Source organism: Podarcis filfolensis (assembly GCF_964270895.1).
Source record: "Podarcis filfolensis genome assembly, chromosome: 10".
In the NCBI taxonomy this organism is placed as follows: Eukaryota; Metazoa; Chordata; class Lepidosauria; order Squamata; family Lacertidae; genus Podarcis; species Podarcis filfolensis.
This window is the reverse complement of record NC_139612.1, coordinates 13,970,947-14,115,125: the sequence shown is the minus strand read 5'-3', so window position 1 is coordinate 14,115,125 and position 144,179 is coordinate 13,970,947. Positions and strand designations below refer to the sequence as shown.

The window sequence follows — 144,179 nt, the reverse complement described above, 5'->3', positions numbered from 1 at the left end:
CAGCAGATTCTGAAAATGGAGTTATCTCTGTTCAGACAAAAAATCAATTCGGGGGTGACAGTTTTATTAAATAACTTCTTGAAATATCCACTATATTTGCTTATCTCACAATAGGTTCTGTAGTTTTTCATTGTTGCTACGGAAGTTCTTCCCCCTTGGAAGCCTCACGAAATTATTATTGTTATTCCTATTGATTTCTGTACTATTAGACTTAGGAATTCAAGGTGTCACACGAAATGAATATTTGCATATAGGATCTTTCCCTTCACACACATTATCCACCTACCCGCTATTAGAAGCACATTACCAGATTACAAAATTGATTCTGCTGTCTTTTGAGTGGGCTGCATTTTGATGCTTGCAAGCAATTTTTATGCCAGGAAAAAACCCTGTGGCTTATTGTTGAAAGGGCAGATATAATGTACGCTTTTTATTTATTTCATTTATGAATCTCTTCCCGTGAGGCACCCCGGATGCAATCTGCAATTGAATTAGAGGTATGGAACTGTGATATGTATGAAAAAGTTGAAAGGATTGCATACTTCAAAAAAAAAAAAAACAAACAAACAAACAAAAACAAAAACAAAAAAAACCCAACCAAAAAAAACCACCCAGTTTGTTGTTGTTTTGTCGTTTAGTTGTGTCCGACTCTTCGTGACCTCATGCACCAAAGCACGCCAGGCAGTTAAAGAATCATAAATATATAAATAGTTTAAAACAACAGCATGTACATAAAGACAAATCCATTATAAGACATGAAACCAACCAGTGCTTTTTTTCTGGGGGGGGGGGCGCAGGGGTATGCATACCCCTAAACCAGGGCTGGATTTAGGTTTGATGAGGCCCTAAGCTACTGAAGGTAATGGGGCCCTTTATACATCCAGCTGTCCTTCATCAACAACAAATTGTTGTTGTTTTTTTGTGTTGAATATATGCTATATGGTAATTTATGGACCTGATAGGTCTCTAAAGCCATTTGCACATAAAAAAAAAATGTGATATTTTAGGGAGCAGCCTAGTAGGCGGGGCCCATGACGTACCGTATTTTTCGCTCTATAGGACACACTTTTTTCCCTCCAAAAATTAAGCAGAAATGTGTGTGCGTCCTATGGAGTGAATGCAGGCTCCTTGGCTTCAGCGATAGCAACACGAAGCCTCCGAAGAGCAGAGGGAGCGCTCCCCCCATGCTCTGGAGGCTTTGTGTTGCTTTTGCTGAAGCCTGGAAAGTGAGAGGGGTCGGTGCGCACTGACCCCTCTCGCTCTCCAGGCTTCAGGGATAGCTGCCTGAAGCCTCCGGAGTGCAGAGGTAGCTCCCGCTGCGCTCCGGAGGCTTCGGGTTCCTTTTGCTGAAGCCGGGAGAGCAAGACTCTCCTGGCTCAGCGAAAGGAAGCTGAAGCCTCCGGAGCACAGCAGGAACTTGTGCTGTGCTCCGAAGGCTTCAGGGATAGCTGCCTGAAGCCTTCGGAGCGCAGCGCGAGTTCCTGCTGCGCTCCGGAGGCTTCAGCTTCCTTTTGCTGAAGCCGGAAGAGCAAGACTCTCCTGGTTTCAGCGAAAGGAAGCTGAAGCCTCCGGAATGCAGCGGGAACCTGCGCTGCACTCTGAAGGCTTCAGGCGGCTATCCCTGAAGCCTCCGGAGCGCAGTGGGACGCCCCGCTGCACTCCGGAGGCTTCGGGTTCCTTTTGCTGAAGCCAGGAAAGCAAGACTCTCCTGGCTTCAGCAGAGAGTGAGAGCTGTGCAGCGCCCCTTCAGCAAAGCGGGAGGAAAAATGGAAGGGCTCCGTTTCTCCTGCTGCTTCGCTGAAGGGGCGCTGAGCAGAGAGGGGGAGAATTTATTTTCTTGTTCTCCCCCTCTAAAACAAGGTGCATCCTATGGTCGGGTGCGTCCTATAGAGCGAAAAATACGGTACATCAGAGGAGCCTACACAACACAAAACACTGTTGCTGTATGTAGGTTTTATTTTATTTGTTTTTTATCTTATATTTTGGAAATGGACATCCAGTTTTTTCTTCCTTCTTTAATTTTGGGGGGCTCCCCCAAGGGAGTGGGGCCCTAAGCTATCGCTTGTTTAGCTTATACAGTGGTACCTCTGGTTGCGCAAAGGATCCGTTCTGGAGGCCCGTTTGCAACATGAAAAGAACGCAACCCACAGTGGCGTGTCTGCGCACGTGCGGGTTGCGAGTCGTCACTTCTGCACATGCACGTGACGTCATTTTGTGCATCTGTGCATGCGCGAGCGGTGAAACCTGGAAGTAACCCTTTCCGGTACTTCCGGGTCGCCGCGGGACGTAACCTGAAAGAATATAACATGAAGCGGACGTAACATGAGGTATGACACTACGTAAATCTGGCACTGCCCTAAACATTTTGTGAATCTAAGTTTGGCCTCATTGAGGGGCAGTATTTCAATATAAGTAGGAAAATGAGAGTACCCCTAAATATTTTTTTTAGGGGGAAAAAAGCACTGAAACCAACTAGAATAAGGATTTTAGAATGCTTGTTGCAAGAGGAAAGGCTTTTGCCGGCCAAAAAGACAAGACATAAGGCACCTGTCTGATATGCAGTAGGAGTCAGTTCCAAAGGATAGGCTCAGCCATCTTAATGGCTCGATTTTGACAAATGCAGAAAAATAACTGGCAAACAGGCCAGTGTGCTTGAGGGATAGGTGCGTTAGTGAGAGAAGGAGGCACATTCCAAAACGACAATTTTGTTGAACAGGTTTTCCCAATCACAAAGGTCTCAACTCAAATGTGTGTCCATGTGTAAACGCCTTCTCTTGATTCTTCCTTGGAGGTTTTTAAGCAGAAGTTGGGTGGCCATCTGTCATGGGTGCTTTAGCTGAGATTCCTGCATATTTAGGGGGTTGGACAAAATGGTCTACAACTCTAGGATTCTAGGATCAGACGGTCTTTGCCATTTCCAGTTTTCTAATACACACCTGTTCCTGTGCAAGAATTCCTTATCCAGTTGTGGTCATATTTAGCCCATTAACCTAAAATACATGTGTCCAATGCCTTATTTATCTCCAAGTGGGTGGTGGGTCCTTGACTCATGAAACCTCTCCTCTTCACAGAGGGGAGGGGTTGTGAGTGGGAGCTGGCTCCCGTGTCAGCAGGGGGACATTCTGGCCCCCTGGGTCAGCCAACCCTGCTGCCGCGCCGCGCCCCCACAGCCAGCCAATCGGCTTGACCTGGGGAGCGGGGTTTAGCCATTCTAAAGTGGCCATGGCAGTGCCGCGCCCACATTCTGTTTCCAGAATGCAATGGATCACCCACCCACCTGCCCTTTAGGTCATATCTCCGCTTTTGACTTTGCTATGAACCTCCGTTGGTTGCCTTGGTTGCCCTGGGAGCCTGGTAAGAATTTTTATCCATTTGGCAAATTGGCACCAGCCTCTTGGTTTTTTTGCCTTTTGATGTTGTTGTCATTTAGTCGTGTCCGACTCTTTGTGACCCCATGGACCAGAGCACGCCAGGCACTCCCGTCTTCCACTGCCTCCCGCAGTTTGGTCAGACTCATGCTGGTAGCTTCAAGAACACTGTCCAACCATCTCGTCCTCTGTCGTCCCCTTCTCCTTCTGCCCTCAAACTTTCCCAACATCAGGGTCTTTTCCAGGGAGTCTTCTCTTCTCATGAGGTGGCCAAAGTATTGGAGCCTCAGCTTCAGGATCTGTCCTTCCAGTGAGCACTCAGGGCTGATTTCCTTCAGAATTGATAGGTTTGATCTTCTTGCAGTCCATGGGACTCTCCAGAGTCTCCTCCAGCACCATAATTCAAAAGCATTAATTCTTCGGCGATCAGCCTTCTTTATGGTCCAGCTCTCACTTCCATACATCACTATTGGGAAAACCATAACTTTAACTATACGGACCTTTGTTGGCAAGGTGATGTCTCTGCTTTTGAAGATGCTGTCTAGGTTTGTCATTGCTTTTCTCCCAAGAAGCAGGCGTCTTTTAATTTCGTGGCTGCTGTCACCATCTGCAGTGATCATGGAGCCCAAGAAAGTAAAATCTCTCACTGCCTCCATTTATTCCCCTTCTATTTGCCAGGAGGTGATGGGACCAGTGGCCATGAACTTTTTTTGATTTTTTTGGTTTTTTTGATGTTGAGCTTCAGACCATATTTTGTGCTCTCCTCTTTCACCCTCAATAAAAGGTTATTTAATTCCTCCCCACTTTCTGCCATCAAGGTTGTGTTATCTGCATATCTGAGGTTGTTGATATTTCTACCGACAATCTTAATTCCGGCTACCTCGTAGCAAATCGTCACAACTTTTTGGGTATTGGTGATTAGGCATTGGAATATGTGTGGTCTGCTGGAGGGCAGGTTGTGGCCATCACCTTCCCCTCCTTTTGGGTATTCTGTTAAAGGGATCTGGCGGTCGTGAATCCTGTCCAATGCCCTGCTGGTGGCTAGGGCCATGGCACGACGTCAGGGGAAGCTTCAGTTGTATTTGCATCAACAAGCTGCTCCCACTGGTTGTTAACTCTTGTCAGGGAATCAGGAGCAGGAGCACTGGGGAGAGAGGATTGGGAGAGCGAAGGGGAAGAATCCGAGGGCAGCCTAGGGGAGTATGACAGTGGCCCGAGAGATTCCATGAGCTTCTCCAGCGAATCAGAAGATTCCCAGAAGGGGGCGCCGATGGTCAGGGCAAGGGGGGTCCCAGGGGGCACGCACCAGAAACAAGGAGCCAGAGGGGAACCCCAAAGCAGCAGTAGAGGATCGGGACCAGTTTCCCCACCAGAGCGTAGTGGGGGGGAGGAGTCACATGTGTCAGGGGCAGTGCCTCCTCCAGAGAGGGAGTCAGGGCTGACCACGCCTCCAACGGAGGGGAGGTCAGTTGCAGCTAGCCCCCCCGAAGGGGGAAGCAGTGACAGCAGCAGTGGAACGGTCAGAAGGAAAGCTGCTGGCTGGGCGCGCGCGCCAAGTTCAAATGTGCAGGCGCGCGGAACAGCAGGAGACCCGGATGGGGAACCAGCTCCTAAAGCCCGCCGGAGGGAGGGAGAAGGCTCAGGGGAATCAGCGGGAGAAGAGGCTAGAAAGGGCGGAACCCCGGCGGGCAGGCGGACCCAGAGGAGGAAGGAGCAGCGGAGAAGGTGGAGCAAGGCTAGAATCTTAAATTGGTGTCAAGGGGGAGGAGACTCAGACGGAGCATCAGTGGTCTGACACTTGAGACGTGGGGCTGCGCGCTGCGGCTCTGGAAGTGAAACTGAACTTCAATAAAGACTTTTATACTTAACAACGAAGCAGCGTTGGTCCTTTGTGAGCTGGGACCTAGGGTAGCTCTGACAACTCTCAAAATGACTTCCCGCCTGACGAGGTCGAGTCAAGTATAGCCTGTTTGATCCAACGCCTCAGCCAATACCACTCACTTGCTGTAACCAATAAAGTTGTGGCCATATTTAGCCCATTAACCTAAAATACATGTGTCCTGTGTCTTATTTATCTCCAAGCGGTTGGCAGGTCCTCAACTCACAAATTGTTCAAGAGCTCCCTAGCTGGTTCGGGGCAATTGAAACACATCCCATTGCGAAATCCCAGGAACAGAATACACCTGTCCAAAATATTTTATGCCACGAAAGAAATGTTTTAGTTGCCCTTATCTCTTGCCCATAAACTGTGAGCATAATGAACGGGTGTTAAAACCATGTGCACATTTTAGGAGCGGCTCTTAAATATCCTATAAATATACGAATTTATCGTTCCAGCGCTTGAGGCCAATATTTTAAATCCGTACCTTCAAACTGTTGGGTGTCAGAAACCAATTCATTGGCTTTAAATCACAGGCAATGTGAATAGGGCTCCCATTCCAGAGTCAGCAGCATTATCTTTGGGCTGTCTGTTTTGCATGTCACTTTCTGCGGCTGTGATTTATTAGAGACCGGCATCGACAAAAAATCATGGGCTGCGTTGAAAGGATAGTGAAAAGCATTCCAGTCCACTAGATGTCCTTCTAGGCTTTCCCAGAGCAGAAGATACCTTGGCTTCACAATCCTCAGATATCATTTAGAGAACATTCCACTTCTGTCCTCTTTGACTCTTGAACACGCCAGTGCTCTCCCAGTCCCAAGGAAAGATACTGACATTTTAATTAGAACGTAAGAGGGAAAGTTACTTAAATCTCAGCAGGTGCAGCCGTGTGGAGATATTTTTGGCAGGGCGGATCTCTATTATATCTTCCCCAGTTATTTCATTTGCATGGCTATTGTGCTTGTATAATAGAGATACTTTATTAATTTAAATGAAAAAATTATACCGGCTCCGATGGTTATCGTAGAGCTAAGAAAAGCTGAATTCCTTCTGCAGAGATCATTTCTGGGTGTGGAAAGGTAAACATTCCATGAATGTGAACACAACGAATGTCTACGCTTTGGGTGCTCTCCAACTAAATTGCACTCAGAGTAGACCTATTGAAATTAATGGTTTCCGCTGATTTCAATGGAAATCACTGTTAGGCTGCAACCCTAAACACACTTACTAGGGAGTAAATCCCACAGAACACAATGGAACCTGCCTCCAAGTAAGCACACAGAGTATCATCCCGTTAGGGACTTCCTGTAGGATCCATTTTTGTGCACAATAAAAATGTTTTGCCTTGCACATCTACATGTTTCCTGTGCTTCTGCACTTTGAGAAATGGCCCTGCAGAGTTTATGTTCATCACACTATAATCTTTGCTCTTTGGACTCTGGCCGTGGGATTCACATTGACACCTTTTGGATATTCTCTGTGGTGTTACTGGAGATGAGCAATGAAAGCAGGGATGAGGAATGCCCCCATCTCTCCCCCCCCCCAATCATTCAGTTCACACACTGAGATCCAGCTCTGAGGGCCTTTTGGTGGTTCCCTCATTGTGAGGCTACAGGGAACCAAGCAGAGGGCCCTCTCAGTAGCGGCACTCAACCTTTGGAGTGTCCTCCCATCAGATGTCAAGGAAATAAACAACTACAGTGGTACCTTGGTTCTCGCAACGTCTGGGTTTTTGGCGTTTGGGAGCCGAAATGTTTGAGTACCAAGGCATTCAAGAACCAAGGTTCCACTGTACAGTGGTACCTCTGGTTACAAACTTAATTTGTTCTGGAGGTCCGTTCTTAACCTGAAACCGTTTTTAACTTGAGGTACCACTTTAGCTAATGGGGCCTCCCACCGCCGCTGTGCCGCCGCCGCACAATTTCTGTTCTCATCCTGAGGTAACGTTCTTAACCCGAGGTACTACTTCTGGGTTAGCGGAGTCTGTAACCCGAAGTGTTTGTAACTCGATGTGTTTGTAACCCGAGGTACCACTGTCTTTGACTTTTAGAAGACATCTGAAGGCAGCCCTGCGTAGGGAAGTTTTTAATGCTTGAAGTTTTTCTGTGGTTTAATTTGTTGGCTCACTCGCTGGATCATCACCTTGCCATGGTGTGTGGGTTTGTACGTTCCTATTATCCTTGTGAGTGAAGCTGTTGGGACTCCCAGCAGGGTCACTCAAGGTGGTAAGGTCAAAGGGGAGGAGCTAGACAAAGAATGATCCAAGAAGTCCTCAATGGCAGAACAGGCGGAAGATAACAAGCGGTATGTTACAATGGCTGTGAAGGCTGATGAAAGCTGCAACAGATAAGAATCTACCAATCGTCATCAGAGTCTTACTGCGAAAACTTGCATTGGTCAGCATACACTAATCTCCACACATAAAACAAATTTACGCACAGGCATCTTTGAAAAACCCCATGGAAGACAATCTTACTTGGCTATGAGTGATTGCCAAAGAAGAATTTGTAAGAAGCTGCCCAGAGTGACTGGGACCACCCAGTCAGATGGGTGGCATATAAACAAATGATGATGATTGAAATATACTCAGAGTCGCAAAGTGATTTCATGCTCTTTATTCAGCTCATAGTGGTGAGGAGGAATGAATGAAAGTCCCCTCAAAGTATCTGCTTTATATACATTATTTACACAATGGGCTGCACATGATTGGCTAATTCCGGAATTCTACTGTAAGCCAATCCGGTTGTGGATTCACTTCTATCTGGAGCATGATTGGGTGGTTCCTGCCAACCAATCATACTGCCGCATTGTTCTAGGACCAATCAGACTGCTGCATTCTGAATCCTATTGTTCTAGGACCAATCAGACTGCTGCCTTTTGGATCCTATTGTTCTAGGACCAATCAGACTGCTGCAGTTTGGATCCTATTCAACTCAGTACATAACAATGATGGTGATGAATTTGGCAGGAATGTAGCCTACTGTACAAAGCTAAGCACATCATTGCCCCTCCCACTTCGGCCCTGCCCACCATTGACATGTGCCTCTCGAAGGGTTGCTCATGAGACGATTTAGCTCTTGGGCTGGGAAAATGTTCCTCACCCCTGTTGTAGAAAATGCTCAGCCAGAGAAGTCCATGGTCTTACTTTGTACAAAGCAGCTTCCTTTAACTGAGTCATGCTTCTTCTGCCACCAGTGTTGAAAAAGGAAGGAGAACATATCAGATTGATCCTCTGTGAAAGAGATTTAGAGAGCACAGCTCATTAAATTCTCTGTTATTGCGACCTCTGATGATACGTAGTCAAGTTCTAATAATGTCAACTGGTGTCTGCCTGGAAATAGAGGTTGGGCTTGAGTCACAAATGGGGTGAGCCAATTGTCTAATGTGTACAATGCCAGGAACAGAAAACATTATTTACCACATTCGGTAATACCAGTAGGCAATCTTGTGATGCACTGAGAGGTCTCTCTGTCATCCCAGATGATCAAAGGCAAGCTACTTACCTTTGTACAGAGAAAACTCGAGGACAGCTGTTTACATGGGTAGATGGTGATCATTCATCACCTACAAAGAACACAATGTTCTGGCGTCCTTTGCCCTATTCTCCTGGATGCTTCACCAAGAACATAAATTATTTGGGCATTTTTGCGTATGTTGACCAAACCTACATCTTTTATGTGTTTGCAATCAGTCCTGGTTTTTGATGTTGTTGTTTTTGGAGAGAGAGGGGGGTATCAGGGAAAATCTTCAGAGATGTGAAAGCAAGATGAAATTGGGAGGTTGAAAAGCCATAAAATCACAATATGTGGGGCTTGCCTTGGGTTTACCTTGGAAGCCACAGCTGGTGGAGAATGCAGCTCTAAACAACTTGGGACCAGGATCTCTAAGGGTATGCAGTTTGTCCGAACCCGAAATTGCAGTTAATCTATTGTGGTTAGTAGAAACAGGGCAGCTTCCTAAACAACCATTTGAAGTTGGCCTGTTTCCAGCAGGCATAGTTAAGATCAACCACAGTCAGCTGGGGTGACATGGCAAACTGAAGTCAATAAGAAAATGAAAACGAATGCTTCTGAACACTTCTCTGTGTCCATGCTGGAGGAAGAGGATGGAGAGGGGAGTTGATGAGGCTGAGGCTCACCACAGCTTACTCTTATAATGCTAAACTATATAATGCTAAACTATAGCCTTATAATGCTAAACTATAGCCAACAAAGGTCCGTATAGTAAAAGCTATGGTTTTCCCAGGAGTGATGTATGGAAGTGAGAGCTGGACCATAAAGAAGGCTAATGGCCGAAGAATTGATGCTTTTGAATTATGGTGCTGGAGGAGACTCTTGAGAGTCCCATGGACTGCAAGAAGATCAAACATATCCATTCATAAGGAAATCAGCCCTGAGTGCTCACTGGAAGGACAGATTGTGAAGCAGAGGCTCCAATACTCTGGCCACCTCATGAGAAGAGAAGACTCCCTGGAAAAGAACCTGATGTTGGGAAAGATGGAAGGCAGAAGGAGAAGGGGACGACAGAGGACGAGATGGTTGGATAGTGTTCTCGAAGTTACCAGCATGAGTTTGACCAAACTGCGGGAGGCAGTGGAAGACAGGAGTGTTCTGGCGTGCTCTGGTCCATGGGGTCACGAAGAGTTGGAAACGACTAAACAACAACAACAACATAGTGAACCATTAGATCTTTACAAGTGGTTCCCAAACAGTGGTTCCATGGACCACTTGGAAATTGACAAAAGTCTTGGTGGACCACTTAATCATTGTTCTGCTTGCAACAAACTATGCTGGGTGATTTTAATTGCCTTTGATTGCGTCTTTTATTTCTCAGATATTGTATTTTATTTATCGCACTCTGAACTCCATGGTATTCAAACTGAGAAATAAAAAACGCAGTTAAAATAAAATACAACGATGTAATGCAATGGATGTGCCATCTCCCATCTTCGGCCACAAAAACACCAACATGCTGAGGACCACCTGGATGAAGCTTGTGGATCACCTGTGGTCCACAGACCAAAGTTTGGGAATCTGATCTATACTAAACCATGTGGAACTATTTTTAAATCTGAGCCCACTATCCCACTATCTGCAGACATCCTTATTTTTTTGGTGTATTATTATTTTTAATAACCCCCCCACCCCACATCCTGTTCATTCATTCAGTTATTGTCAACGTGCTTGTGCCACGTTCCCAAGTGATCTCAGGGTTTATTTTGCTTGTTGAGTGCACTCGTTTCACTTGGATAATTGATAGGCCTGACTCCACTCTTTGTTTTTTCCACCTTGACTTTGCCTTGTTGCTCCTGCCCTGCTTTTCCATTTGTACGTCAGCGGAGATCTCTTGTTACAAACAGCGTCACGTTTCTTGGAAGTCCTGCATCGCAAGGGGAAATTCACCCCCTGGTGTAACATAGGATGCAGGAGTGCCTTTACCCCAGGGATGAACAATTCCAGGGCAGCTTAACCTAATTACATTAATATCCATCTTTTGGGTAGTGGGGGTAGCCGTTGCAATGATGTCTTAATGAGGCTTTAATCCACGTTTAAAGTAAAGCAATTGCAGCTCAGATCTGTTTGGCATTTTAGCTGTGATAAAAGGCTACAACGGTACATTCTGTGCGTTTTAGGTCTGAGCTCTTAAATTTCATAGCTTAGCAACTTTGGAATATTGTGTGCTGTCCAGACCCAATTAAGAATTTGAGTATGCAGGACATAGGAGACAGGAAGTTGTTGAGATTGGGGAAACTTCATAGGATCGTAGAATTGTAGGGCATGGTGACGTCACATGGTCCCAGGCCCCCTCAGCCTGCTCCGCACTCAGATGCATTTGACACCTGTGTGGCTACAGACTCCTATGTATGTGTTGTTAAAAGGAAGCAGCATAGAATGTAAAATTGACCCGGGCCAGGACACCTTGGTTTCATCTTCAGTATTGTTTATTGGCAATAGATCTCTAGGGTTTCAGACCAAAGTCTTTTCTAGCTGTACTTGGGGGTCTTCTTCTTTGGCAATCCCTCGTAGCCGAGTAATATTGTCTTCCATAAACATGGTTTTAACAGTGAGTCCATAAGTAACTGTGGAGGCCAATTCTGGATCCACACGTCCTTCCACAGTGGGGTCATAGGTTTCTGGGCTGGAGTTGATCACAGTGAGGGTTTGCCAAGCGTGCCTTCCTCTTAGCGCGTGTCTCCCTTTTGTCCTGAGTTTGAGCCTCTTCAAAGCCCATGACACCTTTGGTAAAGGCTGTTCTCCAACTGGAGCCCTCGGAGGCCAGTGTTTCCCAGTTGTTGGTGTTTATACTACATTTTTAAAGATTTGCCTTGAGGGAGTCTTTAAACCTCTTTTGTTGACCACCATCATTACACTTTCCATTTTAAAATTTGGAATAGAGTAGTTGCTTTGGAAGACGATAATCAGGCATCTCCACAACATGACCAGTCCAACAAAGTTGGTGTTGAAGAATCATTGCTTTGACACTGGTGTTCTTTGCTTCTTCCAGTACCCTGGCATCAGTTTGCCTGTCTTCCCAAGTGATGTGTAAAAATTTCCAGAGACACTGTTGATGGAATCTTTTGAGGAGTTGGAGATGGCGTTTATAAGTGGCCCATGTTTCACAAGCATACAGTAAGGTCGGAAGTACAATAGCTTTGTAAACAAGCATTTTGGTTTCCCTGCGAATGTCCCAGTCTTCAAACACTCTGCATTTCAGTCGGGAGAAAGCTGCACTCGCAGAGCTCAAGCGATGCTGGATTTCAGCATCCAGTACTTGGGGGGACTGCAACTGGCACCTGGGGCATGCGCATGTCATGAGGGTGGGGCATGCCATGGGCAGGGCACGCCACCGGAATGACTGCATTCTTCCTGGGCACCCTCCAGCTGAAGGGCAGTTGAGGGGGATGTGACAGTTGTGTGCTGGCCCCATGCTGCTTTTTTTTGGGCAGTGCTGGGCCTGCAGGGCACCCCTCCTGGGCACCGTCAAAGGTAAGTGCTGCCCAGGGGCAATCTGCTTCTTCTGCACCCCCTAGCTATGCCACTGGGTTGCCAAGTATTGAACCTGGGGTCTTTTGCATGCACTTTACCACTAATCAATTGCTCTTCAACCTTTCAAATTGGGCCTGGGTCTCTCAAACGTCCCGTCTGCCCTAGGAACTCTGCTGGAGGATGTTGTTTTAGGTAACCAACCATCTCCATCATCTCAGACCTATTTGCATGCCTAGCAACCAAAAGGGCAGGGGCAGGGGGAGAGGAAAGATAAGCTCCGGGAGCAAGGAGCCATTAATGAATGTGGCAACCAACAGTGAACAGCAGTCAAACAGCAAGAATCCTGGTGGCTAAGTATTGGAAAGGGAACCAGTTACCCACTAGGGGAGAGTGGTTATGTAAGCTTTCAGAATATTTAGAATTAGCCAAATTGACAGATATAATAAGACAAAAACCAAAAAGTGAAGTGAAAAAGGAATGCGAGTGTCTAAATGAATACCTTAAGAGCCAAGGTTCGAGGACAGAAATCTGGCTGAGTCTGGAATAACCTTGTGAAGTGAAAGGATAAGGAAGAGGGGTTTATATCTAGATGTTAATATAGAGATAAGGAAAACAGGAAAACAGGAAGACACAATGAGAGGTAAAGGAGGTGCTGTGGGATTGGTGGAAGTCAATGTTTGTTTGCTTTTTTAGTGTTTATATTATGAGTTAAAGCTATGGTTTTCCCAGTAGTGATGTATGGAAGTGAGAGCTGGAACATAAAGAAGGCTGATCGCCGAAGAATTGATGCTTTTGAATTATGGTGCTGGAGGAGAGCCTTGAGAGTCCCATGGACTGCAAAAAGATCAAACCTATCCATTCTTAAGGAAATCAGCCCTGAGTACTCACTGGAAGGACGGATCCTGAAGGCTACCAATACTTTGGCCACCTCATGAGAATAGAAGACTCCCTGGAAATGACCCTGATGTTGGGAAAGATGGAGGGCACAAGGAGAAGGGGACGACAGAGGACGAGATGGTTGGGCAGTGTTCTCGAAGCTACTAACATGAGTTTGACCAAACTGCGGGAGGCAGTGGAAGACAGGAGTGCCTGGCGTGCTCTGGTCCATGGGGTCATGAAGAGTCGGACATGAGTAAACAACTAAACAACAACAAGAAGAAGATATGGATTTTTTTTGGTATGTTGCTTTTTGTGTTTTGTGTATTGTTATTTTCAATATTTTTCGTATTGTTATTGTTGTGTGGAAAATACTAATACTAATACTAATAAAAACCAACAGCAGTCAGTACTCAGTATTCAGCCCTATGCAGAGGTACCCATGCTACAAGAGGCACTTACCCATGGATAACATTGCTCACTGCCTCTCATTCCCTAGGCTGTGAAAACCAGAAAGTGTATGTCAAGCACCTTCATTTCTTCTTCTCAGGACCTGTTGTGGAAAAGAACTCAATTTGCCCCCTCGACATCAGCATGCTTCCCCCATGAATACTTGAGGTGCAGTGCAACGGAGAATTCATTGAAATGTAGGCAATTGGAAGTGGCAGACTCCGCTCAGCAGCACCTACTGTAGGATGTATGTCCTGCAGTGTGAAGATTTCCCCCCTCTAATATCAAAGTTGCAATAAAAGGAAATTGGGTTGGATGGGGAAGCCAGGTAGTTTTCGGGAGACGAGCTCTTTGAATTATTAACCACTCTCACGTTTGCATGCAATATTCAGGCCTATGAAAGGCGGCTCGCTGTTGGTTGTACAATATTGCAGTTTGTGACATCGCTCATTCCAACCCCCCCTTTCATTATGAACTGAACAGAAAGTAGGAGAATGGAAGTTTCTTCACACCCTGACTTCACCTTTCTATTTTAGGAAATTAAGTTGAAATTAGTTTAACACCTTCATTCTGTTTCTGTGCTGGTTCTGGGGGGTGGTTACTGTGCGGCGTGGTCTGAGTCCGGTCCTAGGTCGAGGGTATGGAGGCTGCCCGTCAAGGGGGAAGCGGGATCCAAGGCAAGGAGCCGGGCGTGGTCAGGAACTCTGGAAGAGCAGGACGGGGTGCTGACAGGAACAGGTTACCAACGATGTTGCTCCTGCAAACTGGGACTGGGCTGACTGGCCTTTATCTCCACCGAGGCATAGGGGGGTTCCGGTCCACAGGTGACTCGCCTCTCCTGGCCTTAAGGCGAGCACTCCTCCTGGGAGAACCTAGTTCCCTCCGCCTCTCTGCCCTGAGCCTCTGCAGCTCCGGAGAGGCTGGAGGGTTACTGGACCCAGAGGCCACCTCACCTTCCCCTGACAGGGCTGGGAGAGGAGCACCTGCAGGCAATGGGCCCTCGATCATCTCCGGAGCCAGAGTGGATTCAGCTGGTGCCCGCACCTGAGGATCCAGCACAGGTAAGGGCCCTTCAGGTTCAAGCCCCTGCCCCAGCTCAGCCGGCCCTGGAGGCGGGGACTCCTGTGCAAGCTGGGATTCCTCAGGTTCAGTCTCTGAATTGGATTCCCAGGCCATCACAGTTTGCCAGAACAATATGAAGGTTGTATCTAACTAAGTTGTCCCATCCTCGTGAAAATTCATTGGCGTGTTAGTATTTTTTCCTATTATGCACTTTTTGTGTGCAATTTTGTATAATACAGACTTTTTTTTACATATTAATTAATTAATATAATTGCATAATATTTGTCAGATGCTGGTGGTGGTTGCTCGTGAGTAACCAGGCAGGACTCCGACCTGTCTTTTACATGTTTTATTGTGCAAACTATTTACAATGCAGATCCACAAAGTTCACGTCCGTCTTAGTCACTTGCAGAATCCGGGAGTGGAAATTAAAATGGCGCCTCCCAGATCTAGCATGAGGGTCCAAGCACAATGGTGGACCACCAGTGAGGGAGCTGGGGCCTTGGCAGCTTCCAAAGAGTGCTGACACCAGCCTGACTCTTTCAGAATTTTGTCCTGAACCAAAGTGCATTCCCACATCAAATGAATTAATAGGCAGCTGTTTAGTAAGCTTTTTTTAAAAAAAAGACTTCTCATGTGTATCGCTTATGTCATTAAAACATACAAGTCACGTTGCTTTACTTGCACTATCGCATCAATATTGCATTTTTCTGAAATGATATTTTGTAAGTTAAGAGGCATTTTTTTATTTTTTTAAAAATAATAGGGCTGGAATTCATTTCTAAAAATTAGCCTACTTCCCTCTGCCTGACATCCTGCGAGGCTTTTCCCCTCCGGATGACTGATTCCATCCATATTGCCTCCCCTAATGGAGCCTATTCCATTTGCTATGAATTATCTGCCTAGCACACAGCTAGTGAACAAAGGTGCACTTTGAGCAAGAATTTCCTGTCATAAAAATCTTTCATCAGTCAAAAAGCCAAAGCAAATGTATGCATCTTCTCAACAGAAATGTCAAGGGAATCGGCCAGGCTTTAAGACGATGCTTCTAAGTGCATGGCACACAGAGCCCTGTGTTAGTTAGAATGCCTTTGTTCGAATTTACTGCGTTATTATGTTGCTTTCCCGTAATGCAATTACAGGAGAGAATAGCTGTTGAGGCAGAACGTCCTGCTTTTAAATATGTTAGGAGGGAGCATCACCCTCCACCCCCCCCCCAGAATGCATTGTGGGCCTAAAGTCTTCCTTCTTACCATCAGGAAGAAAGAAGCCTGCAGGACACAAAGATATTAATAATAATAATAATAATAATAATAATAATAATAATAATAATAATATTTTATTTATACCCCGCCCTCCCCAGCCAAGGCCGGGCTCAGAGCGGCTTACAAGCAATAATAAAAACAAGATGAATGATTACAACTTAAAAACAAAAATAAAAAACAATATTACTCTTAGCTGTCAAGGATAATTCTAATGTTAAATCCACAGAGGGGTGTGTGTGTGTGTGTGTTTAGTTCCAGTTCTGCTGCTGATTCTGTTTAATGATTGCTGTCAAGATCTTTACATCAAGGTGTGATGTTTCTTTCTCAAGGCCCCACCCTTGTCCTTTTCTTTCTTTGTGCTTGTTCTATTTGTTTGCAAACAGGGCTGCTCTTGGACTAGATGACTTTCAAAGTCCCTTCCATCTGTTTGTCTGTCTATCTATCTATCATCTATTTATCATCTATCTATCTATATCTATCTATCATCTATCTATCCATCCATATCTATATGTATATCTATATCAAAAATTTACAGCTTTAATACACAGCACATATTTCCACCTGCCTTGCCCCATGCTCTAGTCTCTGCTTCTCAATTTGTATTATATTATTTTATGTACTGTGGCTTGCCGTTGCTTTACTGATTATAGTTTAGAAATTATTTATTGTAACTTGAGTGGATTTCTGTTTAGCTCTTATATGTTGATATTATTATTTTATACTACTCTAATAATCGTTGAATGTTACTTTATGATGTAGGTTGCTTATTTTAAAGTTTTGTTTTATTACCATATTTTTGTATTGCATTAGATTGTTATAAGATGTACATTTTTTGTTTCTTCAGCTTGTAGACCGCTTTGGGTATTGTAAGATAGAAAGACGGTATACAAATAAAAAAATAATGATGAAATGATGATATTTTCCAATTAACATCTCCCCATATTTTCTATCAGTGCTGCATATTATAATTACTCTATATCCTTTCCACTTGTTCCCAGATACACGTTTTACTGCTGTTCTTCATTCAAATCCTACTTGCGTTTTTACACGTTGACAACTGCTCTTTAGATACCCTACAAAAAGTTTTCCAGTCCTCCTTAAAAACTGCCTCTTCTTAATCTCTAATTTCCAGGGTTAAATTTGCCATTTCGGCATATTCCATCAATTTTAGCTGTCACACTTTTTTTGTAGGTATCGCCTCATCTCGCCATTTCTGCGCATGAAGTACCCTCAAAGTCCCTTCTAATTTCTGCAGGGAGAGGTAACGGCTGTGTACACACCATACATTTAACAGGGAATGTTAAGGATGCTGGGAATTCTAGCTCTGTGAGAGGTAAACTACAGTTCCCAGATTTTTTTTGGGGGGGGTGGTGGCAAGCCATGCACTATAAACCTATGGTGTCCACACACTCAATGTTCACACATGAATCAGGTGTGTAAGAAAGTAGAGAGGAACAAGAAATAATGAATTCTTTCCCATGCAGACCATCTCGTCTCAGATGGGATTTGCCTAATCTGTCTAACAGTTTGGCTGCTGTCGATTTTTAAAAAAATGACATATCTAGTCACCTAATTTTCTCAATGTTTTGTGTATCTTCCACTTGATTCAAAAGCATGTGTTCTTTTCTCATAGAAAACGTGAAGCATGAATTGCGTATACCAGTGAAACAACAACATCTGCAATGGAAATTGAATTGGGTCGATTACGAATATAGCACCGGGTATTTTAGACACAAAATACCCTTCATCATCTAAAGAGATCCTAAATCCTGGCCTGTCAAGGTAGACCCTTTCTTGTTGCTAAATCGTGGTGCACCATGTGTTGTTTTGCTCTTGCGGTCTAAGTGCTTTCATTTTTCTAAACACAAGGATACTTGTGTTTTATTTGAAGATGCCATTATAAGCTTCCTGCCTTTCTTCCCTTAAATAAAATTCAAGGGCATATGGTTTTTGCCTATTAAAGTGCTAGTCAATAGTGGAGTTCAATTTCCCAGCTTGTCATCCCCGGGTGCCATAAAGGACAGATGTCGAGCACTTGGAGCAATGACTCCTCAGAACTCATGTATTGTCAAAGAAGAAGCGCTGTCTCTCTTCCACTTCGGTCTTATGACTTGTCAGGCTGTTATAAAAGATGGATTCTAGTCAACTTTTTGAAGTACATTTGAGCTGTGGCAGATAACTTGGTGTGGAGAAAATGTCACACGCCGCAAAGGATCTGGGGCATTAACCCATGAAATGATTGGGTTTTCCATGCCACCACAGAGAAATAGAACTGTTTCTGGAGTGTACCTTAATAATCTAATCTACTAATATGCTTTTGCATACAGAGAACTCTTGTTGTTAAGGCTTTCCTGTTCATCCCTATGGAAGATGAAGCTTAGCTCTCTGTTCCACATGCAAAAATATACACACCAAGATCACTGCCACATTGCAGTGAATGAGAAATCATAAATGTGCAGAATCTAAAGGTTGCATCGACTGTAGGGAACATACAACTTGATTTTAGAGGGCGAGGCAGATATTTTCCTTGCTTATGGCAAAAAGCCTCTGCTCTGATAGCCAGCATGCAGAGCAAAAGAGCAAAATTATATACAGTACTAAACTAGCGTACAAACGGCACTATTTATATCGCATGGAGCATCTCAGTTCTGCATGAAAATCATTGGATGCATTTCTATAAGTCATATTGTGCATCCATATAGCATCTATTTGTTTGTCTTTATTTATTTAATGGATTTTTGCACTGCCCTTAAAGGAACATTTCCATGCCTGCACAAGCTCATTGCGAACTCTGTTGTAAGTTGCCTGCCATTGTATAACAAGAATCAGAAGATCAATGGTGCAATTAGAACATAAGTAAGGCACATTCACCTTGCTGACAAAGGTCTGTACAGTGGTACCTTGGGTAAGTACTTAATTCGTTCCAGAGGTCCATTCTTAACCTGAAACTATTCTTAACCTGAAGCACCACTTTAGCTAATGGGGCCTCCTGCTGCTGCCACACCGCCGGAGCACAATTTCTGTTCTCATACTGAAGCAAAGTTCTTAACCCGAGGTAATATTTCTGGGTTAGCGGAGTCTGTAACCTGAAGCATATGTAACCTGAAGCGTATGTAACCTGAGTCAAAAAAGGTTATTTATGTATGCCACTATGGCAGCCCGTGTTTCGTTAGCCCAAAAATGGAAAAGGAGCCAACTAAAGAAGAATGGCAACTTAAACTGATGGAATATGCGCAGCTTGCGGACCTAGCATAAGAGAACAAGAAGAACATATGTTTAAAGAAGATTGGAAAATGTTTATTGAATATATGGGGGGAAATCGTGTATACCTGAAAACGTTGGCAGCATTAAGATAAATTCAACAGTGTAAATAAGTTTTGATGGAAGTAATAATGGATTACTGAATGGTTTAGTTCATATAAAATATGAAGGGATTTTTGCTATGTAAAATGAACCATGGAAAGAGAAGAAGGGAAGTCATTGATATTTTTTTTTTTAATAATTTTTTATTAAAGGTTTTTATAACAATAACAAACATATAACAAATACATAAACAGACAAAAACAAAAACAAAACAAAAAACATGTACCATTTCATATCTTAATTTCTTATACCTTTCTTCCCCGACTTCCTCATGCCTCCCTTTTCTGTATTCCAAATTCTTATCAATTACTCAGCAAATCTTCCCTTATTTTAATTTAAATTTAATCTAATCTTCCTTATTCTCCTTGTCTTAACCCTTGCTAATAGTAACCATTTACTTTCCAGTCCAACATCATTCTAACTTTCATTAATTTTGTAATATTTCTTTAAATAGTCCTTGAACTTTTTCCATTCTTCTTGCGCTGCTTCTCTTCCCTGGTTTTGGATTCTGCTCGACATTTCTGCCAGGCCCATATAGTCTATCACCTTCATCTGCCATTCTTCCAGTGTGGGTAGTTCTTGAGTCTTCCAGTACTTCGCAATAAGCATTCTAGCTGCTGTTGTAGCGTACAAAAAGAAAGTTATATCCATCTTTAACACCCCCTGTCCGACAATACCCAAGAGAAAGGCCTCTGGTTTCTTAGGGAAAGTATATTTAAATACCTTTTTAAGTTCATTATAGATCATTTCCCAGAATGCCTTAATCTTCGGGCACGTCCACCAAAGGTGAAAAAATGTACCCTCCTTTTCTTTACATTTCCAACATTTATTATCAGGCAAGTGGTAAATCTTTGCAAGCTTGACTGGGGTTATGTACCACCTATATATCATTTTCATAATGTTTTCTCTTAGAGCATTACATGCCGTAAATTTCATCCCGGTGGTCCACAACTTTTCCCAATCAGCAAACAAAATATTATGACCAATGTCCTGAGCCCATTTAATCATAGCTGATTTAACCGTTTCGTCTTGTGTATTCCATTTCAGCAGCAAGTTGTACATTTTTGACAAATTCTTAGTACTGGGTTCTAACAATTCTGTCTCCAATTTTGATTTTTCCACCTGGAAGCCAATTTTACTGTCCAATTTAAACGCTTCATTTATTTGATGATAGTGCAGCCAATCTCTCACCTTCCCTTTTAATTTCTCAAAACTCTGCAATCTCAATTTGTCCCCTTCCTTTTCCAAAATTTCCCAGTATCTTGGCCACTTCGACTCCATGTTTAACTTTTTAACTGCCTTAGCTTCCATTGGCGACAGCCACCTTGGAGTTTTATTTTCCAGCAGATCTTTATATCTAATCCAAACATTTAATAATGCTTTTCTGACAATATGGTTTTTAAAACTTTTGTGTGCTTTAACCTTGTCATACCACAAATATGCATGCCACCCAAAAATGTTATTAAAACCTTCCAAATCCAAAATGTCTGTGTTTTCAAGAAGTAGCCATTCTTTCAGCCAGCAGAAAGCTGCCGCTTCATAGTAGAGTTTAAAGTCTGGCAGGGCAAACCCCCCTCTTTCCTTTGAGTCCGTTAATATCTTAAATTTAATTCTGGGCCTCTTGCCCTGCCAGACAAATTTAGATATATCTTTTTGCCACTTCTTGAAACAGTCCATTTTTTCCATTATTTGCAATGCTTGGAACAAAAACAACATTCTTGGCAATACATTCATTTTTATAACTGCGATTCGACCTAACAAGGAAAGCTTTAAGTTTGACCAAATCTCCAAATCTGGAAGTCATTGATATTTTAAGGTTGTATAAATGCATATTCTAAATTGTAAAACAGAAAATTTAATAAAGATTATATGTTAAAAAAAGTTAACTTGCTATGGCTGTGGGATTTTTTTATTTTAGAAACTGAACGATGTCAGCAGGTGGAAATCCATGCATCTTTTATCTTGGGGGTTGCATATTGGGGGATTCCTCCCAGTATGGTGCAAACTCCTTCCCCATCATGTTTTTTTTTTTATAGGTTGTGCAACAACATTACCCCGTATTCCTCGGAAACTCTCCCTGGAGCCAATATTTGAGTTCTCTTCTCCATGGGATCATCATTTTGGGACTGTGCTACTGCAGCAAGCTTTTTTGACAATCTGGCCGGCATCTCCCTGTCTCGAAATCCACTGATGAAAACTGAAAAATCTAGGTTGGCAGGATACATATGACCCGCTGACAGACTATGCATATATTTCATTCTCTTCCAGAAGGGAGGCATCAAATAAATTCTCCAGGGTTTATGAGGAATTGCAGTAAATGTCAATGGCATAACGAACAACAAAAAAAGACAATTGGGGAAGAACTAGTTGGCGAATGCGACTTCTGTCTTCTTAAATAAGACGTAGATGTTTCAGTATATTATTAATCACCTGAGTGGAGCCAGGAGTGGAGATGGGGAAATAGAAAGCCATGGCAGGCTGTGACTGACACTGTAGGCATTTCTTGGAAAAAATCTTAAGCATCTGCGTTACATTTCAGCAGGTTGCTCACTAATTGAAATTTCTTTTGATCCGCATTATGTGTCAGTTCATGGTGATGCCTTGCGTTAAGGGAAAAAAACAAGCACGCAACCTGTGTCTTTTCATACTTGAATCTTTCAGGCACAACCACACTTTCTGAAGGTTTATTTCTTTTTTTTGGAAAACATTTTTATTTGTTTTTTGCAATACAAGTTTATAGAAAAAATTCAATTTCATATCCATATACAGTGGTACCTCGGGTTACATACGCTTCAGGTTGCATATGCTTCAAGTTACAGACTCCGCTAACCCAGAAAAAGTGCTTCAGGTTAAGAACTTTGCTTCAGGATAAGAACAGAAATTGGGCTCCGGCGGCACGGCAGCAGCAGGAGGCCCCATGAGCTAAAGCGGTGCTTCAGGTTAAGAACAGTTTCAGGTTAAGAACGGACCTCCGGAACGAATTAAGTACTTAACCCGAGGTACCACTGTAAAGAGATTCCTCAGAATCTCAGGACTTCCCCCAACCCCTTCCCTGGAACTCCAGTTATTATATCAATCCATATTTTCCATTATAATTGTTACACTACAAGTGATTCAAAATCCTGCCAATGTTTCCATCTGCTTTCAGTCATCTCTTAGATAACATTCCCCCCCATTCTTTTATAACGTTTTTGTCCTCTTGATTCCTGAGTTTTCCAGTCAACTTTGTCATTTCAGCATAGTCCATCAGCTTGGTTTGCCATTCTTCACTGGTCGGAACTTTCTTTCTGAAGTTTTAAGGCATGCCTAATATACATTTTAAGGGATGCAGGTGGCGCTGTGGTCTAAATCACAGAGCCTAGGGCTTGCCGATCAGAAGGTTGGTGGTTCGAATCCCCGCAATGGGGTGAGCTCCCATTGCTCGGTCCCTGCTCCGGCCAGCCTAGCAGTTCGAAAGCATGTCAAGTGCAAGTAGATAAATAGGTACTGCTCTGGCGGGAAGGTAAACAGTGTTTCCGTTCGCTGCTCTGGTTTGCCAGAAGTGGCTTAGTCATGCTGGCCACATGACCCAGAAGCTGTACGCCGGCTCCCTCGGCCAATAAAGCGAAATGAGCACTACTGTGGCAATCACACAGGGTCCCTGGACGTTTCACCATCTATTGATCCCTGTGCCACCACTTTATTTCTCGCTGCCACCACCCAGGCCCTACCTGGTAAAATACTGAGTCCACTCAGGGTTAAGTTGGAATATAAACTTCTGTTTATTTATTGCAGTTTAACAAGCGTCTGGTTTCATAAACGGTCTCAGTCAATTACAATCATCCAGATTGTATCCAGACCTATAACTTTTGCTACCTGCTCTCACTCACTAAACCACCTCTCAGATATTTACTTGTCTTCCTAGCTCCTAGCTGTTCTTGAATCAGCTTATTTCGCTATACTAATTCAACCTACCCACAGACTCTATCCCAATTCACTCCCACTCCAACCAACCACCCAACCTCCAACAAGCTCCTCAACGAACTCTCACTTTGCCCCTCCCAGAGCTGGTTTTCTAGTCCCTCTGACTCCACCCCCTGGGTTCTGATTGGGTAATGTGTTTAACTATTTCACCTCCAGCACTCTCATATGTTAACGTCACAGCCGCAACCCCAGAGTCATCCGCAACTGGACCTAATGGTCAGGGGTCCCTTTACCTTTAATATACATATAGGTACTATTATTTCTCTCCTTGTATGGGGGGGATTATTGAAGTTTTCACAATACAATAAAAGAAACAAACTAATTTACAGGAAATAAAGAGAAGAAAGAAACTAAAGAAAGAAGAAACAGAAAGGGAAACTACAAGACCCTCCTTAATCAATATATCTTATCTTTCATCCCCTACAGAGGAAGGTGTACCCTTCCAGCTGTCCGCTTGGTTTATCCCTCTCTTCTCACACTGTGAGATCTCCCCATACCTGCCTCTCACACAGGGTCCAAACTGTCCTTCTCTTTGACACCTGGTGTCAAAAACGGTTATATATGTATGCTATTACTGTGACCCGTGATTTGTTAGCCCCAAAATGGAAAACAAGCAAGGACCCAACCATAAAAGAATGGCAACTTAAGTTGACAGAATATGCACAGCTTGCAGACTTAACATACAGAATAAGAGAACAAGAATAGCATACGTTTAAAGAAGATTGGAAAACGTTTATTGAATATACGAGAAATAATTGTGTACAGCTGAAAACACTGGCAGCATTAAGATAAATTCAACAGTGTAAATAAGTTTTGATGGATGCAATAATGGAATACTGATTGGTATAGTTTTTATAAAATATGCAGGGATTTATGATATGTAAAATGAACCATGGAAAGAGAAGAAAGGAAGTCATTGATATCTTAAGGATGTAAAATGAATATTTTAAATTGTAAAACAGAATATATATATATATATATATATATATATATATATATATATATACATATATATATATATATATATATATATATATATATATATATATCCAAACTGAAATCAAGCACTCATTAATCCTTAACTTTGGTTGGATTTGGATTGTGCCCTAAGTGGTTGCCTTGCTCATGGTATTCGACTTGCATCTCCATCTTCTCTGACCAACAGTCTCTTTTTAGAGTGTCAGACTACTGAAGGCGTTTGTGATGACCCTGTTCCTTTTTCTCTATGAGATTGCGCTTCAGCTGAAAGTCCCAGCTGGAAAACCCTTTGTTGTTGTTTAGTCGTGTCCGACTATTCGTGATCCCATGGACCAGAGCACACCAGGCACTCCTGTCTTCCACTCCCTTCCACAGTTTGGTCAAACTCATGTCAGTAGCTTTGAGAACACTGTCCAACCATCTCGTCCTCTGTCGTCCCCTTCTCCTTGTGCCCTTAATCTTTCCCAACATCAGGGTCTTTTCCAGGGAGTCTTCTCCAAATATTGGAGCCTCAGCTTCAAGATCTGTCCTTCCAGTGAGAACTCAGGGCTGATTTCCTTAAGAATAGATAGGTTTGATCTTCTTGCAGTCCATGGGACTCTCAAGAGTCCCCTCCAGCACCATAATTCAGAAGCATCAATTCTTTGGTGATCAGCCTTCTTTAGACAACCTTCATCTTATGCCCCTGTGAATCGGAAAGGACATTTAGATCCAGCATTGTTAGATTCATTTTGGAACGTGGTGTTTGGAACCCTAGCTAATAACTTCAGCCTGCTTAAGGCAATAGACTGTCCTGTTGTTTGCATTTGCTAACATGATCAAGGCATGCTTGCTTCACTTCTAACAGAAGCCTTGTCCGATACATAATCAGCAAAATTGGCAGCCCAAATGAGAAAATTTAAAAACGAAGCAGGATACATGAAACTTGATTTTTCAAAGATCAAGTGATAGTAATCTCAATATGTCCTGTACAATTTCAAAAAAACAGCATCACTGGAAAGCCTCAGAATTAATGCGCACATGGCTTCTGTGCTAAATGTGAAGACTCAGCAGAATCGATTGTCCCCATTTCTGTTGGCAACCTGTGCTAGTAAACGAAACAACCTTAATGGTTTGATTGAAATCAAGTGATCACGCTGTTCTAAATTATCTTATAGTGCCTATTGCCTTGTCCTGATTTCCAGGGGTGAACTAGCTGTGCTGTTTTATGGCATTTCTAATGTATGCTGGCATAGAGCTGGATAGGATGTTAGTGAGATTGCTCTGAAATAAGTGGTATCTGGACAGCAGCCAGGGGCTTTTCAAAAGAGTCTACTATGAGTGGTAAACAAAACATATTCCACCGAATAAAATGTCCGCTTGTTCATTGTCCCCGGCTCACCCATTTTGAAATAATACATTATTCACTTAGTTTCACATTCAGCAACTTCCTTGTGGCCTCAAAAACTCTCTGTGTTCCTGAAATTCCACACATTAGATTCCTAATGAGAGCTTGATGAGTTGGAAGCCATTTCAAGGAGAGCTCTGAAATATACCTTCTTCTTCTTTTGCGATCACTCGTAGCCGAGTAATATTTTTTTCCAAAACAGGGTTTAAGCAGTGAGTCCATAAGTGACTGTAGAGGTCAATTTGGGATCCACACGGAATATTGTGCGCTGTCCAGACCCAGTTAAGAATTTGAGTATGCAAGACATAGGAGACAGGAAGTTGTTGAGATTGGGGAACTTCACAGGATCATAGAATTGTAGGGCATGGTGATGTCACATGGCCCCAGGCCCTCTCAGCCTGCTCCGCGCTCAGATGCATTTGACACCTGTGTGGCTACAGACTCCTATGTATGTGTTGTTAAAAGGAAGCAGCATAGAATGTAAAATTGACCCAAGCCAGGACACCTTGCTTTCATCTTAAAGTTAGAATGCTAAACCATTTTCCAGCGCATTGGCTAGATCGGTCCTCAAGAAAGGTAGGAAAGAAAACTTGACGCTCAAAACATGGTAGTTTGAATTGTTGGCAAATTCCTCATTTTGATTTGTTTCTGATTAAGACTGAATGGAGATCCAGATCCTTTGTTTGAAACCGTACACACACACACACACACACACACTTTGTGCTACAGCAGATATTGCTGAGTTTCTTAATAACAAAGGAAATATGGCCAAGGACTATAATAATTTGCGATCTCATTGAACACCTCACTAAAAGCAGCTCCATTCTCTCCCCACATTGCTCTTAGGGGAGAGACGAAGGTGTGCATTAATCTTTTAATTAATAATGTAAAGGAAAAATGATTTCCTCCATGTAGATGAGCTCTCTTTCAACAGCCGATCAAGATGAAACGCAGGGAATCGGTAAGCATTGTAAAAGTAGCTGGCACAGCACGCTAAACCTGTACTTGGAATTTGATGCACATTTGCCATGCAATTAAAATTAATTGCACTCTTGTCCAGGAGCTGATTTAAGATGAGCTTCTTTAGTCCGCCCGTAAGGGGATTTCCCAGCATGATGTACTTTGCCACATTTTTGTGTATGCCCGGAATCTGGATAGTGCTGAAGGCTGACATCTTTTGTCAGAGGTTAGCATCCCCCGGAAAAAAACCAGTCTCTTACATAGTTTGCCGTGCCTTGCAGAAAACAAAACAGGACGGTGACTGACTGCAAATTCCCATGTCATTTCCAGTGATGCCCTTTCCCCAACTGAACTGTAACAAAACTTAACAAAAAATATGTTTATGGGTGGCTTTTCTGCAGAACTTGCACTTTCGGAAGTGCCACATAATGTTTGTTCAGTGTAGAAGTACAGTGGTACCTCGGGTTAAGAACTTAATTCATTCTGGAGGTCCGTTCTTAACCTGAAACTGTTCTTAACCCGAGGTACCACTTTAGCTAATGGGGCCTCTGGCTGCTGCCGCGCTGCCGCCACCGCGCAATTTCTGTTCTCATCCTGAAGCAAAGTTCTTAATCTGAGATACTATTTCTGGGTTAGCAGAGTCTGTAACCTGAAGCGTCTGTAACCTGAAGCATCTGTAACCCGAGGTACCACTGTATCTACATTGGAACTCCCTGCCCAGTGATATTAAGCAGGGACCTTTGTTAAGTTGTTTTTACCACCTGCTCAAAACATCTTTGTTTAGGCAAGCCTCCCCAAATGAAAAGATGTGTCCTATATTTTTAACAGGCATTTTTCATATAAAAACTCCTGTTGATTTTATTTATACTTTGAATTTTGCTTAGGCCAACTTGCTTTTAACACCTGATATTATCAGTGTTTCTAAAGCATATTTCCTCTTTATTTTATGTAAACCACTTGTGATGATTAAACAGTATATGAATCCTGTTCAAAAAAGAAGCTGCGTTCCATTACAAAATTCAGAGAAGTGCAAATTTCAAAGGACAGCTGTGTTTTGGTTTGCATATTATTTCGGAAAGTGCAAATTAGGTAAGATCACCTTTAAATGCAAACTGGGTCCAATTTCTCCCCCATCCTTAATGCTGATGTCTAATTGCTCTTAGCTCTGCTTTAATTTACATTCCCATCTATGGACTGCAGTAACAACAACAACATCATCAACAACAATAATAATAAAACTGCGGGAGGCAGTGGAAGAGTCGGACACGACTAAACAACTAAACAACAGCAACTGGCTGGGTTTCCTCCCCCAATTTGTACAAATTTCCTTTCTGATGGATGTTGTAGATTTAGAAACCTGGTTGGTTTTCTTCCAGATAGTCCTAGCGGTGGATCTGGGTCCCCATTTCGCCCAGAACAAGATTAACTTGTTTTTGTTCTTCGTAAGCTCATTAGCATGCCATAAAACAGAGGTGCACTGCTGATCCCTGCTGGAATACGCACACGTGCCTATGAAAAGTTTGTGGCCAAAGAGCAGCTGTTGTTGTGGGGATTCTTTGTCTGGAGAAGCTGTGCTCTGAAAGTAACAGCTGTGTTTCCTAAGGGGAACAAGGGCAAAAGAAAACATGTTTGCCTTTCTGCCTCATTCTGCTGAGTGCAGCGGTGCCCCAGGTGGTTCATCAAAAGACCCTCCGGTGACCTAAAATGCAACTCCTCTCTGAGACAGCCTGCCCTGCTGCTGTTTCGCACTTGTTTAAAGATGCCCAGTATGGTAAAGGGAGTGAATGTTTTTGAGACAATGTTTTTGGGATATAATAGATAAAGCGGGTGGCGCTGTGGTCTAAACCACTGAGCCTAGGGCTTGGTGATCGGAAGGTCAGAGGTTCGAATCCTCGCAACGGGGTGAGCTCCCGTTGCTCGGTCCCAGCTCCTGCCAACCTAGCAGTTCGAAAGCATGTCAAAGTGCAAGTAGATAAATAGGTACCACTCCGGCGGGAAGGTAAACGGCGTTTCCATGCACTGCTCTGGTTTCGGCAGAAGCGGCTTAGTCATGCTGGCCACATGACCCGGAAAAACTGCGGACAAACGCCGGCTCCCTTGGCCAGTAAAGCGAGATGAGTGCCACAACCCCAGAGTCGTTCATGACTGGACTTAACTGTCAGGGGTCCTTTACCTTTTTCTTATTTAATAGATAAAGCAGCAAGTCTTAACTGACCAAGGAAGAACATTATGTCCGTGTTTTTGATGTTTCAGTATCTACTGTAATTTAAGGTGAACGAGACGGCAAAGCCCTGCAAGTGAAGCCCTACCAGTCTGGGTAACATTTACAAATTATTTATGGAAGGCACCCTGAATGCCTTGCCTACCGCGTTCTTAAAATACTACTCCGCTATTCTTTGTCTGAGCAGTAGGAGGGAGATGGTCTTCCCTCTAAATGATCTATTGCAATTCATGGAACCAAGGATGAAAAAGGAGAGGCAGAAAAAGGACAGTCTAAAATGATTCTTTAACTAGTTCTTTCAAATTGCGCTATATGGATGCCCTTTTAGGGCTCCCCGGGGGGTGGCCTGTAAGCACATGCCAGAAATAAATGGCCGACCTTGAGAAGGAAATTCTTCCCCGTGAACTTCCTTGGGTTATGGGTTTATGACTGTAACGAGTTGTGGAAATCAATCTTCTGTAATCTCTGCCCTTTCTCCTTTTACTCAAAGGGCTACCTTCATGCCTATAAATAATCCATCGGTGGTTCTGATTGAAGATAAAAAGAGTTGGCATGCAAAAGGGGAGGGGAGAAGAAAATGGTAAATTCGAGGTGAGATGGTAGTTTTGTACTGTGTTCTCTGGTTAGTTATACAGGAGTAAATGTACAAGCCCCAGAACAATTTGGATTCGTCTTATTGACTGACTTCCTGTTGACTCTTTCCGAAAGCCTGCTAAAATTGATAGTGCTTGCAAGACAGGACTTTCGGCAGAATCAGGAATCCCAAGGTATATCGATTTCTTAAATCTAGCGGAAGAGGCATATGCCGGAAGGCAATGAACCAGTTACTGAGACTGCACGAAAGAATAAAGAGAAGCCCGTATGCACATTCAGTTCGAACTTCTAAGGGTGTATTATAAGCAAACTGCAACAGCACACGAATCTTTTACCTCACACTAAGTCCACACCCACACTTTACATTTAAAGCACTATTAGCGTATTGGCCTGAATATAAGCCGCACTCCCCCTCCCCCAAATTCTGACCGTGAAAAGTTAAAGTGCGGCTTAAATTTGTGACCTTACAAAAATTGCCTATTACGATATCGCAGCTGAAACAGACATACGGTAAAACGGAACGGATGTGAGTGCCTGCAGAATTTTAAGGGAGTGGCTTATATTCGGGTATTGTCTCCCCACCCCTTGAATTTTAAAGGTGTGGCTTATATTCGGGTGTGGCTTATATTCAGGCCAATATGGTATATCACTTTAACAGTCATGACTTCCCTCAAGGAATCCTGGGAACGGTTGTTCGTGAAGGGGGCTCTGAGGTGTTAAGAAACCCCTCTTTGAACAAGCAATCCCTCTTGCCAGGGAACTTTTGGAATTGTAGCTCTGTGAGGGGAACAACTCTTAGCACCCTTCACAAAACTACAGTTCCCAGCAGGGGTGCTGACTTGGGTTCCAGACTATGGGTGCCCACCGGTGTGCGATTTAACGTGACATCATGATATCATGTTGCGATGTTGTGCATGCTGCCACGGCGGCTGGGGACCCTGGAAGTCACGTCTAAGGCCCCACGAGGCCTCAAACACCACTGTTGTGGCCCCACAAGGCATCCAGTATACCTGAAGGAGCGTCTCCACCTCCATCATTCTGCCCGGACATTGAGGTCCAGCGCTGAGGGCCTTCTGGCAGTTCCCTCGCTGTGAGAAGCCAAGTTACAGGGAACCAGGCAAAGGGCCTTCTCAGTAGTGGCGCCCGCCCTGTGGAATGCCCTCCCACCAGATCTCAAAGAGAAAAATAACTACCAAACTTTCAGAAGACATCTGAAGGCAGCCCTGTTTATGGAAGCTTTTAATGTTTAATAGGTTATTGTTTTTTAGTGTTCTGTTGGAAGCCGCCTAGAGTGGCTGGGGAAACACAGCCAGATGGGCGGGGTATAAATAAATTATTATTGTTGTTGTTGTTATCATCATCATCATCATCAGACAGGACACCCACTGCTTCGGGAGGCACTGGAAGCCACACCAGAGGCCTCGCGATGGGTGCTTGTGCCCCCAAAGCCCCCTATGGTTGGCACCAGTGGTTCCCAAGACTGTTTGTGGGAAGCGATGGCAATTAAAGTGATACGTGACTAAATGTGAAGTGTGGATGTGAGCCAAGTTTTCACCCTTCAAATATTCACACCAAGAAAGGATCCCAGGGCACAGGTGAGGCACATCTCTCTTAAGCAGCTCATTTATCTCCTTGATAGCACAATGTCCACCGTGGCTCTGAATGTTTTTGCGTTGAATAAGAAGTTACGAACTCTGCTTTCTGGGCGTAATGTATCTCTCTTCTCCCACGTCCCCCCACTGGTAGTTCTGCCCAGCGAAGGTCAAGGCAATCTATAAAAAATGGAATGCTTATTTGACTTGCAGTTCGGCGGGCCTAAACAAATCAGTTTTGATGGCATGGGTTGCATCATTTCAGGTTCGTTGCCTCCCAAATGGAGAAAGAGCCCTGAGATATACCGTATTTTTTGCTCTATAAGACTCATTTTTTCCCTCCTAAAAAGTAAGGGGAAATGTGTGTGCGTCTTATGGAGCAAATGCAGCCTGTGCAGCTATCACAGAAGCCAGAACAGCAAGAGGGATTGCTGCTTTCACTGCGCAGCGATCACTCTTGCTGTTCTGGCTTCTGAGATTCAGAATATATTTTTTTTCTTGTTTTCCTCCTCCAAAAACTAGGTGCATCTTGTGGTCTGGTGCGTCTTATAGAGTGAAAAATACGGTATATGGGGTGGGAAAGAAGGGGAGGAGAAATAAAAATGATATTTTTTATTTTAAAAATGCAGAGCTTGCTTCACAGCAAAGGAGCCTGAAAGAAAACATAACACTGAATTGTTTGCAACATTATTGCTGTGAGGGAAGGCCCAAATCTCCATAGTGTGACTACTAAGAAAATGAACATAAACTGCGTTCTGAGTTTTGTTAAGAAGCACACACACACACCGCCACCGACAACAAAATCCCAAGCACCCTTAAACACGAAGAGTGAAGATAACAATGGTTCACAGTTTTCCCCTGAGGCGCTAATGAGGCTTCCTGCAAAATATATAATTGGATATGTCATCTTTTTAGGGTGGCAGCACTATTGCCACCTTTTGAATGCTATTGTGTTTGGTCACCCATGGGCGGTAAGTCCCATGTTATGAGGGTGGTCTTTCTTTACCGATTGCATTCCTTAGCATGAACAGCTTGAAAAGTGTCAGAGTTCCCTGGCTCATTATTTCTATGAAACTGGCATAGCAGCCGCGTCCTCGGAGCTGAATAGAGCATTCCTGGGAGAATCCGACATCGTTTCCCACCTAAATTTAGAGCGTTTGGGAGCCAGCCTCTGTCTGTTCTCAGAGCCTCCAGCGAAAGCTAGGGATGCATTCCTGCGACATTTCAAACAGTAGTTAGATAACACTTCTAAGCTGCCTTATACCTAGCCAAGCCAATGGATTTTTATAGAATATCGGGCTGTTAATTGAAATTTCAGTCAATCCTGATTTTAAGTCTGCTCATTTAATGTTATCAGTGCCTTGCTTTATGCAACAGGCTTGGGCGTCTATTGTTGTGTTGTTGTTTATTAGTTGTCTCATAATACAGCCTCTCTTGTGGCATAGGTAAAGGTAAAGGGACCCCTGACCATTAGGTCCCGTCGTGGACGACTCTGGGGTTGCGGCACTCATCTCGCTTTGTTGGCCAAGGGAACCGGCATACAGCTTCCGGGTCATGTGACCAGCATGACTAAGGCACTTCTGGCGAACCAGAGCAGCGCACGGAAATGCCGTTTACCTTCCCATGGGAGCGGTACCTATTTATCTACTTACACTTTGACGTGCTTTCGAACTGCTAGGGACCGAGCAACGGGAGCTCACCCCATTGCGGGGATTCGAACTGCCAACCTTCTGATCTGCAAGCTCTAGGCTCTGTGGTTTAGACCATTGTGACATACAATGACTTAATAAAGACACCTTTGGGGGGAAAGTGATTGAGAGGGTTATGCCACAAGAACTGCAAGTACTCTCAGATGAAACTGATTATCTTGGCCCATACTGATCTGGGTTCAGGCATGGCTATGGGACGGAATCGCGTCTTAAAGCATTTCATTCCCACCGCCTCAATTTTATTGTTTTGTTGCAAACCGCTTTGAGGAGGGTGTTGTTTTACAAACAAGCAGCAAATAAATTCACCTCAGCGTTCACTAGGCCTAAATATGAGTAAATTGCATCGTCCCAGCTTTGTTATTTTCCTGTTTGTGCCCCCCCTCACACTTTAACCACATTGGATGTTTAAAAGAGCAATAGATTGTAACAGAGTGTATTACAGCAATAGGGCCTTGGAGAGTGATCTCGTTCTGAAGTTTTTGTAAAATCACATCGCTGTCTGTTATAATGATAGTTAAAACCAGAGAGAGCGCTCTAATAAATCTCTACTCGTGCATCTGGGATTGTGGTTAATGCTTAATGAGGGGGAGATAGAGAGGCAGGATTTAGTGTTTCTGAAGGAATGTTCCGAGAATTGCAACCATATAAATGCAGAGGGAGGAATAGCCAGGCAGTTAATTCCCATATTGCATCACACGATCAAAAAAATAAAATAAAAAATACTGACAAGATGAGAAACAGTAAAAGAAAAGAAAAGCGTAAAGTCCTCTGGCAGCATTAAAATATTGCAGGGCATTTCAAGGTTATTAAAACAAATTCCATTCACGTCACTGAAGCTGTTTCAAAATATTCAAGTCAGCAAGAAGCTTCTTCAATGTTTTACAACCCTGGTCGTCTTTCCCCAGTTATTCCTGCGCTTCAGTACTTGAGTTTAGTAGATTGGGGAGGGGTGGTGGTAAAAGCATTTTCTTCTGTGGCTAACCTGAATTTGTTAATCAAGAATAAACCGAAAAGAGAGTAAAATGAAAGGCAATTTATCATATCATATAGAACAATGAGATTATGATGCAACAAAAACATTCAAAGCTTCGAGTGGCATTATATGTGTCAGGCAGGAAAGATAATGCAAAGTAATCATGATTTAGGTTTATCCCCTCCCTCCTTGTCATTTGGTCCTAGGAATGCTTTATTACTCACATAACTTCACTTTGATTAAGAATTTTTAGCTCATTCACCTTGACCTTTTAAGCAATGCAAAGAGCACACCCCTGTTCTGGGTGATGGTCTACAGAATTTATTTATTTTTTAAAGTATAAAGTAAAGGTAAAGGGACCCCTGACCTTTAGATCCAGTCGTGGACGACTCTGGGGTTGCAGCGCTCATCTCGCTTTACTGGCTGAGGGAGCCGGCGTACAGCTTCCAGGTCATGTGGCCAGCATGACTAAGCCGCTTCTGGCAAACCAGAGCAGCGCACGGAAATGCCATTTACCTTCCCGCTGGAGCGGTACCTATTTATCTACTTGCACTTTGACGTGCTTTCGAATTGCTAGGTTGGCAGGAGCTGGGACTGAGCAATGGGAGCTCACCCCATTGTGGGGATTCGAGCCACCAATCTTCTGATCAGCAATTCCTAGGCTCTGTGGTTTAACCCACAGCGCCACCCGCGTCCCAGTAACTGGGTAAAGGTAAAGGGACCCCTGACTGTTAGATCCAGTCGTGGACAACTCTGGGGTTGCGGCGCTCATCTCACTTTATTGGCTGAGGGAGCCGGTGTACAGCTTCCAGGTCATCTGGCCAGCATGACTAAGCCTCTTCTGGCGAACCAGAGGAGTGCATGGAAACGTTGTTTACCTTCCCGCCGCAGTGGTACCTATTTATCTACTTGCACTTTGATGTGCTTTCAAACTGCTAGGTTGGCAGGAGCAGGAACCAAGCAACAGGAGTTCATCCTGTTGCGCAGATTCGAACTGCCGACCTTCTGATCAGCAAGCCCTAGGCTCTGTTGTTTAACCCACAGTGCCACCCGCGTCCCTTTTTAAAGTATACTTTCATCCAAAAACAAAACAAAACAATTTTGTAGTATGGTGGCTGTCGAGGCTCATTGCATGGCAGCCCAAAATACACCCAGAGCCAAGTGGTGAAGAGGGCACCTTTATCAATGAATGGCCAAATTGTGTTTTGAAGTCTTTGAAAAAACAGACTCCCAAACACTGACATGCCCATGTAATAAGTGCAAATCGAATTGTGGTCAAATTGTCAAACTGTTCACAAGAAAAGGAGACTCATAAATACCTTTGGTTGTTGAGAGTCACTTTTTTTTTAAAAAAAAGTTTTCATTGCTAAAATAAAGAAGAAAAGAAAAAAAGAAAAGGGAGAGAAAAAGAAAGTAAAAAAGTGTGAAAAATGCAATGTAATATAATACAATAAATATCCAGTTACATTTCTATACATGTTGTTGCTGCTGCTGTTGCTGTTGTTTAAATTCGTATACCACCCTATACCCGCAGGTCTCAGGGTGGTTACAACATAAAATCACAATATAAAAACATATAAACATAATAAAAACAAGAACAACCCAATAACCCCCAAGAGATAATATTATTGTCCTAATACACACATGATTATTAATACCCTACTGTATTCTGTATAAACTCATTCCAAATATCAATATATTTATCCAAATAAAGTCTTTATCTATAAATAATACGTTCATATGTTGCTAGTGTTGTCATGTCATCAATTATGCTGTAAACCACTTTGAGATTTTTCTTAAAAATATAAAGCGATATAGAAATGAAATTATTATTATTATTATTATTTCACTGATTAAAGGAGATCCTTTCTTTATTTAATATCAATCTTTTGGCCACAGTTAGGGAACATAGAATCCATTTTCATTGTCCAGTTGTCAACTTCCATGCAACAGGTATAACATTGAAAATAATATTTTGAAAATTCAGATTTTTCTGCACAATCATATTTATATAGCCCAGCACTTTCTCCCCAAACTGAGTGAGTATAGGGCACCTCAAAGACATTTCCTAAACAGAGAGCTCATCTTTTGGAAATACGTTCCGGCTATAAAAAGGGTGAGAGTCATTTATTAGGATCAAAAAATGTTGCATATCAACTGCTGTTGGGCCTGAATGGTACAAAGTAGATGATCAGATTAAGTAGGGTATTTATTTGTCCCTGAAAGGTTATGTGAGGACAAATGGATGGCTTTGTTTTCTTCTGCAAATAAGTAAATAAGTCCTGCTACCGTAGACATCAGATAAAATTCTCTCAATCTTCCTATCAGTGGTGGTTTATTTATTTATTTTTTAAAAAATAATAAAACCGAGAGCTGAATAACAAACCTATTTGCCACTTTGGGTCTCCCCCCGTTTCCTTTATTCTACCTCATGAAATGCTGATTTGGGCTATCACTGATTTTCTACCATGCATAATATTTATTTATTTAATGTATATTCCTCCCTATACTCAGGGCGGCTCACAGAACAAAGCCAGAACACAAAACCACAAAATATGTAACCAAAATAAAAGCAGCAACCCAAAATCCTCCCAAACCCCCAGATTTTAAAAGGCTATAGGATGTCAATCAAATCAACCAAAGGCCTGGTTAAAAAGGAATGGTTTTGCCTGGTGCCTAAAGGTGTATAATGGAGGCACCAGGCGAACTTTCCTGGGGGAGAGCATTCCACAGACGGGGAGCCACTGCAGAGAAGGCCCCGTTCTCATGTTGCCACCCTCCGGACCTCTCAAGGAGGAGGCACATGAAAGAGGGCCTCAGAAGATGATCTCAGGGTCCAGGTAGGTTAATATGGGAAGAGGTGGTCCTTGAGGTCTTGCGACTGTGAGCCGTTTAAGGCTTTATAGGTCAAAACCAGCACTTTGAATTGGGCCTGGAAACTAACTGGTAGCCAGTGCAGTCGGACCAGGATCGGTGTAATATGCTCAAACTGTCTTGCTCCGGTGAGCAACCTGGCCACTGAATTCTGCACTTGCTCAAGTTTCTGAACCATCTTCAGAGGCAGCCCTACATATAACACATTGCACTAATCTAACCTTGAGGTTACCAGAGCCTAGACAACAGTATGCTCTGTCCCTGTCCAGATAGGGGCGTAGCTAGGCCACCAGTCAAAGCTTATGGAAGGCACTCCAGGCCACTGAGGCCACCTGAGCCTCAAGTGACAACGAAGAAGAAGAAGTAGAAGAAGAGGAGAAGTCTGGAGTCTTAAAGCGGCTAACATTCTCCTTTCCCTTCCTCCCCCACAACAAACACTCTGTGAGGTGAGTGGGGCTGAGAGACTTCAAAGAAGTGTGACTGGCCCAAGGTCACCCAGTAGCTGCATGTGGAGGAGCGGGGAAGCGAACCCGGTTCACCAGATTACGAGTCTACCACTCTTAACCACTACACCACACTGGCTTTCAGGAGTCTCAGGACCCAGGAGTATCCCCAAGCTATGAACCGGCTCCTTCCAAGGAAGTGTAACCCCACCAAGAGCAGCTGATCTCCTACCCATCTGGTCTAGGGAACCACCCTATTAATAGTGCTTCTGTCTTATCTGATACTGAGATAAGACTTGGATATGGGAAAAATAAATGAACCATAAAGGTAAAGGTAAAGGGACCCCTGACCATTAGGTCCAGTCGTGACTGACTCTGGGGTTGCGGCGCTCATCTCGCTTTATTGGCCGAGGGAGCCGGCGTACAGCTTCCAGGTCATGTGGCCAGCATGACTAAGCCGCTTCTGGCGAACCAGAGCAGTGCACGGAAATGCCGTTTACCTTCCTGCAGAAGCGGTACCTATTTATCTACTTGCACTTTGACATGCTTTCGAACTGCTAGGTTGGCAGGTGTTCAAACTGCTAGGTTGGCAGGGCTAGGTTGAACCATACACCCCACTATTTTTGTATGGGTTTTCTCATTCCACTAGGGCAGGTTTCCTCAACCTTGGCCCTCCAGATGTTTTTGGCCTACAACTCCCATGATCCCTAGCTAGCAGGACCAGTAGTCAGGGATAATGGGAATTGTAGACTCAAAACATCCGGAGGGCTGAGGTTGAGGACTAGGGGGATATGTGTGCGAAAACCTGATCCTAGGCACTTAGTGCCTTTCCTGTAACTGGATGTGGTGAGGAATTATCAGAATGGAGGAGAGCTATTGAATTACTGTGGACCCCTGATCCCCTCCCCAAAGTATGTCAGGACGAATCGCCTGGGCTATTACTGGGAACCTGCCACTCTGTTTTGAGCTGCCTCCATGTGGTGAGTCATTAGAACTGCAGGTTGGTGCGATCACCAAATGACTTATATCTGTGGAATACAGCTCATTTACACTGCATTATTGCAAACAGTATGCTTAACAATTTACAGTAGCTTGGACAACAGCCCGGATTGGAATGATTTAACGACTTGGGAGTTACTGCGTCATTAAACTTCAGACGATAGACTTGGACAACAGCCTGGTTTGGAAGATTGGAATGGAGTCAGGGAAAGCTGCGCTGGCAAATAGACAGTTGAAAAAAAAATATATATACACAAATAAAGCCGTATTCGACGGACGAAAGGATATATGATTTCTGACATGACTGAGAATCGCAGAACCAGGGATGGAGAACTTTAAAGCGTTAAGATCAGAAGGCGGAAAATACGAAAACAACGAGAAGAGGCAGGGATGAAGATTTGGAGATATGCTTCAGAGGTCCAGACGATGGGGAGCCTGGAAAAATTAATAATTACAATTTGGATTATCATTGGTCATTTTTTAAATTTTAGCTTATTATTTTTAATTGGATTATGATTTGGATATGAGATTGGCTGTTTTTTATGGGAAAATCAATAAAAATGATTTTTTTTTAAAAAAAGGACTGCAGGTTGGTGCATCTTCCTGGGTAGGTGAAATCTCAGGCTCCAAACAGCAATGTTCACCAAGGCTGGCCATTGGGATCCCTGAGCCCCCTAGGGAGAAAGTGTTATAAAGTAATTCTTGTGGGTGCTGCGACTTTGCCTGAACCCTCAGTTCTGATTCTCTGATTCAGCCCCTGCCTCCTGTTCCCCCATGGCCCAGCCTTAACGCAAAATGACCCCGCGCATGTAACCTGAAATATACTCGGAGTCGAGTGTGGATTTCATGCTCTTTATTCAGCTCATGGTAGTGAGGCATGAAGTTTCCCCAAAATATCTGCTTTATATACATTATTTACACAATGGGCCGCACGTGATTGGCTAATTCTGGGATTCTCCTGTAGGCCAATCAGGTTGCGGATTCACTTCCACCTGGAGCTGGATTGGGTGGCTCCTGCGGACCAATCATACTGCTGCATTGTTCTAGGACCAATCAGACTGCTGCATTCTGAATCCTATTGTTCTAGGACCTGTCTTTTGGATCCTATTCAACTCAGTACATAACATAACATAACCGTTCTGCATAATTTGGCACAGGACTCACATTATTGGTATACAGCTGGAACGATCCCGGCAGAGACTGCGCCGAATAGGAATTCGAACAGCACCTGAGCTTATGTAGTTGTCTGTGACGCAGGAAACACCCATCTCCTGTCCTTAGAGCTGATTTTTAAAAACATTTTTCATGAAATGTGCTCAAATCTTTCTTCTCCCCGCCCAGAGACTTGACTCGTCGACATAACCGTTCCCATCAACGACGAGATCACAGAGCATTTTTAATCTTAAACTGGATAGAAAGGTAGAGATTACTGCTTAAAGGGGGAGACCATTAGTATGTCCGAGGGTTCCCACGTATTCATCACGACTCTGATACAGATCAGTATTAATAATGGGAGCAGCCAGACACAATCCATTTGCTCGATGTTCTCTCTCCCTCCTTCTCTCTGCTCAGACTGCCTTCTCTCCCCCCCCCCCCACTACTCCCCGCCTCCAGACACTGCCTGCTCTGGTCTCCAGACAGAAAAGCCAGACAAGGCCATTCATCAATGCAGCTATAATCTGTCTGATTTTATTAGCTTTTGAATTTTATCACCAAAACGTATGCGGGATGGGGGGGAAAGGACGACGACGTAAAAGCAGGCATCATACAATACTTCCATACCTATGTATCCCCCTCGGTGTTGCAGCCCGGAATGAGGCCAAAACAACACAGGAAACAACGAGCAGGAAATTTCCATGATATTTCCCCTGCTTCTGTCTGATTTATGTGCTTCATGCTCATCTGTGATGTATCCTTTGGAAAAGTGCAGAACTGTTGTTAGCAGAATTCTCTGGCATGCATTTTGATTTTCAATTCCATCACTTTTTAAAATGTGGGTTTCTTGCATTTCCTTTAGCAGGAAACAAAATCCAACTCATTTTCTTTTGTTTCAGGGGGTAAAATAGATTAAGGAGTGTGTGTGTTTGTGTGTGCAGACTTCTTCAGAAGTTAAAAGCCGCTGTTTTTCCACTGTAAACTCATGTTCTCGTAAGTACACCAGCTCATAGCTACTCATTAAGAAGCAGGCATGTCAGAGAATTCTGCCGTAACCGGGTGCAAATATGGAAATTCTCATTGCTTCAGTGTTTGGGGATGAAATTCCTCGAAGTGAATGCAATCCACATTTGTTCATAGTGGGTTATTTAGAAATAAAATAAAAAACCTGCAAGATTATACATAATTAATGTTGGATTTTTTTTGACATGACACTTTGTTTGACGTTCTGTTATCGTGATGCTCAATAGAGGTTTAGAACCCTGCAGGGAGCTGGCTAATTGATAGGCCATTAGTTGCTTTGTTTACTTTGAAAGAAAACACACAGGGATGTGAATAATGCAAGGTATTTGTTTTCAGGGCTGGGCACAGCCTTCGCCCCCCACCTGATCCAGACCCCAAGATGACCCCGATCTGACTCAGGCCAACCCAGGGAACACCTGACTCATATCCAGCCCTGAATCAATTTGAGGGGTGCGGCTAATGCTTAACCCTAGGTAACATATGGTTGAGAGCAGAGTTGGGGAAGATGTTGGTGCTGACCTTTAAAGCCCTAAACAGCCTCGGTCCAGTATACCTGAAGGAGCGTCTCCACCCCCATCGTTCTGCCCGGACACCGAGGTCCAGTGCCGAGGGCCTTCTGGTGGTTCCCTCGCTGCGAGGTTACAGGGAACCAGGCAGAGGGCCTTCTCGGTAGTGGCACCCGCCCTGTGGAACGCCCTCCCAGCAGATGTCAAAGAGAAGAACAACTACCAGACTTTTAGAAGACATCTGAAGGCAGCCCTGTTTAGGGAAGCATTTAATATTTAATAGGTTATTGTATTTTAGTGTTCTGTTGGAAGCTGCCCAGAGTGGCTGGGGAAACCCAGCCAGATGGGCGGGATATAAATAATAAATTATTATTATATTGTTATTATCTCCCTGCCCAACCGCTCTGCAGAGAGCAGGAGGGTCAATCCTGATGGGTGCTGTTTTGCTAGCACATTCCCTATGGGGCAAGGCAGATACCTGCACCCTGCAGGACTGAATCCCCTACTCACCAATCCTACTAGGGCAGAGTTGGCCCGCCCATGAGGAGCACATAATACATTCTGCATTTGTACAAAATGCGTCTTTTAGTGTGGCACCACCCAGACTTTGGAACTCCCAGCCTATTGCATACCCTGCAAGTGTCCTGGAAAAAACAGGGACAACCCATTTTTTATCATGAGAGAATGGCAGCCATTTTGTTTGTTGTGATCTCGTGAGATTTCACAGTGCAGTTTTCCCATTTAAAAAACCTTATATTTTTGGGGGGGCCCATGATCTCGCGTGATGCTCCAAAATGCTCACTTTTTTGCACTGTGCCCCCCAAAACTCTATGGGGGGCATGACATGAAATCACGTGAGATCACAGTAGCCAAAATGGCCACTGTACTCTCACAATAAAAAATGGGAAGATGACGTCCTGGAAGATGGTGTCGTGAATTTGGCTTCAAAGTGTTGAAGGGGATGCGATTGCCATCATGCAAATACCTTCACTGTGCTCTTTTTTGTGCTGGTAAGAACATTTTCATTGAGGCACAACAATCTAGATGTGTAGATCTTTGTTCCCTACTTGTGCCTGATGTCTACATTCACTTATCCCGTCTTCCCATTTTGTGGCTTGCCTCCACTGTCAAAATTTATTAGGCCAGCCCTGTACAGTGGTACCTCGGTTTTCGAACGTAATCCATCCCAGAAGACTGTTCGACTTCCGAAACTTTCAAAAACCGAGGCGCAAAGGGGGGTTTGCAATTACAATGGAGAAAATTGAAAAAACCTCGGTGGAAGCTGTTCGACTTCCGAGGCGCATTCGAAAATGGAAGCAATTACTTCCAGGTTTTCGGCGTTCCAAAACCAAAATGTTCGGCTTCCAAGATGCTCGAAAACCGAAACATTTGGCTTCCAAGACACTTGAAAACCGAGGTACCACTGTACTGGGGTGTGCTTTGTCAGTGTGTTCCCTGCATAGCTGTCAAGCGTCCCTTATATGGAGGGACAATCCCTTATCCCAGCACCATGTCCCGCTGCTGTCCCTTATTGATGATGTCCCTTAAATTTCCCGGGTTTCAAAGGAAGCAGCTCCTCTCCCTCCCTCCCTGCCGGCCAGGGAGGAGGGGGGTAGAGCTTGCATGCCTTGTGCCGATCAAATCGGCCGTGTTGCCTGGGGGCTCGCCTTTGCTTAGCGCTTCCCAGCGGAGAGGGGACGGTGGTTTCCCTTTGCCGGGTTGCTGTGCTATGGGAACCACCGCTTGAGGCTTTGTTTGGCTGCTGGTTGACTAAAATCCCTTATTTTGGCTGCTGATCCCTTATTTTCGAGGCTGCTGGTCCCTTTTTTTCAAATCTGTAAGTTGATAGCTATGGTTCCCTGAAGCCAGTAGGATTGTATTCTCCACTCACCAGCTGGTTAATGAAGGGTTCAATCCTTTTCAGTTTTACTGCATGTTTCTGTCCGCCTACGGGAACCAGAGTTCATAGGCAAAGCTCCTTCTTCCTGCCTTGTTCCTTGTTCCCTGACAGCTCCAGATCACTCCAGGAGGCCTGACTTGACCTGGGCAATCCAAGGCAGTCTCCACCCAATTCAGCTGAAGAAATTCGGTTTGGTTTGCATTGTAATGCACATTTCCTGAAACAATACATGAACCAAACCACAGCTCTTCTTTACAGCTCTGTAAATTGTGCGATGCAGATTTCTGACCACAAAGTGTGTAGAGGAATTAATCCATTTCAGAAAATTTATATACCACTGGATTGTAAAAAAAGAAATTTAAAAAAAAAAATCAAGGCGATTTACACATGTTAAGAACACTGTAAAATCTGTAAAAATAATTTCAAAAATCAATGATAAGCTAAAAATAATATTAAAATACATGCATTCAGAAGTCCTTGTAAAAAAAATGATAATAAATTTCATTGCCAACCAGCCAGGTGTTTGCATGCATGAAATATCACTATTAGAACCGGCCTTGGACGTATCTTCTGAGCTGTCAAATTCTTATCTGTGAAATAATCTCTCTTGCAAGTTGTAACTTCTTAATATTTACACAAACAACTGGGAAGAATGTAAGGGGCCTAAGGATAAATGGATGGATCTTTTAGTGAGATTACACAGCTGCGCTTAAGAAACGCACGCAGGAAGAGATAAATGCTCGCACATCCCACATATTTACTGGGCACATACGAATGATTAATAATAATAAGAAAGGACAAGGGTGACATTTCTAGAAAAATGGGATGGTATTGGCCCACTGGAATGATGATTTACAGAGAGGAGCAGTATGGAGAGGCTTGTTGTGCTTTTCTGCAATGATTGGCATCCTAACCAAGCCACATGCTTCGAGACACGGTCTTTGGCCACGTCAAATTTATGTCTGGAATATATCTCAGCTATGGGGAACTTCTTCCTTTTCCAGTCCCAGAGCTGCATTCCCCTTTGGACGATGTTTCATGGGCCTCATATTGGCGATGGATGTGGTTAAGAGGGGAAGGTTGGTGTTGCTAGAGGAAGACGTGGACTGGACAAGTGAGGCAAGTCTTACTTTTGTGCAGTAGGCAACATGCCAGCCACACAAATGTCTGTCAGTTTGCATTTCTTAGTACAGAAAGTATAATCCAGAATGTGGCAGCAAGACTGGTGACTGGCCGCCGAGACCACATAACACTTGTCCTGAAAGACCTACATTTGCTCCCAGTACGTTTCCGAGCACAAGTCAAATTGTTGGTGCTGATCTGTAAAGCCCTGAATGGCCTTGGCCCAGTATAACCGAAGGAGCGTATCCACCATCATCATTCAGCCCGGACACTGAGGTCCAGCTCCAAGGGCCTTCTGGCGGTTCCCTCCCTGTGAGGAGTGAGGTTACAGGGAACCAGGCAGAGGGCCTTCTGGGTAGTGGTGCCCGCCCTGTGGAACGCCCTCCCATCAGATGTCAAGGAAATAAACAACTATCTGACTTTTCAGAGGACATCTGAAGGCAGCCCTGTTTAGGAAAGTTTTTAATGTTTGAAGTTTTATTCTGTTTTTAGTGTTCTGTTGGGAGCCACCAACAGAAGGGTGGGCTATAAATATCATCATCATCATCATCATCATCATCATCATCATCATCATCATCATCTGATGTGTAGAGGATCTTTCCTATTCTACTTAATTCAAGAAGCTTCTGGAAGCTTCTCTGTGTGACAGAAACTTTATGATGATTGGGTTATTCCTTCTGAGTACAAGTGGTTTAAACTGGTTCTGTTATGTCTTTCTGTCAAGGTCATGCTGACTATAATAGTGAGGCCAGAAGAAGCCTGGCTTTCTCTATCTATCTCTTTTCTTTCTGGTGTGGTATTCTGTATGCTTAGTGTTAAGGTTTAGTCTTATTATAAGCTATTGTAAGTTTAGGTTAAATCTGCTGCAACTGGATTTCTTATGGACAGCGCCAATCCTGAACTTATTGGATTTGTGACCATTCTGCTCATTTGCCTTCAGTAGCAGTAAAGCTCTGCTGGATGAAATACAATTGTCTCTGGTCTATTTCTTGGGAATCCTGCAACGGGTTTAAGTTGTTACTCTGCTAACTATACATTGGAATCTACTCTGGATCAATACTGAGTAGAATTTCAATGACAAAGTCTCTTCATTCTCCATCCAGGCAGACATGAGGCAGTACCAAACACACATATTCTAGCCAGGCACAAACCACTCAAGGAGGGTGCAGAACAGGACTAGGGAGGGGTGTAGCCTGGAGATAGGAGTGTGACCTAGAAATGGACATGTTTTGGGAGGAATCCTGAGGGCCTGAAAGACAGGCCTGGAGGACCACATTCAGCCTCTTGGTGTCAAGGAGCTGTCAAGGAGCCAGGTGAAGCACGGGGCAGGCACACACACACAGCATCCACAGAATACAAACAAATAACAACAAATAAACAAATAATATACCCCAGCACAGGGAGTTTTTATGTACATATCTGGCAGTACAGTGACACCTTGGTTCTCAAACTGAATCCATTCTGGGAGTCCGTTCGACTCCTGAAACCGTTCAAAAAACAAGGCGCGTGTTCTGATTGGCTGCAAGAGCTTCCTGCAGTCAAGCAAAAGCGTGTCGGATGTTCAGCTTCCAAAAAACTTAACACCAGTGAAGTTAGCAAAAATGTATCATACTCATGATATTAAATGCTGGGAATGTAAGGAAAAAGAAGGAACCTTTTACCACATGTGGTGGATGTGCCCCAAGGTAAAAGACTTCTGGGAAAGGATTTATAATGAACTGAAAAAAGTGTTGAAAGACACATTTATTAAGAAACCAGAAACCTTTTTACTTGGTATAGTGGGTGGGTGTGTGTGTGTGTGAAATCCCCAAAAAGGATGTTACTTTTTTTCTGTATGCCACAACAGCTGTGAGAATATTATTAGCGAAGAATTGGAAGAAACAAGATTTACCAACTATCGAAGAATGGCAGATGAAGATGATGGACAATATGGAACTTGCCGAACTGACTGGGACACTCCAAGACCAGGGAGAAGAGACGGTGGAAGAAGATTGGAAGAAGTTTAAAGAATATCTGAAAAAATATGTTAATATTTAAATCTTAGAATAGCTTTGGAAGTGGATATAGGCTGTAGGGTTAGAAGTAAAAAATAGTGTATTTTAAAATAGTATTATTTGTAAGTGATAAAATGTGAAGATTTTTATGGTAAAAGTAAGCGTGATTTAGAATCATAGAATCATAGAATCATAGAGTTGGAAGAGACCACAAGGGCCATCGAGTCCAACCCCCTGCCAAGCAGGAAACACCACCAGAGCACTCCTGACATATGGTTGTCAAGCCTCTGCTTAAAGACCTCCAAAGAAGGAGACTCCACCGCACTCCTTGGCAGCAAATTCCACTGTCGAACAGCTCTTACTGTCAGGAAGTTCTTCCTAATGTTTAGGTGGAATCTTCTTTCTTGTAGTTTGGAACCATTGCTCCATGTCCACTTCTCTGGAGCAGCAGAAAGCAACCTTTCTCCCTCCTCTATGTGACATCCTTTTATATATTTGAACATGGCTATCATATCACCCCTTAACCTCCTCTTCTCCAGGCTAAACATGCCCAGCTCCCTTAGCCGTTCCTCATAAGGCATCATTTCCAGGCCTTTGACCATTTTGGTTGCCCTCCTCTGGACACGTTCCAGTTTGTCTGTGTCCTTCTTGAACTGTGGTGCCCAGAACTGGACACAGTACTCCAGGTGAGGTCTGACCAGAGCAGAATACAGTGGCACTATTACTTCCCTTGATCTAGATGCTATACTCCTATTGATGCAGCCTAGAATTGCATTGGCTTCTTTAGCTGCCGCGTCACACTGTTGGCTCATGTCAAGTTTGTGGTCTACCAAGACTCCTAGATCCTTTTCACATGTACTGCTCTCAAGCCAGGTGTCACCCATTTTGTATTTGTGCCTCTCATTTTTTTTGCCCAAGTGCAATACTTTACATTTCTCCCTGTTAAAATTCATCCTGTTTGTTTTGGCCCAGTTCTCTAATCTGTCAAGGTCGTTTTGAAGTGTGATCCTGTCCTCTGGGGTGTTAGCCACCCCTCCCAGTTTGGTGTCATCTGCAAATTTGATCAGGGTGCCCTTGAGTCCATCATCCAAGTCGTTGATAAAGATGTTGAATAAGACCGGGCCCAAGACAGAACCCTGTGGCACCCCACTAGTCCCTCTTCTCCAGGATGAAGAGGAACCATTGATGAGCACCCTTTGGGTTCGGTCAGTCAGCCAGTTACAAATCCACTGAGTGGTAGCATAGTCAAGGCCGCATTTTACCAGCTTCTTTACAAGAATATCATGGGGCACCTTGTCAAATGCCTTGCTGAAATCAAGGTAGGCTACATCCACTGTGTTCCCTTCATCTACCAGGCTTGTAATTCTGTCAAAAAACGAGATCAGGTTAGTCTGACATGACTTATTTTTCAGAAATCCATGCTGACTATTGGTGATCACAGCATTCCTTTCTAGGTGCTCACAGACTGTTTGCTTAATGATCTGCTCCAGAATCTTCCCTGGTATTGATGTCAGACTGACTGGGCGGTAATTATTTGGGTCCTCTCTTTTCCCCTTTTTGAAAATAGGGACAACATTTGCCCTCCTCCAGTCTGCCGGGACTTCGCCTGTTCTCCAAGAATTCTCAAAGATCACTGCCAGTGGTTCTGAGATCACATCTGCCAGCATCTCTTGGATGCAGTTCATCTGGCCCTGGAGACTTGAATACATCTAAACTAGCCAAGTATTCTTGTACTATCTCCTTAGTTATTCTGGGCTGTGTTTCCTCTGCTGAATCATTTGCTCCAAATTCTTCAGGTCGGGCATTGTTTTCTTTATTGGAGAAGACTGAGGCAAAGAAGGCATTGAGGAGTTCAGCCCTTTCTGTGTCCCCTGTTTGCATTTCACCATCTTCTCCTCTGAGTGACCCCACTGTTTCTTTGTTCTACCTTTTGCTATGAACATACCCATAAAAGCCTTTTTTGTTGCTTTTAACCTCTCTAGCAAGCCTGAGTTCATTCTGTGCTTTAGCTTTTCTGACTTTGTGTCTACACGTGCTGGCTATTTGTTTGAATTCCTCTTTGGTGGTTTCCCCCCTTTTCCATTTTTTGTACACATCCTTTTTTAATCTTAACTCAGTTAAAAGTTCTTTAGATAGCCACCCTGGCTTCTTTAGGCACCTTCCATGTTTCTGTCTCATTGGTATTGCCTGAAGTTGTGCTTTTACTATCTCCCTCTTAACAAACTCCCAGCCATCATGAACTCCCTTTCCTTTTAGTATTACTGTCCATGGGATCTCACCCAGCACTTCCCTAAGTTTTATGAAGTCGGCTTTCTTAAAGTCAAGAAATTGAGTCCTAGTATGCTTGGCTGCTCCTTTCCGCTGTATAGTAAACTTCAGAAGAGCATGATCACTCGCGCCTAATGATCCTTCCACTTCTACCCCACTAACCAGGTCATCAACATTGGTTAGGACCAGATCTAAAATGGCTGTTCCTCTTGTTGCTTCTCCCACTTTCTGGACAATGAAGTTGTCTGCAAGGCCAGTGAGGAATCTGTTTGACCATTTAAAAAATGGTTAAAAATTATGATATATGTAAACTGCTAAAGATGAGGTAAAATGAAAATCAGATAGGGGGACTTGGGGAAGCCCACCTAACAATGTTTAGAAAAAATAAGGATAAGACAAGAATTTGTTTGTATTGTTTATTTCTGTTTGTGTTGTATAGTTGTGTTATAAAATGAATAAATTTTTTTGGGGGGAAATCAAAAAAAGAAAAACAAAAACAAAAAACGTTTGCAAACTTATTTCCAGGTTGACAGTGTTTGGGAGCCAATTTGTTCGACAACTAAGCAGTTCGAGAACCAAGGTACCACTGTATTGCAGAGTTTCAGAAGTTACTCCAAAACTGGAAAAATCCACTTTTCTTTAGCGGGATAATTTTCTTCATATTAGCTATTTATTCAAACATAGTTGCACAAAAGGTAGCATTGTTGCCACCAGTTACCAAAAATAGTTCTGAATTATGCAATGTGGACTAAAAAAATAAAAATAAAAAAGCTCACACAGAGCGTTCCGCTCTTTAGCCTTGCTATAATCAGAGACACGATATTAATAAATTGCCAAATAGAATTTCAGGATCATGATTTTATATATCAAATCTGCTTTGCGTTGGCAGCTGAATTAAGTGGACAATAAACACAGGATATTAAAACAGTCAGATTTATGCAGGATCCAGCCAAAGAATAAGAATTACCTTGAGTCATTAGCACTTTCTTTCTAGACTCAGCAATTATGACAGTAATAACCACTAACGTAAGCCCGTCAAACAACTGTAACATAATATATATTGATATAAATAAATCCTTTTTTAAAAGGTACAATTTTGCCCAAATCATTACCACAACCCCCAAAACTGCATTCAGAAGTATAGGCTGAATGAAGTGATCTGTTGGCATCTGTCTGTCTTGGGAGACAATGGATGAATGTGCCTTTGTTGGTGAAGTCAAACCACTGGCGCCAACTCTAGGTGGCCCTGGGTGCCTGGGCCCTCACAATACTGTGGGGCTTCAACTCAACTTCCGGTTTCATGACGCCTCATGAGGATTCAGACGTGACCTCTAGGCCCCAAGCGCCTTTGGAAGCAACATCTGAGGCCCTGCTAGGCCTCCAACATGACTTTTGGTAGAAACCAGAAGTTGCGTCAGAGGTTTTGCAAGGCCTCAGAAACACCGTTATGTCACGTGCACCATTGGTCACCCATAAGCTAGGGCCCAAGCCGACGCCCTTGAGTCAAACTGTTGGAAGATTGCAGCGCTTGCTGTGGCTGTAGAGGCTGATACTGGAGAGACATGTTTTGTTGTAGCTGGGCCAGATGAAGGCATCCGGTTGGGCTGCTGCAGTTGCACCATGGCATTTCTTCTGTCTACGCTTCTCTAGGGGATCATTCCTCCTCTGGTCACTGCTATAGATGCACAACCTGACTGTCTGCAGACGTCTGACAACCCTGAAGAATGGCAACCACTGAAATCACAAACAGGACTTTGGCAAATTTGTATAGACTGATCAATCCTGGAGGGGAGAGGGGTAGGTTGTTAGAATTCCTGCTCCATGATTGCAGTCATGGGATTTCTGTCTATCACATGACGGTGTATGTTTTGACTCCACAGAGTGGGAAGTGACGGAGACAGGATGCTTGTGTTACTGTGTTCCATTGAAGAGGGACTATTGTCCTTTGTTCTTTTTCTCTTTGCTGTCTGATGCTAGAGAGAGAGGGAGCCATGTTGCAGTGCTCCGTGTGTGTTTATATGTAAATAAAGTAGATTAGCCAAAATGCTGAGTTGCTGAGGTCTGTTACGCAAGCTGCGAAGACTCTGCAGATCCCTAAGTGTGCCGGTGTTGATTGGCATCGGTCGCTGTGATGCTCAGGCTGAAGAAAGCTTATGACGCTCCCGAACGATCGACCAGGAGGGAGAGAACATGCCAGTTGGGCATGTGTCTCTGCCAGGGTCCTACTCGAGTGTAGGATGAGCTCCTGACATAGGTTTCCTTCCTTCCTTCCTTCCTTCCTTCTTATTAAATTTATGTACCACCCTATACCCACAGGTCTCAGGGTGGTTCACAAGATAAAATTACAACACATGATCAAAATATAAACAGACACAGCCAAATAACCCCCCACAAAAACATAAAAATAGTTTACTTTTTTTAAAACAACAACACAATTAAAAAGCAGTTCTTTTGTAGTCTATCAGTCCCCACCCTAGGCCTGGTGGAGAGAGGCAAGAGCAGGACCCTCAGACTCTCAGCATTTTTTCTTTCTCTCTTTTTGTAAGTGTGTGTGTGTGTGTGTGTGTCCATCCCCAAGACGTTTTCCATTGTGCAACAGCTTATTCTTACTTACAATCTTTTGTGCAACCCTATTTAGTAATTGTCAGGGAACTGCCATCAGGGCCGGAGGGAGAGAGCGGGCTCCAGAGGGACTCCAGAGAGCGCCCCGGGATGGGGAGAGGCAGCCCATCTTCTGGGGAAGGGAATCAGCGTAGCACCAGTGGAGAAGGAGGGCAGATGGGGGAATCGGCGAGGTGGCTCCATGACTCCTCGCCGGAAACCAGCGGGGAGAGCACGGGTCCTCCGCTGCCCACACCCTCCTTGCGCAGAAGGCTTCCGCGCAGGGAGAGTAGGCGGAGACTAGGCGTCAAAGAGCTTCTTTGCTGGAAGAAGTTCAAGAAACGCCCACTGACGGATTCTGCCAGCGATTGAGACAGCCACGGGCGAGTGGCTGTCCGGACAGAAAAGGTTCACTCAGGCAACCCAGGCAGGTGTGGCGCCGGTTTACGCACGAGCAACCCCTAGAACCATTACAGTAATGTGCTTGCGTTTTCCCCTTGCACAACAAATTTCCTCCGGTGCAACAAGTAAACTGCTAAATGAATTAGTGCTACATTGGATACGATTCTCTGGTTCAGTGGTGGCATTCATTTGGAAACCACTTGCGAGATAGAGCCAACAGCTCTTTGGGCCCTGCAGCTTATAGACGGTCTTTCCCCCTCACCAAAATTGCAAGAAGCTTCTTTGAGTAATGCTTCGAAGGAAAATCTCCTATGGATAATCCAACAGCTGTTAGGACAGCCATGATCACCTAGAGAAGAGCGAGACTTTCAAGTCTGTCCTATATTCAGACCATCATTTTGCGCCATTTGCCTTATGTTCTTAAAAGAAGCATGGGAGATGCACCTGGAAATGTCTCCCTCAGTCATGATGAGCATTTTCATTTCATCGTGAATAACTTCCAACTGCATAACTCAGATAAAGCCTAATTTGTCTTCCAAAAATCTCAGGGAAGGAGCTATACATTCAGAGCGCTGCAACATGATTTATATCACTGCATTATTATTGTAACTTGCTCAGAATCAATTTGAGAGCGCACACTAAAGGGAACATTGATTGCTTGCTACCGGTGCTTCACTTGCAGTAGTCAATACTAGAACATAGACTTGTCCTGGGGTATGTATAATTATGCTACGATTGTATGATGAACATATTTATCTTCTATGAAGTGCCTGATCAAATGGCTAGTTTATGGAAATTTTCCTCCTGCTCTGTCCGCAGCAGCTATGACAAATTGGACTGTCTACCTCTGTGGTTTTAGAAGAGCTACCCTACCAGTCACACCCTTTTATGCAGCTGAGCTAGATTAATGGAGATATAAATTTAACCCCTATGGTTTTGGGAAGACATTCTGTATTCTCAACTTGCTGCACTAACCTCAAATGACCTCTATTTGTCAACCATTTACTGTTCTTACTGAACAGCTGGCTGATAATGCACCACAGTTCTTTCATAAATATTGCTTTTTAAATGTCTTGGTGTTGGTTTTTAGTTACATTTTTTTTATTTGTAATAGTCAGCCTGCATGTCCAATTTGTATTGACTTAACGCCACCTGAGTTCTGGCTGAAGGTTTTTAAGCAGAAGCTGGATGGGCACCTGCCATTATATGATCTAGCTCAGAGGTCAGCAAACTTTTTCAGCAGGGGGCCAGTCCACTGTCCCTCAGACCTTGTGGGGGGCCGGACTATATATTTTTTTTGTGGGGAGAATGAACGAATTCCTATGCCCCAGAGATGCATTTTAAATAAAAGGAGACATTCTACTCATGTAAAAACACGCTGATTCCCAGACCGTCCACGGGCCGGATTTAGAAGGTGATTGGGCCGGATCCGGCCCCCAGGCCTTAGTTTGCCTACCAATGATCTAGCTGATTATGATTGCAGAGGGTTGGACTAGAGCAGCATTTCTCAACCTGTGGGTCCCCAGATGTTGTTGAACCACAACTCATAAGGCTCATAAGGCCTCAACTCATCTCTGGCATTTGCTGGAGCAAGCGGCTCACCAGGAGCTATCCTTGGTGCTGCAACTCCTTGCCAGCCTGGCTGTCTCATGGCATGTGGGTTCTGTGTCAAACTCAAGATAGCTGTGGCAAGCTCATAGTTGTGGCAAGAGTTCATCCAAAGAATGTTCAAACTCTTGTGCCTGAACCAGTCTGGCGGTCGCATTCTGGATTAGTTGTAGTTCTGAGACACCTTCAAAGGCAGCCCCATGTAGAGCACATTGCAGTAGTCCAAGCGAGAGATAACCAGAGCATGTACCACTCTGGTGAGACAGTGTTCACGCAGGCAGGGACTCAGCCAGCATACCAGACGGAGCTGGTAGACAGCTGCCCTGGACGCAGAATTCATATTCACAACTCCAGTATAATGAGCTATATATAAATCCCACTACTTTCACTTTAAATTTACTGAAGGGGTAAGTACCTCTTTGGCTTGCTTAAAATATGAAGGGCATATTTGTGCACACACACACATGGCACACCTCTGAACGTGTTTCTTCCAGAATGTATTTACCCCAAAGTCAATTTGCTATGTCAACATCTTTCTTGCCCTACAAGACCCAACAGGCATATATTTTTTACAGTTTAACAAGCTTTCTTATTAGCCTTTGAAAAATGGATTGGGTTATTGGCGTGCACAAAATGTATTCAATTAGTCTTGATTTTGTGTATTTGATTTAAAGGTTTTTGATTATTTGCTCCATGTTCTGAACTGACAAGTTAGAAATGGAATGAAATTAACCTGTCAGGGTGGATTAATGAACTGATCTGCCCCATCGGTTTATGATTTACACAAATTTCACCACAACCTACTTTGCCGCACTAATATCTACAGCTGAACCCCGATTAAAGGTACATGCAACCATATTCTCCAAGTTTATTTCTTAATTGACAGTAACCACCTGGAGAGAAGGAAGGGGGTACAAAAAAACAAAAAATGTGCAAAACGTAGATTAAGCGTGCATCTTTATAAAGCCCAAGCCTTTTACATGATAGAATGACCTTGTCAATATTTAAATTAGTATATAAATCAAATAATTATAAGCTTTCCCATTTATATTTATGTAGGGCTTTGAATCTCATTTATATCAGGATTAATTTATGGCTAGTCCAGTAGTGTAAAAATGCTGCTTAAAAGAGGAGGGATTTAGTCAAACAAACCTTAGACGTGGGTAAGTTAATGTTTCTCCAGGGGGTTCTGTCACATACATACCCTAATCCAATTCCTGTCTGTGTTTGGCATATGGGGCTGCAATAGCTGCAGAGGTTTCCCCATTCATTTCAAAAGAAAGGGAACTTCTGTGGGACATAACCTGCTTCCTGAGTGGGAGCAAGAAAAGCAATGCAGTTTTACTTCTGATGTCATATTATTATTATTATTATTATTATTATTATTATTATTATTATTCCCTGCCCATCTGGCTGGGTTTCCCCAGCCACTCTGGGCAGCTCCAAACAGATGATGATGATGATTAAAGCGATAAAACATCAAACATTAAATACTTTCCTAAACAGGGCTGCCTTCAGATGTCTTCTAAAAGTCAGATAGTTGTTGATTTCCTTGACATCTGACGGGAGGGTGTTCCACAGGGTGGGTGCCACTCCCGAGGAGGCCCTCTGCCTGGTTCTCTGCAACCTCACAGTGAGGGCCAGAAGGCCCTCTGAAGTGGACCTCAGTGTCCGGACTGAATGATGGGGTGGAAATGCTCCTTCAGGTTTGATTTCTATACTGCCCTTCATCCGAGGATCACCGGGCGACTTACAATACAAAAACGCAAAAACACATCACATAGTATCAAACAAAAACAACAACCCCACCAAGTTTAAAAGGCCATAGATTGTTTAATTGGCAAAAAGCGTGGGAGAAGAGAAAGTTTTGCCCGGTACCATGTAACAAGGGCCCAGGTGAGCCTCCTTTGGGAGAGGGTTCCACAGACGGGGGGTCACTGCAGAAAAGGCCTGTTCTCATGTTGCCACCCTCCAGACCTCTCGTAGAGGAGCCACATGAAGAAGGGCTTCAGAGGATGGTTGTGGGGTCCAGGTTAGCAGTGGCAGAGCAAGCCGATTGGGCATCTGGGGCGGCGCATGTGCCTGATGCTCGGGGGTGGGGCTAGCTGCCTGCGGGGGTGGGGCCAGCCGGGGCAGGACGCTCTGTGGGGCCTCCAAGGATTCTGCCTGCCTCCTCCCACTCAGCTGCCCTACAGCTGAGGGGGAGGCAATGGGTGGACTGTTCAGGCAGCACGGAGTCTGCGTGCACCCAAGCCACCACTTATCTCCCAGGAGAGACGCGTGGCTCGGGCGCACTGCAGGCCCCGCGGTGAGTACCGCCCGGCATTTTGTCACCCCCCCAGAGGTGACGCCTGGGGCGGACCGCCCCTACTGCATCCCCCTTCCTCTGCCCCTACATGTTGGTTCACATGGGCAGAGGCAGTCCTTAAGATATTGTGCTCCTGACCCGTTTTATAGGTCAAAACCAGAACTTTGAATTGGGCCCAGAAGCTAAAGGCAGCCAGTGTAGCTGGAGCCAGAATTGGCATTATATGCTCAAACCATCTTAACCCAGTGAGCAACTTGGCTGCCAAATTCTGCACCAGGTGAAGTTTCCGAACCATCTTCAGAGCCAGCCCACATATAACGTGTTGCTGTAATTTAACCTAGAAGTTACCAGAGCATAGACAATACAGTGGTACCTCAGGTTACAGATGCTTCAGGTTATAGTCGCTTCAGGTTACAGACTCTGATAACCCAGAAATAGTACCTCGGGTTAAGAACTTTGCTCCAGGATGAGAACAGAAATCACGCGGCGGTGGCGCAGCCGCAGCGGGAGGCCCCATTAGCTAAAGTGGTGCTTCAGGTTAAGAACAGTTTCAGGTGAAGAACGGACCTCCAGAACGAATTAAGTTCTTAACCCGAGGTACCACTGTAGAAGTTAGGCTATCCCTGTCCACACAGAGGTGCAGCTGGGCCAGCTGATAGAAAGCTCTCTGTGCCATGGAGGCCACCTGAGCTTCAAGCGACAGCAATGGATCCTTCAGAGGGAGTATAACCCTGTCATGAGCCAGCAACCTCCCATTCATCCAGTTTAGGGAACTACCCACTAATAGTGCCACAGCCTTATCTGGATTTTGCTTCAGACTTTCCAAAATAGAACTTGCACACTCCCAACCTGCTCTTGCCCTGAGGTCAATTCTGGATGAAATGGAGCAGTGTGAGGAATTGTTTTGTTCAGACACTGTGTATTTTGGTGGAACAGGCTGCAAGAAGAGATGTGTTTGAAGGGTGCAGATCCACAACGAATCATACTTTAGCCTCTGTCATCTGTCAAGGTGCTACGGTCCATGGAAAAGCTCTACCATGTGCCTCCCAGGAAGAGTAACTTGGTCCTATGAACCGAAGGAGCAGCTGCAGAGAGCTCACTCCTCTCCTACCTGAAAAAGACTAAGAATACCTACCTGAAAAAGAAAAAGAATACAGTGGTACCTCAGGTTACAAACACCTCAGGTTACAAACACTTCGGGTTACAGACTCCGCTAACACGGAAGTAGTACCTCGGGTTAAGAACTTTACCTCAGGATGAGAACAGAAATCGCGCGGTGGTGGCATGGCGGCAGTGGAAGGCCCCATTAGCTAAAGTGATACCTCAGGTTAAGAACGGTTTCAGGTTAAGAATGGACCTCCAGAACGAATTAAGTTTGCAACCAGAGATACCACTGTACTCTGCCCTAACTGCTAGTGGCCCTGGGACTGTAGCGTTTAAGGGAGGTCCACTCTGGCCTCTGCCACCAGCCAGGGCACATTCCCTTGACCCCTAAAAATATCATCATGGGAAGGAGGAGAACATCCGGACCCCATCCATTGGTCAGAGAAGGAGCAGTTGCATGGAGCTTGTCCCACCCCCCTGCATACAGTGGTACCTCAGGTTAAGTACTTAATTCGTTCCGGAGGTCTGTTCTTAACCTGAAACTGTTCTTAACCTGAAGCACCACTTTAGCTAATGGGGCCACCAGAGCACGATTTGTGTTCTCATCCTGAAGCAAAGTTCTTAACCTGAAGCACTATTTCTGGGTTAGCGGAGTTTGTAACCTGAAGCGTATGTAACCTGAAGCGTATGTAACCTGAGGTACCACTGTATAGGACATTCTTCCCTATTTGGTGGTTTTCCTGTGTCTGTAGAGTTTAGGGTACATACAGTAGGTACAGCTATGACCCCTCAGAGACTACACCCCATGCCTCACAGGAAGAACATCTTGGCAAAGGGGTTACCAATTTGGCCTCATCTATGGGCCAGTGAAGGGGCAGCTGCTCAGATGCTTACTTCCCTCTTCCCATTTTTTTCTCCATTCCCGTTTTTTCCTTTCATATAGTCTATTCGATTGTGAGCCTGCAGGCAGGGACTGTCTTATCCTTTAATATATGTACAGTGCTTACAAATCTTTTGGCGCTTCATGTTTAATAAAATTTTATACATGTGTCTCACCTTGCTAAAATGAAAAATAGATTAATAAAGAATCTCTGAAAATGAAGCTCCAGAATTTTGGGCAAAAGAGGTGGCTTCCAATGCAGTCCAAGGAGCTGAAGTCAGTCAGGAGGGGCGAAGCCAAATGCTACTGTCCACAAAACACCTGCAAACTTCTATGGGACCTTTTTGGATTGATGTGGGATGCAGGTGGTGCTGTGGTCTAAACCACTGAGCCTCTTGGGCTTGCTGATCAGAAGGTCAGCGGTTTGAATCGCCACGGTGGGGTGAGCTCCCACTGCTCTGTCCCAGCTCCTGCCAACCTAGCACTTTGAAAGCACGCCCGTGCAAGTAGATAAATAGGTACAACCGCGGCAGGAAGATAAACGGCGTTTCTGTGCACTCTGGTTTCTGTCATGGTGTTCCGTTGTGCCAGAAGTGGTTTAGTCATGCCGGCCACATGACCTGGAAAGCTTTCTGTGGACGAACACCGGCTCCCTCGGCCTGAAAAGCGAGATGAGCGCCGCAACCCCATAGTCGCCTTTGACTGGACTTAATCATCCAGGGGTCATTTACCTTTTACCTTTGTTACAAGAGGTATAAAGGTGAAGGTAAAGGTATCCCTGACTGTTAGGTCCAGTCGCGGACGACTCTGGGGTTGCAGGGCTCATCTCGCTCTATAGGCCGAGGGAGCTAGCGTTTGTCCACAGACAGCTTCCGGGTCATGTGGCCAGCATGACTAAGCCGCTTCTGGTGAACCAGAGCAGTGCATGGAAACGCCGTTTACCTTTCCGCCGGAGATGTACCTATTTATCTACTTGCACTTGACATGCTTTCGAACTGCTAGGTTGGCAGGAGCAGGGACCGAGCAACGGGAGCTCACCCCGTCACGGGGATTCAAACCGCCGACCTTTTGATCAGCCAGCCCTCGGCTCTGTCGTTTAGACCACAGCACCACCCGCGTCCCATTTACAAGAGGTATAGCTGAGGTTTATATAGTTGCTTGGTATAATAGGACAAATTCCTCATTCATTGATTGAAAAGATACTAAATATGGAGTATGTAAATTGCCCTCAGAATTTTATTCCTTTTTAAAAAAACCAAGTGCATTTCTTTATTCGTTTTTTTTCATTTAAAGTGCAAGCTGAAACAGGGGAACTAAGGTAGCGAAAAATAAAATGAGTCCCAGTACTTGAAGCTGATGTTTACCTCAGCGCTGGATTTAGGGCAATGGAGGTGGTTCCTTTGTAAAGGGTGCCAAGCTAAGGGGACACAAAATACAGAAGATTCGTAATTGAGAAGATCCAATTGGAGGTGCCAAATTTTGGCCTCGCATAGGGCGCCATATTATGAAATATTACCAAAGTCTGCCCCCACTTACCTAACATTACAATCCTATGCATGCCTACTCAGAAATGAGGCCTACTGAATTCAGTGAAATATACTCTTGGGTTAGCATGCAGGATTGCAGCTTTGGTATTATTTTCAACAATGGGTAATATTTGAGAAATTGTCCGAATGCTTAAACTGTGCTATTTATTCTCTGAAGAAAATAAACCAGAAAGGTGCTATCGTCAAAACGTCTACATTTGCAAATTGTTTGCTTATTATCTGTTCGTAGATGTTTTCTTTTGTCATCTGACAGCAAATGGAAAATCAAGTACGCCCTAAAATATTGATTGATGGGTGTACCTCAACAGCCATTAGACAGCTGTTACTCTGCCGTAAGAATCTGATTTCATGGAGCAATTTTCTAATCAAAAGTGGTTGGTTAACAATAAGGTCAAAGAAGCAATTAGTGAAGAAAAATACATAACACGGAAGCCATTTACTACGATGCATGCTGACATCGACGTGAATTGTAGTATTGGAGCCATTAAGGTGACCTGGAGTACTCTATCACGCTTTGGCTGACCCTGACAGACTTTGACCAGCTATTTGTTGTCATATCTCCTTGATTGAGCTACATGACAAATACACACAAACCCCGATTCTCAAATGACACCTTTTGTGCGAAGGCGCAGCGTTTGACCTTTAAGTGGTAAAGGTCACTGGGTCATGTGATGGAACATCTGCTACCTCCGTTGTCTCGAGGCAGCAATTTTGTTAACTAATATAGCATAACCTTTCATTTCTAAGCGATGACATTCATCCCTCGCTAAACTATGTCAGGTTTCCAGCACAGAAATAAGATATATTTTTTTTAAGGTCCACCCGCTCCCCTCTTTTCATTTATTATGTGCACCGTCAGGCAATATGCTTTGCCTCAATCACTCAGTGACTTCGGGAGATAGTAAATGCCAAATTACTTCTCTGTTCTGCATGCAGGGTGATTAGAAGCAAGGAAGAAAAGGCTCCTTTTAAATAGAGACGTAGAAGAGATTTCCCCCTGCCCCCTGGATGCATCCCAAAGAGCTGAGGGTCCCATTTCTCTTTTGCATCTCAAAAAACAGAGATCTTTAATTCCCCCCTCCCCAACCAGATGGCGGTATTCTAGCATCACAGCAGCTTTCAAAAGCATGAACATGTCATTCAAGACAGTCAGCAGTGTTTTGGCAGCTGAGACTGTGTTTTGTATCTGGAATATTTAGGGAATTTAACACACCTGTGCTGATGCTGTTATGTTGCTCATACTGTTTATCAGTCTTTGAGCAGACTCTGAGTAAAAGTCCCAGGGACATACAGATCAGACTAGAGGGGTGGGGGAGATGTAACTTTAAAAATAAAAATACAAAAATCTTTTGAGCGTGGTGCTGATAATGCCAAGGTTGCAAGTTGCAGGTTTGATCGCCATAAGGGACAGCTGCATGTTATTTACATTGTTTGCCAAATGCAGTCTTTGTCACCTAGTGGGAATATGGCTGACCAAGTGATAGGGCTTTATCGTCACAATCAGGCATAGGCAAACTCGGCCCTCCAGATGTTTTGGGATTACAACTCCCATCATCCCTAGCTAACAGGACCAGTGGTCAGGGATGATGGGAACTGTAGTCCCAAAACATCTGGAGGGCCGAGTTTGCCTCTGCCTGTTCACAACAATCCATGCAAAGAGGGTAATATTAAATTGCTTCCCTTTATTGTAGAGGTTTGTTATGCATGCAATTCTCTTGTTTTCAGCTCCTTCCTTCCATACTGGGTCACCGGAAGCCTACATATGCTTGCTTTGCATTGTTCTTTGCCAACAGGAGTGTTCCTGGAGGACACGTGGGCCTGACTTGGTTTCTGTAAGCTTCCAAGTTCCTCTCCCCATTTATAAAATCCTACTACCAAGCTTTGTACATTTCAGAGAGCAACTACTCCTGCATTTATATTTTTGTTTTTCCACATCGCAAAGACGATTGGAACTGAAGGCACAAAATATAATCCCTTCTCCCACCAAATCTCATCTTTTAAACCACGAAGAGTGAGTGAGAGTGTTCTCCTTGAAATGAGAGTACGTGTTGCGGTGGGGTCCGCCGAGCCATCCCTCTGTTGCCAGGCAGGGTTGAATATGCTGACCTGGGGCAATGATTGGATGGCTGGGTTGCTGGGGCAAATTGCATGTTGCAATGTGGTGGGTGGGATCGAAGGTTTTAAATATTGGGGCACTCAGCTTATTGCTTTCTCTTTCGCTGAGTGCATCGGATCACCCTCCCACCCACCCTGAGTTCAGGGTGTTTTGGTTGACCTTGCTATGCCTGTCATGGGGTCGTCTGCTGTTGCGGCAGGGGCCTGGTAGGAATTATGTCCATCTGGCTGATTGGCTGCGCCATTTGGTTTTTGCCTACTACGTAGCAAATCGTCACAACTTGTAAGGTTGTGGTTAGGCATTGGTTATAAATTGGTTGGAGGAGGGGTAAGGATTGGCTGGGCCTGCCCCTCCAATGGTGCTGGAAGGGAATTCCGTTAAAGGAATCCAGGGGCTTGCCACGATTTCGTCCGAGTCTCTGAAATGGGACTAGGGCCGGCAAGCCCTGGGGAGCACGTGGGTGAGCAGTGAGGGCCTGTGACTCAGCTCCATTGCTCCTCAATATTGTTTTCCCTTCACTGGCTTTCGAGGGAGTTCGGAAGTCAGTTCTGTCCCAGGCGGGGGGACAGATAGTCTTAACCGATGCCTAAGCAACCACTCACAGGTATGTATTTTAATAAAGTTGTGGCCAAAATTATGCCAAAAACCTTAAAAATTATGAGTGAGTTGTGAGTTATTTTGAGGGGTGGCTTGGGGACCTCAACACGCAACTGCAGTGTTACTCACATAAAGATTTCCAGCCCTGTGTGTTTTATAAAAAGGGACAAATTAGTGTTTTATAAAAAGGGACAATTTTTTTTAGATGAGGGGCAGTTTTGTAGTTGTAGCACTGAATTGCACCATGCTTGTCCTAACTTAAGCATGTTCATTCTTTCAGCCATCCATCATTCAATTTCTTGACCACCCATTATATATTGTCAGCTTGTGCAGTAAAACAATAAAGAGCATCGCAAACATATCCAGTTAAACTAGATGAAAAGCATTGCATCTGCCCATATTCGGATTCTGCTAAAAATGATGCGCAACGGTCCCTGGACTCAGTTCAGCATGGGCTCACCCACAATGAGCTACTTTGGGCTTGAATTAGGGTTGTTGTATTTTGAAAAGTAAAAACCAGGACACCCCAAAAGTTTCCCGTTTCCCCCCCTCATGCGACTTATTTGGTGGTACTAATGACAAGAAGGGCTGCTATACTAGATGTCAAAGAGAAAAACAACTACCAGACTTTTAGAAGACATCTGAAGGCAGACCTGTTTAGGAAAGCTTTTAATGTTTAATAGACTATTGTATTTTAATATTCTGTTGGAAGCCGCCCAGAGTGGCTGGGGAAACCCAGCCAGATGGGCGGGGTATAAATAAATTATTATTATTATTATTATTATTATTATTATTATTATTATTATTATTATTATTATCATCATCTATGTTGTTTAATTAGGAGCAGGAACATGACCCTTGGGAAAGGTAGTTTCCTATGACAAACAAGTCATTATTATTATTATTATTTTAAAAAAACAGAGAGCCATTATGGGCTGACTAGTAAAAGCAGTCATTATTGCAGGGCTGTTGTGTATACTTGTCCTTAAACTCACATAGTGCCTGCTTGGAAAACGCTTGAAGTCTGAGTCCTTCTGGTTTCGCAGAAACTCCTTTCAAATCAGCTTTGTGTTTTGTTTCTGCGATTTTTGGTACAAGTTGAGCAGAACTTGAGCTGACAGCTATTCCCCTCCCCCATTTACCATCGCTCCCTAACCCCTGCACCTATCCTTCTGATATTTTTCTGGAGTACTCTCTGACATATGCTATTTTCATATATATTGGTTTTCACCCCACAAACAACACAGGAGCTGTTTTAACCACTCACAACTGTAAAGGCTGCCCTTATAAGAAAACAGCTGTATTTGTCACTCTGAAATTTGGCAGTTGTCATCTCCTTGGGAGAAGCTATCATGCCTGAAAATTTCATCTAATCCTTAAAAAAACAGAGGGAGTCGGTTTCAAACTTTTAACCCCCCCTTTTTTTACAGGTGATATGCATAAAACCCTCCAAACATATTTGTCTGAAATTCAGCAGATATTATCCATTTAGATTGGGTTACTTTGCCTGCAAATTTTATCTGCTTCTGTCAAAGAGAAATAAAGTTACAACAATTTTTGTTTTTCTCATAATAATGACTAGTGAAATGAAAAACCACCAGATTTCCTGAATCAGGATTTGGAGCCATATTGGTCCTAACGGATTTGGTCTCCTATGCAAAATACTAAATTGGGGTAAAAAACAACAACCAACCCTCATCATCTGTGCACATCCCTACTGTGTGCATTTTTGAAGTTTCACAAATACGTCAACAGGGCACAAAATCATCCCAAAGCGGTATGCATTTTTGGGTGTTTGGAGTCTGACCAGGAATTGCTCTTTCACTTTCACATTACACTCAAATTCAAATAAGTATTCCTGGCAGAATTTGACATACTGGATGATGTAGAATATGCTGCTTGGTCAGTTTCCCCCCCTTCAGTTTGTGTTGCTTTGTTGAGCAGACCATAATGCAGGCATTGCCTGAGACCCAGGTGCATGTATTGACTAAAACGGCTCTCTAAAGTAATAACTAACCAAGTGCTCTACTGGGAACGTTGTTCTTTCCTTTTCCATTTCTGCTGTAAGGGGAAAACAAATTAAATTAGTATTATTTATTTACCCGTAGCTGTGAAAAGTGCACATCCAAACTCATAATGGCATGAAAATAATTTAGCACGTGCTTTTAACATTAACTAATACTATATATTCTTATTGTTTATGTGGATATATGAATTGTGGACCTCTTCGGTTTCCCAGCAGTGGAAAACACACACACATTCAATTAATTCTCTGCATTTGAAACTGTCGACTTTTACTTGAGATATAAATATTGCTTTTCAGCGTTGAAGGAAACAAGGGTCTCTCGCCCTCTTTCTCAACAAGTTCTTGAGGAATGAAGCCACAGAGGAAAGGTGTATGTGTGTGTGTGTGGGGGGGTGTCTTATTTTCAGCCCAAGAGTCACATTGCCGCCTGGGCTGCCTTTTGAGGGCCTTATGCCAGTGGGGGCCAACGTTGCTAGCCCAAAATGGGAAGAGCAGTGGATGCAAACTTTACCTTGGTACTGTAGTAAAGTTTCTACCTGCACTTAAACACTCCTCTCTGTTCCTCATTTGGACAAGCCTTATCTGAATTTAAGCAGGGGTGTAGCTAGTTGTTCTAGCACCTGGAGCGACAGGGCCCAGGCGAGCCACCCACGGGAGCAGTGCGGCGTGTCAGGAGCTCAGCCTACACTCAAGTAGGACCCTGGCAGAGACACATGCCCAACTGGCATGTTCTCTCCCTTCTGGTTGATCGTTCAGGAGGTTCAAAAGCTTTCTTCAGCCCAAACAACAGACATCGGCACACTTAGGGATCCACAGAGTCTGTGCAACTCAGCATTTTGGCTAATCTACTTTATTTACATATAAACACACACGGAGCACTGCAACATGGCTCCCTCTCTCTCTAGCATCAGGCAGCAAAGAGAAAAAACAAAGGACAATAGTCCCACTTCATGGAACACAGTAACACAAACATCCTGTCTCTGTCACTTCCCACTCTGTGGAGTCAAAACATATACAGTCATGTGATAGACAACAATCCCATGACTGCAAACATGGAGCAGGAATTCTAACACAGCGATCTGCGCATGGGGGTGCCGTGGCGATCTGCCCAGGGGGAGGCATGGTGATCCACCCAAGGGGGTGGTGCAGCGGGCTGCCCATGGAGTCCACCTGGAGGATGCAAGCTTCATGCTGCTGTTTCGGGCAGTGCAGGGCCCCAAGCCACTGAGTCACTCCCAGGAGAGACGCGTGGCTTGGGCTTGCTGCAGGCCAGGCTGCGTGGTAAGTGCCACCCCCTGCAGCATGCTGTTTTGTCACCCCCTCGGGGATGACACCCGGGGTGGACCGTACCCCTGCACCCCCCTTCCTACACCCCTGAGTTCAAGGGCACATTCCAGCCAGCGAAATGAGAGTGCAAAGCAGAGTCGATGAGAGGAGAGGCTTGTGGAAAAAACCTGGAAGGCTGCCTTTTTGCTGCTGGGCCTGAGGTTCTCCACCACTCTCCTAGAGCAATGAAGATTTGTTTTTATAATGACTGCACCAGCTTAGCCATGAAGATACTGCCACATGTTTGCATGTCTCCATTTGTATTGATATGATTGTTTGGTAGATTCAGTGTTGCAACCACTACATGCAATACATGCACAGAAATCCCAGCAAAAGAAGAATGGATACAAAAACTTACAGAATATGCAGAAATGGAGAAAGCTTACCGGAAAAATAAGAAATCAAGGTAACAATTTTTTTATAAAAAAATGGAAATGGTTTATTGAATATTTACAGATAAATTGTAAACAGATAAGAGCACTGGCAGGATTATGGTAAGAAGCTGCAGTTTCCTAAGAGCATATATTTAAAAAAGACGAATACATGAGCAGATTAAGTTAATTTGGATATGCAGAATATATTAAAAATAATTTTAAGGGGCCACAGAAAGAGGGGGGAGGAAGTCAAGTTTTGAAATGTCACAATGATCATAAAATCAGTGAAATGTATAAACCTGAAAAGTATATTTTTAATATTTTTTTAAAAGAAGTGCAGTGTTTTTACATGGGTCATTCCTAGGAAGCCCCACAAGATCTAGTCATGGCCATCAACGTAAGTCCAATTCAGGCATTCTGTTTCTTTGTGCAATGAAAATCCCATGAGGGAGAGCAAGGGCATAGAATCATAGAATCATAGAGTTGGAAGAGACCACAAGGGCCATCGAGTCCAACCCCCTGCCGAGCAGGAAACACCATCAGAGCACTCCTGACATATGGTTGTCAAGCCTCTGCTTAAAGACCTCCAAAGAAGGAGACTCCACCACACTCCTTGGCAGCAAATTCCACTGTTGAACAGCTCTTACTGTCAGGAAGTTCTTTCTAATGTTTAGGTGGAATCTTCTTTCTTGTAGTTTGGATCCATTGCTCCGTGTCCGCTTCTCTGGAGCAGCAGAAAACAACCTTTCTCCCTCCTCTGTGACATCCTTTTATATACTTGAACATGGCTATCATATCACCCCTTAACCTCCTCTTCTCCAGGCTAAACATGTTGGTGAACGTTTTGGGTATTTCACCATCCCTCCCCCAACCAGCTGTCCAGAATCTGGTAAGGACAAACATCTGAGGTGGAGAAACTTCTGCATTCCTGGAGGCTCTTGGCAGAATTTAGATCCCCAATTCTATACGGTGCAGAAATCCCTCCATCCATAAAGCAGGCTCCCTCCTTCAAAAAAATTCACCATCAAACTCATGAAAGCCAGGATGGCGGAAAAGGGATGCTGGAGGGTATGGAATTTTCCAGTGCACTCCTGCTCTCCCTTACATGATTTCCATCACGCAAAAAAACAGAATGCTTGAAAAGGGCTGTCAATAGTTTTAAAAGAGGACTGGAGAAACTCACGGAGGATAAAGCTGTTATGCCTGTACATCACCGACGGTATCAGCAGCTGTAAGACTCCAAAAACCAGCTGCTGAGGGACAACAGCGGGCGTTTTGCACTTGTGCCCCGCTTGGCGGCTTCTCATTGGTATCCAGCTGGCCACAGTGAGAACAGAAAGCTGGAGCAGATAGACTTTTGGTTTCAACCAGCAGGGATCTTCTTATCTTTTTATGTTCTTAGCTGTGAAAACACCGGGATCAGATGATACTTTGTTTCCGATACAGCTGCGTCCATGAGGCTGCTCTGCACATTTCACATTCAAATATTCAAATTGGCATCAAGAGATGCCATTGGTCACGTGATCTGCTTCCTGCCGTGCTAGCTTTGACCTAGAAAGGCAGTCACAGCTTGGGACTCCCATATTGAAGGCGATAACGCCACTCCCTATATCACCCAACACAACACAATGATCAAGCCCTCTTTCCACTAGCCTCGACCATGGGTAATGCTACCAGGGTTCCCACTTTAGCCAGGATGTCTATCGGGCTTTGCAGACCTTGTGGAAGGGAAGCAGGGTTAGAAACTGGCAGGGTTGCACACATACCTCATTGCTGGAGCATAAAGCCCACTAGGGCTTTACGTAGAGTAGATGCAGAAGAGGCTCTTTTGAACTGCAAACCTTGGATCATCCTGTAGCTTAACTAAACAAAAGCCTTTGTACAGGATATTGATGATGGGAGTCTTTCCTCTCCCCGTACTTCCTCTTCATGTTTTCATCCTAGCTCAAGAATTTATTGTAGCCATTAGTCTTCCGAATGAAAAATTCTCTCTCCAGTTTTGATTTTATGATAAATCTGGGGAAGTATATTGCTAACATATGAAAGGATGTATTAAAAGTTGTTTGTATCAAGAAAGAAAATAGCTACAGGCCTTACAATGGAAAGGTGATGATATATTTGTTGTCACCGAGGGAATTGTTGGATCATAGGCACTGCAGATAAAAATCTCATCTCGATCAGAAATGCTATTTCCTCCTTGCAATACTGAGTTTTACCCAGAATGCTGGATAGTTTCCAAAAAACCTGACAGAGAAAAAAACAAACACCAAACCAAAAGTAAGTGTGTTGAAATTTAGCAAGTATTTTTTTAAAAAAAGAATTCATTGTACTCATTTATTTATTCTAGAATACATTTCTAGTTACACAAAAGAATAATATATTTCAGGGATCCATTTTTAATGCAATAGGACTATAGGAGCCATGTACAAAGTCTGACTTGTGGGCTCAATCTGGCCCACTGGTTGGTTCAACAACTTTGGGGTAAGATCCTAAAAAAAACTCAACAACATTGGTTGGCCCCCATGCATGTTCACTTCATCATATCTGGCCCTCTTTGAAAAAAGTTTGGGCTCCCCTCGACTATGGGAGAGATGTATTCTGATCCATCTACTTATTTATATATTAAAATATTGGCATGCCACTTTTCTGGCTGTTTGGAGGAGTTTACAATAAATACTTTTAAAAAAATACAGATAGAACAAACATCGAGAACATCCAACAACATATTAAGTAGCCACAGAACCCAAAACCAGTTGCATCGTTTTGAGCAAGAGGCATCTGACCTCCTGTAAGTTCCAGAGTTTTGAAGCTGCCACTGTAAGGACCCCTACTCTGAGCTGTGATTGTCGCTACTGCCCACAAAAATGAAACTGACAGAAAAGCCTGCAGACTAGATTTCAGGCAGCAAGTGGGCTCATACATGGAGTGATGTTTCTTGAGGCACGGGGCATTTGGACCGACAAAACACCAAAACAAATGCTCTTGGTCCGAACCTCCAAAACTGGACAAGAATTAAGGGGGGGGGACTCCCATTGGTGCTATGTGCACATGTGGTTGTCAGAATCATGACAAAGGGAGGAGATAGCCTTGTCTTTTCATACAATGCATTCCCTATTACAATTGTGGTCCTGAGGGGGGCCGCTAGGGGCGCCTTGGAAGATGGCGGATATTAACATCTATCCAGCTCGCACGAGGTAATTAGAGGCTGATTATGGGGAGTATATCAGTCTCCCTTCATCTCTCCAGGGGGGAGAGATGCCGTTTTCACCCGCTGTTGCCATAAATCACCCCCGAGTTCGGAAGAAGGAGGGGGTGAGGCACTGGGTGCATAACCCTCGGCGGGGCTCAGAACTCCTCCGAAGCTGCTTCCAGGTGCGAAACTAGTTGCGTTACTTGAAAGGAAAAAAAATGGGAAAGATAATGCACATGCTTCAAGAGAGGCAGGAGGTTTTTATCTGTTAACAATTTTACCACTGAAAGGAAGAAGACTGTGACGGACTGAGATGGAAGATTACATCAAAGCACTACAAATATGGTATGTGGATTGGAATGCCAGAACTAAGGGGGGACGGGACGACTTTTTATTTCTTTTGCTCTACGTGATTACTAATAACCCTCCCTCTGAAGATCTGTCACAGAAATTAATTGCAAATGGGACTAAAAATGAATTGTGTGGGAATAATTATGAACTTAAAGGTTTTACTCTGTGAAGGATTTGGAAAGAAGAAGGGCTCTCCCTTGTGACGCAGTAAGAATGGAAACTTGATAAGAGACCTGTGTTGCTGGAGTTGGTCTTGGGGAGGGCGAGCCGAAGATATATTATTTTCGAGGAGATTGCGAACTGGAAGGGGCAGCCCTCCTGGAAAAAGACAAATTTACGATACAACAGGTCGGGAAAGCTAAAGAGCGAGTTTCTAGACTGTATTTCATTGGAATGACAAAAATGGCGATTACTCGCTTGAGCGGAAAGGACTGTTGGAGGAGAGTGATTTACGAGAGAGCAGCACAAAGCCCACACAGAAATACAAATAAGACTGTCTTTTTCAACCCACTTGCGGAGCATATCGGAGGAAAATGGAAAGGAAAATGAGTAATGACAAGTATTGAGAAGAGGAGACTGGAAACATCATTCTTAATATGGAAGCAGAACAAATATTCGAGGATTGGACTCCTGCCAATCAAGAAGCATGGGTACCCCCCACAAAAATTTATAATTTGGAAAACAATTGGATTATATTATATGTATTGTTATAATTTGGACTAACTGATTTGATGTGTTTAATTTGGAAATATGAAACTTAATAAAAATTATTTAAAAAAAACAAAAAAAAAACAATTGTGGTCCTGAGGCTTAGCATTTTTTTTTTTAAAGAAAACCCTCGCAGATCATAAAAACATAGAATTGGAGAGTTGGAAGGGAGGGTCATTTAGTGCAATCACCTGCAATGCAGAAATTGAAATTGAAATACTTTATTGTCACTTGTACAACTTGTATACAGCGAGATTACACGAGCACCCCCCACTCTTAGTCTTAATTCCCCTCGTTTACTGATGCACACCCACCAAACCAATATTTTTGGGGTTGGGGCCAACCCCCCACAATGTCCCAAAAGTGCAGAGACAAAACACAAAGTTGAGTGTGGTGGAGCTATAATGGCCAATTCCTCCTCCTCTTGCCACGGAGAGGAAGGAGGGTCAAATTAGCCTCTCGCTGGTGGCACTGCCAGGAGGTGGAGAAGGAGAAGTCACCGGCCATTGAAGCCACATGGCTGCCACATTTGGCTCCGCCCCTGGCTCCTCCCAACATCTCCCAATTGCCCTCACAAGCTGGCGCCTTGGCAAGCAAATAACACTAATGCAGTGGCACCTTGGTTCTCAAACTTGGTCCGTTCCGGAAGTCTGTTACAAAACCAAAGCGTTCCAAAACCAAGGCGCGCTTTCCCATAGAAACTAATGCAAAATGGATTAATCCGTTGCAGACTTTTAAAAACAACCCCTAAAACAGCAATTTAACACAAATTTTACTATCTAATGAGACCATTGATCTATACAATGAAAGCAATTATCAATGTACTGTACTATAAAATAAATAAGACAGTATTGTAGATGATAAAAATTAAAATTATTTTTTCATCTTACCTGCACTGATGATCGTCATTGTTTGGATGGGGGGCTTTGATCCATTTCCGCAGTCACACAATCAATCAATCAATCAATCAATCAGTAGTTGAGCTGGGTTCCAAACAGTCACGAAAACAAATTAACCGAGAAAGCCTCAAAAACAAAAAACGCAAAATAAATAGCAAAAACCAAAGCACCAGACTTAATGTGTTCTAGAAGTCCGTTTGACTTCCAAAATGTTCAAAAACCAAGGCACAGCTTCTGATTGGTGCAGGCGCCCTGGTAACAATAGCCAACAGCCGCACCAGATGTTCAACTTCCGAAAAACATAACACTTGCTTCTGGGTTTTCAGCATTTGGGAACCAAGGCGTTTGAGAACCAAGGTTACCACTGTATTGTAAAGTGGAATCTGTTCACATATTCAGCTGCTAGACATTGAGCGATCGACTGCAGAGAAATTGAGTGATATACATGCACAAGTGAATGAGACCTAAACGCGTCCTACCTTAGGAGCTGAAGCTATGAAAAGCCATGAATGAGGACTTAAAACAAATCATTTTAGGCACCTTTCGCTGCGGGTGTCATTGCCAGTTCAGCCTTGAAAAAGAATCCCAAATAGTCATTAGCCTACTTTAATGAAAACTGCCGGTGAAGGCTGCCACTTGTGTATTAAATCATTATTTTTTTCATAATTTGATACTAATCCAGTGTTCTGTTTTTTGAAAAAGAAGAAGAAAGAAGCAGCTATCATTACTCGGTGATTATATTTTATGCGTTCACAAATGTGCAGAATGACAAAGTATGTTTTCGTGCCAGATTCACTTGTTATGCCCTTGTGCTTTTGTAGTAGCAAAATGGCTTATAGTATCCTTTTCAGAAGGAATTAGAGCAATTGCATTTTTAAAAATAGCATTTCTGTCTAAGCAGCAACCGATAGTACTGCAGCCACGGCTTTCTACACAAAGGCTGGAGAAATATAATAATCTTAAATGGAAGAAGCAATAATACAATAGTGAGACATTCTGAGTAGCTGGGCTTAAGCTGCTGATTACTGAGGATGCTAATTTTGTGGCAGTGCCAGAATTTTATGTTAATGCTATTGAACAAAAGGCTAAAGCATTTTTTAATTTAAAATTACTGAACTATAAAATTGAAGTATTAGATTAGGTGGACAAAGCGAAATACGATGTCAAAAGTGCATTTCTGTCACCTTCGCTTGAGCTGAACTTTTGAAAGGCGGCGCCTCGTTGTTTTCAGTCAGAATTCTGCCCTTGCTGTTTTGAATGGTGCCCATCAAAGATGATTCGTATTCAGCTATCTGATCGAAAGCCTGCATATGGGTAACATTGTGTGACTCCACCCACATTTTATGGTGGGTAGCTTTGCGGCCCGTGGTGATCTGGCAGGGGATACGACATTGGCTGTCCTGCTGGCTCCTGGTCATGCCAAACAGTGGCGGAGGAAGCCGATCGGGCGTCTGGGGCGGCGAGTGTGCCCCACACCCAGGGGCAGGGCCAGCCTCCCATGGGGCCAGCAGGCGCAGGACGCTCCGTGGGGCCTCCGAGGAGTCTGCCTGCTTCCTCCCACTCAGCCGCCCTACAGCTGAGGGAGAGGCGGTGGGCGTCTGGGGCGGCGAGTGTGCCCCACACCCAGGGCCAGCCTCCCATGGGGCCAGGCAGGGCAGGACACTCCATGGGGCAGCACAGAGCCTGGGGGCGCCCAAGCCACCATGTCACTCCCAGGAGAGACACGTGGCTCAGGCGCACTGCAGACCCAGCGGTGAGTGCCACCCGCCATTTTGTTACCCCCTCAGTGGTGACATTTGGGGCGGACCACCCCCACCCCCACCGCCCCCTTCCTCTGCCCCTGGTGCCAGGGGCATGGGCCAAGCTGTCCTCTGGGAGCGGGCTTGGCTGACCAATCAGCACTGGCTGGGCATGCTCCTGGAGGTAATTTAGAGGGGGCCACAGCAAGGTGGCCACCCTCATCGGTTCTCCCGCCCTCCAGCCCTCTAATTTTGCTCTTGCTCTTGATATGACCTTGTTATGGACAATGTCGGCTGCTGTTTTCGGGGCTGAGCAGGAATTTTCCCCACTTGGCACATTGGCACAGGCCATTGGGTTTTCACCTGCCTCATAGCAATCACCACAACTTTGTGAGGTTGGGCATTGGGCAAGACTTTGGTTGGTTGGAGGGGAGGTTGTAGCCTCCGCCTGCCCCTCTTTGTTAAGGGCATCCTGTTAAATTGATCCGGGGAGACTGGCTTCTGTCCGGTGCCCAGACGGGGGCTAGGGCCATACCACTCCCACCAACAGGGACCCCTGGGGGGGGAGTACCCCTATTTGATGTGGGTCATAGTGCTGCCCCTAACAGTGGTTTACCCTTAGATGCTCTCCCAGCAGATGAGCAGGAATGATATAGTCTGGCTTCATCCAATGTGTATGCCAAACCGCTCACACCTGTAACCAATGATGTTGAGGGCTATTTGAACCCATAAACCAAACACCATTGTCCCTGTGTTTACTCATCGCCTAGGGAACTGCGGGTCACAGGGTCTTGGCAAATAAATGCCATCTCTACGTCACAGTAAGCACTTTACATATCTTGGTATAGGTGTGCTATAGAAATAACAAGTATATTAACAATCTGTGGGCTGGGAAAGTGGGAATATCATCCATTGATGTGGAGAACATGGTCCCATAGCCTACCACAGGTACACCAAATGTGAAAGATGGTGGGATTATCCACAAGCAGGCCTCCTTAAATTTATTCTGAATGTTCTCTGTTTCTCTTGATTTCTTACAATTCTGATAAGACCATGAAACTTTCATAATTATACCCTCCAACGTTTCTCAGATGAAAATAGGACAGTCTGTTCTACATCAGGAAGCTTCTCCTGCGTTTGATCTCTCTGCACACATCTACATTGGTCACCTTGAGCCAAATGCAGCCTCTCCACCTCACCTATCTCACAATATTGTTGTAAAGAAAAAAAATATGAAAGGGATCATATACGATACCTTCAACGGATAAATAGAATGAAATAAAATTTTAGCTGTAAGCTGTCTTGAGTAAGGGAAATAATAATAATAATAATAATAATAATAATAATAATAATAGAAACCGTGAGAATGATCAGGAACATACTAGAGACTAAATCCTATTGAACTCAGTGGGGTTTACTTCTGAGTAAAAATGCTTAGGATTATAGTGTAAGACTGCACAGTCTTTACCCAGTTATCTGGGAGTAAGCTCCAGTGGGACTTACTTCAGAGTAGACATGTAAAGGCTTGCAGTGTAAAGCTGAATTTAGAATTAAGGAATAAACACACCACACATTTCCTTAAAAAATTGTTGACTTCTGAATCATGGGAATTATTAGGGCTGCCATATCCAAAATACTGCAGTTGGCAGAAATTGGGAAAATGTCCAGGAAAATCTGGACCTATGGTTGCCTTTGTCAGCAGTGCCATTTTTGTCATTTTCCCATAAAAATAGCTCCAAAACTGCATTTATTTATTTTTTTGTGATTTTACCCAAAAAGCTCAACAACTTTTCTGTCCGGATTTTCACTGTTTGAAATATGGCAACCTTAGGCTATGTAGAAATCCAGACCATTCATTCATGCCCTATTGGGACTGGCCAGTTGGTTTCTCTCTTACTTCATTGGTTTAGCAAAATCTTTTTTCAATGGCTTTCATACCTACCAGACACTTGATAGTACTACTGCACATAAAGTTGTAACATCATATTTGAAGATACAATTTCCCCCTGGCTTTCTGTTTCAAAGCTAATGGAATGGTTTTTTTTTTGGTTTTTTTTAAATCATACTTCCATTCTCTTTCCCTTCTCCCTTGAGATCCAAATGAACAAAGGACCTCTGAAATGAGCTCGATACATGTTGCATCCCAAGAGCTAGTGTCAGATGTAGAGGTTTAGATGTAATTAAATTAGCCAGCACAAAGATAAAGGATGCAGAACGGAACTGGTGGCATTTATATCAAGAACAGGGTGGCTCCTCTCTTATGTATTAGCAAAGGTAGAACACGCCCCGCTTTGATGAATTCTTGCAGTTCATTAAAACACAGTTGCATTGAATGTTAACCTGTGCAAAGCAGGTCATTGGGCCAAGAAGAAACCAGAGCCGTCTTTCCCATAGGGCTTAGTGGTGCGTCGCACCAGGGCGCCGGCCTCTCAGGGGCGCCCCAGCAAGTCAGGGAGCTGCACGGCTTTGCTGGTGGCCTTCTCTTTCCCTGCATGCCCACCAGCTGCGCCATGCCAACCATAAGGCTGGCGGGCGCACAGCTTCCCTCCTAAGTCTCTGCAGGGAACGCTCTCCTCCCGAGGAGGCCTGGGAGGGGTGCAACTTCACTCCCAAGCCTCTGCAAGGATCGCTGTCCCACAGCGTCATTGGGGAGAGTTGCACCCCCCCCCCTGGATGGCTGGTAGTGCGTAGCTACAGCCACCCCAACACCATCCATGGTAATTTGGGGGCGCTGGGCAGATATTTGCACCCTGGCGCCACATCTGCTAAAGACGGCCCTGGAAGACACTCAGCATCATTTTGCTTTGGAGTGAGTAGCTTAAAGTGCTTGAGGTGGCCGAAGTTAAGACATCAACATGGTAAATCAGTCTTTTTTGAGAAATGCACTATATTCTGATCCATCTCTGATAATACCCAGTTCCCAGTCACTGCAGCACTAAACATCCCTGGTGTAGCCCGATGCTGCTGATGTTGCTGAGACTCATATATTCTTATTCTTATTTATTAAATATGTATACTCAGTCAGATGGGCAGCGTAAATAATAATAATGACTTATCGTCATCATCATGATTACTACCGTTCATCTGAAGATCATGGGGTTGTTCACAACACAAAGATACAAAATGAGAACACAAAATACGTAATAAGAACCAGAACCAAAACAAAACCAATAAGCCCCACTCACAAACAAATTTCAAAAGGACACATGTTAGCAATTAGTAAGACACATTTCACTCTTATATGACACTGTCCATAAATTTTGGTGGCTCCTTTGTTAAATGTCCTGATTCAGTAAAGGATAGTAAAGCTCACCTGTCGAGGAAGTGTCCAGGTTTTCTTAATGGAAATATTCATGGAAGGCTTGATTGCTGGATAAATATATGGTTTAGAGGAGGTGTCCATTAAAATCTCCATTCAAATATGTTCCCCCTCACGAATATCATCAAGCCTAGGGAATCCCCACCAGGGATCACAGAGACAGTGAGAAAATGAGGAATTCACAGCATCCTGTAGTCAATCAGATGGCAGAGCAATATTGGCTGGGCAGAAAAGAGACATGAATGAGTGTGCTGGTCCCGAGGGTTAACCGTGTGGTGAGGTCCGAGTCCAGTCCAAGTTCGAGGAGGCTGTCCGTCAAAGCTGAAGTGGGGTCCAAGGCAGGGAGTCGGGTGAGGTCAGGAACTCTGGCAGAAGAGCAGGACAGGGTGCAGGCAGGAACAGGCTACCAACAATGTTGCTCCCGCAACCTGGGACTAGGGCTGGCTGGCTTTTATCTGCCCCGAGGCATAGGGCGGCCCCGGTCCACAGGTGACTTGCCTCTCCTGGCCTGGAGGCGAGCACTCCTCCTGTGGGAACTTAGTTCCCTCCGCCTCTCTGCCCTGAGCCTCTGCAGCTCAGGAGAGGCTGGAGGGTTACCGGACCCAGAGGCAACCTCAGCTTCCCCTGACGGGGGTGAGAGTGGAGCACATGCAGGCAATGGGTCCTCCATCACCTCAGGAGCCAGAGCAGACTCAGCTGGTGCCTGCACCTGAGGATCCAGCACAGGTGAGGACCCTTCAGGCTCAGGCCCCACCCCCGGCTCAGCTGGTTCTGGAGGCGGGGACTCCTATGCAGGCTGGGATTCCTCAGGTTCAGCCTCCGAGTCCAAATCCCAGGCCATCACAATGAGTGGCATCACAGACATTGCATCTGCAGCCCCACCAGTTATGCCAGCCAAGATGGAAGGCAGAGTGGGCAGGCAAAACCCTGGAGCTGGCTTACTGACCAGGCCCACGTTGGTCCTCATGTTGCCGAGTGTTGGCAATGGAGGTGATCCAGTGGATCCTGAGCTGATCCAGCCCCTCCCCACCCACAGAACACTCCATTTGGGGGCTTTTCATGGACTATCACTGGCAGGAATCCTGCTGGCAGTACTTCTGCCCACCTGTACTTCCAGCAAGCAAAACAGGCAGCTCCATGCTGATGGAGTGACGTTGGAATCCCTCCATGGACAGAGGCTGGCAGAGATGGGTGGAGGGAGGCCTCTGGTGGATCAGTGGTTCGGATTGCAGTCTATGCTAGATGATGGCATGCTCTCTATTCATGGACACCAAAATGCAAATAGACTGATTTCCCATCCATTACTTTGAAGCTCCATCTGGAAATGTGTCCGGTCCCACCTAGCTGTAGCTTCTTTTTGGGATACTGCCAGGGAGATAAGATCCATCTGAGCTCCCAAGCTCGGTGCCGGACGATCCATCGACCTCCCGTAGTCACGCAGTATCAGCAATTTAGCGACACTAAGCCTCTGGCTTAGTGCACACTCTTAACAGCAGAATTCACACAGCAAGAAGTTGCACAGCATGAGAGCAGAACATGCATATTTACAGTTTATTTGGCGTTGGTCAGAACAAAGAAAACATGACCGTCTGCTCCGACTGCTCAGGCAAAACAGAAAGAAAACGAAAGGAACATATAGCATAAACATCCTGTGAGACAGGAACTTACGCAGGCTGTGACACAAACATCCTGCTCCCTTTTAAGGTGGAACGGAAATATCCTAACATCCTCCCCCTTTCCGTGTAACCTGTAGTACCTGTGGTTCAACCCAATTGCAACCATTGTACGTAAACCTTAAGTTGTTCTCTGTTAACAACCTTAGACAACAGATCAGCAGGAATTTCATTTCCTGGCATGTAGGACACTTGAATGAGTCCTTTCTGAATACACTCTCTTGCTCGATGTAGCTTAATCTGCAAGTACTTGGTCCTTTGCTTGCAACTCTCCGAGTTCAGCAAAGCCAAACAAGATCTATTGTCTTGATACACTTGTATAGGACATTTCACAGAAACCCCAATGTCCTTAAACAGTTGCATCAACCATTCACAATCCATGAGTGAAAATGACAGAGCATTGAGTTCTGCTTCACAGGAACTTAGGCTAACTGTCGTCTGCTTTTTGCACAACCAGTCAAACAGGCAGTGGTTGTACATGTAGCATACTCCAGACGTGCTTGTACCATCCGTGGTGTCACTTCCAAAACTTGCATCTGCAAAGATTTCAAGACCTCCAGTCTTCTGACTGGTGAACCTCAGCCTGTAGTGCATAGTCCCTTTCAAATACCGGGCTATGCGCTTCAGAGCTTTCCAATCCTGAACAGTAGGATTGTTAGCATGTCTGCTAAGCAGGTTAGTGCTTACAGCAATGTCAGGTCTTGAACATCTAGCAATGAAATTCAACTTGCCTAGAATGCATCTGTACAGCGTTGTGTCAGAAAACGCTTCAGCAGTACTGTCTACCTGGTAACCTGTCACCATCGGTGTGTCTGCTGGGTTTGCATCAACCAAATTCAACCTGGTTAATACATCAGCAATTTTCTGTGTTTGGTGTACCAGAAAATTACCTGCTTGGTCCCTCTCCACCTGCAGAGAAAGATAGTTGGATACCTCACCAAGATCCTTCATGTCAAAGTGCTCCTTCAGCTGAGCTAGGGTGCTTTGGTAGAAAGCCTGATTCTTCCAAAACATCAGAAGATCATCAGCAAAACATAAACAATACAGTTTGTTTTGCCCCTCCTCCTTGACAAACACACACGGATCAGCTTTGCCCTGGTTAAAACCTAGAGAAAGCAACGTTTCAGTGAGTTTTGTGTTCCAACACCTGGCACTCTGCTTGAGACCATATAAGGATTTCCGCAGTTTACAGACCATTTCCTTCTGTATCTGCATCCCGTCAGGTGGAAGCATGTACAGCTCCTCCTCCAAAATCCCGTACAAAAAAGCTGTATTTATGTCATGATGGGAAACATGCAGTTTCTCCTCCGCAGCGATCTTGAGCATCAGCCGAATGCTCTCATATTTGACCGTGGGTGAGTAGGTCTCGTGGTAATCCTGCCCTAGTACCTGTGAAAAACCTCTGGCAACCAATCTGGCTTTGTGTCTGACAACTTTGCCATTTTGGTCTGTCTTGGCCTTGAAGACCCATTTGCTGCCAACCAGTCTCATCCCTGGGACTACCGGTACCAGCTCCCAAGTCTGGTTCCTGTTCAAGGAATCAACTTCAGCCTTCATGGCATTAAGCCAAGGCTCAGCATCTTTAGAGGTTAACTCCTGGACCTCTTTGAAGCTTGAAGGTTCCCACACCTTCTCTGAGCTACTAAGAACAGCAGTTGCCGTCTTAGCAAACTCATCAGCAAATCTCTTTGGAGGTTTGCCTTTGGTCGCCCTTTCAGACCTGCGAACTAGACGCAAGTCTTCTGGACTCATCTCCTCCTTCTTAGGAGAAAAGTGACCAATGGTGAACAGTGGTTCTTCCAGTTCATTGTCAGACGCATCAGATGGTCTGACTGAGGCCTTTGCGCTCTTGTAGTCTGCTGTGTCATCACTGTCACTGACAGCAGCAGCAGCGCCGCCCACTGAACTGGAATCCGAACTCTGATCATCATCATCATCATCATCATCCTCAGTTTCCTCAGCTTTCTCAGCATGATCTGCTTTCTTCACATCACCTTCATCCTCCTCTGGGTAACTCTGGAAAATTCCCACATTTTCCCCCCACTTAGGATTGTACTCAACACTCCTTGTGAACTTTATGGATTTAGAGTTAGTCATCCATACTCTGTATGCACCTTTTTCGTACCCCATGAACAAACTATGTGCCCCACGCTTCCCAAGCTTGTTGCTTTGTGGGGTGTGTACCCACATGTCAGAACCAAAGATTCTCAAGTGCTTGGTGTTAGGTTTCTTACCAAACATTTTCTCATAGGGAGTGCAGCCAATAGGTGATGACAGTCTGCGATTAAAAGTGTAAACAAAATTCGAGAGAGCCTCCCCCCAAAACTTCTCAGGGAGGTTGGCATCATGCAACAAGGTTTTTATTCCTTGCAGCAACGTTTGATTTGCTCTCTCCGCAAGCCCATTCATCCATGGCGATCTAGGCGTTGACAAGTCATGCTGGATTCCCTTCTCAGTCAGGAAAGCTTCAAACTGCTGAGAAGTGAACTCCCCGCCCCGATCAGTAAACAGACAGCCAATACGTTTACCATGAGCATTCTCCAACCAAGCACAGAATGCCTTGAACCTAGGAAATGCTTGCGATTTCTGCTCGAGCATAAACACATGAATGTACCTGGAAAAAGAATCAATTAGAACCATGAAGTACCTTGCTCCTCCCAAAGAGGGCGCTAGAGGCCCAACCAGGTCTGCGTGAACTAGCTGGTAGGGTTTGGAAGCCTGCCTGCTAGACTCCTTGCCTTTTGGAGCAACCTTCACCTTGTTCTCTGCACAAGATACACATTTCATGTGAAATTTACAAGGTTTGATGTCCAAACCTTCAACCAACTCAGGCATCTTGGCTAGCGCTTGCCAAGAGAGGTGACAAAATCTTCGATGTGCATCATGAATGCATCCTGCATGAAGAACCTTGTTAGTTTGTGCAACACAACAAGTATCAGCATTAGATATAACAGCATTGTCCTCATAAGTTAGACAGAACAAACCATCCATCAACTTTGCATGCAAAAAGTCCTCTTTGCCTTTTCTGATGACACAGACATTCCTCTTGAAGGAAATCTCAAAACCACGCCGATTTAGCTGTGGGACACTAAGCAAATTGTCCACAGCTCCTGGAACAAAAAGAACATTACTAATTGTAGTATGCAGACTTTCAAGTTTCACAGTCCCAACTCCTGTAGCTTGCAAAGTCCTTCCATCAGCCAACTGGACCTCTCCATCTTGAGGTGTGAAGGAGACAAACAGATGGCGGTCTTTGGTGAGATGGCGCGTGGCCGCAGAGTCAACAATAAACCTGGCCTTCCCCTTCGAAGCAGATTTGCTGGCAAACAAAACCTTGTTTTCCACCAGCGTGGGCTTTTGCAGCTTGCCCCCCTGCTCCTGGCCATCAGACTTGCCTTTAGCCTTTGGTGAAGCTGTGCCAGCAAACAAAGCCTTGTTTTCCACTGGCGTGGGCCTTTCACCCCCCTTCTGTTTCGGGCCATCTGCAGGCTTTTTCCTTTGTTTACTTCTGGCCTTCCGGCCTCTGCAAAGTTGACCTTGGCTCCCATGGGAAACAGAGCTCTCAGCTGCCGACTCCTTGGCTCCCCCTGGAGGCTGGAATGCTGCCTGGGATGACATCACAGTCAGCTCCCCCTGCAGCTTGCAACCGGTGCCCTCGGCATCCCTGCATTCACTAGCATTCTGGGAAACAGCCTGGACCTCCGATGCAGTCAAACTCTGGGCTGGGATGACTGGCAGATGGGCTATCTTCAAAGCATTCCACATCTGACGCGCAGTCGTGTTGCCAGCTAGCGTAGCAATTTCCTCCAGTGAGACGGACAAGACTATTACGTCTATGGCTCTCGAATTCTGAGCCTCCCATCTCCCTGTCAGAGGAACTGGAGGGGCTTCAGACACAGTATGCCACACTCCAAACTGGTGCAATAAACTCTCACACCATTTTGCCCAGGTCTCATAATTGTCCCGATTTAATTTTGGGCACTCAGCAGCTTCAGAGGCTTGGAAAAACTCCATTCCAGCTCTTAACGTCAGCCGTGAGCCTTCTTCACTTCAAAGACTCCTTATCTTGGCTCTCATAAATCACGAAGCCTGCTTGGCTCGGCTCCCAGGCCAATTAGGCCAGCCGGACATCAAAGATGCTGCCGCGGCTACAGAAAAGCCTCTGCTTTCGCTTTTCCCACACATACCTCAGCAGTCTGTCGCAGTCTTACTCTCCTGCAAGTGCCGTGAATCTGGGCCCGAAACCTGTTTTTGGGATACTGCCAGGGAGATAAGATCCATCTGAGCTCCCAAGCTCGGTGCCGGACGATCCATCGACCTCCCGTAGTCACGCAGTATCAGCAATTTAGCGACACTAAGCCTCTGGCTTAGTGCACACTCTTAACAGCAGAATTCACACAGCAAGAAGTTGCACAGCATGAGAGCAGAACATGCATATTTACAGTTTATTTGGCGTTGGTCAGAACAAAGAAAACATGACCGTCTGCTCCGACTGCTCAGGCAAAACAGAAAGAAAACGAAAGGAACATATAGCATAAACATCCTGTGAGACAGGAACTTACGCAGGCTGTGACACAAACATCCTGCTCCCTTTTAAGGTGGAACGGAAATATCCTAACACTTCTTACAGGTGTCTTGAGTTGCAGTTATCTGTGATAAAGTAAGTCCAGAACTACAATTACCAATGTATAGAGCAGAGGTGGGAAACCCTCTAGATGTTGTTGGAGTCCCATCAGCCTCAGCTAGTGTTGGCAAAAGATAAGGATGATGGGAGCTGTAGTCCAACAACACCTGGTTCCCAATCCCTGCTATAGAACATTTCTGAATTAGTGAAGACCTGTACTGAGAGAGAGAGGGGGTGGATAATCAAGGATACGAAAGAACGTATAGAATTAGAGAAGGGCTTTAAACCTTATTCCTTTATAATGAAATATTTCACTTCAGCTGGATCAGCAGTTTACCTTCAGACAAGGGCAGGGGGTAGTTTAAATTATCTGGGTTCATGAATATGTGAAAGACTGGAGCCATTCTTTTCATCCTAGTGAAACATTTACAGTGCCCCCAGAAAACATATTCTTGTTAAATGAGATCAAGGGAAAATTGGTGTCAGGCCTTTAAACCCAGCTGAGCTTCCCCAGCTGAAACGGCAAATAGCTCCAGCTGGACTGCGAATGAACTTCGGGTCATCAGCTGACAGTACAATGCCACGCCAAGCTCGACGGGCTATTTCGTAAATTACTCGGTTCCTAAGCATGAATATAGACTAGGCTCCTCCTTCCCAGAAAGAACACCCTACATAACAAGGGAAAGCCCAGTCTGGCCCAAGAGGAAAAGCTGCAGAGAACTTGCTTGCTTGCTTGTTTTGGCCCCATGACAAAGGCCTTTGCTGCAACTGCCCTGGAACTGCAGCGCTATTTTTCAAGAAAAAGAGGTTCTGGAAGTCATCAAGAACGAACGCCTCCCTTGTTGTCTTACAATGGCAATAGTGCCCATCTGAGAGGTGCTGTAACTTCCGACTGAAGGAAGTCCTACCTGGGAGTGCTGAAGAAGAAGATGAAGAAGAGTTTGGATTTGATATCCTGCTTTATCACTACCCAAAGGAGTCTCAAAGCGGCTAACATTCTCCTTTCCCTTCCTCCACCACAAGAAACACTCTGTGAGGTAAGTGAGGCTGAGAGACTTCAGAGAAGTGTGACTAGCCCAAGGTCACCCAGCAGCTGCATGTGGAGGAGCGGAGATGCGAACCCGGTTCCCCAGATTACGAATCTACCGCTCTTAACCACTACACCACACGCAACAAAGCTCTGGCCTCTGCCACTTGGTCCAACAAGACATGCTGTTCATTGTTAAAGTAAGAGTAGCGAAAACACAGCTAAGATGCTCAAATCATATATATGACTGACACTCTTCTTTGGAAATTAAACCAATGTCCAGACTTTAACATTCAAAAACTTTACTTGCAGAAACTTGCAGTTATAGATCATGGGTAGGCAAACTAAGGCCCGGGGGCCAGATCCGGCCCAATTGCCTTCTAAATCCGGCCTGTGGACGCTCCGGGAATCAGTCTGTTTTTACATGAGTAGCTATTTGGGGATTAAAGGCTGGTAATGAATGGAGAGGCATGAATGAATGTGCCTGTTGGTGTTCTTCATAGATATTGGCTGGTGTACGCCTGTGGGAGATTAAAAACAGTGTTTGTATGTGTATGAATATGATATGTGAAAGGAAACAAGTGGATATTTATGAATAGATGAAGACTGTGACAGTGGGCAGGATGAAGTTAGTGGATGAAGTCTCCAGGCTGAAGCCAGTGGAGGCAGCTGGGTGATGTTGTTGGATGGTAGTCTCTGTCAGGAGATCAGCCTACACTTGAATAGGACCCTGGCAGAGACACATGCCCGACTGGCATGTTCTCTCCCTCCTGGTCGATCATTTGGGAGCTTCATAAGCTTTCTTCAGCCCGAACATCACAGCGACTGATGCCAACCGACACCGGCACACTTAGGGACCCTCAGAGTTTGCGCAGTTGCATAACAGCAGCTCAGCATTTTGGCTAATCTGCTTTATTTACGGGAGGGACGCGGGTGGCGATGTGGGTAAAACCTCAGTGCCTAGGACTTGCTGATCACATGGTCACGTGACCCGGAAGTGTCTTCGGACGGCGCCGGCTCACGGCCTCTTGAGCGAGATGAGCACGCAACCCTAGAGTCGGACACGACTGGCCCGTACGGGCAGGGGTACCTTTACCTTTTTACTTTATTTACATATAAACACACACAGAGCACTGCAACATGGCTCCCTCTCTCTCTAGCATCAGACAGCAAAGAGAAAAGAACAAAGGACAATAGTCCCACTTCACGGAACTCAGTAGCACAAACATCCTGTCTCCTTCACATCCCACTCTGTGGAGTCAAAACACATACCGTCATGTGAAAGACAAAAATCCCATGACTGCAATCATGGAGCAGGACTTCTAACAGTCTCCCCCCTCATTATCTGTGCCTTTCCCACCAAGGGATGTCTGAAGTTGGTGAGATTTTCTCAAGACCACCCCAAAAGCAAATAAGTGAACTGCAGCACATAAGCGAGTCAGGTTATATTTCTCAACAAATGGCTTCTAATTGCACCTAGCTGTAGCATCCACTCTATATTTTTCTTTTTCTTCAAAGACAGATAATGGAAGATGAAATACCTGAGCTTTATGGTGTGCCTCATACCAGTACACAGGTGGGGTGAGTGAGGAATACTGTATTTTTCGCCCTATAGGACGCACTTTTTCCCCTCCAAAAATTAAGGGGAAATGTGTTTGCATCCTATGGAGCGAATGCAGGCTGCTTGGCTTCAGCGATAGCAACGCGAAGCCTCTGAAGCGTAGAGGGAGCGCTCCTTCCACGTTCCGGAGGCTTCGCGTTGCTATCGCTGAAGCCTGGAGAGCGAGAGGGGTCGGTGTGCACCGACCCCTCTCGCTCTCCAGGCTTCAGGGATAGCCGCCTGAAGCCTTTGGAGCGCAGCGCGAGTTCCCGCTGCGCTCTGCAGGCTTCAGGTTCCTTTCACTGAAGCCAGGAGAGCAAGACTCTCCTGGCTTCAGCAGAGAGGGAGAGCTGTGCAGCGCCCCTTCAGCCAAGCGGGAGGAGAAATGGAAGAGGCTCCGTTTCTCCTGCCGCTTCGCTGAAGGGGCGCTGAGCAGAGAGGGGGAGATGTTTTTTTTTTCTTGTTCCTCCCCTCTAAAACAAGGTGCGTCCTATAGTCCGGTGTGTCCTATAGAGCAAAAAATACGGTAATAAACAAATTTGTGCTGAGGTTGTGCTGATGCCTCTCCAGCTGTTGCCATTGGCTGCCATCTGCCTGTGATGTCACAAAAGGACACGGTGGCTGAGGGGAAACAGTGATGTGACATCACTGGCTGCCTAGGTCTCAAGCTTGGGCCCTGAAATCTGAGGTGCTCCTGACCTGGCAACCCTGTTTCCACCTGTGTCTTGGATTTTTAGTTCATAGGCCTGAGGACAGAACTTATGGCTCTCTTTGGACTGATGAGGATCACTTTGGGAGACTATATTTGCCTGTCAGGTGGGATAAGGCTACAACAGAATATGTTAAATGGACAAAAATGTTTTTCGCATGCTGCAGAAAGTGCTGAAACAGCAAGTGTTTTCATACTGCTTCTGGGGAAAGAACATTGTTTGTTTTTTAATTGCATAAGGGGATAGAACTTTTTTTAAAAATCACTTTTATTTTTATCTATGTCATTTTAAATTGTGATTGATATTAATGCTGTATTCTTAGTTTTAGATTTTATGATTTATGTGGAAATTGTTTTCCATTTGGTTGTGTACTTTTTGATGTGTTTTATTTATTGTTTATGACTTTTGTTATGTTGGTAATTATGTAAATCTTGTCATGTTGTAAGCCGCCTTCAACATTGTTTTAACTATGGAATGATGTTATACAATGATGATGATCTATTTATAAGGACCCTTTCTCCATTCAAGAAAATGAAATTCACAAACAAGTTAAATGGTGATGGAAAGGTGATGGTTTATTAACACCTTTTAGCTAAATTGATTATCAGGGCTGGATTTAGGTTTGATGAGGCCCTAAGCTACTGAAGGTAATGGGGCCCTTTATATGTATTTTATCAAAGTAATTGTTGAACTGAAATACAATTAAGAAGATGTATATTAATAGTGAAATAAAATTAAGAAGAAGTATATTAATCGTGATAGTGATATTTTAGGGAGGAGGCTAGCAGGCGGGGCCCATTACTTACATCATAGGAGCCTACACAACACAAAACACTCTTGCTGGATGTAGGTTTTATTTTATTTGTTTTTTATCTTATATTTTGGAAATGTGCATCCAGGTTTTTTTCTTTTTTGGGGGGGGGGCAAGAGAGTGGAGCCCTAAGCTATAGCTTGTTTAGCTTATACGTAAATCTGGCACTGTTGATTGTCTATGTTCAGAAGTGTGCATTTCAATACATAAGGATGGGGTCTGCTTTCCAGTCCTGTCCTGCTTGTGAGCCAAAGCCATTTGCCTCACTATTTTGGAATCAGAAAACTGGGGCAGATGGTCCTTGATCTTATTCAGCATGGTAAGTTATGTTGTCCTAAAACCTGTGCACTGACTGATGCAGCATAAGTTTTGTTGTTGTTTAGTCGTGTCCGACTCTTCGTGACCCATGGACCAGAGTACGCCAGGCACTCCTGTCTTCCACTGCCTCCTGCAGTTTGGTCAAACTCATGCTGGTAGCTTCGAGAACACTATCCAGCCATCTTGTCCTCTGTCGTCCCTTTCTCTTTGTGCCCTCCATCTTTCCCAACATCAGGGTCTTTTCCAGGGAGTCTTCTCTTCTCATGAGGTGGCCAAAGTATTGGAGTCTCAGCTTCAGGATCTGTCCTTCCAGTGAGCACTCAGGGCTGATTTCCTTCAGAATGGATAGGTTTGATCTTCTTGCAGTCCATGGACTCTCAAGAGTCTCCTGCAGCACCATAATTCAAAAGCATCAATTCTTCGGCGTTCAGCCTTCTTTATGGTCCAGCTCTCACTTCCATACATCACTACTGGGAAAACCATAGCTTTAACTATACGGACCTTTGTCGGCAAGGTGATGTCTCTGCTTTTTAAGATGCTGTCTGGCCCTATGGACTGTCTGGCTTCTGTTTAGTGCAGGGTTGAGTCAAGCAGTACGTAGTGAATCTATATCTGATCATTTGTTCTTCCCAGCCTCTCACCACGTTTCCTTGCATTTCTTCGTATCTGCTAATACTCCCCAAGCAAACTGCGACAGAGTTTGATTTCAGTGAATCTCGCTGGGTCTTTCATTTCTCGTTAAAAAATAAATAAATCTGTGGTTACAGTTTTATATTTATACTTGGCCATCAACAATGACTGCGTGTGTAATTTCAATCAGACTCAGCTGCATATTTTTCCATTTTAATTCTGGAACACAAATAGTGCTTTCAGTGTGCAAATGTTTATTGGGGAAACGATGTAATGTATAAATGTATTCATATTTCAAAATGTACCTGCCATTGTTTTCCCATTGTGTTTGTGATTCTGTGCTATTGTTCCATTCACAGTGCAATACAATGGTACCTTGGTTCTCAAACGCCTTGGAACTCAAACGCCTTCGTTCTCAAATGCCAAAAACCCGGAAGTTAGTGTTCTGGTTTTCAAACATTTCTGAAGCCGAACATCCAATGCGGCTGTCGGCTATTGTTGATGGGGCACCTGCACCAATCAGAAGCTGCTCCTTGGTTTTTGAACATTTCAAAAGTAAATGGACTTCCAGAACAGATTAAGTTTGGCGCTCTTGTTTTTGTTATTTATTTTGTATTTTTGTTTTTGATGCTTTTTTAGTTAATTTGTTTTTGTGACGGTGTGGAACCCAGTTCAGCTACTGATGGATTAATTGTGTGACTGTGGAAATGGATAAACGCCCCACATCCAAACAATGACTATCATCAGTGCAGGTAAGAAAAAAATATTAATTTACATTTTGATCATCTACAATACTGTCTTATTTATTTTTTAGCACAGCACATTGATTATTGCTTTCATTTTGTGGATCAGTGGTCTTGTTAGATAGTAAGATTCATGTTAAATTGCTGTTTTAGGGGTTGTTTTTAAAAGTCTGGAACGGATTAATCCATTTTGCATTACTTTCTATGGGAAAGTGTGCCTTGGTATTGGAATGCTTTGGTTTTGGAACAGACTTCCGGAACGGATTAAGTTTGAGAACCAAGGTACCACTGTACTAGTGTTAGGGACTGACAGCATGTGGAAGAGTGGTGGGAGTCACCTGCCCAAGAGCCCCTCAGGGAGGACACAGAAGATGACGACTTAGATCCCCGATCCTGGTGGTAGGACATTGAGGAGCAATAAATCTTCTTCCCTCAAAGATCTGATGAGACAATGCACTGGATGGTGTACGACTAAAACTTGTTTGATGCAAGGTCATGTAGCCTCCCTGCAAACAAATCAGAACGAATGCTCATTAAATTGCCAACACTGTCTAATTTCCCTGCAAACAGACAAGGATGGAAACTCAATAAACAGGTTGGCTGGTAGAACCCACTGTAGTCAATGGAGCTTTCCCACCCCCCACTGACTGTAGCCTGTGCAGTTTTTATGCAAGCCTATTCCAAAGAAGTCCCAGTGAGTTAAATATGTCTTTGTTGTTTAGTCGTTTAGTCGTGTCCGACTCTTCCTGACCCCATGGACCAGAGCACGCCAGGCACTCCTGTCTTCCACTGCCTCCCGCAGTTTAGTCAAACTCATGTTGGTAGCTTCGAGAACACTGTCCAACCATCTCGTCCTCTGTCGTCCCCTTCTCCTTGTGCCCTCCATCTTTCCCAACATCAGGGTCTTTTCCAGGGAGTCTTTTCTTCTCATGAGGTGGCCAAAGTATTGGAGCCTCAGCTTCAGGATCTGTCCTTCCAGTGAGCACTCAGGGCTGATTTCTTTAAGAATGGATAGGTTTGATCTTCTTGCAGTCCATGGGACTCTCAAGAGTCTCCTCCAGCACCAAATATGTCTTACCTTCACGTAAATGTGAGTAATATTGCAGGCTAAGGAAATACTGTACGTACTTACCTGGGGAATAAGTCCTATTGAACTCCATGGGACTTCTTTTCTGAGTAGATATTCTACAGGATCACACCATACGTCACTGTTAGACATTGTCTGGGGTTGCATCGTAAGTCGCTCTTTGTTTTTTGATCCTGAATTAGCCAAATGTATGATCCAAGCCAAGTGAGGATCACATTGTGAACCTGGTGCCATTGTAATACAGGCAGCTCCCCATTTATGCAGCGGTTACTTTCCAAGGCGCCGTATGTGTCAGCTTTCATAGCCAAAAGGTTATCATTGGCTATGAACTACCTGTGATGTCACAAAAGCACATATTTTTTTAAGGTTTTTTTTTTTAACAATTCAGCTCTAATTTTGGTGTAACCCTAATTTTCAATGCTTTTTTCCTCAACATGAATAATATCTAGGTGAATTCGTATAATTGCTCAAAGTACAGCGGTACCTCGCGTTAAGAACTTAATTTGTTCTGGAAGTCCGTTCTTAACCTGAAAGTGTTCTTAACCTGAGGTACCACTTTAGCTAATGGGGCCTCCCACTGCCGCCGCGCCGCCAGAGCACGATTTCTGTTCTCATCCTGAAGCAAAGTTCTTAACCCGGGGTACTATTTCTGGGTTAGCGGAGTCTGTAACCTGAAGCGTCTGTAACCTGAAGTGTCTGTAACCCGAGGTACCACTGTATAGATCAATTCTCTAGACAAAGGCAATCGCTGTGAAGGCAAATATTTGCCTGTATTTTTGGATTTTAGAGAAAAGCCAGTCACACCAATGGCTATTGCCTCCTCTGCTGTATTACCTTAATGATAATCTGCAATGGCTTGGTATTAAAAAAAATTGCACTCTGGAATTAAAACAGCTGTGCAGCGATGCACAGAATGAGCATTGAAATGTGAAAATTAAACGGTAAGCTTTTACAGAAAGTGGATTTTGCTAAACCCTGGCAAACCACAGGTGATTACAAATGGCTCTACTCCCCTCTCACAAACAAATATTTGAATGCACTTAACACTTAATTGCTGACTTTGTTCCACTTTCACAGAGTATGCTCATGACTATTCTGAAACAGGCTCAGAACCAGTACCAAGTGACTATTGCTTGGCACCGGACTTCCCTTCGTATCCACCGTATTTTTCGATTTATAGGACGCACCCGACCATAGGATGCACCTTGTTTTAGAGGGGGAGAACAAGGAAAAAAAATTCTCCCCCTCTCTGCTCAGCGCCCCTTCAGCGAAGCGGCAGGAGAAATGGAGCCCGAGCTTGTGGGGCTGGTGGGAGGGGGGAAGCGCTGCTTTCCCCCACTGCCAGCCTCAAAGATCTCTGAAGCCTTTGGAGTGCAGCGGGAACTGGCGCTGCGCTCTGATGGCTTCAGGCAACCATCCCTGAAGCCTGGAGAGCGAGAGCGATCGGTGCGCACCGACCCCTCTCGCTCTCCAGGCTTCAGCGAAAGCAACACTAAGCCTCCAAAGCACAGAGGGAGCGCTCCCTCTGCGCTTCGGAGGCTTTGCGTTGCTTTTGCTGAAGCCAAGGAGCCTGCATTCGCTCCATAGGACGCACACACATTTCCCCTTAATTTTTGGAGGGGAAAAAGTGTGTCCTATAGAGCGAAAAATACAGTACTTCCTTACTTCGTTTTATTTGTATGTGCCTTTCCGGAGTTCAAAGCATGTTCAAGGCGGCTTACAAAATGAAAACAAAACAAAGAAGTACCGTATTTTTCTGTGTATAAAATGCCTCCTATTTTGGGGAACTCCAAATTAAGAAAATGAGGGCAGGGGAGATTGCCCAGAGTTGTTGAGCTTATTTTAGGGGGGATTGCAGAAAATCGCTCACCCGCACACATCGCAAAAGCCACCTATCGTCTGTCCCCTCGCCAGCAGAAGCGGCCAATTGCCCGCCCAATTGTTGCAGCAACAGCCAATCACACCAGCCCTTCCACAACCACCAATAACACGCCCAATAGCCTCTGACAATCTCTGGCTCATGGCAGCAACCAATCACACGTCCTCCCTATGCACTGTCTATGTATAAGACGATCCCCAGTTTTTAACATAATTTTTAAATAAAAAAACCTCGTCTTGGATATGGAAAAGTATGGGAGTTACAAACGTAACCAAAAGTAGTCATCCAAAAGTAGATCAAAAAGCACACAACCAAATTGAATTATTTGCACATAAATCACGAGATCTAAAATAAAGATACAAACCATAATATCAATAACAGCAGCAACCCACCCCTCAACAACCCCCACCCCTAAAGAACACCCCAGCCCAAATTCATGTAGAAAGAATTTCAGATGTATAATGAACTGATCAATGCTATCTGTTGCTCAACAGATGGGGTATATGGATAACAATAATAATAATAATAATATATTATTATTATTTATACCCCGCCCATCTGGCTGAGTTTTCCCAGCCACTCTGGGCGGCTTCCAATCAAGTGTTAAAACAATACAGCATTAAATATTAAAAACTTCCCTAAACAGGGCTGCCTTCAGATGTCTTATAAAGAGAAGATAGCTGCTTATTTCCTTCACATCTGAAGGGAGGGCGTTCCACAGGGCGGGCGCCACTACCGAGAAGGCCCTCTGCCTGGTTCCCTGTAACCTCACTTCTTGCAGTGAGGGAACCGCCAGAAGACCCTCGGCACTGGATCTCAGTGTCTGGGCTGAACGATGGGGGTGGAGACGCTCCTTCGGGTATACAGGACCGAGGCCGTTTAGGGCTTTAAAGGTCAGCACCAACACTTTGAATTGTGCTTGGAAATGTACTGGGATGTTTTCTGCAGTTACATCAAACATGACGGGCAAGAAGCACATCTCTAAATACCTAAGGCCAAGCAGTGGAACTTAAGGTTGAATAGAGATGACATCCACTGCATATTTACAAGGGGTATCACATAATTGAAGAGTTGGAAGAGACCCTGAGGATCATCAAGTCCATGGGTAGGCAAACTAAGGCCTGGGGGCCGGATCCAGCCCAATCGCCTTCTAAATCTGGCCTGTGGACGGTCCAGAAATCCGCGTGTTTTTACATGAGTAGAACGTGTGCTTTTATTTAAAATGCATCTCTGGGTTATTTGTGGGGCATAGGAATTTGTTCATCCCCCCCCCCAATATAGTCTGGCCCCCAACAAGGTCTGAAGGACAGTGGACCGGCCCCCTGCTGAAAAAGTTTGCTGACCCCTGAGTCCAACCCTCTGCAATGCAGGACTATGCAGCTGTCCTTACGGGGATCGAACCTGCAATCTTGCCGTTGTCATCGCCACCCTCTAATCAACTGAGCTATATTATAAAGGTAAAGGTAAAGGTAAAGGTAAAGGGACCCCTGACCATTAGGTCCAGTCGTGGCCGACTCTGGGGTTGCAGCACTTATCTCGCTTTATTGGCCAAGGGAGCCGGCTTACAGCTTCCGGGTCATGTGGCCGGCATGACTAAGCCGCTTCTGGCGAACCGGAGCAGCTTACGGAAACGCCGTTTACCTTCCCGCCAGAGCAGTACCTATTTATCTACTTGCACTTTGACGTGCTTTCGAACATTATAGTGGATATGATATATTTAAAATGGAAGGAAACGAACAGAAACAATGAAAACTTGGTGTGCGTAAGGCACTAACATGAAATGTATCCTGTATTTTAAATCAGTCTTGCAAAGCAGATAGAATAGTAGGCATTATGATGAAAAATATCCTATTGATTACATCTGCCTTCCCTCGGTGAGTGTGCTATCACAGTGATGGTTCTTGTGAGTGGCCAATGATACGCTACAGCATAATCCTAACCTTGTCTACCCAGAAGTCCAATTGAATTCTTTTGGGCTTTGAGGTAACTAGGGCTAGGATTCCACCCTGAGTTCCTCCCCTTCTTCCATTTAACTTTATGACAGCGACGGCATACTTCGGAGGGATAAAAAGAAGCTTCTTATATATTCTTGGCTACAAAACAAAGTGGATTACCAGTGTCCAATGCAAAAATACTGCTCATATAAGATGGGCGGCAAAAATGACCATCTGTCATATATTATTTTAGTGTTAACCTCTGCCTCATAAAGTAAGCTCTCCTCATGTCTCCCGTTGCAATGTAGAACTATTTTCAATTCTCTTCATGCCCTCTGGGCATCAGCATGATTTGGAAACCTAATAAAGAAAGTCATCAAAGAACAACTCATGTGCCCAGAATTTGTATTACTACACTACGGGGAACCCAAGTGGTGTGTTATCCTTTGACCATATGTCTTCTAAATCTCCATTTATTGCCAGAAAATCAATACGGTCTTTTTTTTTCTAGTAGAAAGTTCCACTAAACATGAAATGCTGTACCAAATAGGCATATTGTGCTGAAGTGCTTTCTCCCAGGAAGCATCTGTATAGCTCGCCATAAAGGTTATTTTTTATTTATTTAGTACGTTTGTATCTTACCTTACCTCCAAGCTGTTTTAGCCTCTCTACGATTCCACAAGTAGGTTAGGCTATAAGGGTAATATAGTAGTAGTAGTAGTAATAATAATAATAATTTATTTATACCCCTCCCTTCCCGGTTCAGAAAACCGTGCTCAGGGTGGCTAACAACAAATTTAAAACACTTAATTGATGCAACAAAAAACAGCATAAAATACAGTATAAAACGTGAATAACAATAAATTCAGAACTCAAAAGTCAATTTAGGCGGGAAATCCATCCAATAAACATTAGATGATCACCAGGGCTAGCTGGCTATATTAGTCCTATTTGGGCCAACAAGGAGACCAGGGGAGAATTAGCTGTGGGTAGGCAATTGTCCAAGGCTACTCAGAGATCCTCATTGAGGAATGTGGTTTCTCACATCCAAACCTAAGACTGCAATCCTATCCCCATTTACCTGGGAGCATTCTCCTTAGAATTCAACCCCAACTCCAGTCCTGGTTAGAAGAGCAACTGCATAGATCCATTATCCACTGTTGGGTTTTGTTGTTTTAAGGCTTAAATGATGTGTCTGCATTTTGTGAGACTAAAGATGGATAAGGCTAAATTGCAGTTGTATGGATGATATGCAGGACATAAAGAAGGGGATGGAAGAAGTTCACCTCATGGTGAAAAGAATCGTTGGGTGATGTGTCCATGGTCTGAGGTGCGTTGTACCCCCTTCTGCAAGAAGAGAGGGATGCTCTCAGGTGAGAGGGGGGAAGATTCACCTTTTCCTCTATGGGATAAAAGCTAAGATATAGCAGTGACAGATGATTTTGTAGTTTTCTATCTCTTTTCTTTTCTTCTAGCTTCTTTCTTGCTATTATGTTGTTGTTGTTGTTGTTTAGTCGTTTAGTTGTGTCCAACTCTTTGTGACCCCATGGACCAGAGCACGCCAGGCACTCCTGTCTTCCATTGCCTCCCGCAGTTTGGTCAAACTCATGCTGGTAGCTTCGAGAACACTATCCAACCATCTCGTCCTCTGTCATCCCCTTCTCCTTGTGCCCTCCATCTTTGCCAACATCAGGGTCTTTTCCAGGGAGTCTTCTCTTCTCATGAGGTGGCCCAAGTATTGGAGCCTCAGCTTCAGGATCTGTCCTTCCAGTGAGCACTCAGGGCTGATTTCCTTAAGAATGGATAGGTTTGATCTTCTTGCAGTCCATGGGACTTTCAAGAGTCTCCTCCAGCACCATAATTCAAAAGCATCAATTCTTCGGCGTTCAGCCTTCTTTATGGTCCAGCTCTCACTTCCATACATAACTACTGGGAAAACCATAGCTTTAACTATATGGACCTTTGTCAGCAAGGTGATGTCTCTGCTTTTTAAGATGCTGTCTAGGTTTGTCATTGCTTTTCTCCCAAGAAGCAGGCGTCTTTTAGTTTCATGACTGCTATTATAGTGGTACCTCTACTTATGTATCCCTTTGGATACGAAATCTTTGGGTTATGGCCACGGCCAACCTGGAAATGTATACTTTCGGGTTTCACTGCACACACATGTGCCTTGTGCATGCGCAGAAGCACACCTCTATTTACATAATTTTCAGGGTTCAAACGGACCCCCGGAATGAATTAAGTTCATATCTGGAGGGTCCACTGTATTCTGTGCGGATTGGTTCGTTTTTTAATTGTATCATGAAAAATTTTGATAAAACTTTTCAACCCCCCCCATGGGCGTAGCTGGGGGGGGGTCAGCTGCCCCCCAATCAATAAAAATAAATAGCTGAGGTCTTGGCCCCCCAACAAAAATCCTGGCTACTCCCATACCCTGCCCCCCCAAGCAATAATTAAGAATTAAAAATGCATCCTTGGGAGCCAGATTCATGAACAGTAAACTGAACTAAGCCACGTGAGCTGTTAGATCAGGATGTCTGTGGGATATGTAACATGGTAGTAGTACTTTGTAATGCACCCCCCCCAATGAATTTGCCTCCCAGGGTGTATGTGTGCAGAGGGCATCTATAAAACTCAAGCATATTTTTGCTGCTCTGAAATGAGCAACTGCTGGGGATGAATGAATAATCCAGCAGGGACAATATTAATTTTAATATAAAAGGGGTTTTCCAGCATCTAATCCCTGTGGAGTAGTTCAGCCTTTAAGAGAAGAATCCGTGACCCGCGCCAGCGATCTTCCAGCTGAACGCCGCAGCTTGATCTCTGACTTTCCAGCTGGATCTCCTCTGCGAAAGAAGAGAGCTCTTTCACACTTGACTCACCAGACAACTGTGAAATCGCACTGTTCTGAAGGCGCACGTGTTATACAATAGATGTTAAAATGCAAACAATCCCGGGATGATCTCTGGGGTCCAATAATCAGAAGTGCAATTTTGTAAAGGGGAAGATTACGTTCCTCAGTTGCTAGATAAAGTTGGAAAACTCTGTAAGGAATGAGTGATTGAAAAAGAACACCAATTGGGGGGCCTTTCTACACTTACCATTTATAGTGGTATATTTGCTCTTTCCCAAACTGGAATTAAGATTGCCGGAAGAAATATCAACAACCTCAGATATGCAGACGACACAACCTTGATGGTAGAAAGTGAGGAGGAATTAAAGAACCTTTTAATGAGGGTGAAAGAGGAGAGCGCAAAATATGGTTTGAAGCTCAACATCAAAAAAACGAAGATCATGGCCACTGGTCCCATCACCTCCTGGCAAATAGAAGGGGAATAAATGGAGGCAGTGAGAGATTTTACTTTCTTGGGCTCCATGATCACTGCAGATGATGACAGCAGCCATGAAATTAAAAGACGCCTGCTTCTTGGGAGAAAAGCAATGACAAACCTAGACAGCATCTTAAAAAGCAGAGACATCACCTTGCCAACAAAGGTCCATATAGTTAAAGCTATGGTTTTCCCAGTAGTGATGTATGGAAGTGAGAGCTGGACCATAAAGAAGGCTGATCGCCGAAGAATTGATGTTTTTGAATTATGGTGCTGGAGGAGACTCTTGGGAGTCCCATGGACTGCAAGAAGATCAAACCTATGCATTCTGAAGGAAATTAGCCCTGAGTGCTCACTGGAAGGACAGATCCTGAAGCTGAGACTCCAATACTTTGGCCACCTCATGAGAAGAGAAGACTCCCTAGAAAAGACCCTGATGTTGGGAAAGATGGAGGGCACAAGGAGAAGGGGATGACAGAGGACGAGATGGTTGGACAGTGTTCTCGAAACTACCAGCATGAGTTTGACTAAACTGCAGGAGGCAGTGGAAGACAGAAGTGCCTGGTGTGCTCTGGTCCAGGGGGTAACGAAGAGTTGGACACGACTAAACGACTAAACAACAACAACAAATTTGCTCTTTGACCTGACATTTTTAAGTGTGAATTTGTAGCTGATCACCTGTACCTTTGGTCAGATGGCGCCGTTATTAGAGACTGAGGGCAGAGTTTTCCTTCCCACACTACTGGTGGATTGTGCCCCAAATGAGAAAAGTTATGTGATTGTAGTCAACCCTTTATGTACTCTCACGTTCCTCCAGCCAGTAAATGTCAGAGTTGTTGTCGTTCATTTATTTATTAAATTTATATACCGCCCACGAAAAGATCTCAAGGTGGTTCACAGAGTAAAATACAACTTAAAACACAAGTAAACAATTAAACCAAAACAACAAAATGATAACACAGGGATAGCCCCTTTGTGCCACCCCTAGTAGCTATAATGGGGGCATTGAAAAATGGCTATAATTGTAACAATTTTTCCTGTTGCCAGAAATGGAGGAAATTTGCAGGCATATTAGTCTCTCCTGAGCTGCTGATGTTTGCCAAATTACCAATAAATAGACCCTGGGCTTTTTTCTGCTCCCTCTGCCCAAAGAAACCCTACATAACATTTTTTATTTATTGGCAGAATTGGATAAGAACGCTAGATCTGAATTTATGAATTCATAAGGGACTCAAAGCAGTACGAAGGACTTTGTGTACAGAATATTCAAGTATTGGTTTGAACTTCCTAAATAATGTTTGTCTTAGAAGAGTACTTTTGTTTTTGTGTTTTTTTTCCAGTTTTTGTTGTTTTGTTTTGCTTTCCCCCCTTCTTTTTTCTTTTTCTTTTTTAATGTTATTCTGTTTATCTTAGATCCTTAATTACTTCTACCGTGTATTTTGTAACACCATTTTTTATCGTAGAATATGTAGTTGAGGATCAAATTATTCTTTTTATTCTTTCTTTGTAAATTTTGAAAATGTAATAAAGTTAAAAAAAAATTCCCCAAGGTAAAAGACTTCTGGGAAAGGATTTATAATGAACTGAAAAAAGTGTTGAAAAACACATTTATTAAGAAACCAGAAGCCTTCTTACTTGGTATAGTGGGGGGAGAAATCTCCCAAAAGGATGTTACTTTTTTTCTGTATACCACAACAGCTGCGAGAATATTATTAGGGAAGAACTGGAAGAAACAAGATTTACCAACTATAGAAGAATGGCAGATGAAGATGATGGACTACATGGAACTTGCCAAACTGACTGGGAGACTCCGAGACCAGAGAGAAGAGACGGTGGAAGAAGACTGTAAGAAGTTTAAAGAATATTTGAAAAAATGTTAATATTTAAATCTTAGAATAGCTTTGGAAGTGGATATAGGCTGAAGGGTTTGAAGTAGAAGATAGTGTATTTTAAAATAGTATTCTTTGTAAGTGATAAAATGTGAAGATTTTTATGGTAAAAGTAAGTGTGATTAAAAAATGGTTAAAATTATGATATATGAAACTGCTAAAGATGAAGTAAAATGAAAATCAGATAGGGGGGACTTGGGGAAGCTCACCTAACAATGTTTAGAAAAAATAAGGATAAGACAAGAATTTGTTTGTATTGTTTGTATTTCTGTTTGTATTGTTTATTTATGTTATAACCTGAATAAAAAAAAAATTGGGGAAAAAAGTTTTTAAAAAAGTTAGATCCGCTGGATCAGACCTGAAATCTAAGGTTAAAGAAAATGTTTGTGAGAACTTTAGAATGAATTTTTGAGAAGCAAAGTTTTGAGATGATTTCCCCTCCCCCTTCATTTGATAAAATATTATGAAAGCTCCGCTGTGTGGTTAGATTTGCTTTCCAGTATTGTTCAAGATATTAAACTTTCAATATTATCATCTGCATGGGGAGTACAGTGGTACCTCAGGTTAAGTACTTAATTCGTTCCGGAGGTCCGTTCTTAACCTGAAACTGTTCTTAACCTGAAGCACCACTTTAGCTAATGGGGCCTCCTGCTGCTGCTGCGCCGCAGCATGATTTCTGTTCTCATCCTGAAGCAAAGTTCTTAACCTGAGGTAATATTTCTGGGTTAGCGGAGTCTGTAACCTGAAGCGTATGTAACCTGAAGCGTATGTAACCCGAGGTACCACTGTATTCTACAAAATATACTTGAACACTCTAAACAGCTCTAGGTTCAATAGGTCCTGAGCGAAGTGTCTTCTGGTAGGACCACTTCTCACCTGGTGAACTCTGGTGAGTTTACCTGGCTCAGTGATGGGTAGCAGTGAGCTCTGCTCTAAGTAGCACCAGCTAACTGAGGCCATCTGCCCACTGAATTTCCTACAGTGCCCCTTCAATACATTTTTGGAAACCCAAACGGTGAACAGGCCAAGCCTCCCATCAATTTTTGAATCAGGAGGCTGTAAGCACAGCTAAGCTAAGCAGTTGGCTCCTTACCTCTCTCGCCCTGACCTAGCCACTGTGATCCACATGACGGTCACCTCCAGACTGGATTATTATAACTCACTCTACGTGGGGCTGCCCTTGAGACTGACCCAGAAACTCCAGTGGGTGCAGAATGCCGAGGCGAGACTCCTTACGGGGTCCTCGCCGCGGGATCACATTCACCTGGTGCTATACCGGCTGCACTGGCTCCCGGTGGAGTACAGGATCAGGTTTAAGGTGCTGGTTTTAACCTTCAAAGCCCTATACAGCCTAGGACCCTTGTACCTATGGGACCGCCTCTCCTGGTATGTCCCACGGAGGACCTTACGGTCTTCAAATAAATACATCTTGGAGATCCTGGGCCACAGGGAGGTTGGGCTGGCCTCAACCAGAGCCAGGGCTTTTTTGGCCGTGGCCCCAATCTGGTGGAACACTCTGTCACAAGAGACTAGGACCCTGCGGGACTTGACATCTTTCCGCAGGGCCTGCAAGACAGAGCTGTTCCACCAGGCCTTTGGCCAAGGCACAGTCTGACCCCCTCCTTCTGTAATCCTCATAGAACTCTAGCCCTAAGGTTGCCATTAATTTGACTCTGAATTGATTTTAGAATGTATTTCAATTAATTGATTGTGATTTTATGTAAACTGTATTATTTTTTACTGCTGTTACCCTCTCTGAGCCTGGCTTCAGCTGGGGAGGGCGGGATATAAATAAAAAATTATTATTATTATTATTATTATTATTATTATTATTATTATTATTATAGGTGTTCAGGGCTGGTGTCGGCAGTGGGTCCTTCTGGAGTTCAGCTGCTCAAGGATGCCAAGTGCTAAGGGAAAATTTAATCAAGATGTTTTATAGATGGGACTTAACACCTGCCAAAATAGCTAAAATGTATAAAGCAAAAGCAAACCTGTGTTGGAGGTGCGGTAAAACAGAAGGGACACTTATACATATCTGGTGGACCTGTGAAAAAATCCAAACCTTCTGGAATATAGCATATGATGAACTTAAAAAAAAGATTTAAATATAACCTTGTGAAAAATACAGAAGCTTTCCTATTAGGAATAACAGACACAGGTGTAGCAAAAGAAGATCGGAAAATATTCCTTTATGCCACAGGCGCGGCGAGGACCTTAATTGCCAGATATTGGACAAAAGCATTTGTGCCAACCAAAAAAGAATGGCAGGATAAATTATTAGATTATGCTGAACTGGCCAGATTAACAGAGACAATTAGGGGACAACCCAGACAAGAATGGGGAAAATGCAGAGAATACTTTAGCAAACAGTGCCCCCAAATATATACCTAGACTTGTTTCGATTAATTTTTACAGGAGACTTTGCGGTTTTTTAAGTCATAACTAGGAAAAATTGTAATAATCACATATAAAATAAACAGTACACAAGAAGTAAATAAGGAGGCCATTTACAGGATAAAGGAAGTCTTTTAATTTTATGTTATGTTTTCTTTATGTAAGGGGATAGGGGTTTGATTTTGATAATTAAATTGTCAATGGTGGTAGGTTTGTTTGTTTGTATGAGTTGTGACAATGTTGTAAATTATATATATATATATATATATATATATATATATATATATATATGGATGCCAAGTATGAATGCTAGCCCTGCTACTGAGTTTAAGGTATAGGGAATTGCACACTTGTCTTCTAGACAGGGTAGATTTGATTTAAATCAAATTGATTTAAATCACAATTTAAATCACTAGTCAGTAAGACCCATGGGACGCGGGTGGTGCTGTGGGTTAAACCACAGAGCCTAGGGCTTGCCGATCAGAAGGTCAGCAGTTCGAATCCCCGCGACGGGGTGAGCTCCCGTTGCTCGGTCCCTGCTCCTGCCAACCTAGCAGTTCGAAAGCACGTCAAAGTGCAAGTAGATAAATAGGTACCGCTCCAGCGGGATGGTAAACGGTGTTTCCGTGCGCTGCTCTGGTTCGCTTAGTCATGCTGGCCCCATGACCCGGAAGCTGTACGCCAGCTCCCTTGGCCAATCAAGCGAGATGAGCGCCGCAATCGCAGAGTCGGTCACAACTGGACCTAATGGTTAGGGGTCCCTTTACCTTTACCTTTAGGATATGTTTTAAATCATTTCCCTCCCCCACCCCAGAAAGACTCATTCTTGCTAGTATAATCTTAATATTTACAACCAGAGAAAGGTTTCATTTTTGGAATAATAAATTTTCAGAGTAGTTTTTACAGTTATATCAACAATTACTGATTTGGTTATACTATTAGAAGTACGTAGACAGATAATTATGAAATTATGGTGACGTATAATAACTGTTTATATTTGGACAACTTTTCTGCTGTACTTTATTGGAAAGAGAGAAAGAATCATTTCCTTGATAACAATTTAAGCTATTTAACTAAAACAATAACATTATAGCATATGTATCCATGTTTGTTAAAACTTAAAACAAACCCTTATTTCCTGATGAATAGCCTTTGGACTATAATGTAACTATAATGTAACTTAAGATTATTTAGAAAGGAAGATTTTTCTTCCAAAAGCATTTTATTTTAAAAATCCAATTTAAATTTAAAAAATCTGATTTAAATAGAAAAAAATCCGTTAAAAAAAATCATTGATTTTTATCCACCCTGCTTCTAAATTTTCGGCAGTAGGTGAGAATGAGGGAACAATTTTTGCCGTTGCTGAATCACAAGGAGAAAAAAAGAAAGGAATAACCTCTCACCATCAATGTAAATCATATGGCTGTGCAGGTCATTTCCGTGAGATCCATAATTAAAGCTTTCTCAGGGGAGATGATGGAGCATTTCAAATCCCGACGGCTGTTTTCTGAATTGTTTTGGCGATCTTTCCATTTCATTTTAATATTCCTGGGAAATATCATGTCCAAGGTAAGCACGGGACAAATTATGGATAGCTACCTGTCTGCTTATCGGTCGATGGAAAAGGGAAACTTAGCACGGTTGTTTAGAGCTGGGATGGGGTTCAGTCAGAGGTAATTTTAGCCTTACTGCTGATTCCCTCTGGGTGAGGCACCTGCTGCTGTGCATAGAGAATGTGACCCCTTGAATGTGTGTGCATGTGATTTCTGTAATAGACAACAAAAGAGATTAAGGCCGAGTGAGGTCTAAAAGAGGGCAAGAACCAGAATTTTGAACAGATGGTGTACAGGGACCCACTGGCCTGCTGAAAGCCAGGAAGTGCGGAGAAATGGCAGGCAGTAATTAGCAGGAGATGTTAAAAAAAGGAAAGTATCCGTGATCTCCCAGAACATCTGCTGAAAAAGAAGAAAAAAGGAGGCTCTCTGACCCTGATTCTTAATGAGCATAATAAAAAGATACAGTTTAATGACAAAGTGAGCACGGCTGTGTACAGAATTATAGTGGGTTTTGAAATTATTTATTTGGTTTGGTTTAAGGAGGGGCTGGGCGCAGTATTGAACACGTATATTCAGAATAGGAAGGAAAACACTAGTTGTCTTGTTACAGAACTGATATGTTTTCTTCTTCATTAAAGTGGGGAAAATATTATCAGCCTATAAGCGTTTCCAGTGGTTGCACTACAATCTTTCAGGATGTGTAATGATCTTTGCATATTTGGGCTTGGGGAAATAATTTGGTCACAGTTTTGGCATCTGATAGGTTTGCGCACAATTCTACCCAAATCAGAAGACTTAAAAAAGCAAATTGCTGGAGGCATCGTTTGCTTGAGATCTGGGAAGGTCAGTCTTAGGGCTGGGCAGCAAACTGAAGATAATTGCAGAATTGCATGGAGATTTGTTGGTGCAGTCTAGATGTGTTGAACTCGTTGACAGTCTCTCATCAAAGTAATGTGGAAAACCACAGGTATGGCAATAGTTAAAAATACATTGGCTCACGATAAGCTTGTTGTCGTTTAGTCGTGACCAACTCTTTGTGACCCCATGGACCAGAGCATGCCAGGCACTTCTGTCTTCCACTGCCTCCCACAGTTTGGTCAAACTCATGCTGGTAGCTTCGAGAACACTGTCCAACCATCTCATCCTCTGTCGTCCCCTTCTCCGTGTGCCCTCCATCTTTCCCAACATCAGGGTCTTTTCCAGGGAGTCTTCTTTTCTCATGAGGTGGCCAAAGTCTTGGAGTCTCAGCTTCAGGATCTGTCCTTCCAGTGAGCACTCAGGGCTGATTTCCTTAAGAATGGATAGGTTTGATCTTCTTGCAGTCCATGGGACTCTCAAGAGTCTCCTCCAGCACCATAATTCAAAAGCATCAATTCTTCGGTGATCAGCCTTCTTTATGGTTCAGCTCTCACTTCCATGCATCACTACTGGGAAAACCATAGCTTTAGCTATACGGACCTTTGTTGGCAAGACGATGTATCTGCTTTTTAAGATGCTGTCTAGGTTTGCCATTGCTTTTCTCCCAAGAAATAGTTATTATAGTTTAGTTCCCACACACACACACAAAAAAATGGGTTGATAGCACTGCGTAAACTACTGTTGAGCAATACTAAACAGTGAGCTGTTAGAACATTAGGCTCCATTTGTTTGCTATAGGAAGTTAGATGAATTGGTGAGGTAAGCATTCTACTAAAGACAATTCTTAACTCGTAGGCAGTTCTTTTTTTCAGCCAGTACCTCTCAGGTCGGCGCCATTTGTGGCATTCATATGTAGCCCCTGGTCGTCTCACGGACTATTGACCGGTACACCACTAATCCGCCGCCACCAACCAGGTCCTCCCTGGTAAAACACTTCAGTCTCAATTCAGCTTCTCAATTAATAAAGGAGAGTGTATTTTATTTCAGACACAAACAGAACTTTTACAGCATTCCAAACGTTGCTGCTCTTTACTTTCTTAGTCTTATTTTCCTCTCTCTATCTCTTCTACGTCCCCACACTCAAGAACCCACTGCCCTGTCTCTCTATTACCAACTGCCTTTCCCAATCAGCCAACCCACTAAATCCAACCAACTACCCACCAACAACTCCCAACGAACTCCTCCCAAACTCCTCCCAGAACTGGTTTTATAGTCCCGCTAACTCCACCCCCCGGGTCCTGACTGGGCAACCTGTTTAACTATTTCCCCTCCAGCATTCTCTCATATATGTTAATGTCACACCATTGTGGGCTGGTTCTCCTCCTGCCTGCTTCTTGCATTTATGTACTTCTGAGAAGCCCAGAACGAACATTTCAAGTAAAAACAGAAGCTGGCCAGCATGTGTGAGTCTGCACTTTTTAAAAAAAGATCTAGCTCCTAGCTGCTCCTAGCCATGATTAGTCAAGCTCTGGGACAAGGCCAATTCATATTTCCTTTTCTTCTATCTGTCTCCCTTGTAGCGGTGAAAGTCTTTAAGCTTTTCAGTCAGGTCCCTATTATTGCACTAGCCATCTTCCTGAAGAGAACGAGGGAGGTGGGGTCACATTTATTTGACCTGCAGCAGAACCAGGGGCAACCTCTAAACCAGTAAGGGAGACAACTTGCTGTAGCTTTTAGCATCTCCTGGGTGGTGAACACTGTTGTCAAACTAGAATCTGTTCAAGGCTTCCCCGAGTTGCCCGGCGACTTACTGTAACAACTTCACTTGGGTCCTCTACCCCGGGAAGATAAAGGATCTGCTCCCTGATCTCTGGGACATGTGATCTGGGGCTGATGGGAACTGAAGTCCAAGAACATCTGGAATCCCATAGGGCTCCCATCCATGCCTTAAGGCAGGCATGGCCAAACTTGGCCCTCCAGCTGTTTTGGGACTACAACTCCCATCATCCCTAGCTAACAGGACCAGTGGTCAGGGATGATGGGAAATGTAGTCCCAAAACAGCTGGAGGGCCAAGTTTGGCCATGCCTGCCTTAAGGAAATGAAGTGCAGTGGTACCTTGGGTTAAGAACTTAATTCGTTCTGGAGGTCCGTTCTTAACCTGAAGTACCACTTTAGCTAATGGGGCCCCTCGCTGCCGCCGCACGATTTCTGTTCTCATCCTGAAGCAAAGTTCTTAGGTACTATTTCTGGGTTAGCGGAGTCTGTAACCTGAAGTGTCTGTAACCTGAAGCATCTGTAACCTGAGGTACCACTGTACATATTTCACACACCCAATCCGTACTGCTTTGTTGCTTTCCCTGGATATCAGAGGATGGCTCTCACTGGAACATCAGCAACACAGTTACCAGCAACACGCAACAGATCCTTCTCAAGTCATCAATGATGATGAGTTACATGACTTCCCCACCATTCCTCCCCTATGTTGAGCAGGTCAGGCGACTTCCTGGCTCTGCGCTCTCTCTCTCTCTCTCTCTCTCTCTCTCTCTCTCTCTCTCTCTCTCTCTCTGTCCCTTGCTGAATGCAACTGGAAGCACAATGAGATAAACTGCTTCTGGCAGCATAATGAAATGAAGTGGACCTTTGACCCAGAGAAGACCGGGAGAGACATATGGGATCATTGAATTTCCTTTCCTTTCATCCTCACTTGGACATCCTGCTCACCTGATGCAGATCAGCAGATTTAAACACTCTCCTGCATGCTCACACCAGGCTTTCCTTAGCTGGTCCATTTATAGTCTTTGCGAAAGACTATCGAATTTCAGTGAAAGGACGGAGGAGAATTAACTCTAATTAGGAGAGACTGGGTTAGTGAGCCTAAGACCACCCTCTCCTCCAAATCCCACAGAGAGACAGATCTCTCACAGTGATGAAGGAAATGCTGTGATCGCCTGTGCTCCAGAGGCCCAGCTTGTTTTAACTAGAAGCCAGGGATTCAGTGTCGTTGCTCCCATGCTGTGGACTCCTCTTCCAGCAAAGATTCAACAGGCTCTCAATTGTCTCTTGAAGACCTTTGTATGCTAACAGGCCTTTTGCAAGAAGAGCGGGTTGTATTTATGATTTTTTATATATTTGTATTGTACTTGCATGGGATGCGGGTGGCGCTGTGGGTTAAACCACAGAGCCTAGGACTTGCCGATCAAAAGGTTGGCGGATGGAATCCCCGCAACGGGGTGAGCTCCCGTTGCTCGGTCCCTCTTCCTGCCAACCTAACAGTTCGAAAGCACGCCAAAGTGCAAGTAGATAAATAGGTACCGCTCCGGCGGGAAGGTAAACGGCGTTTCCGTGTGCTACTCTAGTTCGCCAGAAGCGGCTTAGTCATGCTGGTCACATGACCCGGAAGCTGTACGCCGGCTCCCTCGGCCAATAAAGCGAGATGAGCTCCACAACCCCAGAGTCGGTCACGACTGGACCTAATGGTCAGGGGTCCCTTTACCTTTACCTATTGTACTTGGATAGTGTGCTATATGCCGCCTTGATAGTTTCATGAAGGGTTGGTCTGTAAATATTAATAGCAACAATAACAACAACAACAATTTTATTATTTGTACCCCGCCCATCTGCCTGTGCTGCCTTCAGAAGTCTTCTAAAAGTTGTGTGGTTCTTTATCTCCTTGACATCAGATGGGAAGGTGTTCCACAGGGCGGGCACCACTACCGAGAAGGCCCTCTGCCTGGTTCCCTGTAACTTCACTTCTCGCAGTGAGGGAACCGCCAGAAGGCCCTCGGAAGTGGACCTCAGTGCCCGCACTGAAAATGGGACAATAAATACCTTAGATAATTGTCAAACTCTCTCTTTTTTTTTGTATAATCCCTCCAAATTTGTATTTTTACAATCACACATTTTGATAAGGAATGCATGATGAATATAGATGATATTCACCTAAGTCAGGCTTCCTCAACCTCAGCCCTCCAGTTGTTTTGAGACTACAATTCCCATCATCCCTGGCCACTGGTCCTTCTAGCTAGGGATCATGGGAGTTGTAGGTCAAAAACATCTGGAGGGCCGAGGTTGAGGAAGCCTGCCCTACGGTATACTTAGAGAAGGCCCATAGGAATTTATGAACATGACTCAGTTAAGTCCATTAATTTCAACAGATTTGAGCAAGACTACCGTATTTTTCGCCCTATAGGACGCACCGTCCCATAAGGCGCACCTAGTTTTGGGGGGGGGGGAAAGAAAGGGGGAAAAATTATTTCTCCCCCCCAGGCGCGGGGCTGGGGCGGGGGAGGCCCAAGCTTCCCCCGACCCCAGCCCCCAAACAGGCAGCTCTCTGCAAGCCGTGGGAGCCCAGCGCTGGCTCCCGCTGCTTGCGGAGAGGTCCGCGAAGCCTGGACGTGCTGATCTCAGCGCGCGCAGGCTTCGGCATGCTGGCAACTCTCTGCTTGTGGAGAGGTCCGCGAAGCCTGGAGAGCGAGAGGGGTCGGTGCCCACCGACCCCTCTCGCTCTCCAGGCTTCAGCGAAAGCCTGCATTCGCCCCATAGGACGCACACACATTTCCCCTTCATTTTTGGAGGGGGAAAAGTGCGTCCTATAGGGCGAAAAATACGGTAAGTTGAATCTGTAATCTTTGTGAACCCTGACATGAACTGCCTTGGACCTGCATTTCTCAGGCTAATGTGCAGAGTGGAACTTCATTATTCACCAGCTTTCGCACCTCCTGAATATTTCAGTGCAGATCTCGGCTCAAAAAGAAATGTCAAAATACATTTTAAGATGTCCTAAACTGCCCCACCACCACTAAAGATGTAATAAAGATGCAGATGGCTTCACCATCAGCCATCTTTGGTGCCCCCCCTACTTTGCCCTGATAAAGAGTTCTGGAGAACTTGAAAGCTTGCCCATATTTTGTGCCACTTTGGTTGACCTAATAAATATTGCTCTACTGTGGATTTCTAAATTTTTAAAAATGGCATTTTAAAATAGAAATGGGTATTTTGAAAGAAAAGCTGTTGTTTTTTTTAAATTACACATTAAAATGTGAATTTTTGCCTGAACTGAAATAATGCAGATAAATGTGGAAATGGGTGGAATGTATGTGGAAGTGAGATGTCATAGAAATAGACTGATTTGCCCACCCATAGTTTCATCTCAAGTATAATCACTTTGGAGGCAGCTGTTTTGGTGGTAACTTGAATGACATCAATCGTCTTCTGGAACAGCACTCAGGAGATAATGGACTCTTGCCTCTGATGAAGAATTGCAAAACTCAAAATGTATTAGGCGAAACAACCAACCACATATTAGGTGATATTTTTCTGGGGGTGGGAAATTTTAGCATATGTTATTTGCTCATATAAATTTTCTTTTTATTGCAAACCACTTTGTGAGACCTTGCCCTGAGGCTGGGGTAAAGGTAAAGGTAAAGGGACCCCTGACCATTAGGTCCAGTTGCGGATGGCTCTGGGGTTGCAGCACTCATCTCACTTTATTGGCCAAGGGAGCCGGCGTACAGCTTCCGGGTCATGTGGCCAGCATGAATAAGCCGCTTCTGGCGAACCAGAGCAGTGCACGGAAACGCTGTTTACCTTCCCGCTGGAGTGGTACCTATTTATCTACTTGCACTTTGACGTGCTTTCGAACTGCTAGGTTGGCAGGAGCAGGGACCGAGCAGCAGGAGCTCACCCCGTCGCGGAGATTCGAACCCCCAACCTTCTGATCGGCAAGTCCTAGGCTCAGTGGTTTAACCCACAGCGCCACCCATGTCCCTGAGGCTGGGGTAGAAGTAAGTAAATAAGGCCATCAGATTAAATCATGCCCTTTTATTCAGCGTCTTGTAAGTTTTGCTTCTTTGTATGTGTGTGTGTGTGTGTGTTGAAAGTGGGGCTCCTCTCACTTTTTTTCATGCTGGCCTGAACCCTACATGCTATCTCTGAGCTGAATCCAATATAACCTTTTTAAACACACACACACACACACACACACACACACACACACACTGGTGTGAATCATTTCCCTCTGAGAAATGGCTCTTTCACTTTAATGAACACAAGCCAATCAGCACTGACTGTGTTAGCACAAGGTAGCGCTTGTTTGTGTTCTGTACCCTGGAGATGCTTAATGAGATTGAGAGTAAGGGAACCGCTCCAGTGGGGCTCCAGCTCATAAGGCAAGGGAGAAATGATTTATGCAGTGGATGTCGGCGAACATAAAGAAAACAAATTGATTCTATCCTTTCTCGAGCTTATTGGAAAGTTAGTACAATTTATTTCGTTTCATATTTTATATATATATAAAGAAAACACTACACTTCCATGAACGATTATTTCGTATCAAGACTTATGAACCATTTAAGATTGTGCATACAGCAGCAAGACACCGTGCTTTAGTCTGGGGCGGCCCCACACCACTTGTGACCCACTAAGCAATGCTGGGGCCACCAGTCTTTCGTAGATGGCTGGTGAGCTGAGGCACAATGAGACAAAGCATTGCAAACTTGTTAGTTGCTTTTCCCACCAAAGCTCAAAACAACTTGCCACAAATACAACTGGTGAATGCTGGTTGAGGCGTGAGTGATGGCCATAGCTGTCAACTTACAGATTTGAAAATAAGGGACCAGCAGCCTCGAAAATAAGGGATCAGCAGCCAAAATAAGGGATTTTGCGAGCACAGGTATGTTCAACTTCTGAGCCCCTCCAAGCCAAAGGCAGAAAGCCCAGCCAGCAGCCAAACGAAGCCTCAAGCAGTGGTTCCCACAGCGCAGCAACCCGGCAAAGGGGATGCAGCAAGGAAAACCACCGTCACCTCTCTGCTGGGAAGCGCTGAGCAAAGGCGAGTCCCCAGGCAACGTGGCCAATTTGATTGGCACAAGGCATGCAAGCTCCACCCCCCAGTCGTTCTTACACCCTTTACTGGGTGAGCAACGCAGCCAAGCAACACAGTTGGAGCCTCCCTCCTCCCTGGCTGGCAGGGAGGGAGGGAGAGGAGCTGCTTCCTTTTAAACCCGGGAAATTTAAGGGACATCATCAATAAGGGACAGCAGCGGGACATGGCGCTGGGATAAGGGACTTTCCCGCCAAATAAGGGACGGTTGACAGCTATGGTAATGGCACTTGGAAGCAGTGAATGCAAAGTGACTGGGGCAGCACGATATGGCCGTGGAGAGCCTAGCAAAGTCTAGTTCAGTCTGATGGTGTCATCACTACAAGACCATAGAATCCCTTTTGCCTGTCCGTCGTTCAGCCCGGAGGGCAACTTAGTGCCACCCATCCATCTTCAGAAGCCATTGGTGTGACTATGTATCTCACGGCCCAACAAGCAACACCTTACTCCTGTTTAACAGGCACAAAGCAAAAAAATGTTTATCAAGTATATTGGGAGCTACCATGAAGCTGGCTGGTGGGTGGGCTGTGTTCAGTTTGAGGGGGGTCAGGATTAGGCCATGGGCTTTTCATCAGTACTCTTGGTGCTGAATGATGATTTTCGAAAAGACAACGAGGAATTCATGCAGCCTTAGCAAAAAACACAATGACTAAACACCATGTAAAAATCTTTGAAATGGAAGACTCTATGGTGAGTAAAATGGAAAGCGCAGCTTAATGTTATCAGTCTAACAATGTCGCCAAGCTTCATTTCTTTCTCATGCCCATAAAGGTAAAGGGACCCCTGACCATTAGGTCCAGTCGTGACCGACTCTGGGGTTGCGGCGCTCATCTCGCTTTATTGGCTGAGGGAGCCAGCGTACAGCTTCCGGGTCACGTGGCCAGCATGACTAAGCCACTTCTGGCGAACCAGAGCAGCACACGGAAATGCCGTTTACCTTCCCGCTGGAGCAGTACCTATTTATCTACTTGCACTTTGACGTGCTTTCGAACTGCTAGGTTGGCAGGAGCAGGGACCGAGCAACGGGAGCTCACCCCGTCGCGGGGATTTGAACCGCCGACCTTCTGATCGGCAAGTCCTAGGCTCTGTGGTTTAGACCACAGCGCCACCCACGTCCCCGGAGGGTATGGTAGGATGTCCCTATTTTCATGGGATAAATGTTGAGGTGGTTATGGCAAACTGGCCCCAGTCCCTCACATACAGACCTTCCTGGTTGTAAGCATCTCCCACCCCTTGCTGATAATAATAATAATAATAATAATAATAATAATAATAGTAACAATAACAATAACAACAATAATAATAATTTATTATTTATACCCGGCCCATCTGTCTGGGTTTCCCCAGCCACTCTGGGTGGCTTCCAACAGAATAATAAAATACAACAATCTATTAATCATTAAAAGCTTCCCTAAACAGGGCTGCCTTCAGATGTCTTCTAGAAGTGTGGTAGTTTTTTTCTCTTTGACATCTGTTGGGAGGGTGTTCCACAGGGCGGGTGTCACCACCGAGAAGGCCCTCTGCCTGGTTCCCTGTAACTTGGCCACTCGCAGCGAGGGAACGACCAGAAGGCCCTCGGTGCTGGACCTCAGTGTCCGGGCAGAACGATGGGGGTGGAGACGCTCCTTCAGGTATACTGGACTGAGGCCGTTTAGGGCTTTAAAGGTCAGCACTATCACTTTGAATTGTGCTTGGGAACGTACTGGGAGCCAGTGTACAAACCCCAAAACCCAGGTTCACCAGGGTCTCGAAAGCCAATTCCATGAATGTGCTTCTGAAGGTGTGAACTAACTAACAACTAACAATATGCTTCATTCTGTTGTACATGGTGTCTTATGCATGCAGTCATACCTCGTGTTACGTTTGCTTCACATTGCGGCTTTTCAGGTTACGAATGCGGCAAACCCAGAAGTGTTTACTTCCAGGTTCGCCGTGTGTGCATGCATATGCGAAGAGATCTGCACGCTTCACGCACGCACAGACGTGATCTGCACGCCTCGCGCACGCGCAGTAGCAGCGCTCTACTTATGGACTTTTAGGGGTGTGAACAGCATCCTGAAATCGATCACGTTCGTAAGTAGAGGTACCACTGTAAGACCAGGCTGCTGCTATAGAGGTGGCTTTCTGCCCACCTTTCCAACAGGAGCTTCGTTTGTGCGCGAGATTGTGTGACCTTTTGTCATTTTAAGCATCTTGGGCAATAAACCCGGCTTGAAAAGTGCCCTTGTGAATGATGAAGAAAGTAAAAATACATGACAGCCGCTTAGAAATTGAGCTTGGGCCTCTGTTCTGTTTACGTTTGCATTAAGCAGCGGAGGAAAAGGGAGGCACTGTGCCCAGGATAGAAGGGGAACCCCTCTCTTTGGGGAAGCGATGTAGACACCCTGGCTCCGTTTAAACCTCATTATGACATCAATTCATGTTTTCTTAAGTCACAGGTTTGTGGTTCAGAACTGTAATAAGCCCTTTAGAAACAAGCTGCCTTGGAAATGTAACTTAATCCATGCAACTTCCAGGATTAAAAATAATAATAATTATATACTTTCCACACTGCCTTGTTGTGAATAAGTTTGCCCTGTAACTCTTTCATTTCAGTGAAGAACTCACACTTGTTCTTTTAGCATGACGATGTAATTTAAGGTGATTACATTTAGCAGCCTATTTAATTTGCCTTCTTTGGTTCTGTTCTCCAATTTTTTCGCTTTTCTGCATTGAGTGGAGAGGTTTGGAGAATGGTTTCCAATCAATTTGCAGACATTCCTTTAAGAGGCTCATTGGGCCGATATCACAGGAATACAGAAAATTGTACCAAGGTTGAGTTGATAATGTTGCGTGGCGAGTTTCCGCTTCCCCCCCATCGGAAATAAATACACGTGACACCATCATTTTAGTTTAATGGGCGAAAATTGGCCACAACTTTATTGGTTACAGGAAATGAGCGGTATTGGCTTAGGCATTGGTCCTATCGACTAACCGGCTTCAGCCAGATTGCTTGAAGACCGGCAAGGGTTAACCACCATAGGGGGAGTCCTGCTGATGCACATCAACTAGGAGCTCCCCCGGGGTCACCGCTCAGGGGCGTGCCATAGGCCCGCACCTCCATAGGCTTCGGACAGGGCAACGCCCCCCCCCCAGAATCCTTTACTGGACTACCCTTCACTTTGGGGGAAGGTGATGGCGCTTCCTTCCCCCCTCATTTGCATAACAATACCCCTACCAATGACTAACCGCCAATGCTGCGGAGTTGTGACGATTTGCTACGAGATAGGCGAAAAACCAAATGGCTGGTGCCAATTTGCCAAGTGGAAAAAATTACTACCAGGCCCCTTGACGGCGACCAACCGAAGTCCATAGCAATGTCAGAGAGCCAAACCTAAAGGGTGGGAGAGGTGGGAAACCAGAGCAGCTGGAGCAAAGAAGAGAGGGAAATCCTCGGCTGCATCGGCCCTAAATAGCGCTGGCTACGCCTCCCGAGCCAGCCGATTGGCTGGCAAGGGAGATGACGCGGCCGAGGATTCCCTCAATCTTACGGGGGCTGTGAGCCACCCCCGCGAACGTGGGGGAGGGCAGGAAGCCTGCAACCCCACCTCCTCTCCAGCTCGGAAGTGGCTTTGTATTTCATCATTTAAATCACTCAATGCTTGAAGAAAAGGAATCCTTCCAAGATAAATTATTCTTTATAATTTTCATCATTTGCCTCTCCAACCTCTCCGCGTGTCTTCTTTTCTATATTGTTCTGCCATGAAATAGGAGGGACTGATCACACATCAGGTGCACATGTGTGATAAAATGGTCATTTGTACCATCCCTGATTCCCAATGAAATTGTTGGTAAAACTCCTATTAATTTTACTTTCTAGATCTCTTTGGAAGCCAATGATCTTGCACAATGACCATCCACTTGGAAAGTCTGCAGCAGATGAATCCTGAATCCCCAAACCAGAGACCATTCCAAGGGTTGGTTGTCTGTTTCAGTTTCCTCAATTTCTTATTAGACTGTCATTAAATTCAGTTCTCTAAATATTTGCAAAAAATAAATAAAAATAAAAAATAATTAAAGAAAAATTAACATCCTCCTGTAAATTCACCAGATTTTGATGCAAGTATCTCTAATAAGCAGGTGGAACTGTGGTCTAAACCACAGAGCCTAGGGCTTGCCGATCAGGTCGGCAGTTCGAATCCCTGCGACGGCGTGAGCTCCCGTTTCTCAGTCCCAGCTCCTGCCAATCTAGCAGTTCGAAAGCACGTCAAAGTGCAAGTAGAAAAATAGATACCGCTCTGGCGGAAGGTAAACGGCGTTTCCATGCGCTGCTCTGGTTCGCCAGAAGCAGCTTAGTCATGCTGACCTGGAAGCTGTCTGCGGACAAAACGCTGGCTCTCTCGGCTAGTAAAGCGAGATGAGCACCTCCTCCCCAGAGTCGTCCATGACTGGACTTAACAGTCAGGGGTTCCTTTACCTAAGGTATACATTTCTGCAAGCAATTTCCTCTAACATAATGCAGTTTTGTATGTTTTCCTTAGTGCACACATTTTAGGCACACTCATGCTTTTTAGATACATTTTTGCAAACATTGCTTGGATGGAAAACTCCATCACAAAACTCAGATGGGTGAGAATTTCAAAGGATGACGGTCTTTCGGTTCTCTTTATTATTTTGGTAAGTGAAAATTTGATAGATTCATCTCACTCATCCCATTGTCCTGGGAAGGGGTGCCAACTTGAATAAAATACAGTGGTGCCCCGCAAGATGAACGCCTCGCAAGACGAAAAACCCGCTAGACGAAAGGGTTTTTCCGTTTTGGAGGCGCTTCGCAAAACGAATTTCCCTATGGGCTTCCTTCGCAAGACTAAAGCCCATAGGGAAATCTCCAGGACAGTGGGGAAGTGCAGCGCGTCTTCCCCACTGTCCTCGGACCTCCTCCGAAGGCTGGCGGTGGGGCGGAGAGACCTCCTCCCGCCGCCAGCCTTCGGAAGGCTCCTCCGACGGCTGGCGGTGGGGCGGAGAGACCTCCTCCCGCCGCCAGCCTTCGGACGGCTCCTCCGAAGGCTGGCAGTGGGGCGGAGAGACCTTCTCCCCGCGCCAGCCTTCGGATGGCTGTCCTGAAGACTTGCGGTGGGAGGAGGGTTTTCCTCCCCACCGCCAACATTCAGAATGCTGTTCTGAATGTTGGCGGTGGGGAGGAAAAACCCTCCTCCCACCACAAGCCCCGGGAACAGAGGAGAAGCGCTGCGCGCCTTCCCTTCTGTTCCCGTACCTGTCCTGAAGGCTTGCGGTGGGGAGAAAAGCCCTTCTCCGCACCGCCAGCCTGGCAAGCGGTCTCCATAGGAACGCATTAATTGATTTTCAATGCATTCCTATGGGAAACCGTGCTTCGCAAGACGAAAAACTCGCAAGAAGAAAAAACTTGCGGAACGAATTAATTTCGTCTTGCGAGGCACCACTGTATTGGGGGGGGGGGCAGATAAGCCAAGCCCCACAAAACTGATCACAAGACACTGCCTAAACCCAGGGTCACTGTCTTTCTGATTGGTTCTATGACCAACTGTTGCAGGGCCCAGGCATTTAGATTCCAGTCATGACTGGATTCTCATAGGAAGCTCACCAAAATGTCAGAAATCATTCTTTGATGGCTAGTCTGTGCACGCAACATACACAGATATTCAATGTACATTTGGCCTTTAGAGCTGAACGCAATAGCTCTAGCTGGTGTATTTAAAAAGAAGATCCCTTAGGATGCATGGCTAGGAACTGCAAAGTTGTTGTTTTTATTGCACATTTTATTACAAAATAGCTATACCTACAAATTTCCCCTCTAGAAATTCAACATGATCTATTGAGGACAGTGATGTGCTGCCGTTTGCAATCTAATAAAAGTCTCTGGTGGAATCCTCTTCCCGTTTTGGCCTAACAGAGCATAAGTGACGTTCAATAACAAGGGATATCATTTACTAAACCCAGCAATCACTCTTAATATTTGCTAACTCTTCTTACAGCAAACACTTTGATATCAGGCACAATGGAGACAAATGTGTATGTTTTGTTCTCGAAAAGGAGAACAACGTTTGGTTCTGGAGGTAATATGCCACACACTGCAGCCTATTATTTGAGAATCCCAGCTATTATTATCATCATCATCATTATTAAAATGATTGATTTTCTAGACCTCATGATGCTAGAGAAAAGCTCAGAAATATGTGTCTGGTAACCTTTAGCAACTAGGGCAGGATTTCAGGAACGTGGAATTTGAGGCCTTGCATGCATTTAGTGCCAACTGCTACTATTATTAATACCCCCACTTGGTCCCACTGTTCTCTTTCTATTTCTGATTCAACGCTTTTGCTATAATTCAAGCCATATTACGATAATGCTCACGTGTCTGTTAAAGCCCTATATGACTTCTTGGTGGCATCCCTCTGTCTCGAGAGACAATGGAGCGTGCCTCTGGGGGTGAAGTCACTGTGTTAGCAGTACCAAAGTGACCTCCCTGGGGTTCAAGCCTGAGCAGTGTGTATGGAGGTCCTGGGCTGCCCAGATGACCTAACTACCCCTCTCGGCCTCTTGGATGTGGTCCAAAAGAAAGCAGAGCAATATGTTTGGCACCAGCTTGACTGCAGGAGTTGCTGGAAGGAGGTGTACAGTGGTACCTCGGGTTACATACGCTTCAGGTTACAGACTCCACTAACCCAGAAATAGTACCTCAGCTTAAGAACTTTACTTCAGGATGAGAACAGAAATTGTGCTCCGGCGGCGCAGCAGCAGCAGGAGACCCCCCATTAGCTAAAGTGGTGCTTCAGGTTAAGAACAGTTTCAGGTTAAGAACGGACCTCCGGAATGAATTAAGTACTTAACCCAAGGTACCACTGTACAAGGAACTGCCCAATTGTCTTAGGGACTCCCCTCCAGATTTGTGTAGGTTTTACCCATTAGCCTTTTCTTCTCTTGAAGATATCCTATAAGGCAGCAGAGGTTTAGAATCACAGTATGTTTCCGAGCTCAATTCATAGTGTTGGTGTTGAGCTTTAAAGTCCTAAATGGCTTCGGCCCAGTGTACCTGAAGGAGCTTCTCCACCTGCATCGTTCAGCCCAGACACTGAGGTCCAGCTCCGAGGGCCTTCTGGCAGTTCCCTCACCATGAGAAATGAAGTTACAGGGAACCAGTCAGAGGGCCTTCTTGGTAGTGGCGCCCGCCCTGTGGAATGCCCTCCCATCACATGTCGGAGAAATAAACAACTATCTGACTTTTAGAAGACATCTGAATGCAACCCTATTTAGGGAAGTTTTTAATGACTGGGGTTTTGATGTATTTTTAATCTTTTGTTGGAAGATTAAGGCCTCTCCATGGTGGCGGCTGCTGGCTCCTCCCTTGGGCAGCGACTAGCTATTGCCCAGCCTTGTGAGACTTGCTGACTCTGAGGCACAGGCAGAGGGCAGGGCCGCCTGGGGTGGGAAGAAAGGGTGGAGCGAGTGGATCTGTAAAAGGGTAAAAGAGTATTGGGAAATGATCTGAAATATACTCAGAGTCGCAAAGTGATTTCATGCTCTTTATTCAGCTCATAGTGGTGAGGAGGAATGAATGAATGTCCCCGCAAAGTATCTGCTTTATATACATTATTTACACAATGGGCTGCACATGATTGGCTAATTCCGGAATTCTACTGTAAGCCAATCAGGTTGTGGATTCACTTCTATCTGGAGCATGATTGGGTGGTTCCTGCCAACCAATCATACTGCTGCATTGTTCTAGGACCAATCAGACTGCTGCATTCTGAATCCTATTGTTCTAGGACCAATCAGACTGCTGCCTTTTGGATCCTATTGTTCTAGGACCAATCAGACTGCTGCAGTTTGGATCCTATTCAACTCAGTACATAACATGATCCATAATGAATTGGAAAAAAAATGTTTAAAAGTACTTCCCCCCACCCACCAAAAAACCCAGAGTCCATTCTGGTGGGGATAATTCAGACTGAAATTCCCAGGTGTCAAAAAAGGTTATTTATGGGCTTGTCGATCAGAAGGTCGGCAGTTCGAATCCCCGCGATGGGGTGAGCTCCCGTTGCTCGGTCCCTGCTCCTGCCAACCTAGCATTTTGAAAGCATGTCAAAGTGCAAGTAGATAAATAGGTACCGCTGTGGCGGGAAGGTAAACGGTGTTTCTGTGCGCTGCTCTGGTTCGCCAGAAGCGGCTTAGTCATGCTGGCCACATGACCCGGAAGCTGTATGCTGGCTCCCTTGGCCAGTAAAGTGAGATGAGCGCCGCAACCCCAGAGTCGTCCGTGACTGGACCTAATGGTCAGGGGTCCCTTTACCCTTTACCTTACTGCAGCCCATGTTTTGTTAGCCCCCAAATGGAAAACGAGCGAGGTCCCAACCAAAGAAGAATGGCAACTTAAGCAGACAGAATATGCACAACTTGCAAACTTAACATATAGAATAAGAGAACAAGAAGAACATATGTTTAAAGAAGATTGGAAAACATTTATTGAATATATGTGAAACAACTGAAAACACTGGCAGCATTAAGATAAATTCAACAGTGTAAACAACTTTTGATGGATGCAGTAATGAAATACTGAAGGGTATAGTTTTTGTAAAATATTTATGATATGCAAAATGAACCATGGAAAGAGAAGAAGGGAAGGCATTGATATCTTAAAGATGTATAATGAGCATTTTGAAGGGTAAAACAGAAAATTTAATAAAAATTATATTTAAAAAGGGGGGGGGGAGAAAGGGGGAGTGGAGCAGTTGGTTTTTTTGAAAAAGAAAATTGCTTTGTTCATCCATGTCTAACCTTGCCCTTTCTAAAATTTATTTATTGGTGTGTGTCTTTCGTTGTGTAAATCTACCAAAGAACAAAATGAAAGAAAATCTGAGTTTTCTCAGGATGGCATGTGTGCTGTGCCCTCTTGTTATTGTGGTGGTGGTGATGATCTGAGGGATGAGGGGGGTAGAAAATTGGGGTTTGGTGAGGGTCATTTGGAGGACAGAGTGAAAAATGTACCTATTTTCATCTGAGGAATGTTGGAGGGTGTGCAGCTGGCAGTAACCATATTTCTGAATGGAATTTGGAATAGAAATAAAGAATGTCATCTTAATTTAAGCCAGCAGATATTTTCCCGAATTCCTATATTTAGGTTTGTTCTGTTAATTGCTGTTTTAAAGCTGCATATTTTTTTAAATATACATTCATTTGAGCACTGGAGAGATTTATTCAAGCTGAATTCTTCAGTGGCGCAAAAATCCCACTAAAATCAATGGGAGGTAAGGGCACTTAACTTTCCCCTAACTGAGGCATCCCATTTGATGGCATGATTAGGGTGCAATGAAATATCACTATTCTGAGCTGCTGAGTGTATTGGATTTGAGACCTGTAGCTGCATTAGAAGCCTTGGATAGCGGGGAAAATTTGGTTTCTGGATCGGTGCCACAGAAAGCGTTGCATTCTGCAGGAATCCATTGTCGTCAAGACAGCTGGTGGTTTATTGTTTGCCTTAATTATCATTGCATTTGTCAATATTCTGAAAGCAGTTGTCATTTATCGCACAGAATAATGTGCTAAATTAAAGCAGCCTTGATAAAAATGTAAAATTATCACTGTCGAACGTAAGCATATTCTGAACTTCCCAGAGGAATGGATAAAGGGGAATCTGCCAGAAAGATCGCAGAAATTCACCACTCTTTCTGTATCTGCTTGGACTGCAATTCTGTGCACATTTATGGGGCAATAAGACCCACTGAACGCAATGACATATTTCTGAGAGGCATACATATAGGATTGTACTTTAATTATAGGACAGATATCTGCAGCTGTTTACTCCACAGCAACGGGTCTCCTTGGTTAGTATAGAAGAATGCACAAACATATTATCAATCAAAAATATTATCAATCACTCAATCAATCAATCAATCAACCTTCATCGGTATGCACAAAAATATTACGGTTTATCAAACATTGTCTTAAAAGTTTAGCTGATATGTCTTCAAGTCCAGTAAGATATATAGTACTAGGAATGGACAGATCTGTCAATTTTGGTTTCTCTGAAATAATGCAATTTTGTATGCTATTTTCCAGGAATATATGCACTTTTATGCACACTTTACCACAGAATGTGGATTTTTGTACACATTATTTGGCTGAAGATCTGCACTAGCCCAGTTGGCAGAGCATGAGACTCTTAATCTCAGGTTTGAGCCCCAGGTTGGGCAAAATATTTGGTATAAATTTCAACAGATGGCTGTGTTTTGGTTCTTGTATTGCTTTGGTAAGGGCAAATTAGAGTGGTTCACATTTAAACATAGACTGAATTGTAGAGAAAACATAGAGGAAAAACAGCTACCAGACTTCTAGAAGACATCTGAAGGCAGCCCTGTTTAGGGAAGCTTTTAATGTTTGACAGACTATTGTATTTTAATATTTTGTTGGAAGCTGCCCAGAGTGGCTGGGGAAACCCAGCCAGATGGGCAGGGTATAAATAATAAATTATTATTATCATTATTATTATTATTATTATTATTATTATTCCCTCTTCCTACAGTGTCCCTATGTGGATTTAGGTAAGCAATTTATCCTGAAGTGATGTTTGGTTATGACTGCATAGAAAAGTTTTGTGAGGAACTTCAAAATTCGAAGAGCCGGGAGTGAAACCCTCTTTCTCGTGATTCACCAAATTCATGTTAGAAGGGTCATTTTTAAAGATGCGCCAAAGTTTTATGTTGCAGAGTGACAAACCTGTTTTACACTGAGATTTACAGACAACTGGATGATTGAGCTAGGAGTTGACCAATCAATGGACAATAATGAAATGTTACATTCTCCTTTAAAATTTAGAATCCCCTCCCAAAGGCATAGGCCAGGGGTAGGCAACCTATGGCCCGGGGCCCGGATGCGGTCCATTCGCCTTCTAAATCCGGTCCGGGAATCAGCGTGTTTTTACATGAGTAGAATGTGTCCTTTTATTTAAAATGCACCTCTGAGTTATTTGTGGGGCCTTCCTGGTGTTTTTACATGAGTAGAATGTGTCCTTTTATTTAAAATGCATCTCTGGGTTATTTGTGGGGCATAGGGATTCGTTCATTTCACCCCCTCCTTCAAAATACAGTCCAGCCCACCACATGGTCTGAGGGATGGTGGACCAGCCCACAGCTGACCCCTGGCCATAGGTGAATGTTGGCAGCCAGGGAGCAAGACATTTTACCACCTGAGAAGAATCAGCAACTCTCCCCCCCTTACACCTGGGGCAAAAAAACCCCCCACAAGTGCTTTTCTTCTGCCTGCTTTTCTCCTGTCCCCAAATACAATAATAACCAATGATTTGTTGCCTTTTAATGACACCCCAAATCAGCTGCCTGAGGTTGCTGCCTCAATTTGTCCAATGGTAAGGCTGGCCTCGACGGTTGTGCTCTAAGCTATATTCTTATCTTGCGCAGGATGACACTGTCCAAACCAATCTTCTATATGGACCTTGAACATTTCCTAGAATCCTATGGAAGTACAAATTCCATGGAAGACATGCAGAGGTTCTGTTGCCTGGATGGTTTCTGTTGAGGCTAAAAGTTCAGAACCTGTTGATTGGCAGCACTAAACAATTGGCGAAATTTCACAGGTGACACCTTCTCCCCCAGTGGGAGATTCTTACGACATTGGGGTACTTTTCATCCCTTTTCTATGGAAGGTTAATGTGAATCCTTGGAAAAGGGCAATAAGAGGTGGCTTATTTTGAGGGAGAACAAACAGTGAAGTCTAAAATGCATGCGGATGCTTGTTTGTATAGTATTTTTCAGCTGCTGGAATCAAGGGTACTCCATTCTCAGATAAAAATAAATTTTGTAGTGGCATATTAATGAATCCTCTCCGAGCAATTATCTTTGAATGATGAGGGTAAAAAATAAAATAAAACGGTTCTGTTCTGTTTGGAGGGATCTTCTGCTCAATTCAACTGTCAAATCAAGCCAAATGTCAGCATAATTGGTTGCAAAGTAGTCCTTAATAAGTCCTTAGTAATCAGTATTTCATCTGTCAATCTAGTTTAGCATGACGGCAAGGTTCATAATTATCAGAAGTTTTAGAGCTGTAGTTAACAGCTTTAAAGGCAGGAGAGCCGATGGAATGCATCAGCAAGCTGTCAAGAGATGGGAAACATTTTAGAATCCGAATGTGCTTTTAACCACTTTGCCGCATAAAAAGGAGCATGCTAAATGTCATCTTCCGAGGCATCTCTCCGATAATTTTGCATGGACCCAACGAGATGTGAGTAATACAATAATTTGCTGCCATTTGACTAAGTGATATGATAATAGTACTGTGCCATTACTTGGAATAGTTCTGATTAAGTGCTTGAAGATTCAATATCAGATGCCCTATTGTTCTACCTAAACAACTTATCCTTCAATTTTATGATATTTTCATCCAATAGGAAGCATATTATAAAAATGTTAGCACCAGGGTTACTATAGTAACAGTCATGAATGGAACACAACCACAGGGTAAATGATGGCAAAAAGAAAACAAACGTCTCTGTGCTGGTATCACAGGTGTCAAGCAGACGGAAGAGATTATTTCCTCGTGGCCTTGAAGTTCCAGGATGTGGAACGCTTCTTGTTTTGAACTGGTTGAGTCCAGATCCTGTTTAAAACAACAACAACAAAAAACTCACAGTTGATGGCTTATCAGGTGCTCAGGAGTGCTCTATGATGAGGGATTGATGGTAGTCTATTTTACAGGTCTTTTTTTAAAAAAAGGCTTACTGAAATTGCCATATTTTTCCCTCTATAAGACGCACCAGACCATAAGACGCACCTAGTTTTTGGAAGAGGAAAACAAGAAAAAAAATATTCTGAATCCCATAAGCCAGGACAGCAAATGGGATCGCTGCGCAGCCATCCCGCTTGCTGTCCTGGCTTATGGGATAGCCGCGTGCAGCCTCTCCTGGGCAAGGGGAGCCTTCATTCCCTGCCCGGGAGAGGCTGCACACGGCTAAGGCTCCCCCAAGAGCCACGCTCCCTTTAAAGAGCATGCAGAGTGTGTGTGCGGCTCTTTAAAGGGAGTGCTGAGCAGAGCCTCCCACCTGCATTCGCTCCATAAGATGCACACACCTTTCCCCTTGCTTTTTAGGAGGGGAAAAGTGCGTCTTATAGAGCGAAAAATACGGTATGTAGGCGAGTGATTAGGAGAAGTCCTGCATAAGTACTGTTACAAAAGTTGGGTGCCTCCACCTCTCTCTCTGCTGAGTGGTGGCAAGATTCTATGTGGTCCTTTGGAGAACTGAGACATGGCGGAGAATGAAGCTTTAAGAAATATGGTTTATTCACCTGTTCATACCTTCAGTCTGCATAGAGGGAGTCTAGATCTTGCAACACGGTCCTTTCAAGAAAGCCTGTACCCCACATCAGTGCAGTCCTGGAGTCCAAGGCATCTCTTCCACCCAGCCTTCAGCCAACCTGCCCAAGATGGATCTCTCTCTTTCTTCCTCCTCCTTCTTCCCAGAACTGCTTGCTACCAGATGCCCTTTTCCTGTCACCTCAAACACAAAGTTACCCTGGCAACCTTCCAAACCCTCAGTCTCTGTTTGCACCTCAGGGCAAGGGGGAAGGACAGTTTTCTTGCATTGCCAATGGCCCTCAATGATCCTGTATTGTTTCTTAATGGTCCTAGCCTGGCCAAGTCGTTTTGCATAGGCTAGGCCAGGAATTCCTCTGCAGCTTGTATTTCTTCCTTCACATCCCAAATAATCAAAATTTATTAATTTCTAGGGTTTAAGGGGTCTCCCTCCAAAAATATATAACAATACCAATGGAACAGTCCGGTGCATGCTTACTTAGAAGCAGATCCCAAGTCAACCTTATATTAGTGCATGGGTAGGCAAACTAAGACCCGGGGGCCGGATCTGGCCCAATTGTCTTCTAAATCCAGCCCGCAGACGGTCCGGGAATCAGTGTATTTTTACATGAGTAGAATGTGTCCTTTTATTTAAAATGCATCTCTAATTTATTTGTGGGGCATAAGAATTCATTCATCCCCCCCCCAAAAAAAATATAGTCTGGCCCAAGGTCTGAGGGACAGTGGACTGGCCCCCTGGTGAAAAAGTTTGCTGACCCCTGTATTAGTGGGTAATTGCTATCCCCTGCTCATATCCTGGGCTGCAGTTTTACTTTTCCCCTAAAGAGTGAATGCCAGCTAGCTTACATTGTATTGTACTGTGTTTGTGGTGGCAAAGTCATCCTGCAAACAGCTGGGAAATGGAGGAGAAAGAAGGAATGGGATGGAGAGAGTTAGCTGCGGTTCAAATTTTGGTGCTGTTCTTAAAACTCCACCTCTCCATCTGAGAATGTGTTTCCTCCAAAACGAAGACCTTCCACTCCTGAGAAAAGCTATGGTGCGAACAAGACCTCAGTGTGACTGGAAAGCATCATAGACTACTTCGAATCATAGAGTTGGAAGGGACTTCAAGTGCCATCTGGTCAAACCCCTTGCAATGCAGGAACCTCAGCTAAAGCAGCCATGACCGATGGCCATCCAACCTCTGCTTAAACACCTCCATGGAAGGAGACTCTACATCTCCTGAGGGAGTCTGTTCCACTGTCAAACAGCTCTTTATGTCAGAACGTTCTTCCTGATGTTTAGCTGGAATCTTTTTTCTTGTATCTTGAAACCATTAGTTTGAGTCCTATCCTTCAGAGCAGGAGAAAACAAACTTGTTCCCTTATCCATGTGAGATATTTGAAGATGACTAGCATATCTACTCTCAGTCTCCTCTTTTCCACGCTAAACATACACATTGTTCTAGCTTTCCTCATAAGTCTTGGTTTCTAGACCCGTGAGCATCTTGGTTGCCCTCCTCTGCACACGTTCCAGCTTGTCAACATCCTTCTTAAATGGTGGTGCCCAGAATTGGACACAATATTCCAGGTGTGGTCTGACCAAGGCAAAATAAAGTGGTACCTCGGGTTAAGAACTTAATTCGTTCTGGAGGTCCACTCTTAACCTGAAACTGTTCTTAACCCGCAACCTGCCCGCAACCAGGACCATCTATTAAGATGATCCCATATGTCAGGCCTAAAGGACAGCCCCAAATACCCCCCAAACGGAAGACTGTGGAAGGGGACTCAAGAGTGCCGTAATGCCTCGGGGTGCCTGATTTCTCCCCCTCCAATTGGGTACTTCTGCCCATGTGATCCCCAAGACCCCTCTCAACCATTCCCCATAAGGCTTCGTTTCCAGGCCTTTGATAATGTTGGTTGCCCTCCTCTGTACACGTTCCAACTTGTCAACATCCTTCTTAAATGGTGGTGCCCAGAATTGGACACATTATTCCAGGTGTGGTCTGACCAAGGCAGAATAGAGCAGGTCTGGACACTATACTCAGGCCCGGATTTAGGTTTGATGAGGCCCTAAGCTACTGAAGGTAATGGGGCCCTTTATATGTCCAGCTCTCCTTTGTCAACAACAAATCGCCGCTGTTTTTTGTGTTGAATATATGGTAATTTATGGACCTAATAGGTATCTAAAGCCATTTGCTCGTGACAAAATATGTATTTTATCAAAGTAATTGTTGGACTGAAATATAATTCAGAAGAAGTAAATTAATAGTGAAATTTTTGGGGTGGCCCCAAGAGAGAGGGGCTCTAAACTGTAGCTTGTTTAGCTTATACGTAAATCCGGCACTGACTATACTTCTGTAGATACTGCCTAGCATATTAGCTGCAGGGAAAATATAATATTTTTCCTACATGACCAAAGCTCCTTTTGCTACTGTTTTTGTTCCTTGGCAAAATTTAGGATGTTGATTCTTACCTTTAAAATTCTTCCAAACCTTTTCCAACCACATATGTATTCTCTTTCTTTCTTTCAATTCCTGTGATTAGCTTTGTATTATGATGTATTATGACTGAACAAAACAGTGTGTATGTACATAGACATACAAACAACAGTTTTCAGTGATAAGCCTGTTGTCCTTAACTCACCCTATTGTGTTTATTAGATCCTCCTTAAGCTAATAGGATTCTTCCAGGATTTATTTTTCTACCTGCTCCTATGGTTCAGAATGGTGACTGACCTATTCTTTTGACATGGTTCTCAGAAAAGCTAGATTCTAAGCCAGACATATTCATGGAAATTAGGACTTTTGTGGAGATTGTGATGGGTTAACTGTGTTTCAGTACAAAGCAGACCTTGCTGTAATGTCCTTTAGTTCAGAGGCCCTTATCTCTCACCAGAATCTCAAAAATGCCTTCAAATACTCTTCCTATGTGGCTTGGGGATTCTGAAATTACCTTACCTTGGTACAGGAAGGCAACACAGCAAAGGCATCATGGGAAGGAATCTTAGGATATATACAGGGCACCTTATTTACATAGATAGTTCATATCTATGTAAAGTTCATGTTGGGGAGACAATTCCACATAGAATCATTCTGTAACCAACTCACCAACCAATTCAGACAAAATTTGAAAGGAAGAAGAAATTGCAGATGTTCGCTTATTAGACCCATGACTTGAGGTCCAGCTCCGAGGGCCTTCTGGCGGTTCCCTCCCTGTGAGAAATGAAGTTACAGGGAACCAGGCAGAGGGCCTTCTTGGTAGTGGCACCCGCCCTGTGGAACACCCTCCCATCAGATGTCAAGGTAATAAACAACTATCTGACTTTTAGAAGACATCTGAAGGCAACCCTGTTCAGGGAAATCTTTAATGTTTGAAGTTTTATTTTGTTTTTAGTGTTCTGCTGGGAGCCACCCAGAGTGGCTGGGAAAACCCTGCCAGATGGGCGTGGTATAAGTAATAAATAATAAAATTGTTGTTGTTGTTTTGTTATTGTTGTTTTCAAATCTAGTGTATAGGATCGGTTGTTGTTTTCAGTCTGCAAATTGATTACATAATGTAATGGCAGCATAATTTATGCAATTGTGTAAGTTGAATAAGTTGTGTCATTTTGCCACAGCGGATAGCAAGATGAATAACAATTTTTGGTTGAAGACAAATTGTAGCAGAATGGACACAGGGCTGGATGTGAAGAAACCAGAGCAGAATGGGAAACAGTGTCTTGTTGCATCCCTGCTCATAGCCTGAACAATGAATCTTTCAAGAGCTTTGTATTGGACCCAAAATCTCCAGAATGAATTAAGTTCTTAACCTGAAGTACCACTGTACCTTGAACTGTGTGAACAAGCTTTACTTACAGAAAAGCTCCGATGGGAGAGACTGGTGTATGACTGAAGTCTACAAAGTAACCCTATGCATGCCCGCTCAATGGGACTTACGCCTTGCTGCTATCTTTAAAGCCAATGTAGCAGGAGCAAAATTGTCTCCTCGCTATACATCCTTCATCCAAGGAGTGCAGGTTAGTGCTGAAGGGACTTGATCTGTTTTGCACTCACAATAACCGCACAAGCCTGATTAGGCTGAGAAAGAATGACTGGCTCAAAGGAAAAAAAGTGGGCTTCATCACTCAGTGGGGATTTGAACCCAGGTTCCCTCCATGTCCAAATCCAACACTGTCTCTATGGCACTGGTAGCCATCTTTGCATCAACAAGTAATTTTATCGCTCTTCTGATATTGGAACGTACTGCTGGAGGAGACGTAGGAAATACAAGTCTAAACGAAAGCAAATAATAGATACAGTTTGTTATTGTCATTTAGTCGTTTAGTTGTGTCCGACTCTTTGTGACCCCATGGGCACACCAGGCACTGTTTTCCACTGCCTCCCGCAGTTTGGTCAAACTCATGCTGGTAGCTTCAAGAACACTGTCCAACCATCTCATCCTCTGTCGTCCCCTTCTCCTTGTGCCCTCCATCTTTCCCAACATCAGGGTTTTTCCCAGGGAGTCTTCTCTTCTCATGAAGTGGCCAAAGTATTGGAGCCTCAGCTTCAGGATCTGTCCTTCCAGTGAGCACTCAGGGCTGATTTCCTTCAGAATGGATAGGTTTGATCTTCTTGCAGTCCATGGGACTCTCAAGAGTCTCCTCCAGCACCATAATTCCGTAATAGATACAGTTATCAGTGGCAAATAAAGCATAATCATCGTGCATAAATCTAATGCAGGGGTAGGCAACCTAAGGCCCATGGGCCAGATGCGGCCCAATTGCCTTCTCAATCCTGCCCGTGGACAGTTCTGGAATCAGCGTGTTTTTACATGAGTATAATGTGTGCTTTTATTTAAAATGCATCTCTGGGTTATTTGTGGGGCATAGGAATTCATTCGGTTTTTCCCCCTTCAAAATATAGTCCGGCCCACCACATGGTCTGAGAGCCAATGGACCAGCCCACAGCTGAAAAAAGGTTGCTGACCCCTGATCTAATGCATGCTTCTTGTTTTCCCCATTGCAAAGCCCTTATGTACATTTGGAAGGATTGGTTTTTACTGTTGTTGTTTTTTAAAAGAAGCAGGCCAGAATAAATCAATGGCATGTTCAATCACTGAAGTATTGGCGGATCCTGTAGCAGTGCTTTGTAGCAGTAGCAGCTGATAAGGTCAGATAAGGACCTTGAGCTTGTTTGGAGGTTCTAGCAGGGGAGCGCAGCTATCGTATACCCTTGACCGAAGAACGGTACACTCCTTCTATCTGGGATGGTCGTCCTCTTCCACCGAGCGCGCAGCTTCGGGAGGGACGCACATGGAGCGGTGAGGGAGGAAGGGGACACCCGCCTAGCCAGCCAGATCAGCTGAATCAACCCTGGCGATCAATGGGGTGACAGATGTCGCAGCCAGATCGCCCTCACATCCAGATAAGGACACTGCCAGGAATGGATGAACCATTGCTTCTTACATGCATTAATACACTTATGACCACTTCTCAGCTTGGGGAGAGGTCAAGCAAAAGTTATTTCAATCAGGGCAGCTATGGAACTATAATTTCTCTTTCTTGACCTCTAACATCACCTGATACAACAAGGAAGTGGATATCTGACAGTATAAACACAACCTAAAGAATGGATGTTTTCGAAAAGTCCAAAACGGCAAACCACAACACCCAAGTTTTTTTAACGTTTGGAACTGAACTAGTTCAGCAAAGCGTGTTCTCCTTCATGGAGAGCACGTGTTGCGGTGGGGTCTAGCAAGACACCCCGCTGTTGCTGGGTGGGAAAGTGTTTGGCCACCATTAGCAGAGGGCTGGCTGTTGCTGGGGAGTATTATATGTTGCCATTTTTTGATTGACAGCCCTAGTCTTTAAATGCGCAGCACGCAGCGTTGAGCTTCCTCTTTTCGCTAGGTGCATCGGATCACCCTCCCTCCCTCCGTATTTAAGACCTTGCTATGCCTGTCATGGAGTCGTCTGCTTTTGGGGCGGGGGCCCGGTAGGAATTTTGTCCATTTGGCTGGTTGGCTGGTGCCATTTGGTTTTTGCCTACTGCGTAGTAAATCATCACAACTTGTAAGGTTGCGGTTAGGCATTGGTTTGGGAATTGGTTGGTGGAGGGGTATGGATTTGGCTGTGCCTGCCCCTCCAAAAGCGCTGCTGCTGGAAGGGTTTTCCATTAAAGGAACCCAGGGGCTCACCATGCTTTTGTCCAAACCTTGTCAAGGGGCTAGGGCCATGTAAGAGCCCCTGGGAGCATTTGGGGAGAGGTGAGGCATGGTTCCCAGTCCCGTCTCTCTCCTCGGGTGTCTTACCCTTTTCTGACTTTGCAGGCGTGCGACTGTCAGACTGTCCCCGTGCGGGGTCAGATAGTCGCAACCAATGCCTAAGCAACCACTCACATTGCTTGTAATTTAATAAAGTTGTGGCCAATATTATGCCAAAAACCTTAAACAAAAATAATGTGTCACTTGTGTTTTATTGGGGCGCGTCTTGGGGACCTCGACACGCAACCAGCTATCAGATTGATGATTACTTTTCGATGAGTGCAAACATCGGAGTCTTAGTTCAGCATAGCCAGAGACCCTGGCTTTCATTCATTTGAAACCCACTGACGCTGACGAGACCAGAATTGGCCGAAACTGAAGTGGTCGATCTTAAGCAGGTTGTGGATCATCCCGTAATCTTCCTTGTCCTTTGAGTAACCCAGATTAAACATTCAAATCCTCCGAAAGCTTAGACATCTTCTCTGCGCGCCAGTTGGAGGAGAAGGCGAGGGTTATAAGTGACCCTGCAAAGAGATCAGGTCATCTGTCTATGTCTCTAGTTGGGAGACTTTGGGAGGGTAATGTGAGGATTTCCTCTCTCTCTCCAACCCTCCAGCTGTTAGCACACATTCTGGCTTGCACACATGCGCAAAACCCTGGCTAGAAAAGCCGCTGCATTTTGGCTGACCTTTCTTTTTTCGTGTTTGCTAGCTAGCTTGCCATGAGAGACACCGAGAGGATTACATAAAGGCAGCAAACCCCTGTAGTTCTGTGAGGAATTTTATGGCTCACTACAAACAAGTGGACTGAGCGCATTGAATGATACAGAGCCCTGTAAATTGCTAGGATTTTGTTGTTGTTATTTAGTAAAGCTGCAGCAAATTAAAAGACGCCTGCTTCCTGGGAGAAAAGCAATGACAAACCTAGACAGCATCTTAAAAAGCAGAGACACCACCTTGCCAACAAAGGTCCATATAGTTAAAGCTATGGTTTTTCCAGTAGTGAGGTATGGAAGTGAGAGCTGGACCATAAAGAAGGCTGATTGCCGAAGAATTGATGCTTTTGAATTATGGTGCTGGATGAGACTCTTGAGAGTCCCATGGACTGCAAGAAGATCAAACCTATCCATTCTGAAGGAAATCAGCCCTGAGTGCTCACTGGAAGGACAGATCCTGAAGCTGAGGCTCCAATACTTGGGCCACCTCATGAGAAGAGAAGACTCCCTGGAAAAGACCCTGATGTTGGGATAGATGGAGGGCACAAGGAGAAGGGGATGACAGAGGATGAGATGGTTGGACAGTGTTCTCGAAGCTACCAGCATGAGTTTGACAAAACTGCGGGAGACAGTGGAAGACAGGAGTGCCTGGCGTGCTCTGGTCCAGGGGGTCACGAAGAGTCGGACATGACTAAACGACTAAACAACAACAACAACAAATTATTTGGGCCTAACTCAGGCTTCCTCAACCTTGGCCCTCCAGATGTTTTTGGCCTACAACTCCTATGATCCCTAGCTAGCAGGACCAGTGGTCAGGGATGCTGGGAACTGTAGTCTCAAAACATCTGGAGGGCCGAGGTTGAGGAAGCCCGGCTTAACCTTTGGAAAGTGTGTTAACTGAGTAAACCTCTTATGATTTCACAGAGGACACCAGTTCAAGAGGTTATCATCTTCTTAGGCCCTAATTACCCTGCACATTTAAAGAAGTATCTGAAAAGTCACGACTTCCTCCCCCCACAAAGAATTCTGGGAACTGCAGTTTGATAAGGGCATACCTTCCAACATTTCTATGACGAAAATAGAGACGTCCGATTCCATAATAATAATTATTATTTTATTATTTATACCTCGCCCATCTGCCTGGGTTGCCCCAGCCACTCTGGGCGGCTTCCAACATATATAAAACACACAATAAAACATTAAACATTAAAAAAAACCTTCCCTATACAGGGCTGCCTTCAGATGTCTTCTAAAGGTTGTATAGTTACTTATCTCCTTCCGTTTTGAGTGTTACACTTCCAATTTGAGTGTTACGCTTCCGATTTGAGTGCTACGCTGAGGTCTGTCGGCTGGCGAGTCCCGAGCACCCACGTGACATGGAGGTGATATTTGGAGCTTATATTTGGGCATTTTGTTTTTGCTATTTATTTTGTGTTTTTGTTTTGGCGGCTTTTTCAGTTAATTTGTTTTTGAGACTGTGTGGAACCCAGTAAAGTTCATGTTAAATTCCTGTTTTAGGGGTTGTCTTTAACAGTCTGGAACAGATTAATCCATTTTGCATTACTTTCTATGGGAAAGCGCGCCTTGGTTTTAGAACGCTTTGGAAGTCGAACGGACTTCCGGAACGGATTAAGTTTGAGAACCAAGGTACCACTGTATTTTAATATTGATTTCTCCCAATATAGTGGTACTTCGGGTTAAGAACTTAATTCATTCTCGAGCTCCGTTCTTAACCTGAAACTGTTCTTAACCTGAAGTACCACTTTAGCTAATGGGGCCTCCCACTGCTGCCGCGCTTCTGCTGCGTGATTTCTGTTCTCATCCTGAAGCAAAGTTCTTAACCCGAGGTACTATTTCTGGGTTAGCGGAGTCCGTAACCTGAAGTGTCTGTAACCTGAAGTGTCTGTAACCCGAGGTACCACTGTATAATGTTTATTTATTTTGCTAATGGGGCCTCCCACTGCGCACGCAACTCCGGTGCGCGATTTCCATTCGTATCCTGGGCAAAGTTCGCAACCAGGAGCAGCTACTTCTGGGTTAGCGGAGCTTGTAACCTGAAGCATTCGTAACCAGAAGAGTTCGTAACTCCACTGTTCTTGGAGTTGCACTGGTTTCAAGGAGGCAACAGGAATGCAATCCTATACAGTGGTACCTCGGGTTAAGAACTTAATTCATTCTGGAGGTCTGTTCTTAACCTGAAACTGTTCTTAACCTGAGGTACCACTTTAGCTAATGGGGCCTCCCACTGCCGCCACACTACCGCCATGCGATTTCTGTTCTCATCTCGAAGCAAAGTTCTTAACCCGAGGTACTATTTCTGGGTTAGCGGAGTCAGTAACCTGAAGCGTCTGTAACCTGAAGCACCTGTAACCCGAGGTACCACTGTATATTCTTCCCTTCCACAAACTCAGTGCGAGAGTTAAGTAAAGCATTGATATCAGCGCAGCTTTGTACGGCTTTGATGGAGTTCATAGGCAGCCTTGGTTCAGAAAAGAGAGAAAGGGGAACAAGTAGAGGATTGTTGAAAGCAGAGGTTGTTTCGACGTAACTGCTTAATCATGTCACATCTTAAGTCGGCGTGACCCATAGAAATTGCTTCATTCCCTTCACCTATTTGATATATGAGATTGATACTTCAGGCACATAGGATGAAAAGAAATATTACATTAAAACATTAAGGGGAGTTTATTGTTTCATTAAAAATTTAGGAGCCATTGATTCAAATTTCAACGGTGCTACAGAACAGGAGACCTCAGGCTCTACAACTGTAAATGTTTGAGCTGGCGCCTATCAGAAACGATTAAACCTGAGGCAAAGCCTTCCATGCTAAGAGTGCGAATGTTCATACGCCAGATTTTATGGGCTAAATAATGGAACTTTCCACGTTAGATAATAATTTGTAGCTAAACAGCCGAGCTGCTATGGAATTTGTGCATGGACATCACAGCAATGTGTTCTGCTCTTGTTTGGTTTCGGTTTTTTTCTGAATTTTGGCATATATATATATATTCAGTATCTGTAGGTATTGATATACAGTATAGTCATGTGTTCTCAAACGCCTTAGTACTTGTACGTCTTGACTACCGAACGCCGAAAACTCAGAAGTAAGTGTTCCGGTTTTCGAATGTTCTTTGGAAGCCGAATGTCCAACGGGACTTCCATGGCTTCCGATTGAGTGCAGGAAGCTCCCACAGCCAATCGGAAGCTGCGCCTTGGTTTTTGAACGGTTCTGGGAGTCAAACGGACTCCCAAAACGGATTAAGTTTGACAACCAAGGTACCACTGTACAGAGAGAAGGGGTAAGACCTGGAAGACTGTCCTGGGTGCTAATATTGGCAGTTCCTTCACCTCTTGGCAGTTCTTCTACCTTCAGAAATTCAGGGGTGGTGATACTGGTGCAAGAGAGGGCCTTATCTGTGGCAGTTTTCTGTCGCTCAAGTTAGATTTTGTTGACGTGAGGAAAGGTCCTTCAGAAGTGAAACGAAACACCATGGAACATTGGAATAACAAAGCTCTCTGCTACTTTTAAAATGAGGCTGCATTTTAAATTGCATTTTAACCTGTATTTTAAATTGGTGGTTTTTTCCTATTATGTTTTTCACTGTAATTTTACTGGTGTTAGCTGCCCTGAGCCCAGCTCTGGCCAGGGAGTGTGGGGTATAAATATTTTTATTATTATTATTACTATTATTATTATTATTACTATTATTATATCCAAAAACCCAAGGCAATGGCACAAAGAGACAGATCTCTGACAAAGGGACACTGACTTTTTCAGTGGAAAAGGAAATCAGTGTGATAAAATCTGGTGTTTCTTGGATTTAATCACCTGTCATCTTGATATCCCTGAACAGTAATTCCATTTAGTACTTTTCCTTCTTTTTTGGCGATTGCTTGCAGCCAAGTAAGATTGTCTTCCAAAACAGGGTTTTAGCAATGAGTCCATAAGTGGCTGTGGAAGCCAATTCTGGATCCGCACGTCCCTCCACAGTGAGGACATGGGTTTCTGGGTGGGAGTTGATCACGGTGAGGATTTGCCAAGCGTGCCTTCCTCTTAGTGCGTTTCTCCCTTTTGTCCTGAGTTTGAGCATCTTCAAAGCCCATGACACCTTTGGTAAAGGCTGTTCTCCAGTTGGAGTGTTTGCAGGCCAGTGTTCCCCAGTTGTTGGTGTCTATGCTTTCAAAGACTTGAGAGAGTCTTTAAACCTCTTTTGTTGACCACCAGCATTACACTTTCCATTCTTAAGTTAACAGAGTAGTTGCTTTGGAAGAAAATAATTAGGCATCCGAATAACACGACCAGTCCAACAAAGTTGATATTGAAGAATCATTGCTTCGACACTGCAGAGGGGTTGTTTTGTGCTTGTTGGTGCAGCACTTTGGCTCATCTTTGCTTCTTCCAGTAAAAGGTAAAGGACCCCTGGACGCTTAAGCCCAGTCAAAGGCGACTATGGGGTTGTGGCGCTCATCTTGCTTTCAGGCCGAGGGAGCCGGTGTTTGTTCACAGACAGTTTTTCTGGGTCATGTGGCTGGCATGACTAAGCCGCTTCTGGCGCAAGGGAACACTGAAACCAGAGCAGCACAGAAACGCCATTTAGCTTCCCACCGGGGTGGTACCTATTTATCTACTTGCACTGGAATGCTTTCAAACTGCTACGTTGGCAGGAGCTGGGACAGAGCAACGGGAGCATGCATGGCATGTTGGGGGGCAAGCAGATAATAATAATAATAATAATAATAATAATAATAATAATAATAATAATTTATTATTTGTACCCCGCCCATCTGGCTGGGTTTCCCCAGCCACTCTGCATGCCCCCTACACATGTGACCTATACATGTGACCTGAAGGAGCGTCTCCAGCCCCATCATTCAGCCTGGACACTGAGATCCAGCGCCGAGGGCCTTCTGGCGGTTCCCTAATTGCGAGAAGTGAGGCTACAGGGAACCAGTCAGAGGGCCTTCTCGGTAGTGACACCGCCCTGTGGAATGCCCTCCCATCAGATGCCAAAGAGATAAATATCTACCTGACGTTCAGAAGACATCTTAAGGCAGCCCTGTTCAGGGAAGTTTTTAATATGTAACACTATACTGTTTTAACACTTGATTGGGAGCCGCCCAGAGTGGCTGGGGAAACTCAACCAGATGGGCGGGGTATAAATAATAAATTATTATTATTATTATTATTATTATTATTATTATTATTATTATTATTATTATTATTATTATCAACAATGCCTGTTTAGTGGTACCATCTCCATCATTAACCTTCCCAGCACTCAGTGCTTGGTTTATGTCAAGTGTGTTAGACCAGTTCCAAAGCTACATAAGAAAAGTTTAGGTGGTTTCAGAAACTGTTTAGATTAAGAGCAGAACATCCATTTTATCATCTACCTTTTGCCAGCCTGCATAAGAGAAAGGTACATTTCCAAGCAGAAAATAATATTCTCTTACAGGAAGAAGAAATAAAGAACTTCTTGCACATGTTTTTTAGCAAGCATATTGAAAGGAATAATAGCTGTCGAGTAAAACCTGAGATGAACCTCCTCTTTGCACAAGGGGAAACCAAACCTCTGCTGATCCCTAAACTCAATTATCATCTAAACTGCTCATTTCCTCCTCCAATCTGAGATTTATAGAATCTGAATGGGACATGCATTTTTAATGCCGTGGCAGGAATCATAAATGTGGTTGGCCTTGATTACCAGAATGTTAATACAATAAAGACTCTCCGTCTCCTGGAAGGGGGAAAATAAAATTAAGGGAAACTGATACACTGAGAACCCTAATAATGCAGGCAACATTTTTGATATGATTAAAAGCCTTTGGAGGAAGGAAGCCAAATCCTGAAATATCAGATCCATTTGCAAAATCTTCATGTCGTCTCTCTCCCCCCACCCTCCCCATTTTTTAAATGATGGAGGAGCAGGTGGTAGCATTTCATTTCAACTAATTAGCCTCTAATTTACTGTAAATATCTTAGAATTCCTTGAACAAGTCTCAGCGGGATCTGAGAGGAAACAATCTACTGGTTCGATACATCTTCCAGAAATACCGTGGGGAGGTCGCTAAATACATGAAGCACTGCATTAGTTAATAAATCTGAACATGCTTTTTAAATATGTGAAAAGCACTTGAAAAATGCAAACAGTATGCTCCTGTTATCTCTTACCCATTGCCGGTGTGTGCGACAAAAGCGGCATGCCTGAGAAAAAAAATGATAATGATTTTCTGTGAAATTACGTGTAATTTATGACTCTGCGCGGCTCATTGAGGATGATTATCTGTAATAAATGAGAAAGTAATGGTAGTATTACAATAACAAGTGTTATTGCATAGTTACCATTTGTAATATATTTATTAGATGTATTTATTCCTGTGTGAAATATGCAGACTGGTATCTGACCAAATTGTGCTCAGGACCCATTGAAGTCAAGTGGCTTATGTTAGTCACATCTATTGATTTTAATATTCAACCCCATCTGTCCCAGCCAGTCTGGCCAATGGACAAAGATGATGGAGGTTGTAGTCCAATAAGTTCACAGGTGACACTGAAATGGGCCAAATATCCATTATAAGAGAATATGAGAGAGAGAGAGAGAGAGAGAGAGAGAGAGAGAGAGAGAGAGAGAGAGAGACAGAGAGAGAGTCGCTACCAGTCTCTGTCTTCTTCCTCTGTTTCCTCACTCTCACTATTTCAAGCCTTATGCACTTGTGATGTCACTATTTCAAGCCTTATGCACTTGTGATGTCACCTGTGATGCCACCTTATGCACTGTGATGTCACTAGTTCAAGCCTTATGCACTTGTGATGTCACCTGTGGTTTGTTTTTGTTGTCCGTCCCTCCCACAATAGGATAAAGTTTATTGCTTTTAATTTAGTCAAATGTTTTGGTGTGTAATCAACAAGAGTCCAGAAGCTCTTGAGCACATAGTCCAAGTTTCTCCTCTCTTTGCCCCTGTTATGTACTGAGTTGAATAGGATCCAAACTGCAGCAGTCTGATTGGTCCTAGAACAATAGGATCCAAAAGGCAGCAGCCTGATTGGTCCTAGAACAATAGGATTCAGAATGCAGCAGTCTGATTGGTCCTAGAACAATGCAGCAGTATGATTGGTTGGCAGGAACCACCCAATCATGCTCCAGATAGCAGTGAATCCACAACCTGATTGGCTTACAGTAGAATTCCGGAATTAGCCAATCATGTGCAGCCCATTGTGTAAATAATGTATATAAAGCAGATGCTTTGAGGGGACTTCCATTCATTCCTCCTCACCACTATGAGCTGAATAAAGAGCATGAAATCACTTTGCGACTCTGAGTATATTTCAGCCCCTCTTTATAGAGGCCCCCCACGCTTATTAAAAGAGGAAGGAGGAAGCAGAATTTTTTTATTGAAATGCCGTGGGCCTGGAGGTAGCCCCACCCCAATGGTGAAGAAGGTCCATTGGCTCTTAACCCTCGGAGGATTAAGGCAGATAGAGTTTAAAATGGCTTGGCTAGAAGGGACTTTGTGTCTTTTTGGCTGCTCTAACTGGAAAAGTATGGGATGCGGGTGGCGCTGTGGGTTAAACCACAGAGCCTAGGGCTTGCCAATCAGAAGGTTGGTGGTTCGAATCCCCGCGATGGGGTGAGCTCCCGTTGCTCAGTCGAAAGCACGTCAAAGTGCAAGTAGATAAATAGGTACTGCTCCAGCAGGAAGGTAAACGGCGTTTCTGTGTGCTGCTCTGGTTCTCCAGAAGCGGCTTAGTCATGCTGGCCACATGACCCGGAAGCTGTACGCCAGCTCCCTCGGCCAAAAAAGCGAGATGAGCGCCGCAACCCCAGAGTTGGTCACGACTGGACCTAATGGTCAGGGGTCCCTTTACCTTTAACTGGAAAAGTGGGCTGCTTGAGGTCCAGATCCATGGTGCAATCTTAGGGGAGAGGACTGAAAGCCACAAAGACGGCTTGTGTGCCCATCCCAAATTCTTGCTGTGCTGGGTTGGGTTTCCCAAGGAAAGTGACTTTGTTGAGGCCTACCAGGAACATGTTATTCCTTGAAAGAGAACTACCTGAAAATCATTTACAGATGGTATTTAACTCGTGAGTAGACTTGCTAAAATGTATAAGACTGAATCAGTTAAGTGCTGGAGATGCAATGAGGCTGAGGGTACGTTCTATCATATGTGGTGGACTTGTAAAAGGGTAAAAGAATACTGGAAATAATTTATAATGAATTGGGAGGGGGGAATGTTTAAAAGTACTTTTCCGAAAAACACTCAGAGTCATTTTTTGGGGGGGTAATTCGGATGGAAATTCCCAGGTGGCAAAAAAGGCTATTTATGTATGCCACTACTGTGACCTGTGTTTTGTTAGCCCCAAAATGGAAAATGAATGAGGTCCCAACTGAAGAAGAATGGCAACTTAAACTGATGGAATATGCGCAGCTCGCAGACTTAACTTATAGAATAAGAGAACAAGAAGAATATAGCTTTAAAGAAGATTGGAAAATGTTTATTGAATATATGGGTGAAAATTGTGTATGTTTGAAAACGTTGGCAGCTTTAAGATAAATTCAACAGTGTAAATAAGTTTTGATGGATGTAAAGATGGGGTACTGAATGGTTTAGTTTATGTAAAATATGCAGGGATCTATGGCATGCAAACTGAACCATGGAAAGAGAAGGGAAGTCATCGATATTTTAAGGTTGTTAAAATGAATATTCTGAAATGTAAAATAGAAACATACACACACACACGAATGAAAACAGGGGAAAGATCCAGCCAAGTGAAACCATGTAATGTTCACCAGAGAAGACAGAATCTAGGGATGGTTATATCCAGGAAGAGTGTTTGTTTTCAAGGTTTCAAGAAAGAGACAAAAGACATGGAGCGATGGCAGCTCCAAGTCTCTTACAACTTCAAATTTGGCCCTAAAACTAACATTGCATGGAGTGTCTCGCAACATGGCTCATGCAGATGAATCGTCTTCTTTAACCTTGGCTAGAGAATTGAGTGTGAATTGATGGGTTTTGCTTCTCAACTGCTGTGAACAGTGAACTGCTGTACAAAGATCAATGTCTGTGAGAGGAGGAAACATCTGGAAGTCATAGAGAAATGTCAGCTTTTAAGATGGCACTAATCTATTTCTATGTTGGATCCTGTTTAGGCAAAGGTTTTCCTAGCCCAAACTTTGATAGCGGTTGTCATGAGATAATGTACTATTTTATTCATTTATTTACAGCGTTTGAATGCCACTCAGTAACAGTGATCTCAACGTGGTTTGCAATAATGAAACGCTGGAGCAAAACCAAGCAATACATAATCAGCAAAACAGCAAACTTCCGGCCAAGTACAGTCCCCATCGAAACGCATATATTAGTGTAGATAACATAAAAGTGCATTACTTTAGGGAAGCTCACTTTGCAGAAACGCGTATACCAGCAAAATTTCCATAAAAATACATGTCTATTAGGAGAAATGTACAGTGAAATTCTGATGAATTTTCATGAGGGTTTTAAAAAAACAAAAATCCTGACAAGACAGAAGTACTGTTTTGGGGGGACAGGAGGCGGGCAGGTGTGGAGGATTCCCTGGTCCTGAATGGGGTAACTGTGCCCCTGAAGGACCAGGTGCGCAGTCTGGGAGTCATTTTGGACTCACAGCTGTCCATGGAGGCACAGGTCAAATCTGTGTCCAGGGCAGCTGTTTACCAGCTCCATCTGTTACACAGGCTGAGACCCTATCTGCCTGCGGACTGCCTCGCCAGAATGGTGCATGCTCTGGTTATCTCCCGCTTGGACTACTGCAATGCGCTCTACGTGGGGCTACCTTTGAAGGTGACCCGGAAACTACAACTAATCCAGAACGCGGCACCCAGACTGGTGACTGGGAGTGGTCGCCGGGAACATATAACACCGGTCTTGAAAGACCTACATTGGCTCCCAGTATGTTTCCGAGCACAATTCAAAGTGTTGGTGCTGACCTTTAAAGCCCTAAACGGCCTCGGTCCAGTATATCTGAAGGAGTGTCTCCACCCCCATCGTTCTACCCAGACACTGAGATCCAGCACCGAGGGGCTTCTGGCGGTTCCCTCACTGCGAGAAGCCAAGTTACAGGGAACCAGGCAGAGGGCCTTCTCGGTAGTGGCACCCACCCTGTGGAACGCCCTCCCACCAGATGTCAAAGAGAACAACAACTACCAGACTTTTAGAAGACATCTGAAGGCAGCCCTGTTTAGAGAAGCTTTTAATGTTTGATGTATCACAGTATTTAATATTTTTTTGGAAACCGCCCAGAGTGGCTGGGGAAGCCCAGCCAGATGGGCGGGGTATAAATAAATTATTATTATTATTATTATTATTATTATTATTATTATTATTATTAATGTGCCTGAAATATTGTTGTCACATGGCTCCTGACTGGAAGAAATGTCACAGATCCCGTAAGGCAGGATCCTGCTAACCAAGCCGTATAAACAGGCATTCCAAGACATACCACATTTTTCCGTGTTTAAGACATGGGGTTTTTCTTTAAAAATTAGCTTTAAAATTTGCCCACGTCTTATACATGGGTAGTGCAGAGCTGGGTTGGGCGAATGGTTGCAGATGCAAGCAGGAGATTTTCTGCAGCGATAGGGCAGGCGATTGGTGGCTGTGTGAAGGGCTGTTTGCGATTGGCTGCCTCTGTGGATTACATGGCTGTGGGTCTTCAGCGAGGTGCGCAATCATCAGCAGTGGGTGAGTGATTTTAGGCAATTCCATCCCCCCAAAAGCTCAAGAAATCTGGGCAACCCCCCCCCAAAGCTCAAAAACTGTGGGCAATCCCCTCCAAAAAAGCTCTTTCCCCCCTTTTTTCATACACACATACACACACACACACACTTTTTATTTTTGAATATTTGGATGTAATGTAATTTATGCTTTCTCTGTAATTTTTAAAAATGCAATAAAGGTAAAAAAAGAAAGAAAGCGAGATGAGCCCTGCAACCCCATAGTTGCCTTTGACTGGACTTAACTGTCCAGGAGTCCTTTACCTTTTTCTAAAAAAAGCTTTTTGCATTTTAATACGTACAGTATACTCTCAACTTACATGCATTTAGCTTGTGTGCATCCTGTTTTATACACTTGGCAAACAAATGAAGAAAATTAAAAAGGGTCTGGAAAGGAGGGGAAAAACCTTTGGCAATCCAACCCACCATTGCACCTAATGCGTTTTGATTATATATACATTTGTAACTGCTGGTTTTATTTACATTTTAAAAACAACAATGACTTGGTTACCTAGGGCAGGATTCAGCTAATGAGTCCAGATAGCAGTAAGCTTGCACAAGGTCTTCCACTTGTGCAACAGAATTGCACACCCCCGTGCCCCCAAAACTGGCTCAGGTGTGTGTGTGGGAGAACCCCTGGACCAAACTTTGCGGCGGAAGACATGCTTGCCCTACCAGAACAACCAACATAGCACAATATCATACCCTCCAGCATTTCTCTGATGAAAATAGGGATCTCCTGTTCCATAATAATACTAATAATTTTATTATTTATACTCTGCCCATCTGACTCAGTTGCCCCAGCCACCCAGGGAAGCTTACAACATATAAAAATAATAATAAAGCATTAAACATTTTAAAAAACTTCCCTATATAGGGCTGCCTTCAGGTGTCTTCTAAAGGTTCTACAGCTACTTATCTCCTTGGCTGGTAGTTCACGTAACTCCATACCCTCCAACATTTCTCCGATGAAAATAGGGACGTCCTAAGGAAAAGCGGGACATTCTGGGATCAAATCAGAAACCGGGACATCTTCTGCAAATCCGGGACTGTCCCTGGAAAATAGGGACACTTGGAGGGTCTGCAATATTGAATTCCTCCCCTAGTTTTTAACTCTGTTATTGATCATTTTAATGTACATTCATTTTATGCAAACAGCTTAGAAGTGTTTCTACCTTCTTCTTTTTAAGCTGAACAGCCATTCCATTGAATAAATATTTGTGTTTTCAAAGGCTGCAGTCCCAAGCAAGCTTCCTTGACGGTAAGTCCTGCCGAACTCAACATGTGCACGCCACAGGGCTTTGAGAATGCTAAAAACCGTTTCTGACCACGCACTGCCTTCAGCCACAAAAGAGAAGTCCATTTGTATTCCAGTTTTACAACCATCAAAGCCCCTTGTCTCGAGTTTCCCTGTTTAAGGCATTCTGTAGGCTTATTGCTACGCTGTCCCCAGAAGTCTGGTTTTGTGGGCTGCTGAAAGGTCTTCCAAACTATTTGAAGTGTGCCCATCCTTACATAACTTTACTGCTTTGGCGACCGGAGAAGCCAGCCTCCTTTAGGTCGTAAAAGTCCTGATGAATACGGGCAGTGAAAAGAGAGCAAAAGCTACAGCAGCTGCTATGGGAGGGAAACCTTGACCTGAGTAAACCCTTCGTTCAGTCATTGTTTCAGCACGGCTGACAATCAGGTTATTTAAAGGGGCTAAGTGGTAAGCACATCGGAAATGGTGATGTTGGGGGGGGGGAAGGGGTGTGTGTGTGTTTGTGTAGGGACACATTATTCCTAATGTTGCCTTCATGGGGCATGGTAGGATGGACTTGTGCGTCATTCGATCTTGCCTAAACATTTACCTCCCTCCCCTCAAAGGGGGAGATGCACTTAATGTGATTGAACTGCAAGTCAATTGTAGGGTATATGACTGGTGGGGATGGTAGATGATCGTTCAGATTGGTTTTCCCGTTAGGGGTGCCTAGCATCTGGCTGTAGGCCAGCTGCGAGACCTAAATGGCGCTTGCTTGCAGTATTTTAAGACACTTGGAATAAATAAATAAATAAATGACTGCATAAAAGAAAAAGACATGGGTGGTGTTGTGGTCTAAACCACTGAGCCTAGGGCTTGCTGATCAGAAGGTTGGTGGTTCGAATCCCGGCGACGGGGTGAGCTCCTGTTGCTCGGTCCCAGCTCCTGCCAACCTAGCAGTTTGAAAACATGTCAAAGTGCAAGTAGATAAATACAGTGGTACCTTGGGTTACATACGCTTCAGGTTACAGACTCCACTAACCCAGAAATAGTGCTTCAGGTTAATAACTTTGCTTCAGGATGAGAACACAAATCGTGCTCCGGCGGCACAGCGGCAGCAGGAGGCCCCATTAGCTAAAGTGTTGCTTCAGGTTAAGAACAGTTTCAGGTTAAGAACGGAACTCCGGAACGAATTAAGTACTTAACCTGAGGTACCACTGTAGGTTCCGCTCTGGCAAGAAGGTAAACAGTGTTTCCATGTGCTGCTATGGTTTCACCAGAAGAGGCTTAGTCATGCTGGAGTGAACGACTCTGGGGTTGTGGTGCTCATCTCGCTTTACAGGCCAAGGGAGCTGGTGTTTGTCTGCAAACAGTTTTTCCGGGTCATGTGGCCTATTTATCTACTTGCACTTTGACATGCTTTTGAACTGCTAGGTTGTCAGGAACTGGGACCGAGCAACGGGAGCTCACCCCGTCGCAGGGATTCGAACCGCCAACCTTCCGATCGGCAAGCCTTAGTCTATAGCCAACCTAGAGGTGATAATCAGCATGCAGGAGCCCATCAAATGCTTAATGCCAGAGCTAGTTTGGCCCTAAGAGGATGGAAGATGCAAACAAATCTGGTTATGAGCTAGATTGTGGTTCCATGGCTGCTGGCTGAATACTGATGCGCTAACTCCTGACTGCGATGCTGCCGTTTCTTGAAATGTAACTGATTAATCTGTCTGGAAGCCCAAAAAGAGCACTCAGCACTGAAAGTCAACAAAAGTGGCATTTGGTGGGAGAAGGCTAAAGCTGTAAGCTCACACTGAACTGCTGGCGCAATCCTCTGGCAAACTGCTCAGAACAGCTGTAGTTTTTATTGGCAACCATGGCATCTGCGTTGGGAGGAAGGGAAAGATGCAAATGTTTGATGCCTTCAGAATGTGTGTGTGTTTTTTTCTTGAAAAAGGACAAGAAATATATCATTTAAAAATGTATGTCCTCCTGAGGGACTCAACTAGATATTATAACAATAATAATACCCCAGCTACTAATATGGGCAGTTTCCAACACATATCAAAACATAATAAAACATCAAACATTAAAAACTTCCCAATACAGGGCTGCTTTCAGAGGTCTTCTAAAAGTCAGATAGTTGTTTAGGGGGCCACTAGGTGGCGCATCGGAAGATGGCTGACAATAACATCTCTCCGACCCACACGAGGTAATTTGGAGGCTATGATGGGGGCAATTAGCCTCCTTAACCTCCCCAGGATTGTGGGGGGGACGGCCCTTGCCTGCTGTGCCCTATACCACCCCCGAATTTGTGGGGGTGGGGGCACTAGGCACAAAGCTCTCCTGTGGGATTCCGGCACTCCTGGATGCCGTCCCTGATTCGCGCCGCTAGTTGCAAGCATCTTCAAAAGAAACAATTTGGATGAGATAAATTGCACATGCTTCAAGGAAAAAGGGGAGTAAAGACTGCTGACAGAAGAGATCTCTGATAACAAGACAAGAATAAAATATGAGAAGATACATCAAGATACGGTATGACTGAGGGGGGAGGTGGGAAAAAACCTGCCTTCCTTTTTCTTATGTGATTTAACAAGAATCCCCTCCCCTAATGAGTCAGAAACTAAGGACTTAAGCTGTGGATTTAAGGCTGTGTGGAGATAAACTTTCGAACCAAAGCAATGTTTCAAGATGAAGCTGGAAAGCTAAGAGTTTTGGAATGACGCAGTTAAAAATGTCGTCGCCATTTTGGGAGGCATTGTTGGAGCTCTTGGGTCTGGGAGGAGAAAGAGAGAAATAGAGTTGTTTACATATCGTGGATCAACTTCTCGGTGGGACTTAAGAGCGACAAATGCCAAATTTATGATGGAAAGAGCGGTGTTATCTACGAAGGAGATATATGGAAACCATCTGGACTTAGTGGAGGAACGGGAAATCCACACAGGATTATTATTTTGCTTATCGGCTT

The 144,179-nt window shown here is 44.3% G+C and overlaps 2 long non-coding RNA genes across 8 annotated transcripts; one reads left to right on the top strand and one right to left on the bottom strand.

Annotated features, from left to right (window-relative positions):
* Nucleotides 1–31,010: 31,010 nt before the first annotated feature.
* Nucleotides 31,011–71,607, bottom strand: LOC310744257. 6 transcript variants are annotated; one of them, XR_014539459.1, is made up of 7 exons: nucleotides 71,132–71,607; nucleotides 70,427–70,518; nucleotides 63,091–63,134; nucleotides 58,178–58,230; nucleotides 53,726–53,832; nucleotides 50,980–51,262; nucleotides 50,417–50,540 (listed from the first exon to the last, which is right to left on the bottom strand). It is a non-coding gene; the product is annotated as an uncharacterized lncRNA (long non-coding RNA). The 6 variants fall into 6 exon arrangements; XR_014539457.1 differs by lacking the exons at nucleotides 50,417–50,540; nucleotides 50,980–51,262 and adding an exon at nucleotides 31,011–31,239; XR_014539460.1 differs by lacking the exon at nucleotides 58,178–58,230.
* Nucleotides 71,608–85,954: 14,347 nt separating this feature from the next.
* On the top strand, nucleotides 85,955–102,216 carry LOC310744274. Of its 2 annotated transcripts, none has more exons than XR_014539482.1 (3): nucleotides 85,955–87,150; nucleotides 97,069–97,215; nucleotides 101,088–102,216. It is a non-coding gene; the product is annotated as an uncharacterized lncRNA (long non-coding RNA). The 2 variants fall into 2 exon arrangements; XR_014539483.1 differs by having other exon boundaries at nucleotides 97,069–97,222; nucleotides 101,031–102,216.
* The last annotated feature ends 41,963 nt before the right edge of the window (nucleotides 102,217–144,179 follow it).